Raw genomic sequence first — 144,179 nt, 5'->3', positions numbered from 1 at the left:
CCCCACACAGTATCCCACCATAATATTTTCCCCCCACATGTCCTCCTGTGTGCCCTCCCATGTCGTCCCCCAAAGTTGACACATAAAAATAAAATAAAAAAATAAATAAAAGCTAAATACTAAATACTCACCTGCGCTTGCAGAGGAGAGGAAGGTGCGCACACTTCACTGTGCTGCTGCATCCCGGCACAGGCGCACCCAATGATGTCATCACGCACGCCTGTGTCAGGATTTTACTACTGCATAGGCCTCAGGCCTACTAAGCCTGAAGCCTATGACGGTGATCGGCGGCAGGGCAGGAAACTATGCACTCCCGTGCCCCGCCGCAGTACGTGGGCTTCAGTGCGCCAGCAATGAGCGCTTCCATCTGTATTGATGGAAGGGCTCATTGCTTCTGGTACCCCCCTGAGAGCTGGCACTCGGGGCGGACTGCACCCCCCTCCTCCCTTAGGCATGCCACTGCCTCCAGGTGTTGCTATTGTGGTCATTTAACTTTCCCTATTTATAGTTGTTTCTCCCACAATGCTGTACGGTTTATAGCTTCAGTTGGATCTGTGGATAGCAGGTGTTTGGATCTTGGCTGCCATAGCTTCTTCAAAGTTAAGTGTTACCTTTCTCTTTGTATTTTGGCTTTTCTGTGTGTTGCATTTCTTTGTTGTTTTGGATTAGGCCTTAGGGAGACTCATGTTCATCCTTCCTTTTGGAGGAACAGGATGTCTCATTCCTGTCAATAGTACCAGGGTCCTTTAAGGATAGATAGGACATTAGGTATTCCTGTGTATGAACTCACCTACCTCTGGGGTCTGTTCATACTGGTAGTCAGTCAGGGCTTTTATTAGGGTTTTCACTAGAAGGTGTCCATCTTCCTTCCCTAGTTTTCAGGCCTTATTTCCTTTCCCCTTTCTCTCCTATGTTCGGTGTGGGGTTTACCTCCCACACTACAGCATGACATTTTGGCTACCAAATCATAAGCCAGTTGTGATTCAAAATAGGGACCATGTCATACAGGCTTTACTGCTGCTACATAGGATCTGTTGTATGTCTATTTTTTCCCCCCTTCTGACAGATCAGAAGAAGGGTCAAATAAATGGTGACATCATCCAGGCCAAAAAGGCAAAATAGTGGCCCAGTCATGGAGTGGGGAGGGTGGGAACAGAATGAGAAGTCCACAGAGTGGCCCAGTAAAAGATTGGTGAGGTAGCAGCAGCATGAGAAGACCACAGAGTGTTGAGGTAGCAGCAGCATGAGGAGACCACAGAGTGGTGAGGTGGTAGCAGCATGAGAAGACCACAGAGTGGTGAGGTGGCAGCAGGATGAGGAGACCACAGAGTGGCCCAGTGACATAGTGGTGAGGTGGGGGTAAATACCAGTACCAGCTGAAGATGGTGGGTGGCAGTAGGAGCACCTGGCAGCAGGTGTGTGGCATCAGATGGGTGGTGCATCTGAATAATAGCTGAAGCAGGTAGCCAGATGTGGCACCATGGTGATCTAGTCTGATGCATCAGGCACTGGTGTGTGAAAATCCTGGCTGATCCACGCCTGATTCATCTTTGCAAAGGTCAGTTTCTCCACATTTTGGGTGGACAGACGAGTTCTCCTTGGGGTAACTATGGCCCCTCCGCACTAAACACCCGCTCTGATGCCACATTGCTGGCCGGACAGGAAAACTTGTCCAGGGCAATGTCACGGATGATGTTGCAGATAGCTGGAACTTATAAATAAACATCCGACTGGCTTTATCCCAAACTAAGGAGCATATGGATGAGCCCTATAAAACCCTAAGAGCTCTCCCTCACTGCTATGCCCATGCAAGGGTCTTAATGGTAGACGATTGCATGCCCACGTACCTAAGACTGTGTGACACCTGAAGACCCTATAATAGTGAGAAGATACGACCACCGGCTCCCTGCACTTAATACGGCTGGAGTCAGGGTCACCTAGAATCAAGCCAGCAAGGAAACACAAATAAAGAAAAAGACTTTTCTTAGCAAACAGCAGCAGCAGCCTCCAGCAGTGAACACCTCATCCAGGAAATAGTATAAACCGCAAAGTGAGGCAGTATGGGAGGGAATATAAAGGGAGACAATTAGTCTAAATACGTGACACCTGGGAGAAGGAAAGAAGATGACAAAGTGAAACCAAAACAAAGAACATGACGTTCTGCCAGAGGTAGAGAAGAACGTCTGCCAGACCTTCTCACAGAACTGGCGGTGACAGGCAAACTCGGCCAGTTGCGACACAAATCAAGTTTGGCTGCCCAGTAGTCCAGGGAATCTTTCATGTGGGATGGCATGGTGCAGTCCAAGAATGCCACAACCTGCTGGTTCAGATTCTGCTCTATGTCTAGCTGCTGCTGCTAGTGAGTAGTCTCGTCACTAGGCGGTTGAAGAAAACTGCTCATCAGCGACTCTAGACTTAAGTGGTTGCTGATGGAACTGGTACTGCTCCTGCCCCCCCACCCCCCCAGCAGCCATGGCATTAGAATGTGAGTGCAGAGTGCCCCCCCACTCAGTCCTGCGTGAGGATGGGCGATGGCGCACATAGGCAGCGGCCAACTGACTACATAGGATCTCTCGATAGTAGTTCGGTTTGTTCTGCCTCTCAGTGGATGGAAAAAGGCCCCCATTTTGGACCGGTAGCTAGGGTCTAACATGGTGGAGAAACAGCAGTCATCCCTCTGCCGAATGGTGACAATTCGGCTGTCACTACGTGAGCTACTGAGCATGCATCGGGCCATTTGTGCAATTGACTCGGAGGGATTCCCTGCCTCCATCTCCACTGCATAACGGCAAGGTGTGTCTGGGTCATCTGCCTTATCTTACTCATCGCCCTGTAGCTCCTCCAGATGTTCCTGCTCCTCCTCTCCTGTCACTTGTTTAGAAAAACCACTCATTTCTCTACGCATTGCTTGTGCTCGAATGTCCTCCTCCTTCAGTTCAGCCCCCACAGGGTTCGTGTGGCCGTAAGATTTACTCATCACGTCTCCTGTCCCCTGGCCAGCCAGATTTAGCAGCATCTGTTCCAGGACATGAATTAGTGGGATGACATTGCTCATCTCGTAGTCCTGGCGACTGACAAATAAAGTGGCCTCCTCAAAGGGCCCGAGCAGACGGCAGGTGTCACGGATGAGCTGCCACTGGCTAACATCGAAGTTACACAGGGGAGTACCTCTGTCCACCTGTATCATCAAGAAATCGTTTATGGCCTTTCTCTGTTCATATAATCGGTCCAACATATGGAGGGTGGAATTCCAACTGGTGGAAATGTTGCATATCAGCCTATGTTGGGGGGACGCTGCAGCTCGATGAGAGTGTGCTTTGCGGTGTACGAGTGGCTGAAGTGCAGGCATAGTTTCCTGGCCATTTTTAGGATGTCTTGCAGATGGGTGGAAGACTTCAGGAACCACCTCACAACCAGATTAAACACTTACGCCATGCAGGGCGCGTGGCTCAGTACTCCTTGACGCAGCGCCGACACCATGTTCTTCCCGTTGTTGGTAACCATGCTTCCGAAGTTGTGGAGAAAGCCAGGATTCGATTTCTTGATGAAGGACACGGAGTAGTTTCTCCCCTGTGTGACTCCGTTCACCCAGACAAACAAGGTGTAGAACAGTGTGTTACCGCCGTGCCCTGCACATATGGTATGCTGGAGGAGCACTGTGATTTGTCCCTGCAGTGGAGGCTACGGACACGTGGAGGATGAGGAGGCAGAGGCGGACATTGTCGCAGGACCAACGGCGTGAGAATGTGGAGGTGGAAGCTGCATAACCTGACCAAGTTGCTGGTGTGGCTGGGCAGGAGCCACATTCACCCAGTGGGCTGTAAAGTGCTTGCCCGTAGTTACAGCTCCACACGTCAGTACTGCAGTGCACTTTGGCAGACACAGACAGGCTCAAGGACTGGCCCACCTTCTGTTCTACATACAGTGCTGCCCATAATTATTCATACTGTAGTGTCCCACTAGGTAGGGGTGGGCACTACACAAGGGTCAATTGGGTCACGTGTTACACTTACTCCTAAGGGACAGTGGCATTCTATTTAACTATGCATTTTAATGTATTTTTCGATATATTTTGATATGTATTGTTCCCCTGTGACATGCACAACAGGCCTATTTGGGTGTAGTGTAGCATCCTAGACACTAGAGGGAGATAGGGAGCCCCTAGTATAAATGTTCAGGCCCAGACAGGAAGGAGTTAGGGCTCTTTCACACTTGCGTTGTTCTTTTCCGGCATAGAGTTCCGTCGTCGGGGCTCTATGCCGGAAGAATCCTGATCAGAAATATCCCCATGCATTCTGAATGGAGAGAAATCCGTTCAGGATGCATCAGGATGTCTTCAGTTCAGGACCGGAACGTTATTTGGCCGGAGAAAATACAGCAGCATGCTGCGCTTTTTGCTCCGGCCCAAAATCCTGAACACTTGCCACAAGGCCGGATCTGGAATTAATGCCCATTGAAAGGCATTAATCCGGATCCGGCCTTAAGCTAAACGTTGTTTCGGCGCATTACCGGATCCGACGTTTAGCTTTTTCTGAATGGCTGCCAGGATGCTAAAGTCCTGTTTGCCATGGTAAAGTGTAGCCGGGAGCGGGGGGAGCGGTATACTTACTGTCCGTGCGGCTCCCCGTGTGCTTCAGAGTGACGTCAGGGCGCCCCATGCGCATGGATGACGTGATCGCCTGGATCACGTCATCCATGCGCATGGGGCGCTCTGACGTCATTCTGGAGCGCCCCGGGAGCCGCACGGGAGGTAAGTATACTGCTCCCCCGCTCCCCAGTACTACTATGGCAACCAGGACTTTAATAGCGTCCTGGCTGCCATAGTAACACTGAACGCATTTTGAAGACGGATCAGTCTTCAAATGCTTTCAGTTCACTTGCTGTGTTACGGATCCGGCGGGCACTTCCGGCAAATGGAGTACACGACAGATCCGGACAACGCAAGTGTGAAAGAGCCCTTCGTCTGTAGTCAGGAGTCTGTGGAGACAGAAGTGAGAAGGCACCAGCCCGAGCTATGCTAAGGGCCTCCTCCTGACATGCAGCTAGACAGTCCAGGCTTCTAGTTGCTACCAGGAGGCTAGTGAAGATTCCTAGCCTGCCTGCAGGTAATGAGCCTATGTTAGCTCAGAATAATCAACTCCAGGACAAGAGATGAGCCTCCTGGGAGAAACCTGCTGTACCCTCCAACCTAGCAGAGCCAGTGGATCCAGCTAAGATAAGTAAGCTGATGGGCAGAGGACCTATAAAGTAGTGCAAGGATTAATACGGGAGGAAGATTATTTGCCAAGGATAAAAGCCAGCATTTAGGCATACGGGCCTTGGGATAGAAAACCAGACAGGAGTTCAAAGGGAACAGTGTACACTATTTCTGAGGAGAAGGTACAGCCTGCTCTGAGTATATATTATTATTACCCTCCGAGTATCTTGCAAGATTATACCTGCTATTATTTAAACAAGCCTGCTTTTGAAGCATATGACATAAGGGACTGTATTACCATCTTGATGTACAAAGTTGGACTGTTATAAGTAAAGCAACGTTTGGTTCACCATACCATCTGTGTACCTCACTTATTGCTACTGGAAACCGGTGTGCCACCGTTACAGGCACTGGCGTCACGATTCTTAAAGGGGTCTTGCCCCAGGCACTCAAAACACCTGCAACATCCAGGGCACCTCATCCACCATCAGGTCTGGTCCCTATTTACAGAGTGTGCCCCAGAGGAACCGTGTCTACCTCTCCTTCACTGCCACGCGCCTGCCCAGGGTTCTCCTCCAAACAGTGAGTAACCCTCGATTGCCCATAACCGTGACCTCACTTCACAATACCCTGCAGGTCTGGCGTGCTGCAATACCCCTGGCAAATTTTGACTTAAAATTACTTTTATTCAACCAGCAAGTAATTTTTTGAAGGGAAATGACATAGGTGTCTCCCAAAAGATAATAAGACGATGTACAAGAGGCATTATTGTGGAAAAAAAAACATTTCTCAGCTTTTATTTACATTTGAGCAAAAAGTGTCCAGTCCAAAATGATTAATACCCTGCTCAATAATCAATAGAAAAGCCTTTATTGGCTATTACAGCAATCAAACACTTCCTATAATTGCAGACCAGCTTTTTGAATGTCTTTTTTTGCCCATTCATCCTTAGCAATGAGCTCCAAATATTTCAGGTTGGAGGGTCTTCTTGCCATCACCCTGATCTTTAGCTCCCTCCACAGATTCTCAATTGGATTCAAGTCTGGACTTTGGCTGGGCCACTCCAAAACATTAAAGGGGTTGGCCACCATAAGTATAAAAAACAATAAAGTGCCCCAAGCCAAGAGGAATTTGTATCATGACAGATATACTGTATATATATCATTTAGCATGGCATGCTCCCATTAATGAGAGGCTGCGTGGGTGGAGCAGCTGCAAAGTGAAAGTAAAAATCCCAGCATGCATCACAGCAAAGCGTCTCCAGGGGAGCAGTCACATGACATCTCTGCCTACTTGTGATGCCATAGTGACAACAGCACATTAGGTGTCATTTCATGAGTGCTTTAGCATACCTCCCAACTTTAGAATAGAAGGAAGAGGGACACCATGTGCCCAAGGCTACTTTCACACTTGTGTTTTTTGCAGATCCATCATGGATCTGCAAAAACGGTTCAGTTACCATAATATAACCGCATGCATCCGTCATTAACGGATCCATTTCTATTAGGTCTTTTATAACCATAACGGATCCATCTTGAACACCATTGAAAGTGAATGGGGGACGGATCAGTTTTGTATTGTGCCAGAGAAAACGGATCCGTCCCCATTGACTTACATTGTGTGCCAGGACGCATCCGTTTGCAATATACAGGCACCAGCCGTGTGCGCACCATATCAAGTGATGGGTCTGAAATCCGAAAGATACGGTGTGGTCTGGAATGGAAGCACAGATCGGAAACCTATGGAGTGCATCCATGGGTTTTCTGTCTATGCCTCCGCACTGCAAAAAAGTACTGTCGGATGCAGATTGCAGACCCCATTTAAATGAATGGGTTCATGTCTGCAGACAGTGGACACACTGTCGGCGCCCATGCATTGCAATGTATACACACACACACATACACATGTGTATAAATATATGTGTATAAATATGTATATATACATATGTGTAAGTATATTCATATATATATATATATATATACTGTATATATAAAAAAAAAATATATATATATATATATATATATACACACACACACATACTTAGGCTCCATTCACACATCCGCAATTCCATTCCGCATTTTGCGATCCTGCAATAGCGGACAAGAATAGGCATATTCTCTTAGTGCCGGCAATGTGTGGTCCGCAAAATGCAGAACGCACATTGCTGCTGTCCGAGTTTTGCGGATCCATGGATTGTCTGACTTGAGACATTGCCACCAGCAGAGCCCAGATTCACCAGGATGGCCTTGGTGGTGATCCTTGGATTCTTTTTCACCTCTCTAACTATCCTCCTGGCCAGCACAGGTGTCACTTTTGGCTTCCGACCACGTCCTCTGAGATTTTCCACAGTGCGGAACATCTTGTATTTTTTGCTCAAATGTAAATAAAAGCTGAGAAATGTTTTTTTTTTTTTCCACAATAATGCCTCTTGTACATCGTCTTATTATCTTTTGGGAGACACCTATGTCATTTCCCATAAAAAAATTACTTGCTGGTTGAATAAAAGTAACTTTAAGTCAAAATTTACCAGGGGTGTGAATAATTATGGGCAGCACTGTATGTGTGCAGGGCTGGTACTGCCTTTTTGGCCAAAAAATTACGACTTGGGACTCTCCACCTCGGCTCGGCACAAGCTATCAGTTCTCTGAAAGGTGAAGAGTCCACCACTTGGAAAGGGAGGGACTACAGCACCAGCAACTTGGCCAAGAGCGTGTTCAGCTTCTGTGCCGTTGAATGAGTGCGCGCATACTGTTGTCTCTTGGCAATCGCTTCGGTGATCGATTGCTGATGAAATGACTGACGAGGAGTAGGAGGACGAGGAGCAGGAGCATCAGGACCAGTAGATAATGGGAAGGACAGACAGCTCCCTTCGGCTGAGGAGCATTGACTGCATGAAATCGGGTGCGTGGCACTGGGTGATACAGCGGTTGCAGTGGCAGGCTGGACCTCCACATCGGAGCCACAATTCTCCCAGGCCACTTTATGGTGACGCTGCATGTGTTGACGCAGGGCCGTGGTGCCAACATTGGCACCCTGGCCACGTTTCACCTTCTGCCCACAAATTCGGCAAATGGCCATATTCACCACCTTCGGCGGTATAACAAAAAGCAACTACACCGCCGAGTATGCCATTTTCCCCCCAACACTCTGCACTGACTGTCTGCTACCGCTGCCTCCTTGAACCCTTGCACCACTATCTTCCGGGCAGCTAGGCTCCTGCGAAGCAGGTGGTCTTCTCCGGGCATGTTTGGCTCCCACCCTCCCACTGCTGCCACCCTGCTGACTCATGGCCATGCTACCACCTGTTGCCTCACGTGCAAGCTGCCACCCTCTTCTCCTGATAATGATGAAGCCCCTTCCTCAAGCCCCTTCCTCCCAAGTGCGATCGGCTACATTATCATCATCCGCTTGTCACGGCTGTTTAAGGGTAACAAGAGCATACACAGTAAAAAGAGCTACTGACCGGACCCAAACTAGGGAAGAGAAAGGGTGACCCCTGTCAGACCCTCAACACTCTCCCTATGCTGCTAAAGCACATGCCCGGATCCATGTGGTGGAACGAGGCATGCCCGCGTGCCTAAGACTGATGAGCCCTGTAACCCCTACAATAGTGGAAGGGGCACGGCCACCGATGCCCTGCTCAGAATATGGAGGGAACCGTGGCCACCTCAGATCCAGTCAGAAAATCACCAGGTACACAACAATGTCTGCACACTTAGCTGATGGAGCTGCAGCCGCAGAGAAGACGGATCCAAGGGCCGCTGGCAATATCCGGAGTGCTTGCAGCAACAGAACACAGGTCCAGAGAACTAATAGCTCAACAAGTGAAGATACTCAAGGCAGAGCTACAACTGAAAAGAGAAATATAATCCACGCCCTGCAATAGGAGGAGGGGTGATTTAAAGGCAGGGATATCAAACGCAGGAGGAACAGCTGGGAGTAAAGACCTCACCACAGGGGCGGAGAGACAGAACAGTGAGAACACCTCCAAACTCTAAGTGACATCATCACAGGGGTGGAGACACAGAGCTGTGAGAACGTCTCAAAGCTCTGGTAGTGACACCGCTACTATCTGCACGTCACTGATGTCCCCCTCAATGGTCTCAGGGCCAGGAGCCTGACCGCTTGCAACACCAGCTCCCACGCAACTCTCATCATCACTACTTAACCGCCTACCAGAGGAAGCGACAGATGTCTGCTCCCAATCTTAGCTGGGCACTAGCTGACTGTCCTCTAGTAGTTCATCCTCGCTGAAAAGTGGAGCCGAGCCTACAGAAGATACTTCTCAAGCTGAAGGAACAGAAAATGACAGAGGCAGGTTGAGGAAAGTTGGGGGCCATGCCAACTAAGCGTTGTGTCAGAGGAACCCACCGACTCTTGGCTGGGGGTGTCCGATGTCACTTGCGACGAAGTCGAAGACCGAGTCAACCATTAAAGCACCACTGGGTTGCTGGTCAAGACACGACTGCTAGATGACACTGGGAGCTCAGGCCTCTCGCTGCGACTCCTGCTGCCAACCGCCCTTCTTCTGCTGCTACTTCTGCCTGCGACAGAAACATTTTGGCCACTGCCCATTCCCTTTGAAGGGACTGTCACCTGTCTGGCATACCTCATAATAAAATAATAAAATAAAAAGTAAAATAATACAACCCAAAAAAGGCTGTAGTACAATGTAACTTCACCGCTGAAAGGCAAATAAGATGTATTTTCTCCCCCCTATTAAAACACCCCCAAAAAGAATGTATAACAATGTAACTTCAACGCAGAACGGCTAATAGGAGGTACGTATATATTTCCTATTAATACACCCCGTAAATGGCTGTAGAACAATGTAACTTCACAGCAGAATGGCAAATAAGACATATTCTTTTCCCTATTAATACACCCCCCCAAAAAAAGTATAACAATGTAAATTCACTGCAGAACGGCTAATAGGACATACGTATTTTTCCTATTAATACACACCGTAAATGGCTGTATCACATAGCACTTGCATCCCAATAACAAGCAAGGTTTGCTGGAATTACTGAGCTATCATATAGCGCAAACCTAAAAGCAGCAGTATAACAGTAAATTGGATGCCCAGTTAGTGCTGCAAGGTGTAATAGAATCGCTCCTATTATCCGGGCTGTACACTCCCCTATTGGACCCTGTTCTCCTTTTATAGTGTAGATAATGCCTCCCTATCCTTTCCCTACACTATGAATAATTTTCCCCTGAACTTCTAAATAGCACAATAAAGTCTTATCTAGCACTGCCACATCTCTCCCTGCACTAACTAAGTACACTGGAAAATGGCTGAATCCAAGATGGCTGAAGCTATTTATAGGACTCTGACATCACAGGCATTGATGGTCAGTTCGCAGTGTTCGCCAACGAACACATGCGGGCTGCCATCTTGACTCACTCGTCCTGCGATGCACAGGTAAGCCCTTACCTGTGCCTGTGCCGGGAGCCAGTCTGAAATCAAATGCGGCCACCGGGAGCAGGCAGTTCCGACAACAGCCGCCGGGGGCCTTCATCGGGCTGTTCTTGGAACTGCCTGCTCCCAGTGACCGCATTTGATTTCAGACCGGTACCTGTGCATTGCAGGAAGTGTGAGTCAAGATGGCAGCCCGCATGTGTTCGTTGGCGAACACTGCAAACTGACCATCACTGATCACGTGGGCTGGGTAGCTGCTGATTGGCTGCATGCATGGCATTGTGGGTGATCCCTCGTTCCCAGAGTTCTTTACTCCATGTCCCAATATGTGCAGCAGCCATTTTAGGAAAAAATGCCATTCGTTACTATGAAGCGTGAGGAAATTTGACCTCGGTGCGAATAGATTTTTGTCTGAAATTCGGATCGAATTCCACTTGGTCGACTTCGATTCGCTCATCTCTAGTCATTGCTATTAGTGTGCCAAAGAAAGACATTATACTAGAGCACCCAAACAAAAAAATAGGAGTTTGCTGGTGACGGACAACCATTTTCCTATGCTAAGGCCTGACCAAAGCAAGTGTCATCTTCAAGTATGGAACCCAAAGAAATTTGTTATACGCTTATTTTCAAAATGTGTGTAACCGTATCCAACAACTGGAGCTTTAACAGAGCAACACACAACAACTACCTTACAGACACGTGAAATCATAACAATAAGTAAAAAAAGTAGTCAATGTAATAGGGGATTTATTATGGAAACACTGGAACTCAAGCAGATATGATCAGTGAAAGGTGGACACAGAACGATCTTCCCCAAAACAAATCTAGGACAAGGGATGAGCTATTACGCTCTGAACCTCTGTTGGGGAGCAGTAAAACAGAATGAGATTCCTTTCATTGGATGGACATAAGTGACTTTCCAGCTAAACTCTTATAATAACTTTTATGAAGCAGAGGTGGATACGCTGTGTCACTTCAACAGATTTGACTTGATTTGAAAAGGGAGTTTTCTAATTGGCCCTCCAGGTCTTCACCCTTTAACCCCTGTCAGGGATCCGGATTCTGCTGCAGGGGAGCTACCAGGCTGCTACCTCCTGGAATAGTCCGATACAGTCTGAGGTCAGGAGGAAGTTCAGCCCAGGGTCAGTGAGGGGATCAGGCAGAGGTCAGGTTACTGTAGGCAGTGAAGGGTCATATCCAGAAGTCAGTACACAGAACAGGCAAACAAACAAATGGCACACCTTTGCAGGAAACTATAGTACTGGAACCTATTTCTTAGGGAAGGTGCCTTAAATACTCCAAGGTGACCAGCCATTGGCTGTGGAAGATTAAGGCGTGTGTACACCCTACAGGCAAAAATGGTTGCAGGCCTTAGCAAGGAGAACTATAAGGCAGTGCTACTCCAGAAGCTGGATCTGCTGGGTGCATGGAGATACTGGTGGGACTGCCAGAAAGCAGGAGCACTGGAGTGTGTGAGCAATGCAGCGCCCATGCCCACTAATGCTCCTCTCCCCCAAGAGGGCATGAAATATCATAATAACAACAAAGAACGCCTAGTGCCTTTCCTGGTATCTACTGACAACAGCATAACTGTTGCCTATTATTGAGCCAGTTATTGGGTATAATGTGATTGAGGAAGTTGGCCTCAGAACAACCTCTTTAGCAACTTTATTGGGTTCACTAGCTTTGTCATTTGAAGTTCAACTGCTAACAAGAAAAACAGAGATGCTAAACAAAGATATCTTGCAAGGTGGTAAAAACTGGAGTATGCCACACCATTAAGCCAGCAGGTACTAATGGGAATGACGTGTAGTGTTCATGTGGTACCTTATCAATTAACCCAGAAAATGCTCTTCATGCCAAGTGACACAGCACAACTACCAGAGGGAATTATTTCAGGTGAAACTGTGATTATACCTCATGACAACGTTGCTTGGGTAACCATTCCATTACTGAACCCCAGTAAACATAATATTACATTGAAACTAATACTATGTTGGTTCACATTGAATCAGTCAATGCAGTATACTCAGCCATTATAAAACCATATATGAGCCAAATGTTGGTCAACCAGAGGGTAAAGTGCCTCTGTTAAAGAGGAGTTTGATCCTCCAGTTCAAATAGAGCAGGGTTACTCAAGTCCAAATACCTGGGTCTGCCATCGGTTAAAGGGCCAAGCGGAAAAAATGCATGGAGTCCACCTCACAATAGTGATGCCCCACATGTTCCTCACACACTAGGATGTCCCCTAAGTGCCCCTGTTACGGTTACTCCCCGGCTAGCTGGGAGCTGGACCGCTTGGATAGTCTGGATCTCTGTTTAGGGAGAGAGAGAGGAGCCGCTTCGTCTCGGTATCCAGAAGGATCCTGTAAATGTAGAACAATCCCGGTAATGATCTTTCAGCTAGGATAATCCTTCCCCCCTCCACAAACGAGTCGAGGCTGCGATTTGAAGGTTAAGCAAGACTGATGTTTATTGACCCGGGGCCTCCTTTTATGCCATCCTGCCCTGGGAAGGGCTACATTTACATGATTACCACAATACACAATTACATGTCTGGGACAGCCCCCACGTCTCCTCCCCTCAGATAAGCCTTTAACATAATCAACCCACACTCAATGTTACCCAAGTTCTGGATGTACCCCAAAACCAGGGGGTACATCTTTACATTCGGTATCCTCAGACAGTCCTGGTGTAGGGGAACAACATATCCAAAATCCGGCTCCGTCGGTCCAAGGGTTCGGGAGTTACGGGTCCCTGAAGTCCTGACCGACCGCACACAGTGTAATTAACAGTTTTGTAACAGTGTAACTAACAGTTTTGTAACAGCCCCCCTCACAGAAGGTGATCCTGGCTGCCTTCCAACAGCATGATGTCCTCATACAGACAGTGATCTCCACTTAAGTAGCCCCAACAGAGTGATGCACCTTATTGTGTCCAATTTGAATAGTCACCTACTCAATTGATGAACAGAGTTAAGCAGCTCTGCTCCATTTCCGCGCACAGTGTAATTAACAGTTTTGTAACAGTGCTCCCTTTTTGTGGAACACTCTGGCAGACACTGTCTGACCCCTTTTCGGGGCAGACTAAGGCTGTCCAGACCGCTGGTTATGCTGGGCTGAGGTCTGTTTGTCTGGACAACCCGTCAGCGTTGCCATTCTGTTTCCCAGGTCTGTAGGTAATGGTGAAGTTGAAGGGTTGTAATGACAGACTCCAACGTAAAAGTCTGCCGTTATCCCCCGAGACCCGGTTTAGCCACACCAACGGGTTATGGTCGGTAACCAGAGTGAACTCTTGTCCATACAAATAGGGAGTCAATTTCTTTAGTGCCCACACCAAAGCCAAACACTCTTTTTCTACCGCTGCATAGCTGACTTCACGTGGCAGGAGCTTACGGCTGATGTAGACAACTGGGTGCTCCCCTCCGTCTTCGCCTACTTGGCTGAGGACAGCTCCCAGCCCGAACATGGAAGCGTCTGTATGGACGATAAAACGTTTGTTAAGGGCTGGGGCCGCCAAGACGGGAGCGTTGACAAGAGCAAGTTTCAGAGCTTGGAAAGCCGTTTCACAGTGGGGAGACCACAGGACCTGTCGAGGTAAGTTTTTCTTGGTCAGGTCAGTCAGGGGTTTAGCAAGTGTGCTGTAGTCTGGTACAAACCGTCTGTAGTACCCTGCTGTGCCCAGGAATGCTAGGACCTGAGTCTTAGTGGTGGGGGTGGGCCAATTGGCAACAGCTTCTATCTTGGCCGGCTCTGGTCGCTGTTTCCCACACCCCACCCGGTGACCCAGGTACTGTACCTCGGCCATCCCAAAGTGGCATTTTTCTGGCTTCAGAGTCAGGCCCGCAGTCCGGATCTGATCCAGAACCATTCCTACGTGAGCTAAGTGGCCCCCCCAGGACTCACTGTAGATCGCTATGTCGTCCAGGTATGCGCAAGCAAAACTCTGGAAGCCATCCAGGAGCCTATCAACCAAGCGCTGGAATGTAGCTGGGGCATTCTTCATCCCAAACGGCATTACCTTAAAATGATATAAGCCGAACGGGGTGACGAATGCTGACTTGGGGACAGCCTCCTGGGCCAGGGGAATCTGCCAGTAACCCTTGCAGAGGTCGATGGTGGTCAGATAATGTCCCCTGGCTATACGATCGAGTAGCTCGTCTACCCTGGGCATAGGGTAAGCGTCCGTCACTGTCTTTTCATTGAGCCTCTGATAGTCTACTCAAAACCGGGTTGTACCATCTTTCTTGGGCACCAGGACCACTGGAGAAGCCCAGGGACTATCGGAGGGCTCAATTACCTTGAGTTGGAGCATCTCATCGATCTCCTTCTTCATCTCTGCCCTAACTGCCTCGGGGATTCAGTAAGAAGCCTGGCGTAAAGGAGCTTGTCCTGGGGTATCTACCTGGTGGGTGGTTAAGGTAGTGTACCCTGGCTTCTGGGAGAAAGTGGGGCTTTTGGACTGCAGGAGTTGGTTAAGCTGCTCCCTTTCAGTGGGGCTAAGTCGGTCCCCTATCTTGACCTGAGCTACTATATCTGCGTGGGGACTTTTTTCTAACAGATCTGGAATGGGTAGACTGTCGGGGTCTTCCTGAGGGGGACAGCATATGGCCGTCACGTTCTCCGGCCGCTCAAGATATTCCTTGAGCATGTTCACATGGAATGTCTTTCTAAGATTGCTGTCATGGCAGCTAGCTATTACATAGGTGGTGTCTCCCCTTTTCTCCACTATCTGATAGGGGCCCTGCCAGGACGCTTGTAATTTGTCTGTCTTAACTGGCTTAAGCACTAACACCTTTTGTCCTAGGGTAAAGATTCTCTTTCGGGCCCCCCGATCGTACCACACCTTCTGTCTTCTCTGGGCCGACTGGAGGTTAGCCTGCACTGATTTAGCTAATTGCTCCATTCGGTCCCTGAGTTCCAGCACGTACGGCACAATGGGGACACCGTCAGTCTCCATCTCTCCCTCCCAGTGCTCCCGGATCAGGTTTAGGGGTCCCCGTACTTTTCTTCCGTAGAGCAACTCGAAGGGCGAAAACCCGGTCGTTTCCTGGGGCACCTCCCGATAAGCAAATAGGAGGTGTGGCAGAAAACGCTCCCAGTCTCGGTATTCCTGAGTAAATGTTTTGAGCATTTGTTTGAGGGTCCCGTTGAACCTCTCACAAAGTCCGTTTGTCTGGGGGTGGTATGGAGAGCTCAGGAGGGACTTAATTTTGCAAACCTGCCAGAGTTGCTGAGTCAATTCGGCCGTAAATTGGGTGCCTCGGTCGGACAGGATTTCTTTCGGAAATCCTACCCGGGAAAACACCTGCACCAGCGCATTCGCTACCGTATCCGCTTGGATGTTGGATAGGGCGACAGCTTCCGGGTACCTGGTAGCGTAGTCCACTACGGTAAGAATGTAGCGCTTACCGGAGGGACTAGGGGTAGCCAGCGGTCCCACTAGGTCAATAGCAACCCTGCTGAAGGGTTCCTCCACAATGGGCATATTTACTAAATGAGCTTTAGGGTGATCGCCTCTCCTCCCTACTCGTTGGCACACATCGCAGGTCTTACAATAAGTCCTAACATCAGCGTGTACCCCTGGCCAAAAGAATGTGTGAGTAATGCGGTGTAGTGTGCGGGTTACAGCTAGGTGGCCTGCCAAGGGAATGTCGTGTCCTATCTTGAGTATTTCTCGACGGTATTTGTGGGGCACTACCAGCTGTCGCCTCTGCTGCTCCCTTTTCTCCGTCAAGCGATACAGCTTTCCCTTTTCCCATAAAAAGGTTTCGTTATCTGACCCGCTCCCTCCGATCTCTGCTCGTTCCCGGTACTTTTGTAATGTCGGGTCAGTCTTAGACTCTGTCTCGAAAGCATCTGGGGTGTCCCAGGGTATGGGACCTAACGGGTCAGTCGAGGTCGGGGTAGGTCTTACCTGTGTCTCCCGCACCGGTGATAGTTCTTGCTCCATTCGGGCTTGGGCTCTGGTAGTCACTGGGTTTGCCTCGTTGTTGTCCACTGGAGCATAGGCAGAAGTCATGGGGCCCAAATCGTTGCCCAGTAGTACTTCGGCAGGTAAATTATCCATTATGCCCACGTTTACGGACCCCTTTCCCACTCCCCAATCAAGATGTACTTTAGCGGTCGGAATTTTGTACACATCCCCTCCCGCCACTCTAACGGCCACAGTCTGCCCTGATCGCTTGTGCTCCGGCACCAAATGGCTCTGGACTAGTGTAATGGTAGCCCCCGTGTCTCTTAACCCCTCGGTAGATCGCCCCTCGAGCCATACCTTCTGCCGATGGTGCTGGCGGTTATCCAAAGCAGCATATACCAGATCTGCTTCGTGAAGTGGTCCCAAATATTCCTCCATAGGGGCTTCTTGGTTAACACAGAGCGCCCGGGCAGGACGAGATGACCCAGGGGGGTAATTATAATTCCGGGGGGTCTGGTGTGCATTAAGGGGGCAGCTAGCCATGAGGTGCCCTGGTTGCTTGCATCGGTAGCAGGTCGGTCTGGGGCGATCAGAGTTGTTACTCGGTGGTCCTGAGTACCGTGCGGGGCCCGCGGGCACCGAGGCTCGGAATTCAGTACGTGGTGGCGTGCGGTAAACATCTTTGTGTTCGACCCGTGCTGGGGCTCGGTAGTTCGTGGGTTCGTGTAGACGGGAGTCGTAATGTTCATCGGTCAATTTGGCTGCTTTTTTCTAAGGTAGAGGGTCGTCTGTCTCGCAGCCATTCCTTCCCCTGCTGCTCCATGCCGTTATAAAAATGTTCTAAGAGAAATAATTGTAAAATTTCTTCACCAGTCACAGCTTTACTTCCGCTCATCCAGTGATTTGCCTGCTCTCCGCATTCGGTGCGCCCATTCCATATGTGTGTCGTTAGGCTTCTTTCTCGTGCTGCGAAATTGTCGGCGATACGTGTCAGGAGTTACAGCGTACCGCCGCAACAGTGTCTCTTTGACCAGCGCATACTGTGTCACTTCCTCAGCGCCCAGAGTCCGAAATGCTTCCAGAGCTCGCCCGGATAGTTTTCCAGACAATATCGTGGGCCACTCTCTGTTGGGAATCTGGTGCAGGGCACATTGCCTCTCGAAGTCCGCTAAATATTCATTCGATTCCTGTCTCGCTCTCTAGGAAGGGTCTAAAAGCCGCATAGGGTATCTTTGGCCTCCCGGCGTTTCCGACAGGAACGATTACCTGCGGTGCTTCGGCATTGCGGTGTGCGGTCACTAGGCTGAGTTCGTGGGCTCGAGCCTTCCGTATATCCTCGTCCGCTTCTGCCATCAACTGCTGTACCAGTTCCATAGGTGGGTTCGGCCCGTATAGAGAGAGCCTCTCCCGAACAATCCTGGTCTTTTCGTCACTACTCGTGGTCGGGGTTTCTGCCATCGTGAAGCCCTGATCCAGTTCGGTTAGTTCTGCGATCAGTTCCCTTCTCGGACGGTTGCTGGCGTTCCCCCCTCTGCTTTCGAGTAAATCCTTCAGGGTCGCACGTTTCAATTTTTCGTAAGCGCTCTCCATCCGTTCAGTACCTCTCCTAGGAAATCCAGGACAATCCCACCGCTGCCATCCAAATGTTACGGTTACTCCCCGGCTAGCTGGGAGCTGGACCGCTTGGATAGTCTGGATCTCTGTTTAGGGAGAGAGAGAGGAGCCGCTTCGTCTCGGTATCCAGAAGGATCCTGTAAATGTAGAACAATCCCGGTAATGATCTTTCAGCTAGGATAATCCTTCCCCCCTCCACAAACGAGTCGAGGCTGCGATTTGAAGGTTAAGCAAGACTGATGTTTATTGACCCGGGGCCTCCTTTTATGCCATCCTGCCCTGGGAAGGGCTACATTTACATGATTACCACAATACACAATTACATGTCTGGGACAGCCCCCACGTCTCCTCCCCTCAGATAAGCCTTTAACATAATCAACCCACACACAATGTTACCCAAGTTCTGGATGTACCCCAAAACCAGGGGGTACATCTTTACATTCGGTATCCTCAGACAGTCCTGGTGTAGGGGAACAACATATCCAAAATCCGGCTCCGTCGGTCCAAGGGTTCGGGAGTTACGGGTCCCTGAAGTCCTGACCGACCGCACACAGTGTAATTAACAGTTTTGTAACAGTGTAACTAACAGTTTTGTAACAGCCCCCCTCACAGAAGGTGATCCTGGCTGCCTTCCAACAGCATGATGTCCTCATACAGACAGTGATCTCCACTTAAGTAGCCCCAACAGAGTGATGCACCTTATTGTGTCCAATTTGAATAGTCACCTACTCAATTGATGAACAGAGTTAAGCAGCTCTGCTCCATTTCTCGCTGTGACTGTCTATGGCTCAGTGCAGCAGGTGTGATGATGTTGCAGTGGCTTTGCGAGTACATGTGTTGAATGACCAATGGCAGGGGATTGGTAAATCAGATAGCTGATTCACCAATCAGAGACCTGCTTCACCAATATATTCAATTGTATCTGCCAGTCTGATAGAACTGGAAACTAGTGCATTACCTTTTTAAGGACACCAAAGACCAATATTACAAAGACCTATATTACTCTGCCAGAACCACTTCACGTAGAGGTAAAGGAGTACCTGCAAGACCTGATAAATAGAGAATATATATAAAAAAAATTATACTATTCCTTCACTATAGTCTGTTTAAGAAAACCCTAAGATTCAGTTCTCACTGTAGAGAACTAAACCAAATATTAGGTCCTGACTATCACCCAATATCTAGAATCCAAGATATGCTAGATAGCTCTTGGATCTCTGAGTTTGATCAAGGAAAAGCCTACTACCAAGGCTTAATAGAAGAGTGTAGTAAGCTATCAAAACACCCTGGGCGTTATATGACTGGATCTTGATCCCTTTGCATCATTGCAGGACTCCAAAGGGGCAGTTTGGAAAGTCTGAGATGAAAATTGTCAATCATAGCTTGATGACAATCTGGTTCACAGTAAGGGCCCCTATACACATTACTGTATTCTTATCAGTATTTGTCGAGAATGGTTGGTTCTGCTGCCAGTCTAATGTGTATGAGACATCATCTTTGATACTATAGTGTCAGAGAAATACAAAATTTACTGCATTGAAAAAGAAAAATGCTATGACCAGAAAAGTCACGCAACCAAGCTTGTTCCAGTAGGTTGTGTTCTAGTGAGGACCCTAACCAAAAAAGGGAGACCAGGAAAAATTCATGCTTATTGGGATGATAATATTTGTTGTCTGAAAGAAGCATGAAAACAGTCCAGTGTATGAGGTGAAAATAGAGTTAGGAGAGGACAAATCAAGGATTATGCACCGTAACCTTTTATTATCTTGTGACTATCTTTTACTTGAACAGCAGACCACTGAAATGTCAGACCAACATAGATCCCCAGAAAGACAGCCAAAGCCAAAATCACATGTGGGATGTGAAATTGATGGTTATGATAAACAAAGACCAAGAGTATAAATTCAGATCACCAATTCCAGATGACAACTACAAAGCAGTGAACTGGACCCTGAAGCAGCAAAAACTCGAACCGCAGAATTCATCAGAGTAGGGATGAGCAAATGGATTCTAACAAACTGATTTGTCTCATTAGCAGTTCTACACCTGTGAGCAGCTGTCCCCACAGTGAATAAGTGCCCATTTGCTGCTTGATTTACAGGGCCAGACCCAGACATCTATTCCAGGTCTTACAATCTGGTAGTAGTGACACAGGTGCCAAAGCTCAAATTTAACTGTGGGAGCAGCAACTGCGCTTGCGCCACTACCCGGAAGTGTAGCAGCACATGTGCAGTCACCAGGGGTGAAACTAGAAAAGAATGGACCCCACAGCAAATTTTTGAATGACCCCCCCTTCCAAATACTTCCCCTCCCACAGCTAGGCAAGACCGCCCACACTTGCCAAAAAACGTTGATAAAGTAGTTATGCTTTTTTTAGTGCTCCCACACATTATTTATACCCCCTTAGTCCATCCTCACAGTAGTGCTCCCCGTTAATGTCCCCACACAGTAGTACTTTCCCTAGTAAAGGACACCAGTGGTGTAAATAAAATAAAACTCAGTAATACTCACCAAGTCCCATTCTCCCGATGAGTGGAGCACATCCTGCTCTCCCCAGCAGGTGCAATGCAATGCACCTGCTGGGATGTGTAAACAAGGACAGGCTGGAGGACTACACAGTCCAGCAGGCAATTTCACTGCATTGCACCTGCTGAAAAGAGCACTGGTGGGGTATCAGGCCCGAGCTGTAATAGATGATAGACATCTATTACGTCCTGGGCCTGGCCTAGCACACACAGTAGACATTATTACTGTGTACTGTATATGTACTGGCAGTAAGTTGGCTACTTTCGTAACCCCAAAAATGAGGACATCATACCAAGGAGAGTGGGTGACCGTACAGCACACAGAACAAAAACCATAATCTATATAACAGCGGCAGCTAAATTACACAAGAAATCTATAAGATATAAAATCTATAAATCATTGCTTTACTCACCAAACTTGGTGCCTAGTGCGATATTTAACTCCTTTTCTCACTACCTCCAAGAGTTTGCTATTGAACATTAAGAGGTATAAGAGGAGAGAACTACAACTCCCAACATGTCCAGGCTGTAATTATGTGATATCAGAGGACATTACAGGGAAGAGGTATAAGAGGAGAGTACTACAACACTACAACTCTCAGCATATCCATTAGAGGACATTATAGGGAGAAGGAATAAGAGAGAACTATAACTCCTAGCATGACCAGACTGTTATTATGTGATATCAGAGATATCAGAGGACTTTCCTGGAGGAGATATGATAAGACAACTACAACTCCCTGCATGACCAGGCTATTATGTGATATTTGAGGACATTACAAGATGAGTTATAAAAGGAGAGAACTACAACTCCAAGGATGTCCAGGCTATTATTATGTGATATTAGAGGAGGAGGCATAATAGAAGGAACGTTCCCACGCTATAAATCCTAACTAAGGAGAGGCATGAGCAGCGCCTCCATTTCTGTCTCTTTGCAGCTTGGCCCCAGGTAATATTATTTTTTATCAAATTGAAACTCACTTAGCTGATCGATTTTACTTTAATACTCATTATAGAATTACTTTCATCTACTTCATTTATTACAGATCTATACTTATGATTATGGTAGGGTCTTTTCTTTATAACTTTGGTGTTTTCTAACCAGTCTTATGTCCTCCTTACTTTACCTACCCTCTACTCTTTTCATCTTAGTGCTACAATTCTGAGACTTTGATCTCTTTCTATTTTGTTATTGCTCTCTTTTTATCTTCATGATCTGTCAATGATATGCAATGCTCACCGCCTTGGAAAGATAGTAAAACAGAATATTTTGTGTTTATACTTTTTACAGATCCCTTGAGAAAGGTCTTGATAGGACCGAAACGTTGGGATACATTATGGCCTAAAAATTATATTACGTATACTATGTACATGCTCTAATAATGGCGCGATCAGTCATATATTGACATTATCTGAATTTTTGTATTCAAAATAAATTTGCAAACAAAAGACGTTGGTGTGCCGTGGATTATCTACCTACTACGTGATTGAAGTCCTCCGCGAGCACCCATTACATACAGGTGTGCGGACTCCACAATTTCCTTCATCTATATATAATATGTGGCGCAAGCACCACCTAGGGGCGAATAGATGAAATGACAATGTCAGCCTGATATTAGGAAATACAATACATTAAATATGACAGTTAGCAGTAAAAGTAAATAGTGGGACACTGCATTATTACCAGAAAGTCAGATTCAGGGGAGTCCACAAACGAATATGGAAAACTTCAAAGTCAGAAGAATTAACTGAGAAATTTGTAACAACAAATCCAGCTACTGACATTTCAAAGAAAATCCACTGAGAAGATCTTCTGTTGTTGGAGACAGGAGTAGGCCTACAATACTGCCAAGAACTTTTAATGCTAAACAGATAGTCAGAACTATGGGCAAAGAGAAACAACCTGAATAAAACCTTCCATCCCCTCCCATAATCTACTCACCCCCCTTTGAACCCTCCCCAGAGATCTCCCCATTTATTGCTCTGCTAAATTTATATCAAGATGACCGCTTAATGGGAGTGTATGTTCTGTTGAAGCTAAGGGGGTGTGTCCATGCTCTCCCTATCACAACTAGGGGCTCTTTCACACTTGCGTTCTTTTCTTCCGGCATAGAGTTCCGTCGTCGGGGCTCTATGCCGGAAGAATCCTGATCAGGATTATCCTAATGCATTCTGAATGGAGTGAAATCCGTTCAGGATGTCTTCAGTTCCGGAACGGAACGTTTTTTGGCCGGAGAAAATACTGCAGCATGCTGCGCTTTTTGCTCCGGCCAAAAATCCTGAAGACTTGCCGCAAGGCCGGATCCGGAATGAATGCCCATTGAAAGGCATTGATCCGGATCCGGCCTTAAGCTAAACGTCGTTTCGGTGCATTGCCGGCTCCAACGTTTAGCTTTTTCTCAATGGTTACCATGGCTGCCGGGACGCTAAAGTCCTGGCAGCCATAGTAAAGTGTAGTGGGGAGCGGGGGAGCAGCATACTTACCGTCCGTGCGGCTCCCGGGGCGCTTCAGAGTGACGTCAGGGCGCCCCAAGCGCATGGATCACGTGATCGCATGGCACGTCATCCATGCGCATGGGGCGCTCTGACGTCATTCTGGAGCACCCCGGGAGCCGCGCGGACTGTAAGTATACCGCTCCCCCGCTCCCCGCTCCTACTATGGCAACCAGGACTTTAATAGCGTCCTGGGTGCCATAGTAACACTGAAAGCATTTTGAAGACGGCTCCGTCTTCAAATGCTTTCAGTACACTTGCGTTTTTCCGGATCCGGCGTGTAATTCCGGCAAGTGGAGTACACGCCGGATCCGGACAACGCAAGTGTGAAAGAGGCCTAAGACAGCAGTTGAAGGATGAAACTGAGTATGTGCGACCTTCTCAGTGGACAGAAAAAATATAAAAAAGAGCAGGTGGCGCAATACAGATAGATTTCATCAGGTGAAATCTCGAAGAAAAAAATACAGTGCTAGAGCAGTCACCTTTTTTGTCACCTCACCTTACAAAATGTGTAATATTGAGCGATCAAAAAGTATATACCCCCAGAAAATGTACCCCAGAATGGTACCAATGAAAACGTCACCTTATCCTTGAAAAAAATGTACGCCCACATTAGACAATCACCCCAAAAATAAAAAGAATTATGGTCTACAGAAGATGGCGATGCAAAAACATGATTTCTCTTTATAAAAATGCTTTGTGTAAAAGTGGTAAAATGTAAAACAAATATATAAACTTGGTATCCCTGTAATTGTAGTAACCAGCAGAATAAGGATAACGTCTAATTTTTCCGACATGCTGTACACTGCAATAACAAAACCCAAAAAGCCATGGCAGAATTGTTGCATTTCTTTATCCTACTTCCCAAAAAGCAAAATAACAAGAAAACGAAGAAAAACGTATGGTCAGAAAATAGCTGTACTGGTACCCCAGAGGTTGTTCAATACCAAAATGTTGCCCGTAAACCAATCTATCAAAATCTTCGCTGCCAAAACCATATGGCGCTCCTTTCCTTCTGAGTCCAGTGGTGTGTCCCTACAGCAGTTTACAACCACATATGAGGTGTTGCCGTATTCAGGAGAAAATGGATAATAAGTTATGGGGTGTAATTTCTCATGTTACCCCTTGTGAAAATGAAACATTTGGGGCTAAAGCAACATTGTATTGGAAGCCTGTGGGGTCAAAGCTCAGTATACCCCTTACTAGATTTCTTGAGGGGGGTGGTTTCCAAAATGGGGTAACTTTTGGGGATTTTCCACTGTAGGGGTACCTCAGGTTCTCTTAAAATACAACATGGCACCATAAAACCATTTCAACAAAATCTGCCCTCCAAAAACCATATGGCGCTCCTTCCCTTCTGAGCACTGCCATGTGCCCATACAGCAGTTTATGACCACATATGGGGTGTTTTGTAAACTGCAGAATCAGGGTAATAAGTATTGAGGCTTATTTTGCTGTTAACCCTTGCTGTGTGTCACGAGTTGGAGAGTCCTCTGCGTCGTCAAGCAAAAACATACAGCAATACGGTACAGTCACAACAGAGTTTATTGCACAAACAGAATCCAAGGAGGGAAACACAGGGAAAGAGAGAGCTCTGTGTACCGTCCTCAGGTGCGGCACCCGAGGGGTTAATTGTGCGGATCACAGCCCCCTGTAAGAGATCGGGTGCTGCCAGGCAGCAGGGGGCAGTCATGTACACAGTTCTTAGTATATTATAACTTGAAGCGTCCCCATCACCATGGGAACGCCTCTGTGTTAGAATATACTGTCGGATCTGAGTTATCACGATCTAACTCAAATCCGATGGTATATTGTAACAGAGAGGCGTTCCCATGGTGATGGGGACGCTTCAAGTTAAAATATACCCTGAATTTACATTGAAAGTCAATGGGGGACGGATCCGTTTGCAATTGCACCATGTTGTGTCAACGTCAAACGGATCCGTCACCATTGACTTGCATTGTAAGTCAGAACGGATCCGTTTGGCTCCGCACGGCCAGGCGGACACCAAAACGACATTTTTTTTTTTTTTTAAACAAATTTTATTGGCAGAAAATGACAATATTGTACACGGCTTGACATGTCCCATCAAACAAAATATATGGGAATAGGTCTCATATCAATAGATACAATAAATTACATCCGGTCAAAAATCTATTACATTTCCATATTTACGAATTACTTGATAGACAAGACATCGGAAATAATATATAGTCATTTTCTCAATTTTTTTTTTTTTTTTTGTGTGCGCTAAATACCTCCCCCCCCCCCCCCCCAAATCAACAAATATTCCTAACTAACAAAATTAGCTCCTTGTGGTTCATCATGTGTGTCACCTATTGTCTAAACCTGAGTATCCTAATTCACAACTTATCTCATCCCTCAGGCCAATCACTGTCTAGTCTTCCAAGCGTTTTTTCCAGGAGATACCATTGAGTGCGTAGGAACGGGGCTACCAACTCCTTTATCTCATCTTGGGGTAGTATCTTTACAATGAAACTCCTCCATTTATTGAAGAAATTCTTTGTGGCTCTACCCTTACACTGTTCTGTGTCTAATCTTTCCGTGTACATTATCTGTTTTGCTATGCCCAAAACCTCATCCAAAGTGGGCACCGAAGGCTATAGACAATGTCTCAGAATACTCTTCTTTGTGGATAATAACATTACATGTATCCCCTTGACTCCAATCACCTGCGAGGAGTTCCCCTCCGGGTCCGTCGGGATATAGTGGAAAATACATTGTTGAGGAGAGAGATCCAATCTAACATTCCAAATCTCCTTGATCTGATCAACTACTTCACTCCATAGTTGGGATAAAGACGGGCACTCCCAGAGACCATGGAGAAGGTTAGCTTTAGGTAACTGACATTTTCAAAACGACTTTTTCCTTCATGTCCGTGGATCCTCCAAAAATCAAGGAAGACCCACGAAAGAAAAAAACGGATACAGATCACAGAACTACGGAACCCGTTTTTGCGGACCGCAAAAAAAACGGTCGTGTGCATGAGGCCTTAAAAGCAGACAAATTTGGAAAATTGTGAATTTTTCCACATTTTATGTAATATTAGAATGTTTTATAAATAAATAAAAAAAGTTCCACTTTTTAATATTTTTACAAAAATTACAGCAGAAAAGGTATTCTCTGTGTTTTTCTTTTCTTTTGTTTTCCACAGAAGTAAAGTAACATACGGTAGTGTGTGTGAACGTTTTCGGCTATGCAAAGCCTTCTTCAGACACTGTGCCACAGTGGGTGTAGTTTAGAAAGAAAAGTAGTGAAGTCACTCCAGGAGTGTGGGAGCTATGCTCCAAAAACTTCTGGAGCATAGAAGTCAAAAAACTTCTGGAGCACAGAAGTAAAAAAACTTCTGGAGCATAGAAGTCAAATAACGCAGTAACATACTGCCGTATGTTACTTTGCTTCTGTTGAAAACAAAATTAAAGAAAAACCCAGGGAATACCGTTTATCTGCTGTCATTTTTGTAAAAATATTGCTTGGGATGGGAACCCTATATACAGCAGTAACCAACTGTTTGCGAACAAATTTTTGTACCCAAATTTACCACTAACATAAAGTACAATATGGCTGACTCCATTGGTCGTGCACTCCTGATTAACCTGTCTGCCCAATAGGCTGATTTTAAAGGGAACCTGTCACCTCAAAAATGCATCTACACCTGCCAGCAGTACCTGATAGTAGCCCGCAGTCTGATAATAATCTTATGTTTCATCCTGTAGTCCAATGCTTTTTAAGCTAAAAAAAAAACGCTGTTCTATTCTCCATCTGCGCTATATTGCCGGTCAGCTTGAAGTCAAGGGGGCAGCGGCCTCCTTGCTTCAAGTCAAGGTAACCATGCCTCCTAACCGTCCCCTCTTGCCTGAGAATGACAGCCTGCAGTTTTGCCCCGATTGCGTGGTGCGCTCTGTACTCGTGCGCGATCCCATCTCCTGCTGCCGCTGTTAGCTGGGTTTCAGCAGCGCACCGCGCATGCGCAAGACTTTGGAGCCTGTCGGAGCCTGCAGGCTGTCATTCTCAGGCAAGAGGGGACAGTTAGGAGGCGTGGTTACCTTGACTTGAAGCAAGGAGGCTGCTGCCCCCTTCACTTCAAGCTGACCGGCAATATAGCGCTGATGGAGAATAAAATGGCATTTTTTTCAACTTATGCAGCATCGGACTACAGGATGAAACATATGATTACTATCAGACTGTGTAATTAGTGCTGTAGCCTGCTCCCCCTGTATATATTGGAGGCCATTTGGCACCCTGAGAGGTGGAATACAGAGTGGGCTCAGCATACAAGTGGAACCTGCATTTCGTGAACAAAATGGAGGCCATCGTGGCACCATGAGAGGTATAATATAATGTGGGCTCGGCATGCATGTGGAACCTGCATTCCCTGAATGTAATGGATGCCGGTATGGCACCAGTGAATGTGGTATTTAGTGTTAGATTCCCGTCTTAATGAGATCGCCTTGACGCCGGCAGACGGGCACAAATAATTTTGTACAAAATGTATTTGCCAAGAATCTCACATTTATAACGCAGCATTAGCATTTTACATTTTCTATAGTGAGTATGGCACGATTGTATTTACTTTATTATTTGTGCTTGCAGAGCGCTGTTGCATTGTTTGTTTTTTGCTTTTGTGCTTTCAGCCATGGCAACGTGCACCTGCGCACTGGGATGTGCTGACTGACGCCCAATTTTATTTTATATGAAGTACAATGTGTTACAAGAAAACAATCTCAGAATCTATTAAAGCCATCCAGTAAAACCATTCCAAAGTCCTTACCACATAAAGTGACACATGTCAGATTTGAAAAAATAGGCCTTGGCAGGAAGGTGAAAACTGTCCTGGTCTAGAAGATGTTAAATCAGTATTGGTACCATTTTTGAGACTATTCACTGCTATATATTTTACATGTTATCTCTTAGAATACTTTTAACTATGTTACATTACATACCACAGATGTCAAAATTACCGGTAGGTAGTTACACGGGTCCACCTTTTTACCCTTCTTAAATCATGGTACTACAGCCATTATCCGATCCTGACCCTGTTACAAGAGAGTCTAAAAAGAGGAGACACAATGGTCTATCAATTAGCGAGCCTAGTTACCTCAATACCCCTGGATGACTGCCAATATTCAGTTTCCTCAGATGCAGTTGCACTTCAAGGAAATCAGACATACTATAGCACAACAGTCTCTTTCTGATAAAGTCAGAACAAGCCCTGTACCTGAATCTGGAGACCCCCCCCCCCCCCCCATTTATTGCTCTGCTAGATTTTCTTCAGGACGGCAGCTCAGGGGTTTGTCCTTTCACAGTGGGTGTGTCCTTTGTTGGGGGGGTGTATCCTTTCTGGTGTAGCTCTCTCTCTCTGTAACTGTCACATTGTGCACAGGCAGATCATTTTGTACCACTGCCTTTACCTCCTCTCTAGGAGAGGCTTCACGAATGCTCGAAATAACCTGTCTTTTCAGAGGGAGAGCCGGGAGCTTCCACACAGCGAGAGGCTGAGCAGGAGAAGAGAGAGCTCTGAGATGTATGTTAGCAGGACCATATGGGTGGGCTCTCCCGTGTATGATTCTCCATCCACTACTGTGGGAGAGTCCTTACATAATACAAGCTGCTCTCTCCATAGAAGTGAAATGAACACAGAAAAAGTCATTCTCTATTGGCAGTCAAGAACATTAATCAGCCCTTCTAAAAGGGGATTTGGCTGGTTGAAGGATAAAACCGAGCATGTGTGACCATGCCCATTCAGCTGAGAAGTAGGATGTAAACATTACTACACATATTTAACCACCAAGGGGAGCAATTATCAAGAAGTAAAAGGACTATATCACAACTGGGACAATTTTGTAACAAAGTAAATTTCACAAATAATTTGTTTATTTTCATGGTGAATTGAATTAACTTGGTGACATCCAACATACGGCAGATGTTGGATGTTGGGAGTTAGAAGCTCAGCCAGCACTACAGCCGGCCAGTGACAGCTGTGTTACACAGCTGACACTCACGGGCAGTTTCTGTGATCAGATATGGCTCACTCTGCAGAGGACATAATGGAGACGTAATAGATTTTTATTAAGCCCATCTCAAAGTCAAACGTAAAAAAAAAACCTAAGTATTAAAGAATCAAATCACCTTCCCATTCCCAATGTTGCATATTAATGCAATGTCCCACAACCCACGTGGGTACTGCAAAGTTGTAGTGTTATGCTTTGTATGCTTTATATAACCTGTTTTATGCTACAGTGCATCTTTATGCATAATCCCTGCCTACAGGTGTGTTAGATTCCATTACACTGAGTCTACCATTAGGGGGAGACAACACATCCCTTATATATATATATAGCCCAGCTTAGGCCTAGTTAGGCAGTGTGTCTTAGTTTTCAGTCTTGAGTCTTCAGCCCTGAGCTGAAGTAGTCCACATCCTACTCAGAACTCTGCTTAGAGTTAGTGGACATCAGCTAGAAGTTTAGCTTCAGAAAAGGATATTAATCTAGAAAGCACTAAAGAAACAGACACCCAAAGGGTTATGGCTATCGCTATACGCGTCTTAGGACCTTTGGAGTTAAAAGTGAAGGATTTACCAGCCTCCGGCAGCCTCACTAACCTGCACTGGTAAAAAAAGGGACCAGCGTAGAAGTCCTCTACCAGTAGTGGCGTCGCTAGAGGGGGGCGAGGGGGGGCAATTGCCCCCCCTATGTTGTTCCTTGCCCCCCCAGGTGCCCCCCCGCTGATTCCCCCGAGTGAATACTAATGAGCGCTTCCATTAAGGAAGCGCTCATTAGTACAGAAGGACCAGGAAGTGGTGAACGCTCTGTACTCACCACTTCCTGGTCCTCGGCTGTCGGCTGTGCAGGGCTGCGCACAGCGTGAGGTCGCTCTGTGACCTCACGCTGTGCGCGCCAGTTTAGAGCACGCACAGTCGACTGAGGAGGGAGAAAATGGCAGGCGGCGTCCGTCCAGGAGCAGGAGAGGTAAGTGTTTTTTTTTTTAATTTTATAAAAAATGTGGCTGCTGGGGGCATTATGGGGGCTAATAGGAGGCATATGCGGCTAATAGGAGGCATATGGGGCTAATTGGAAGCATATTTGGGGGCTAATTGGAGGCATATTTGGGGGCTAATTGGAGATGTATGGGGGCATTTGGAGGCATATTTGGGGGCTAAGTGGAGGCATATTTGGGGGCTAATAGGAGGCATATGGGGCTAATGGGAGGCATATGGGGCTAATAGGAGGCATATGGGGCTAATAGGAGGCATATGGGGCTAATTGGAGGCATATGGGGGCTAATAGGCATATGGGGCTAATAGGCATATGGGGCTAATAGGAGGCATATGGGGGCTAATTGGAGGCATATGGGGGCTAATTGGAGGCATATGGGGGCTAATTGGAGGCATATGGGGGCTAATTGGAGGCATATGGGGGCTAATTGGAGGCATATGGGGGCTAATTGGAGGCATATGGGGTCTATGGGGCTAATAGGAGGCATATGGGGGCTAATAGGAGGCATATGGGGGCTAATAGGAGGCATATGGGGGCTAATTGGAGGCATATAGGGGCTAATTGGAGGCATATAGGGGCTAATTGGGGGCTAATAGGAGGCATATGGGGGCTAATTGGGGGCTAATTGGAGGCATATGGGGGCTAATTGGAGGCATATGGGGGCTAATTGGAGGCATATGGGGTCTATGGGGCTAATTGGAGGCATATGGGGTTAATTGGAGGCATATGGGGGCTAATTGGGGGCTAATAGGAGGCATATGGGGGCTAATAGGAGGCATATGGGGGCTAATAGGAGGCATATGGGGGCTAATTGAAGGCATATGGGGGCTAATTGGAGGCATATGGAGCTAATTGGAGGCATATGGGGGCTAATAAGAGGCATAATGGGGGCTAATTAGAGGCATAATGTGGGCTAATGAGGCATAATGGGGGCCAATGGGGCTAATAAGAAGAATAATGGGGGCTAATGAGGCATAAGGGCTTATATGGGGGCTGATATGGGAGTGATGAGAGGCATAATGAGGGCTAATGAGAGGCATAATGTGTCATCCACAGATCCCCCATAACAGTGTGTCTTCCACAGATCCACCATAACAGTGCGCCTGTGCACTGACGAGAGACAGAAAGAAGGGGAAAGAATCCGTGGAAGCAAGCAGAGGACAGCACAGCAGACGACTGAATAGCTTCTTTTGTAAGTAAATTGTTTTATTATAACTGTATCCCTGCAGACCGCAATTCTCTCGTATTTTGTAATCTTATTTTGTTTTTGCCCCCCCATTTTTGACTGTGGTATCTTTGTGCCCCCCCTATATATTGTTCCTAGAGTCGCCACTGTCTACCAGTAAATATAAAAATTATATCATTAATAGGGAACCTATATATAGCCCAAAATAAGTTCAGGGCCCACCCCTGATTAAAGCATGAAAACCGACCAAAAGGAGTGGGTCAATAGAGTACAAAAAACACTTATAGTACCAAGGTAATCCAAAAGTAACATAATTTTATTAGAAAATCACAAAAAGACATGATTGACACAAGTCACGAAAAGACATTTAATACAGGTCACAATACATGAACAAATTAAAAACCAAGGGGACCGATGGTGGACTGCTGGTATATATTAATAAAGTGCACATGCAATAATCTTGATTGGTCATCAGTAAAAGGTGTGTAACACCTAACCACTATGGCTCCAAATTACATAATCCAGCCCATATGCATATATTGTACAACAGATACCATAATTTGGGGGTGAGAGTACACACCACAAAGGCTAACTGAGGCAAATGGTGACTACAGTTATAATAGGCACATAGAAAATACTGACCAAGCAGCTTAGTATACCACACAGGAACACCACCGGTCCGCTCCCCAACGCACGTTTCGCGTTTAGCTTTTTCAAGGGGTACTGATATCATTAATAGCCTGAGAGACAGACATAACACCTGTAAGCAGTGGACCTCTTGCAGCTTTACCTCTGTCCCTCTTAAAGAGACTGTATTTCATATCTGGATGTACTAGAGACTGTATTTCATTTCTGGATGTACTAGAGACTGTATTTCATTTCTGGATGTACTAGAGACTGTTTAATACTTGTATGTAACCATTACCAGGAGCAATGTTCAGTAAAAGTTGGATTGCACCATACTTGTCTCAGTCTCCAATTCCTCAGCTAACACTACAGTAAATGGTTTGTACCACCATAAAAGGTACTGGCATCACGACTACAAGGGACCTTGCCATAGGCACATTAATACAGACCATCAAGAGCACCTCGAACCACCATCTGGCCTGTGTCCCTTACACCAGACTGTGCCCCAGAGAATCCTTGTGCCGTTCTCCTCTTCACTTATGCGAGCCTGCCCAGGGACAACATAACCGTGAGTAACCAGAACTGTATGTACCTCAGCCCACCTAATGTTCACACTGTGACCCCACATATAATTCCCCTGTCAGTCTGGCTTACTGCATTAATAAAAATGAACATACAGTGGTGCTTAAAAGTTTGTGAACCTTTCAGAGTTTTCTATATTTCTGCATAAATTTGACCTAAAATTACATCAGATTTTCACACAAGTCCTAAAAAATAGTTAATGATAACCACATCAAATAAGTGAGTCAAAAATATTAGACTTGGTTATTTATTGAGGAAAATGATCCAATATCGGGCAGCACGGTGGCTCAGTGGTTAGCACTGGTGCCTAGCAGCGCTGGGGTCCTAGGTTCGAATCCGACCTAGGGCAACATCTGCATGGAGTTTGTATGTTCTCTCCGTGTTTGCGTGGGTTTCCTCCGGGTACTCCAGTTTCCTCCCACACTCCAAAGACATACTGATTGGGACCTTAGATTGTGAGCCCCATTGGGGACAGTTGGATAATAATGTCTGTAAAGTGCTGCAGAATATAGTAGCGCTATATAAAATGCATAAAATAAATATCATATATGAGTGGCAAAAGTATGTGAACCTGTAGGATAAGCAGTTAATTTGAATGTCATGTACTTACCTGCCTCATTGTGGCGGCACTGCAGCAATCAGCCCCGCTGTTAGTGGGGCTGCTGATCGGCCTGTGCGATGGTGAGATCGTCAACCAACTTCTATCTAATGTGTGGCCACATTTAGGAGACATTACAAGGCAATTCCACCTTTTGTTATGCTCCAACCTTTTGTTACCTTCTAATATGACTCCCACTGATTCCCAGTACTGAGGGGACATGGACTGGGGTTCCCAATTGTCTCCCTAGCCTGGTATTCTGACTTTTGAATTGTTCATTAGCTTGTTCATGACTGTCGATTATCACCTGGCACTGTCCCTGTTTGACTCTGTGTTTGTATGGTTTTGACCTTTTTCTGTCTGGCTATTTTTTGACTCCACTAGGTTTAGGCCCTGCACTTAGTTAAGTTAAGGACCATCATTAAATTGGGGGCTGACATTTAGGGCAGATTCTCCAAGCAGATATGCATAGTGAAGTACAGGGCAGAACTGTTTTCTACCTTAGGTGACATTGAAGGTAAAATTAGAGTCAGGTGTTTCCATTTATTGGGATGATAATCAGGATTGAGTATGCTACCTATTTTATTTTTAAAAAATCTTCACAATACATATTTGTGGTTGTGTATCATGGCATGAACAAAGGAGATCTCTGTGGACCTCAGAAGAGAAGTTGTTGATGCTAATCAGGCTGGGAAAGGTTACAAAACCGTCTCTAAAGAGTTTGGACTCCACCAATCCAGAGTTAGACAGATTGTGTAAAAATTGAGGAAATTCAGGACCATTACTAGCCTCCGTAGGAGTGGTCGACCAACAAAGATCAGAACTCAAGAAAGTAGATCATGCAGGAAGACAACAAACCTAAGCACACATGTAAGTCCTGACCATACATCCAACAGAAATGTTGTGGAAGGACCTGAGGTGAGTGTTACTGACAATGACCATGGACCCACTGTGCCAACTAACCAGTTTGATTTTGGGCTCATACAACACAACCTACAATAGAACCAACCAATAACCGCACAATAATACGCATAAATAATGCATAAATAATGCATAAAATATAACACAAAAATTTATTAAACGTCCTATGTAACAGCACAGATAAGACAATCGTGGCTGTCTGAGTATAGAAGATGTAGTAGTGTTACCTGCAGTCCTATGTAAAACCACAGATGACACTAGTGCTAATAATGTGATAGTGTTACCTGCAGTCCTATGTAAAACCACAGATAATATTAGTGCTGATAATGTGGTAGTGTTACCTGCAGTCCTATGTAAAACCAATGATAACACTAGTGTAGATCATGTGGTAGTGTTACCCACGTCCTTAGTGTGCCTCCATGTGTCTCTCCCATGGACTCCATGCTGGCTACGCTGCCTCCTCTTCCATCTTCTTCTTCTTCTTGCCCCTCACAGAACGTCCTGATGCAGCTGCGTCAAGGCATGAGAACACTGTGGGCATGGTGATGGTGACACACAGGGAGAGACACACATAGGGAGAGACACACACACACACACACACACACACACAGGGAGAGAGACACACACAGGGAGAGACACACACACAAGGAGAGAGACACACACACAGGGAGACACACACACACACAGGTAGAGACACACACACACACAGGAAGACACACACACAGGGAGACACACACACACAGGGAGACACATACACACAGGGAGACACACACACACAGGGAGACACACACACAGGGAGACACACACACACACACACACACAGGTAGAGACATACACACAGGGAGACACACATACACACAAGGAGAGACACACACAACACACATGGAGAGACACACACACACACAAGGAGAGACACACAGGGAGAGACACACACACAGGGAGACACACACACACAAGGAGAGACACACACACAGGGAGAGACACACACACAAGGAGAGACACACACACACAGGGAGAGAAACACACACACACAGGGAGAGACACATAGACAAGGACAGAAACACACACACACACACACACGGAGAGACACATAGACAAGGATAGAAACAGACACACACACAGGGAGAGACACATAGACAAGGACAGAAACACACACAAGGACACACACTGGGAAGCTCAAATACACACAGAGACAGATACACACACAAGGACAGGGACACACACAGGGACACACACACAGGGACAGTCACATACACACAAGGATAGACACACACACACAGGTACAGTCACATACACACAGGGACGGACACACATACAGGGATGGACACACACAGGGACAGACACACACACAGGGACAGACACAGGGACAGACACATACATATAGACAGACACCTGTGCGATGGTGAGATCGTCAACCAACTTCTATCTAATGTGTGGCCACATTTAGGAGACATTACAAGGCAATTCCACCTTTTGTTATGCTCCAACCTTTTGTTACCTTCTAATATGACTCCCACTGATTCCCAGTACTGAGGGGACATGGACTGGGGTTTAAAAGTAAATTATCAACATGTACCAGAAGGTGGTCTAAACTGTAACCATTAGGAACTGGCTAGACTGTGGTATGGAGTCTAAGCAATGCCTTAGACACACACAGGGGCACACACACACACACACACACACAGACAGACACACACACACAGGGAGGGACAGACACACAGCTAGGCCTCACCACATTCCAGCCAGGCTCCTCTCCCTACAGGAACAGAGCTTTCTGCTCCTCCGGCTCTTCCCCGAATGGTCACATGGGCGGATGACATCAGGAAGGTCCTTTAGCCCGGGAGGAAACTCCATCTACCCTGTTCTGAGTCCTGGGGCCGCCCACCCCAGAAGTGCATATGGCGAAAATTGTCTGCATTGCTGGGCTAAGCTGCCCTAGAATTCAGAACAGGCAGTTTAATGAAGACCAGGACACAGCTGCAGGAGAGAGCGGGTACAGTGGGCCCCCCCCAGAAGCAATGGGCCCTGAAACTCGCCTGGGTGTTCCGGGTGCTGACGCTGGCCCTGCCTTTTATGTTCTAATGTATTTTACTACGAAGTTTAGTTTTCTATGAATCAGTCAGGTTTATCAACCTTGAACTTACCCTTGTAGAAAGCTAGGTGATGGACTTAGCTCACTCTAGTGTTAGCTGAGGAAGAGAGAGTAGCTAAATGTGCGCACTCCTTGGAGCGTTGCATCAAGAAAGCCGTCTCTACTTTACAGTACTCCAGAGAGGAAAGGAAGAACCAGGAAGGTCCAGGTTATGCATGGCCGAGCATTGGAGTCATTCAGTAAGGTATTTGCTGTTTAAAACCTTATTCACATGTCAGTGATTCACGTATGTGTGCTGTCCGTGTTCTCCACAGATAGCACACGTACCCATTCATTTTAATGTGTGTATTCACACAACCGTGTTTTAGCACCATCTGTGACTCTGTGGTTTTAGCATAGAAGCCTGCCTTATTTTTGTCCTTGTTTATGGATCCATCACGCCCATGCCCATTAGTCGAAAAAACTGGGACCCAACATGGACGCCATCCATGTTTTGTCTATGTTTCACGGACCATTATAGAAAATGCTTTGAAAATGTATTTTCAGCTGTGCGGTGTCCATGGAACACAGATGACATGCGGAGTGCAAAAAATGGACACATGGACCAAACACAGATTCTTCATGAGTGAAGCACTGACCATCTTATCACGGATTTAATCTCGGACATGGATATGTTATAAGCCTAAGGGTCCATTCACACGTCCGTTTTGGTGTTCCACATCCGTTCCGATTAAAAACGGAACGTTATGCGGATCCATTCATTTTCAATGGAATCCGTAAATATTCGGACAGCACTCATGGTGCTCTCTGATTCTGTGATTCCGTTCCGTGGGTTCCGTTTATTCGGATCCAGGAAAAAAATATACCCTGTCCTACTATTTGTCGGATTTTGCGTTCCGTCATGCCATTCTAGTCAATGGATCCGTCAAAAATGCGGAAGACATGCTAAAAGCATCCCAATGTCATCAATATTTTCAGATCCGCAAAAAACAGGAACGTTTATCTGGAAAGATAAAAATACTGACGTGTGAATGGACCCTTAGGCTGATAAAGACTATACTGTAGTAAGAGGAACATTGCTAATACGCCCTTCCACACTTTGACATGGTGCTGGCCAGCCGTATCTTAATTCTGCACCCCTCAGCCAGGGAATTATGAACAAGTTTGCAAGAAACTTTTGGAGAGATAGAGGGAGTACTTCTTTGCTTATATCCTTACATTGCTATATGGGAAGCTATGCACTGCAAATTGTTTGGAACTGTGTTTAATACCATTGGATGTACTACAACTCCCATTCTGAAGTTTGTAAAGAGAGACTTGTCTATTTTCTACTTCTGGCCAGTTTACAGCACCATTCGTCGTCCACAGTACTTGCATCTCCTGCTTCGCACGCGTACGAGACTCATAACACCAACGCTGGGTTCACACCTGAGCGTTTTACAGCGCGTTCCTACGCGCTGTAAAACGCACAACAGGCAAGAACCAATGATTCCCTATGGGAAGGGTTCACACCTGGGCGTTTTACAGCGCGTACGATCGCGCTGTAAAACGCCCGACGCTCAAACAAGTACAGGAGCTTTTTTTGGCGCGTTTGACGCGCGTTTGGGCCATAGACTCTTTGGACAACACTGCTGTCAATCACCCAAACGCGCGTCAAACGCGCGTTCACTATAAAAAAAAACGCGCATAAAGCGCGCGACAAAAACGCGCATAGAAACGCGCGTTTGAGAAACGCCTAGGTGTGAACCCAGCGCAAGGGTATCCTAACTACCATCAGGTATAAGCCCCAACATCAGGATGTGCCCCAAGGGAAGAAAGTTCGCATCTTCCTATGACTGCTATTCTCTAGGCAGCATTGGTGTGAGGATTGCCACTGTGAATAACTATTACAGCCAGAGCCACTACTACTCCCATCCTCCACTCCACTTCTTTGGGGCAGAGGAGGAGAGAGGGGCAGCAGCCATTACAGCAATCACTTCTTGGGAGGGAACCCACCAACATAACCGAGTTGAAGCTGTTTTGTACAGAAGAATGGGCTAAGATTCCTCCAAGCCGATGTGCAGGACTAATCAAGTTACCAGAAATGTTTAGATAGTTATTGCTGCACAAGGGGGTCACACCACATACTGAAAGCAAAGGTTCACATACTTTTGCCACTCACAGACGTGATATTGGATCATATTCCTCAATAAATAGATGACCAAGTCTAATACCTTTGACTCATTTGTTTAATTTGGTTATATTTATCTACTTTCAGGAATTGTGTGAAAACAGTACAATATTTTCAGGTAAACTTTGAGCAGAAATAAAGAACATTATGAAGGGCTCACAAACTTTCAGGCACCGCTGTCATTGTCATTGCCATGTCTATAAATGTCCAAATTATTAAAATGTAAAGTTGTTATCCTGCGCAGTATACGCCATGCATGCATATTTGGCTTTTTCCAAAAGAAGATAAATTACCCCCATCAAGTCCTCTCAGGCATGCAAACAAATTTTTTCGCTCAGCTCTGTTAAAAGGTAGTTACCCAGAAAGAGCTGGGTTTCTGTTATGACACATTTAGTTTTCCTTTCATTTTGGAAAGGAGACCAGCTTGCATGTCTCTTTTCCAGAAAAGAATTCTGTGGGGACACAAGCACAGCAAAAGATAAAACATCTTATGAAAAGCACTGATTAAACAGTTTGAGGCTACCACCAGGGAAAAATCTTATTCTGAAAAAGCACTGACTGAACAATTTGAGGCTATCACCAAAAACAAAGTGGAAAAATAGGGTAAAACCAATCTATATACTGCACGATTTATGGAACAATTATGGGGAACAAGAGTTCATAGGAACGCTCATTACTTATAACTGGCTCATAAAATCGTCAGCCGATAAACGAGCAGACGCCCGGTTGTTGGATGATTTGCATCTTTTATCAGGATGAAGATGTACGATTATTAGCAGCACCTGTTATATCCCTTGTTGTTGATGCGCCAATGCTCCAGTGGTCCCTGTCAGTATTGTCCTGCTACAGCCAATCACTGGCCTCAAAGGTCATGTGGATATATGGCATATCATCACTACAGCAAAATAATATGGAGGCACCACTAGAGCACTGGCACAGTGGTGGCAGGGGATTAACCAGATAAATGATGGTTCATTTTATTATTGGTGTTGTCGACAGTGGTCAGAGAAGGCAGACAGGCAGATGCACACAAGATCATTGTATAAGAATTGTTTCTGCATCTCAAAGGACAACCACTGCATCAGAAAATTGGTCTTCAGTAGGCCCTGCAGTGACTGCCTGAACCATAAGAACCATCTACTTGAAGCAGGACTGCATTCTCACTCTCCACTAGTTTTTTTTGCCACTGACCTCTCATCATCACCAAGAGTGCCTGCACCTGGTGTCGTGAGTGAGCCCCTTGGAGGCAGGAATGGCAAACATAGTGTTTAGTCATGCAAGCAGGTTCTGCCTTGGTATTAATAGGGCCCACATCAGAGTTTGCAGGAGGGCACAAGAGCACTTATTGCCATCATGTATAGTGTGGAGACACACAGGGCCACCACCAAGTGTCATGGTGTGGAGTTCTTTTATCTACTATGGCTGTTCCGGTCTGGTATTCATGGAGGTAACAATGACCAGCCGTCCAGATATCCAGGACACGTGGAACCAGTCATATTGCCATTTTGGACTCCGCTAAGAGACAAGGTGTTCTAACGAGAAAATGCCTGTCCACACACTGCCCACGCTACACAATGTGCTCTTTAGGGTATCTAGCAGCTCTCTTTGCCAGTTTCATCACCAGATCTCTCCCTCATCGAGAATACCTTGGACTGGATGGGGTGACAAATCTCCCATGCACACAGGGGCGGATTGGCCATAGACCCTAAAGGGAAGGGACAATGCCTATAGGGCCACATGAGCCCTCTTCACTGCTGCCGGCAAGGTACATACTACTGGGGGAACTATAGGTTCTGGCTTGGTGCTGTGGCTAACATATCACCTTCTAAGCCCCCTGCTCCATATCTAAATTATAGACAATTGAAGAATGAGAACATAACGTGGTTGCTATTGATGGCCACCGCAGAAGGACAGCATCTGATGAGGTATTTTGTGCTGCACTGTGTTATTTGGTTCTGTGGGATGGTATTCTGGTCTGCACTAAGGCATTACTGACTCTGCCAACTTATATTAGTCCCATCTAATTGTGAGACCCACCTACCTGTACAATATTGGGGCCACTTTTAGTTTTTTTCCACCTCTGCATGCATAGCAGTCAACAAGGACCTTGACTGAACGCTATGGGTCCCAAGTTGAAAAACTTGGAATGACATACCACACTAGGATATCCATCATCTGTATAATTGTTGCCATGCCAGAGTGGCTGCCGGTAACACAGCAAGGGGAAATGACACCAATATTAATGTGACCCTGCCTCAACATATATCCTGCTGCAGAACCCAAAATAAAGGATGCACCACCTTGTTTTGTCATTATTGAACCCTACCACTAGCAGTTTATAATTTGTCATAGGTGATCTTTTTTTCATTTTCCACTAGTGTAGTATGCCAGCCACAGATGGTCTCCAGGAATAGTAGCATTCACCTCATCACGATCTCCCAAACAGCATTCCAGAGCAGGCAGTATGATGTCATTGTGCTGATCATACTGGGACAATTATGTCATCTACTTGGTCCCTGTGTACAAAAGGCTTATGGACTACAGGTTGGTACATGGCAAGGCAGCTCTCTGCTGTACCAGATTTTAACTGTATCGGCATCCTTTGAACACCAGTATAGCTGAGAATGGTGCTCACCTGGTGACTGCAATCTTCCCCTGGTGGACCCCAGCATGTGGGCCTGGGGCTGCTGCCCGCTTTCTCCCTTGCTGTCTATGCCTTAGTCATGGACATAATAGTGAGCTTACACAGAAAATTCTAAATTTATAGACATGATGAGGTCACCCACACCATAAGGGTGCATTCACACGACTGTGTCTATTTTGCAGACTGCAAACTGCGGATCTGCAAAACCACAATATTTGTGCTTCTGAGTCCGCAAAAAAAAAAAAGGATATATCGCAACTTGTTGATCGTGAACCCATTGAAGTCAATGGGTTCGCACTGCGATGCAGGGTGCACACAGCCAGCGTTTATGTTTTGCAGATTTGTGGTTTGCGGTCCGCAAGACGAACACACTTGTGTGAATGCACACTTATACTACTCTCATCATGATGAATACACACGTGATGAATATCTCACACATACTGTACAATTAGCTCACTACATGTTGAGCTCACTCTGGCAAAGATGAGCACCCCAAACAAGATGATCTCAGGCTACTTTCACACTTGCGTTTGATCGGATCCGTTCTGAACGGATCCGATCATATTAATGCAGACGGAGGCTCCGTTCAGTACGGATCCGTCTGCATTAATAACTTAGAAAAATTTCTAAGTGCGAAAGTAGCCTGAGCGGATCCGTTCAGACTTTCAATGTAAAGTCAATGGGGGACGGATCCGCTTGAAGATTGAGCCATATGGTGTCATCTTCAAGCGGATCCGTTCCCATTGACTTACATTGTAAGTCTGGACGGATCCGCACGCCTCCGCACGGCCAGGCGGACAGCTGAACGCTGCAAGCGGAGGCTGAACGCCGCCAGACTGATGCAGTCTGAGCGGATCCGCATCCATTCTGCATCAGGGCTGGACGGAAGCGTTCTGCTCCGCTCGTGAGCTCCTTCAAACGGATGATGACAAATTCATGCATGATGAAGAGCTCCGCCACACAATAAGCTTGCAAACATGTTGATAAGCTCACTCACACTGATCTCAATGATAAGCTAACACATAAGATTGTGGGTTCACCCACTTGATGATGAACTAATCTACATGATGATCAGCTCACACATACACTGATGAGCTCACACCTACATGGTAGCAAGCTTACCTATGTTATGAGCTCAACCATGCAATGATGAGTTTACACACACAATGAGCTCACACAGATTTGAATTTACACAGATGATGATGAGCTCACACAAATGAGTATGAGCTCACCTGCACAATGATGAGCTCAAACGCACAACGTAGAGCTCACTTTCACAGATATGAGCTTATCAACATGATGAGCTAAGACAGATAATGACAAAATCACATATGATGCTGAGCTCACCCACACAATAAGCTCACATACAAGATGATGAGCTCACCCACATTTAGGATGAGATCACTTACACAGTATTTACCTCACCAATGTGACGAGGTCACCTTGGTGATGATGAGCACACATGAGGTAACACATGAGGTGATGAGCACACATGAGGTAAATCACACTATGAACACACACAATGAGCTCACACATACGGTGATGAGCTCATCCATGTGATCATGAGCTCACACACGCAATAAGCTCCCACACACTATGTTGAGATCACCCATATGATAATGAGCTTATATAGACAATGATACATTCACACAGATTGGCTTCAACACATACACTGCTAAGATCACGCACGTAATGATGAGCTCACCCATGTGATGTTGTGCTCAAGATGACCTAATGAACCAATACATATGCACTGATAAGCTCACACCCATGATGATCGGTTCGCACATGATGATGAGCTCACCCACACAAGGGCGAACTTATTAATGATGATTAGCTCACACACACTATGAGTTTACACCCATCAGGATGAGCCCAACCACACAATGGTGAGCTCCCATACGATAAGCTCACAAGAGCAATGAGGTGCTCATGAGATTGCCCATACTGACATCCTCCACTGAAGAGCAGGCAATTGTCAGGAAGGAACGGTTCCATGCCGAAAATCGTCAGGCTCATCTGTCATTGTAAAGGGGACTTTATGCTCTCTTTAGGCTTGCTAGCATCAAATCCGTAGTTACAGAGGGCCATTACCCTTCATGGCATATTATATAATTTATTCCCTATGCTGTGATTGCCACTGATCAACACAGAGTACAATCCATTTCTTCAATCTTCGTACATGACTTTAAAGTTTATACTTTTGGATCAAGCACACATTCCTAGAGAATTTGAGAAAATAACTCAGCTCCTACTTGAGCTTTAGGTTCTTCTCAAACCAGCTGTTATAATGGGCCCTGACGCACATCAGTATCACCAAAAACGTCATTAGTAGGTAGTGAGAGCCAAAACTCTGTCTTGCAGCACTTGTAAATACCACGTGGCTTGTATAACTTGGCTGCTCAGCTTTATATCATCAACAAGAAAGAAATGGTGGAGGAGCAGGTTGTTACAGACTCATGAGGCCCAGATCAATGTTGAAGGTCATCTATGTTGAGTGCATACTTCCAACCTGTCTTTCCTTACAGGGGAGTTTGGAGCAGCAGCCATATATATATACAGGTGAAACTCAAAAAATTTGAATATCGTGCAAAAGTTCATTTATTTCAGTAATGCAACCTAAAATTAGAATTTTGTGAAAAGGTTCAATATTCTAGGCTCAAAGTGTCACCCTCTAGTCAGCTAATGAATCCATACCCCCTGAGCAAAGGGGACCTCAAAATTGTGACTTTGGGGTTTCATAAGCTATAAGCCATAATCATCCAAATTATAACAAATAAAGACTTGAAATATCTCACTTTACATGTAATGAGTCTCATATGTTAGTTTCATCTTTTAAATTGTATTACTGAAATAAATGAACTTTGCACAATATTCTAATTTTTCGAGTTTCACCTGTATATAACCTTTTGACAGAATGGTAAATATAATTGTAGCAGCATCACACATTAGGACACCTAATTGTATTATGTTACAGTAATGAATCAAGGATCTCCCAGTATTCCAGCACTACAACTCCCCCCAACATGTTCCAACTCTGCTACCAGCAGTGAATCCTCAGCTTTTTTTTCCTCAGTCAATGAGCAACTTAAGAATAATCCAACAATGATGCATTGCTTCTACAAAATTAGAAAGTTTTATTAATATTTTACCTTCATGTTTTTTAACTACAAAACTTGGACTGGCATCAATTATCACAAATACATTTATAGTCTGGAGAGGCGATCTGGGGTGTGAAACGGCCAAAGGCGTCCTGGGTAACAGAGGAGACTGCACAGATATGTAAAATTATTGGGCGTTTCGTGTCCATCCGTGGTCCAGACATAACATTGAAAACAACTTCACTTTAGTAATCTCTCTGTAAATGGACATATGTATTCACCTCCTGGTGATATTGGAAGGAAAGGTGGTGACCAAACGCGACCAACGTAGAAACCAAGCTCGGGAGACAACTTAGATGTCATTTAAAACAAGTTTAGCTTATAAGAGAAACAAACCAATTCATTCATAGTCAATTACAGTGTGAGCAGAAGTGTCATAACTGGCCAAAGAATAGGAGGAATGTGACATTTACCCCCACCCTCCACTAAGGACATCTGCTTCCCACCCAAACTATAAACCAGTAACTCTGGGCCCCCTGTATCCTTTTTTAGGCATATCCAGGTAGACAGATTTTTTTTTACTTTGAACCTTAAGGGGGTTGGCCACTTTCTGGCTACTTGCGCCCAATGTATATGTAAGATGACTATATGGCAATTGCTAATATAGATTTTGTTGACATTCAGTGCTATTTGCTATATTTCATAAGCCATGTCCCCTTGTTAGGCAAATCTTCTGTGCTGTCCACATAGAGGTCCTGTCCATAAGATGGCCGCTGATGGAGGGTCGTGTGACCAGGCAGATCACCTCTATGTGGTGTCCCCTGCATCCAAATACGCTGCACCTACCGCAAACTCTCAACAGTACTGGTGCAGATGGCAGGTGCAGTGATATTTTATAGACAAGACCTCTGTGTGGTCAGCACAAAAGATTTGGTAAAGAAGGGGGAATTCCTTATTAAATAAAGACATTTTAACAAAGGCTATATTAGTAAGTGCCATATAGTCATTTTACAAACAGATTGGTTAACAGTTGCCAGAAAGTGGCCAATCCCTTTAAGGCTACTTTCACACTATCGGCAGCCTTCTCCGGCAAGCTGTTCCGGCGGGGCAACAGCCTGCCAGATCCGTGCTGCCGCTAGTGCACCGTGCCGCCGGAAGTCCGCTTTGGCCCCATTGACTATAATTTAGGGTAGGGGGGGGGGGGGCAGAGGTCCGTTCGCCTCTCGCCTTTCCATTATAGTTAATAGGGCCGGAGCGGACTTCCGGCGGCACGGTGCACTAGCGGCAGCACGGATCTGGCAGGCTGTTACCCTCCCGGGAACAGCCTGCAGGAGAAGGCTGCCGCTAGTGTGAAAGTAGCTTAAGGCTAGGGCTACACACCGACATGTGCAACAAAAGGGTAGAACTACAGTGGATTTTTTGTGAAGATAGTAAATGGTGTCGTACTGTGACATGCTGCAACTGTGATGCGACAGTCGCACAAAAATCCAACTTGGATTTGACTATCATTGCGGCAACAAAAAGTTGTGTTAAACATGTCGCTGTAAAGAATAACTACCATCAAACAGCCTATATGTGAATATTCTATGTATTTTTTTTTAAACAGGTGGATGGTTTTTGGATATCATTCATTGAAGTCCCTCCATGTATTCTACTTCCTGTCCTGGCACATTAACTTCCTCCCTTGCTTGGACTTTTAGCCCAGAATACAAACTCGCTTGACATTCTCAGTCAAACCATTCAGCGAAGGAAGGGGGATCTGGCATTATTTTACATTGAAATGCATTAATGGCGGATCCGGCCCTAAGTGTTTTGTGAAAATGGATCTGGTTTTGCGGTGAAAAAGATAAATACTGGATCTGTTTTTCTTGATGACAATCGGAGAGACGGATCCAGTATTGCAATACATTTGTGAGACGGATCCGCATCTGGATCCGTCTGCAAATGGTATCCGTTTGCATATAGATTGCCAGATCCGGCAGGCAGTTCCAGCGACGGACACTGGTGTGAAAGTACCCTTGGTTGTGCTTGCGCAGACCTTTAAAAATGTGAAAAAGATAAATACCGGATCCGTTTTTCTTGATGACAACCGGAGAGACGGATCCAGTATTGCAACTCATTTGTGAGACGGATCCGGATCCATCTGCAAATGGTATCCTTTTGCATATAGATTGCCGGATCCGACAGGCAGTTCCAGCGACGTAACTGTCTGCTGGAATCCAGCGACGCTAGTGTGAAAGTAACCTTGGTTGTGCTTTTACGGCCAAACATGATGAAATGATCTAAGAATACAGCGCTGGCCACCACATAGAGTAGTACTGCAGAAAATGAAGGTTAGCTTGCTGGAGTTGAGATTGGACTCTCACCATATGTCATTGTGACCAGGCACAACGACCGTGTAAGCATAGCATGGATTACCCTCAGGATGGATGGCTGGCATGTCTAATCCCTTCATGGATGAGTTCCAGACACTTTATGGATGATGAGTGGGAGGCTTGACACCCCCAGTTAGGCAATGGAAAGCACAGGCGCTGAACAGGAGTGATCCGAAGGTTGTTTTATTGTTCCTACAAATGATGCATTTTGAGGTTACCACTTTCTTTAGATACAGTTGGAGGGGAAAAGGCTACTTTCACACTTGTATTTTTGCCTGATCTGGCAGGGATCTGCAAAAACGCTTCCGTTACTGATAATACAACCGTCTACATCCGTTATGAACGAATCCGGTTGTATTATATTTAACATTGCCAAGACGGATCCGTCATTAACTCCATTGAAAGTCAATGGGGGACGGATCCGATTCTATTGTGTCTGAGAAGTCGGATCCGTCCCCATTGACTTGCATTGTGGGTTTAGCACCGCATCCCATGACGGAAAGAAAACTGCGGCTTGCTCCGGTTTACTCTCCGGTATGGGAACGCAACCAAATGGAACGGACTGCATTTTGGAGAATTCCTTTCTGTTCAGTTCCTTTTTGTCCCCATTGACAATGAATAGGGACAAAACGGAAGCGTTTTTCTCCGGTATTGAGATCCTCTGCCGGATTTCAATACCGGAAAATGTAAACGCAAGGGTGAAAGTAGCCTAACTCCGAAACAACATTTGTTGGGACAATAAAAGGAACATTGGATCACTCCTAGCCGGCGCCTGTGCTTTCTTTCGCCTAACTGGAGACTGTTAAGCCTCCCACTCTGCAAAATTTTTACAGCCAAATCACAGTTCTAAAAAAGTTCCGCGACAGCAAGTCGCACATATTTTTTTTGTTGTGCGACTTTTCTGTAACTTCAAATGTCGCAGTTTAGCCCTAGATTTAAAAGGACAATTCAAATAAAAGTCAAAAAGTTCATTAAAGTGGTATTTTCCTGTAATGTCCAATGTACAGAGACTCCTTGGAGCAGTAACATCTCCCAAAGACACTCAGCAGGACAATATAATGAACTGCTCGACAACTTCAGAAGGGGACCTGTCGTTGGATCCCAATGTAAGCAGCGGGGCCCAAGACACGGCCTACTTACTACGGCTACTTTCACACCAGCATTTTCAATTTCCGCAATTGAGATCCGTCACAGGATCTCAATAAGCGGAGGAAAACGCTTCAGTTTTGTCCCCATTCATTGTCAATGGGGATAAAACTGAACTGAATGAAACGGAGTGCTCCAGAATACAATCCGTTCCATTTGGTTGCGTTCCCATGATGCACACAAAAGCGCAGCAAGCAGCGTTTTAGAAGTGTGTCCTGGGATGCAGCGCAAGACGGATCCGTCATGACTCACAATGTAAGTCAATGGGGACGGATCCGTTTTCTCTGACAGAATAGAAAACGCATCCGTTCCCTATTGACTTTCGGTGGTGTTCATGACGGATCGGTCATGGCTGTTAGAGATAATACAACCGGATCCGTTCATAACGGATGCAGACGGTTGTATTATCATGACGGAAGCGTTTTTGCTGATCCATGACGGAATGCTGCTGCGAAAGTAGCCTAAGTTAGTTTTGCCCCTTCCTGTCAAGCGACAATTTAAGAGAGTCCAGAGTTCTTCAGACAGTGCAACTGCCCGTACACATACTGTAAGATAAATGGTTATTTCAGCCGATGATTGCTTAAAAATCATATGCAAATGGAAGAATGCTATCTGCCCAATATATGATCTGTCAAGGTTTTTTTAAGGTGTTTTTTGGATGAAAATGCAAGTGTATGTGGCTGATCATTTGCCACTTTCGGCAAGCTGACTCAGCTGTTTTTTCCCCGGTTCCTCCCTGATCTATCGGGGGGGGGGGGGGGGGGAGTATGACGGACAATATATATATTATATTATGTGTATGGACAGCTTAGGACAATAGAGAAGGCACGAAAGAGACCTGAGCTGTAATGACTTGTGTGTCCAGCTACTGTGCCTTCACCAGGTCTTACCAATAGGCCTCATGCACACAACCTTTTTTCGGGTCCGCATCCGAGCCGCAGTTTTTGCGGCTCGGGTGTGGACCCATTCACTTCAATGGGGCTGCAAAAGATGCGGACAGCACTCCGTGGGCCCTGCAAAAAAAATATATAGCATGTCCTATTCTTGTCCGTTTTGCAGACAAGAATAGGCATGTCTACAATGGGCCGCACGTTCCGCAATTGCGGCTTCCGTTTTTTGCGGATACAGGGTTTGAGGACCGCAAAAAACGGCACAGTCGTGTGCATGAGGCCTTATTCCCATGCTTGGCAGTCTGTTGTGGAAATCTGCAGACAAGTCCTCACATGTTTACCAGCTGTTTAAAATCAGAACCTCCCCATTTCCCTCCAATCAGAGGATGACTTATTTCAAATTAACCTTTTATGATCCGCAAACCCTACAGCCCTGCGGCTGCAGCCATGGTACTGAATGTAAGGCCAGGTGTCAATTGCATTATTTTAGATGACAAAATGACGCTTCCAGAGGCCTTTCTCACAAGGTTTCTTTGCTCGGCACGGTTTTTGAATGTAGCTTCTTCAGGTACATTCAACAGTGGATCCTAAACAGGGTGGTAGGTATGATACATTTCTATATACCTCTTCTCTGTTCAGGAACCACATTCAAGATCTGTACCCAATCTGCCCTGTGTGATCAAGGCCTGGTCTAGCTCCACGTTATATGGTGCATTGTGGTCCTGGAATACAGCACTGCAAGAGTCACTGTAACTGTAACACATACTTGGCAACAAGACATCAAGATTCTTGCACAACAAATCTATTTTAGTGTCCTCAGTAAATTTGCAACAGCAGCGCCAGGATGTGAGGTACCAGGAGGGAGAGAACGTCCAGCTGCCGCAAATCAAGACGTCTCCTCTGCCGTATACGGTAAACACATTATTAGGTTCTATGAGGTTCCATTGAGCACAAACCTTAAAGGGACACTTTCATCGGAAAGGGGTATTTTTCTTTAAACTAAATATACATAGAAGGCATATTTTTTAAACTGTTTGGCTGTTTTCATTTTGGCAGTACTATACCATTAAAATACTAAATATTGTCCTTCTGTAGCAGTTAGCAGAAATAATAAGACCTCCCATATAGCTAGGTAATCCAGTGCCAGTTTACTGCTGCTGTTTGGGGAAGGTGTAATCTGCAAGGTAATCCCCATTATATTAGTAGGTGTAGAACTGAGATAACAGCTGTGTTGTTAGGCCTAGATAAAGATGCATACAGAAGAACAGTCCCACTACGGGGGACTCGCTATTGTTACAGTGATGGTCTGAGTGAAAATAGTTGAAGACTCTGGACAGCAAGTGGAATACATGAAGTGACTTCTAGTGTTGAGCGAAGCAAGCTTTGGATGCTACATCCGAAGTCGCTTTGTTCCAAACTTCAGATTAATACTGTACGGAGATCCGTCTCCGTACAGTATTAAAATGTATGGGCTCTGATGAGCAGAAGTTAGTTATTCACGAAGTCGCACGTGACTTTGTTGAATAAGGCTCCTTCCACACCTGCGTTCAGGTGTCCGCTCGTGAGCTCTGTTTGAAGGGGCTCACAAGCGGCCCTGAACGCAGCCGTCTGGCCCTAATGCATTCTCAGTGGAGGCGGATCCACTCAGAATGCATCCGTCTGCCAGCGCTCAGCCTCCGCTCCGCTCAGTGAGCGGACACCTGAACGCTGCAAGCAGTGTTCGGGTGTCCGCCTGGCCGTGCGGAGGCGAGCTGATCCGTTCCGACTTATAATGGAAGTCAATGGGGACGCTTGAAGATGACACCATATGGCTCAATCTTCAAGCGGATCCGTCCCCCATTGACTTTCAATGTAAAGTCTGAACGGATCCGCTCAGGCTACTTTCACACTTAGAAATTTTTCTAAGTTATAATGCAGACGGATCCGTACTGAACGGAGCCACCGTCTGCATTAATATGAGTGGATCCGTTCAGAACGGATCCGCTCGAACGCTAGTGTGAAAGTAGCCTAACTTCGATAGTTGATTTTTAAAACTTGAAACCGAACTCGGCTTTGGTTCCGAGGTACAAAGTCAACAGGACTTTGTTTTCCGTCCAGCTTAACAGAAACCAAACGGATCCATTAGGCTTTCCCATAGGATTCTATTATGACGGATCAAAACGGAATGCCTCTTAAAGGCTTTCGTTTTGATTTCCGTCTTATGGATTCCGTTATTTTCCGTTATAACCATGTCATAACGGAAAACCATAAAAGAATGCATAATGGTGATGTGAACAAGCCTTTAACTGTAGTACTGATGAATACAATCTATTACTCCCTGTCAGCCATTTCCGAATGGGGAAAGATAGACTATAGGGCAGGATAATATAATTTCTCTCTATTATCATTAGTTTCAAGCTGGTAAGAGGCTGTGGAACAGGTGAATACAATCTATGGCTCTCTATCATCGGTCACTATTGGGTGAGAAGAGGGGAAAGAACTTAATACTGAATAACAAGGCAGAGCTGATATTGTGGAGCCTGGGAAAATTTGGTGACAATTACAGTGGTAACTTGAATTTTTAAAAGTTTTATAGAGGAGAATGATTTAAGAGTTTTTGGAGGATTCTTTGATTTTAGAAGAAATTATAGCTGTAATGAAAGAGAAAATGACAGACCGTAACAGGCACTAATTGCTGTTGAAACTAGAAACATGTCATGCTAAGTCTTGTAGCCGATATCTGTTATGCCTCTACAAGCCCAAGAGAGAAGGAGAAGTCACAGTATGTTTGCACCATCTCCTGATGTTTGCTGTGTCCCAGGAATAGTCAGCGGCAGACTCCCTAAGTTAATAATTTCTTAAGAAGATCCAAAATATGATCTATTCATGGTACAGGTTGTGATTTCTGATCACAGGAGGCGTCTCATTTTCCTACCCCCCTGGTTACCAGACAGCTACATTTTCTCCACCCTTATTCTCCCTGAGGATGTTCAGATTTAGGAGATATTTCTACAGAAAGCTACAATATATAAAGCATTTTGGAGTCTGAACAAGTGAATAAAGCAATAAAACCAGATGGATCACTTCCTGAGCCTACACAAATGGCCGCAGGTTTCCTCACCACTGTTATGTGCCCTGCCCACGCATTGTCTCTGAATCATTATAGGGAGGTCATCTACTGGAGGCCAATTAAGTATGGATTTTATATCACAAGACACATTTTGAACATGGGTGTACAAAACAGGACAAAAATAAAAATGCCCTCTCCATCCTCTCATATAGCATGCTGCCACCACCTCCATTCTTTGTAGTAAGATCGGGTGTAGAGACACTCAGGCCAGATCTGCTATCTTGTTTCCTAATGTTAAGAGGAGAAGTCCTGTGATGGAGGTATTTGCAGTGCGGTATTAAATAGTGGGTTAATATTTTGTCATCTGGTAAGATTAATGAGAAGCATCTGTTTAATCATCACGCTGTCAGGAGCATAAATGTGCATCTCTGCCCCAGACTGGTAAAATTCCATATCTCAGATGAGTCCTATTGAGTAGGAGATAAACAAACGATTACGTAAAAGTTCAGAAAGTGATGAAACACAGTTTACATACACATTCCTTTTAGACCGTGCTGGCTTGAAGAAGAGAACACTGAAATCATTATGCAATGTGCTTTTAACATACTGTAACACCAAGTCTGACCTCGCCTCATAGCTTACAAAGTACATGAAGAGCACTGAGTTGATAGAGAAGGCTGCACATTGGCTGCTGAGGTAGATTTCTAGTTCTAATATGTATGTGGGACACAACACGTGTCTCCGTCCTGCAGGTAAATGTAAATGAAGCAGGGCAATATCCTGCTTTTGTCACACAGTGTACACCTACACCCACTGCTGCCAGGAGGACCTGCTCTACAAGGTCTTGACAAGTTTAGTCCGGTCCTCAGTCTGGTGTCATCCTCTGGTCATCTCAGTATCTTAGATCTTGATTAAGGACAAGTTTATCACATTGGAAAAAACTAAACATGAATCAAACATGAGTCATTTAGATCTAAGAGAAAGATGCCCATGACCTCAGCATCAATGGGGCCCATGTTTGTAGCTGCCTGTATGCCATAAATCACTTACAGTGTTCAGCATTCTTCCAGCTTACAAGGCACAATGGCTCCTGAAGGTCGTTTCCGTGAGTCACATGTTCCCTCTGTCTCTTTCCCCATATAATCCACACAATAAACCCTCTGTGTCCTTATTCCTTCCCCACAGGTCTGAGAACAATGTGACCAGCTACCTACTCTCCACATTGGACATGGCAGGTCCCCACAAACTCGAATGTCCTCTGGCTTCAGTTCTTGAGGACACTGGTCTGATGGCCCTCCAGCCATATCTCTACAATCCACTGTCCTTCTTTTCCATCCGGAGCCACAACTCTTGGAGCACTGAGACCAGTCTCCTAGGACCCACTGAGATGTTAAGAGTGGTCTGAGTAAATGATGGGATAACTTGACTTTCTTTTGGCCATAAGGGATACTCTTAGGGATATAGAATGTATATTTAATTTTCGGTGGGACGGACTCTCCAGCTACTCGCAGGAGTTGTATCGTCAGCGGTTCTGGGAGGGGTTGGAAGCTTTGTATTCTTTCCAGTGTAGTGTTAGAGCCACTATATAAAAGCACGGTTCCTCTTAAATGCACATCTTGTTCAATGGAAGACACTGCATAATCCCCATTGAGCAGATAGCTCCCATCTGCTCTCCTGATTGCCAAGTAGATGCCGTCATAGATGACACTGCGGTGACTGCGCTGCTTCACATCTATACCGGTGGCACCAGCCGGGATGGTAACAATATCCGTGTATCCGTACCTGTTTACACACAAACCATTAGCTGAAAAGCGGTAATAACACAATAAATTGTCACTCTCTAAGGATTATTATTAACATGGAACATAAAAGAACAATAAATTATATATTACACATAGCAGGGGATTCTGTAGACCTTGTGGACAACTATTAGGAAAGTTGTATTTTTGAGGGCTTATTTTATTTTTGAACAATTACAGTGCTGTTGATCAATCCAAAATGTTAATAAACTGCTAATTATTATTAAAAAGTTTTTTTTATTTTAGCTTTTTATTTCCTAAATATTAAAACTGACCCAAAAATAAATTACTGCAATGGGTTACCTATTTAGCGACGATCGTTTTCATATATAACATGTATACGTTTGAGAGAACGGGGCAACTATGGTGACGGTTTCTGTTAGCGACAGCATTTTTTATATTTTTTTAACATTTTCCATTTGTATTATGTATATATATTTTTTTTTTTACTTTTTTTTTGCTTATATTGAAATTATTTTTATTTTTTGGCACATAATCTGTCCCACAGGAGGTCATTAAAAGACCTCTGGAGGACACCATGTTATAATAATGATCGGGTCTCCATCCCGATCATCTCCTAGCAACCGTGCGTGAAAATCGCACCGCATCCGCACTTGCTTGCGGATGCTTGCGATTTTCACGCAACCCTATTAATTTCTATAGGGCCTGCGTTACGTGAAAAACACACAAAATAGAGCATGCTGCGATTTTCACGCAACGCACAAGTGATGCGTGAAAATCACCGCTCATGTGAACAGCCCCATAGAAATGAATGGATCGGGATTCAGTGCGGGTGCAATGCGCTCAACTCACGCATCGCATCCGCGCGGAATACTGGCCCGTGTGAAAGGGGCCTGTCTGAGAATATGGGAATTGCAGTTCATCAACAACTATTTACTGGTTTTCTATTCATGCACCGTTTATTCTGAAGCTATTGTAGTGAGTATGGCACCTCCAAAATAATTTTCAAGGCTAGGTTCACATCTGCTGTGCTATTCAGTTTTTCTGTTCCAGTATAGGAACTGAAAACTGCAGCAGTGTATCTGACATACAGGAGACCAATTGACTCGAATGGGTTTCTATTATGGATTCTGGCATTCTGTTGGACAAAATACTGCCACGTGCAGCGTTTTCTGGAATCTGAAATGGCGGCTCCTGCTAGAACTTCCACTGCAGATGTGAACCTACCCCAAGTTTACTGCCATTTAGCCTAGGTCCCCCAAAACATAATCATACCTTTCTTGTGAAAATCCAGTCCCATAATCCAGAGAAATGCTTTCTTTTATTTTTATGAAAATAAGGTTTTTATTGCATCATTGGGACAGCTTCACCATTTGGTGCACCTGGATCCCCATACCATGGCCGCTAGCTCTGAAATTTCAGGAACTGTCGATTTTCACAAGAAAGGCATGGTTATGTTTCAGGTCACCTACTCAGCATGGTGGCACCCTATCTTTAAAGGGGTTGTCCTCTTTTTACTATTAATGACCTATCCTTGCCGCTACAATTGCTGCTGTGAGCAAGTACATAGAAACATAGAATGTGTCAGCAGATAAGAACCATTTGGCCCATCTAGTCTGCCCAATATACTAAATACTATGGATAGCCTTATGCCTATCCCATGCATGCTTAAACTCCTTCACTGTATTTGCAGCTACCACTTCTGCAGGAAGGCTGTTCCATGCATCCACTACTCTCTCAGTAAAGTAATACTTCCTGATATTACCTTTAAACCTTTACCCCTCTAATTCTAAACTATGTCCTCTTGTAGCAGTTTTTCTTCTTTTAAATATTCTCTCCTCTTTTACCTTGTTGATTCACTTTATGTATTTAAAAGTTTCTATCATATCCCCTCTGTCTCGTCTTTCTTCCAAGCTATACATGTTAAGGTCCTTTAATCTTTCCTGGTAAGTTTTATCCTGCAATCCATGTACTAGTTTAGTAGCTCTTCTCTGAACTCTCTCCAAAGTATCAATATCCTTCTGGAGATATGGTCTCCAGTACTGAGCACAATACTCCAAATGAGGTCTCACTAGTGCTCTGTAGAGCGGCATGAGCACTTCCCTCTTTCTACTGGTAATGCCTCTCCCTATACACCCAAGCATTCTGCTAGCATTTCCTGCTGCTCTATGACATTGTCTGCCTACCTTTAGGTCTTCTGAAATAATGATCCCTAAATCACTTTCCTCAGATACTGAGGTTAGGACTGTATCACTGATTTTATATTCTGCTCTTGGGTTTTTACGTCCCAGGTGCATTATCTTGCACTTATCAACATTAAATTTTAGTTGCCAGATTTTTGACCATTCCTCTAGTTTTCCTAAGTCCTTTTCCATTTGGTGTATCCCTCCAGGAACATCAACCCTGTTACAAAGCAGAGAAGGCAGCGCTCATACGAGTGCTGCCTTCACTTCAAACAGCTGATTGTCCCCCTGGCCATGTGATATTGATGACCTATCCTGAGGATAGGTCATCAAAGGTAAAAAGCGGACAACCTCTTTAACCTTTACATATACAACAGAAGTTGGGTCTTTAAACATGGCGCCCACTCAGGAGCTGAGTGGACACCATAGCCACCAGGTTTCTGCTGTGTTAAACAGCCGGCACCCAGAGCTAATGTGATCAGCAATAACAATGATCACTAACATTTAACCCCTCACAATTGACCATGGCATCGGAGAGGCATTTTCCTGGGAGTGCTGTTCTCCCAGGGCCCAAATGGCTCCTCTACGCCAACGTCGAGAGAGCTATTACTTACTTGCGGTAGCCTTTAGCCGTATTCAAACAGAAACTGAATAGAAAGTGATTAACAAGTCGTACAGACTCCAAAATGGTATCAATAAAACTGCAGATTGCTTCACAAAAATTGAGCCCTGACTGACACAGTTCTGTAGACATAACCATAAAAATGTTATGGGGGTCAGAATGTGGAAATTTTAAGAGAAAAACAATATTTTTTTTAAAGCTTTTGTGTCTTTTTAAATATTAAAACACAAGAAAAACTATAAAAATGTGGTATCTCCGCAATCATACTGACCTGGAGAATGATGGTAACAGGTCAGTCTTACCACATAAAAATGAAACCCATAAAACTACGTCCAACCCGTTTGGAATTTTTTCCTTCTTTCCACTACATTGTTTACCATATTCAATGGCACCAATAGAAAGTGCAACTTGTTCTGCAAAAACAAGCCCTCCTACGGCTATTTGAATGGAAAAATTAAAAGGTTATGGCTTTGGGAAGGCAGAGATTAAAAAATGAAAACGTGAAAATGGAAAACCACTGGGTCTTGAGGTTAATAGTAGATTGCGACACAAAATATGGCAACAGGTGAGAAACACTTTACAGATACAGAACTAATATATCATACTTAAACTTGCTGAGGGATCCAGTTATTTTTCTGCAGTTCGATCCATCACCTCCACAGACTCCACATTTGTCCAATTTCTTTGTGGAGTTTAATATATGATCACATCCAGCTTTGAAACACTGACCCTGCACACACACGGAGAGGCTGTCTGGCCAACACAGGGTACCATCCACTACCTGGAAGTGAGAAGACCAGATCATGAGTGAGAGAATGTATCGACACTCATTCATTGCTTAGCAGCTGAGCAAACTTTTTTCTCTTAAGGACACCTCACAAAAATAGCAGTGATTTGTCCAACACTGAATAGTGATGTCAGAATGTTCTGCTCATGACACATTACTGATGTGAGCTGTAACCACCATCCAGTCAATGTCGCTTTTTATCTGCTCCATGTTCTGTACGTATAAATAACTGGATTTAATAAATTACCCCCTAAGCGCTTCTTCTGCGCCAACAGCCTTAATATTTTTAGCCATTTTACTAATTGATGTTGAAGGTCATATTCAAACATGTCAAAATGCCACAAAACATCAACTTGTGAATACCTTAACAATCAAAATTCTGGTAATTTACCATTCTGGTTATTTTTATATTGTGCCATTCTCAATTTTTTTCCCCTGTAAGAATTTTTTTTAACTGACCTTGGACTGGAAAACTTTAAATTCACTCCCTCCTTGCGCTTGGCACATGAGCTTGCATCTATCCCGTGGAGACACACCAGAGTACTTAGGAATCCACTCTATGAGATTGCCATGCCTGTCCCTGGAGTTATATATTTCACACTGAATATCTCGGAAACTCTTCTCTAAAGATGAGAATTAGAAGATTTTAGAAAGTAAAGCCGCACAGCACATTGAGCAGCTGTCTGAGAACACTGAGGGATCAAGTGTGCTTAAACGGACACTAAACCTGCAGTCTCTCTGGCCTGTGATATCAGTGGTCCTTACCTCCTGGTGGACACTCCTGTGTGTTGCATGACTCATACTTGGCTCTCAAACCTTGACAATATTTTCCTCCATTTTGAGGTTGGGGGTCATTACACTCTCTATAGGAGAAACGAACACCTCCCCCACAGCTCCGGGAACATGCTCCCCATGGGCTCCAGCTGCCCCAGTTCCCATCCAAAGGCACCTGATACACACACAACACAAAAGTGACCTTTTACATCTTTCGGGTTCGTAGGTAGAAAAAAAATATGGGTACATCAAGTTCAACATTTCTCAGGTCAATTATACAGAGTTGATTGATGAATTATAGCCTGTTTCTGTGTATCCCATAGTAATCCTAGCTTTCCTAGTGTTCTAAACAGCAAATCTCTGAAGTTTTGCTGAGATACACACCACATTCAGATACTGAAGCATATCTGTTCTGGAACCAGTAGATGCTGGGTTATAGCTCCTGTGGGAACCATATTGGCAGCCATATTGTTTTGTACCTTCTTCTTACTGGACCAATGTTAGATAAATGCTTATCAATCACTTTTGGACTGTCCGGTGATTGCAGGGAATAAATGACATCATGACACAAATAAATGATTTGTTCTTTTCTATTGTATCATTGGGAATCAGTTGCAATTTTGTAGCTAGGACTTTACCTGAGGCTTTAGAACCTCTTCTTCTTCCTGGCAGACTCCATCCCAGCACACATGCTGCTTTCCACACGATGTTCCATCAGCCCAAGGCAGGCTTCCATTCTTGGTGTGACAAACCAGCTCATCCTGCACTTTGCACCACAGCTGAGAACAGATGTCTTCTTGCCTGGTGTTAGGACAGTGTGAATACTGTTCCCCAAACACCTGACGACACTGGTTGTCCAAGTCGTAGCGAGCTGATGTTCCGGGTAGCTCCAGGGGGAGGTCGATAGAAGTTCCTGGAGCATCCAGCAGGCAGTTCCCTAATGAGGCAAAGAAAGAGATTTGGACTACATGCTATGGGCATCCACTATTATACTTACTCCTTCTCATGATTAAGGTTGCAGGTGCCATGTCACAAAGCTGATTGACAGTTTCCTGCTGGGAAATGCTTAGCAGATGCATAATTTATCTGCAGCAATACATGAAAAAAGTGCATCAATGTGAACCGAATTACCCCATAAATGTACATATTAGAGTATCATGCCTGTCTGAAGTAAAACACCCATCTTTGATATCACCTGTGCTGCCGGGGGATGCTCTTAATTTAGGGCAAGGCACATGCCTCATCATAAATTAGGCACATCCTCCGCCTAGATTGAAACCTCCTTAAACCCCTGACTGAATAGATTTCAATTGTTATTTACCCTGGAAACAGGTATAAATGTTGGTGAATTTGCTGTTGCCAATGAGCTTGAAACCTACTACTCCCCACCCCACCCTCATCAGTCTCCAGTGACGAGGATGGTGTAAAAGATTGCGTGTACCTAAATCTAGATGCAGGGTCATATAAAAAGTCTCACAATGAGGACATGCAACTTTTAATGCCACAAACTGGCATAAGGGGCCGTGATAAATGACCCCCCACCCCCTTGTGTGACGAGGAACTGTGGATGGCATCACATAATGTACAAGAAATGAATGACAATAATGACTTTTAGAGGGGTTTCCCAAAGAACTGATAACACAGTATCTTGCTACTGGCAACCCAAGTGGCCATGTGTAATCTGAAGGGGAACTCAGAAGCAATGCTTCAACATCTCTGTTGCCCCACCAGAGGGCAAATGAAGTATTACATGATGACCAACTGAAGGATTTGTATATGATTAGAAGCATAACCACACAAGTCCACAAGCCATGTCCGGTACTGTAAGTTCATTGACGTGAACATGGCTGAGATACAACCAGGGAACAAGTGATATGCTGTAAAGCAGAAACAGACATGTTTTTGTAACCCCTTAAAATCAATGGGGGTCTTTGTAAATGACCCCTAACATGCTGTGTGTTTAATGTAGGGATGCACAGGGTCTTCCAAAGAGAAAAGCCCCTCTGTTCAGGCGCGTAGCTATAGGGGGTGCAGAGGTAGCAGTCGCTACCGGGCCCAGGAGCATGAGGGGGCACAAAGACCCTTGTGCCACATAAAAGACACTGGCATTATAGAAAGTGCATGCTGGTCAATTTACCCCTCTGGCTGGAGGGAAGGGGTTAGGCCAAGAATTTGGCATGGCGGGGGTGGGGGTAAGGTTTTTGCCTCAGGCAACACGAAGGCTATGTGCTCCCCTGCCCCTGACCACAAAGCACTGAGGGATGGGGGGCCCAAGCTGAACTCTCGCACCAGGGCCCATGAGCCCATAGCTACACCCCTGCCTCTGTTAACACTCCTAATAATATCCTTGTACTGGAAAACTACAGGAACACTTACCAAACCAGCTGGTATGCTGATTATATTAAGGTATACTTGCAAACATAGGCAAAGGGCACTTTTAAATCTATGGCTGTCTGACATAGACACTGAACGTGGTGTGAACAATGCCTTATAAAGCAGGTTTCATTCCACTTCCCTGCAGCTTTATCTCATTTCATGATTTATATTAAAAGCTGGAAAAATGATAGACCACCTGCTCCATGGTCACATATCTGCAGCCCTGACAGATTTATGTGGTGGTGTGAGATGAGAACAACCATGCACTCTCCCCACCTTCTCCCTCCGCAGCCTCTCTCACATAGGCAAAGTGGGAGCAGCCAGGAACTAGACAAATGTAGGAGTACATCTTGATACAGAGACGTGTTCCATCATCAATAAGGGCGCGTTCACATGTAGGCTTTAGTGACGTTTTTCTGCACATTTGCGTTTTGTTTAGTTTTTTTTTGCACTAATTCTTTTTGTGGTTAAAATACCAACTCCGGATGTCAGCAGAAGGTGGGACATATGAAATGCAGGACACACAAGTCCTTTTTTTTGTACTGTCATATTTCTTAAAGGGGTTTTCCGAGATATTATAACTGATGACCCATCCTCAGTATCTAACTGGTGGAGGTCCGACACCCAGGACCCCCGCCGATCAGCTGTTTTGGAAGGCACTGGCGCTCCTGTGAGAGCTGCTTACCAAGCACAGCGCCATACATTGTATAACGGCTGAGCTCAGTATTGTACTCAGCCCCATTCACTTCAATGGGACTGAGCTGCGCCCAGGCCATATGAACGAGGACGTCACTGGTCTAGGAAAAGCAGAGAGAAGCCGCAGCACTACTGCAAGCACCGAAGCCTTCTCAAACAGCTGATTAGCAGGGGTCCCGGGTGTCGGACCCCCACTGATCAGATACTGATGATCTATCCTGAGGATAGGTCATAAGTCTCGGAGGTACATCTACAGCAGTCTGTGTGCCTCGAGTGAAAATCTACTCCAGTCTTATGTTAGGAAATGACCCACACTGTATGCAAAAAAAAAAAAAAAAAAAAAAAAAACATAAAACCCATGGCAAAAAACGCAGATGGTAAAAAATAATTCTTTGTACTTATTCTGGCATTTTTTTACTGGTAAAAAAAAAAATCCAGAGCCAAATTCATGTGTGCAGATACCCTGAGAGTAGATTCCTTCCAGCGCATTGCAGAGGATGTTGTTGCCCCCAGTATCTTGAATGCTGACATTTTCTCAAAACGTCATTAGATCCAGGAGAAGAATGGATCTTACATTATACTTGTCTTTTCTTTAGGAGCCATACTGTATCTGCACCAAAAATCCCATTGCAGATTGGATGGCTGGGGCAGGTGAAGGTTACACCTTGGTTCTTACATTATACATGTTAGGCCTAGTTCACACGAACGTATGGCTTTTATTGTTTTTTGCGGTCTGTTTTTCACGGATCCGTTGTTCCGTTTTTGAGTTCCGTTGTGTTTCTGTTTCCTTTCCATTTTTTCCGTATGCCATGTACAGTATACAGTAATTACATAGAAAAAATTGGGCTGGCCATAACATTTTCAATAGATGGTTCAGAAAAAACAGAACGGAAACGGAAGACATACGGACCCATTGACTTTAATGGAGCCACGACCAGTGATTTACGGCCAAATATAGGACAAGCTCTATCTTTCAACGGAACGGAAAAAAGGAAATACGGAAACGGAATGCATACGGAACACATTCCGTTTTTTTTGCGGAACCATTGAAATGAATGGTTCCGTATACGGACCGTATACGGAACACAAATAAACGGCCCGTACACTCGCAAAAAAAACTTTCGTGTGAACTAGGCCTTAGAGTAGGTGGTAATCAGTGACCAGGAATGTATTAAATGAAAACAAATAGTAATATAATACAATTATTTACAAAATCTGTGTTTGCAGTCATTGAATGGAAACATTATTTTTACATCATTAATAATAACCCATAAAGGTCTTACTGAGACATTTTACCTGCACTGACACACTGTAACAACTGCTCATGTGTGTAGCTCACAATGAATTGTCTAAATCTAAATGTTTCTTCTTTTTTGTTGTATGTTTGTTCCCCTGACTGCACAGCGCTGCAGAATATGTCGGTGCTACGCAAATGAGGCTTTCAGTATTTATTTGTAACAGAGAGATGCAGTGTTATGTTACTTACGCTGGGACACAAAGGGGGAGATTTATCAAAACTGGTGTAAAGTAGAACTTGTTTAGTTGCCCATAGCAACCAATCAGATTCGACCTTTCATTTTTCACAGCTTCTTTGATAAATGAAAGGACCAATCTGATTGGTTGCTGTGGGCAACTAAGCAAGTTTTCCTTTACACCAGTTTTGTATAAAGTTCTCATCGTGAAGTTTTTTCTAGGTCAATCTGAAGACATATCTGAGTTTGGATCATAAAAGAACCTGTCTCACATTACTGCCTCATAAATTACACGCTAATCTCATACCTTTCTGTTCAACCACAAGAAAACAGCTTAGGGTACATTCACACTTGCGGCAGAGGATTCCGGCAGGCTCCGGAATTTTGGACGGAGATAAAACGGCAGCATGCTGCGGTATTATCTCCGTCCTGAAAAGTCAAAAAGACTGAACTGAAGACATCCTGATGCATCCTGAACAGATTTCTCTCCATTCAGAATGCATTAGGATAAAACTGATCAGTTATTTTCCGGTATTGAGCCCCAAGCACGGAACTCAGTGCCAGAAAAGAATAACGCTAGTGTGAAAGTACCCTTACAAAGTAGAGAAAGACAGTAGAGAAAATGTCATAACCAGAGCAGCCGGGCATTGGTACGGTGAATATCACTTGGTATTTTAGAGACTTCTAGCTGTTTTCTAAGCTTTGCAAAGGGTGAAATCTGCACTTATTATCAGCAGAAACTATTGAGATGCTTCGGATTTCAAAATCCACATAGCAGGTCAATTTCCGCATGGAAAATATATGCAAAGTGGATATTATTTTTGTCAAATCTCATTTACCTTGTTGGTACTGTATTACATTGCAGTTTTTACAAAACACCGGGCACAACATGTGCAGGTACCCTAACCTAAGGCAATCTACTGCGTATGGTGACTTCCTGAGAAACCTTCACATACTCTCTGACCCATCAAAACCAAGACACAGCCAATAGGGGTTGTCACCCAGCTTTTCACACACCTGCATAATAGGGTACAGTTTATCACTGTAACCAATGCATCTACTGTATATGGCAGGAGTAATTGGTGGGAACTATAATGGCGCCATTCATATTATCTGTAACACTGTGATATGATTTGCAGAGCAGGCTGCAGAGGCTTCTTACCGTGACCACTGTCAAAGAATTCTGTAAGGTGCATGGCACTGCACGGGGACCATGGCATGGACTTGTTCAGCTGCAGGAACAGGGGAGCCATCAAGTGGTGCTTATCGAGGTCGCCAAACACCTTCCTGCAGTTGTTGGAGTTGTCATGCGGAATGCTGAGGACATGAGCTGAGAAAAGGCAAGAGACAAGTAGTTACTTGAGCATTTATCTCCTTACTATATCTGATTATCTTTCTATGAATGGCATGTTATATCTATCTATCTATCTATCCATCTCTGTATGTCTATCTATTTATCTATGGGTCTATCTATCTATCTATCTATCTATCTATCTCTGTGTCTATCTATCTATCTATCTATCTCTGTCTATCTATCTATCTATCTATCTATCTATCTATCTATCTATCTATCTATCTTCCATCTAACATTGCCAAAGCAAATGGTAAATATTGGAATAAAATAAAGTAATGAAGGATAGTGATAAATGTAGATTAGAGGTTGGAGAATCCACGCATATAATATTTTATATTATGTATACCTATAGTTTGTATGTATAGTACAGGGTTAGGATATATTCAATGGTAGTAGTATCATACATTACATAGCGTATTATATACAGAGCTGAGGAGCACAAGATGCACCAGGGAGTGCCCGAGCAAGGGAAGAGTGGGAGCAACGTAGTCAAAATAACTGATACTCAGCCTGTGCTGATATTCTGGAGAACGGTACCAGACCCCAAGAACAGTTTGCAGCAGAATGACTAGAACATCAGTTGGAACTGGATCAATAAACCTAACTTTAGTCTATCTCTGTCTGTCTATTCTATTCTAGCCATCCATACTGTAGAATATAAAATATGACATGAAAGTATTGAATATACCAAGTTCATGGGCTAGGGTGTAGGCCGCTTGCAGTCCATCATCTTCAATCACTGAGCAACTCTTGCTTGGCTCACACACTGTTCCGATATCAGCCACCCCCAGTGTATCGCAGCTGTCATGTCCACAAAAATCCTACCACATAAGAACACAACAGTGAGCACCAACCACCTGAAGAGCACCTCACAGAAGACATGACCCTTGGATCAGTATCATAAGTATGTGGTTACATAACATCCATTAGCTTCCTGCAAGGTCAATGCAGAAGGATATATCAAAATTTGACAATTCCTGCAACAAATCAACCAATAATTATCTGTGATCCAGATAATGACCAATTGTGGCTAGATGTTTAGTTTGTCAGATTTAAAGCAAGCCGGCTGATATGTCTAGCTGCTATACAGCCTGAGATATTCCAGGATGAAGCAGAGAACCCCTCTTCAATTGACTGTGATTTCAGCTAGTGTGTAAGAAGAGGGGGCAGTTAGTGGGTAATTACAGCTAGATGCTTAGATTATCAGCTTTAAAACAAGTCCTGGCTGAAATCTTTAGCTCCTATACAGCCTGAGGAATACCACTATGATGCAGCCCACCTTCAGCCGTCTGCAATGTCAGCTAGCATGGAGGAGGAGGGGGACAGTAGAGGAGAAGCTAACAGGCTGCAGGGGGAAGAGGACTCAGATCCTCCTCTCTCCCTGTATAACAGTACATGATCCCCGGGGGAAGGTAACAAACTTCTTTGCATGTTATCAATCCCCCCATCAATCAGTCTTTTTATCCAAAAAAGGAGAAAGAAGATGTGTTTGTACATCTCATCACCCTTCTGTGCCTACTCAGTCCATTTATTGACACCATGAACCAGAAGTTTATCAGAGTCCCGCTGACAGCGTCAAATAAGTTGAATCAAACATTCACATCACACATACACAAACATCAATAAAGCTTATAGTTTATAGTGTCCCTATCCTGTAAATGTACAGATTGCTTCTCTAGCAATGCCCTTTACAAGCTACTGTAGTAGCAATGATGATTACTAGAGAGAAATATCTAATATATATCTGACAGATGGAAAAGATTTCAATCAGTAAGAAAATACATTTTTGCTAAATTTCAATTAGTTTTACAAAAAAAAGTCTGGCCACTTTTCAAGTGAATGTAATTTGGGTGTCTTTTTGTTCCTATATTATAGACCTGGACCTCTTAGGCCCCTTTCACATGGGCGAGTTTTCCGTGCGGGTGCGATCCGTGCGGCGAACGTATGGCACCCGCACTAAATCCTGACCCATTCATTTCTATGGGACTGTGCACATGAGCGTTGTTTTTAACGCATCACTTGTGCGTTCAGTTGAAATCGCAGCATGCTCTATATTGTCCGATTTCGACGTGACGCAGGCCCCATAGAAATGAATGGGGTGTGTGAAAATCGGATGGCATCCGCAAGCAAGTACGGATGCCATGCGATTTGCACGCACGGTTGCTAGGAGACGATCGGGATGGAGACCCGATCATTATTATTTTCCCTTATAACATGGTTATAAGGGAAAATAATAGCATTCTGAATACAGAATGCATAGTAAAACAGCGCTAGAGGGGTTAAAAAAATAAAATAAAATTTAACTCACCTTAGTCCACTTGCTCGCGAAGCCCGGCATCTCCTTGTGCCTCCTCTGCTGATGAACAGGACCTGGGGTGAGCTGCTCCATTAAATACAGCTTAAGGACCTTCGATGACGTCACTCCGGTCATCACATGGTCTTTTACCATGGTGAATCACCATGGTAAAAGATCATGTGACGTACCATGTGATGACCGGAGTGACGTCATCGAAGGTCCTTAACCTGTATTTAATGGAGCAGCTCACCCCAGGTCCTGTTCATCAGCAGAGGAGTCACAAGGAGATGCCGGGCTTCGCGAGCAAGTGGACTAAGGTGAGTTAAATTATTTTTTATTTTTTTTAACCCCTCTAGCGCTGTTTTACTATGCATTCTGTATTCAGAATGCTATTATTTTCCCTTATAACCATGTTATAAGGGAAAATAATACAATCTTCAGAACATCAATCCCAAGCCCGAACTTCTATGAAGAAGTTCGGGTTTGGGTACCAAACATGCGCGATTTTTCTCACGCGAGTGCAACGCATGACAATGTTTTGCACTCGCGCGGGAAAACCGCGCATTTTCCCGCAACGCACCCGGCTCTTATCCGGGCAAAAAAACTGACGCCCGTGTGAAAGAGGCCTTACAGTTCAACAGAACCACCTATGGCAGTGATGGCCAACCTCTGGCACTCCAGCTGTTGTGAAACTACAACTCCCAGCATGCTCCATTCATTTCTACGGAGTTCCGAGAACAGCTAAGCACGTGTGCATCTTGGGAATCATGGTTTTACTACAGCTGGAGTTCAGAAGGTTAGCCACCACAGACCTATCAAACCTTTATCTCATGAACCGCTGGAGGTTCAGGTGTTGTGTCTATCATATAGAGCACCTGCATTAAACCCATCTAAAAACAGAGTACTTTCACACTAGTGTTTTTCTTTTCCGGCGTAGAAATAGAGTTCCGTCACAGGGGCTCAATACCGGAAAAGAACTGATCAGTTTTATCCCCATGCATTCTGAATGGAGAGCAATCCGTTCAGGATGCATCAGGATGTCTTCAGTTCAGTCTTTTTGACTGATCAGGATTTTCAGAAAACCGTAGCATGTTGTATTTTTACCTCTGGCCAAAAATCTGGAACACTTAAACTGAACGCCGGATCCGGCCTTTTTCCAATTGACTTGCATTAATGCCGGCGCCGTGTGTCCCGTCAAACCGGATCCGGCTTTTGCATGTTAATCATGAAAAATGTTTTTAAAAAAGTAAAAGGCTATAAATGGCGGATCAGTTTTTTCCAATGCATTTTTTCATTGTGATCAAAATCCTGATCAGGATTCAAATGTAATCAGTTTTCACGCATTTTTCTGGATCCCGCGGGCAGTTCCAGCAACGGAATTGAACGCTGGATTCAAACAACGCTAGTGTGAAAGTAGCCTTAGTGAACATATTACAGGGGTCTGTTCAGACTCTGCAGATTCTAGTGGCAGTCTTTCTGGAGCCTCATAGCCCTTCAGGGACAAACACCAGAGTAATATAAAAGTGATTGCTATTGAGAGAGTTAACAAACCACAGTGAGGAAGTGATTGGAGGAAATTGCTTCTCGCACGCGAGGCATTTTGGATCTTCAACTTATGGTATTAATCAAAGATCAGACTTGCTGAACTGTTATCAATTACATGATGGTCATGCCAATGCCTCCTGTTTATACTTTCTTGTTTACTCCTTGTACGTCATGTTATTTGCTATGAAACCCGACGATATTAATGTAGCACTTGATTAAGTGGGTGGTCCTATCGAGGTGGCGCCATGTTTGTAGTGATTTTTTTAATTGTGTTCAAAGGGGAAGATATCAAGACTGGCGTATCCGTATACCAGTCTTGATCTCCCTTAGCTGGCATGAGATGCCTCTAATTTATTAATCAAGCGCATCTTTCTCCTGCTGTGCGCCAGAAACTGAAGTCTACGCCAGGCACAGGCTGGCATGGACTCCAGCTATAACTTCCTCTACTTTCTGGCAAAAGTTATAGTTAGGCATCTTTCAGACGGGCGTTGCGGGAAAACGTGCGGGTGCGTTGCGGGAACACCCGCGATTTTTCCGCGCGAGTGCAAAACATTGTAATGCGTTTTGCACTCGCATGAGAAAAATCGCGCTTGTTTGGTACCCAAACCCGAACTTCTTCACAGAAGTTCGGGCTTGGGATCGGTGTTCTGTAGATTGCATTATTTTCCCGTATAACATGGTTATAAGGGAAAATAATAGCATTCTGAATACAGAATGCATCGTAAAATAGCGCTGGAGGGGTTAAAAAAATAAAAAAAATTTTTAACTCACCTTAGTCCACTTGCTCGCGTAGCCGGCATCTCCTTCTGTCTTCATCTTAGCTTTTTGTAGCAACAGGACCTGTGGTGACGTCACTCCGGTCATCACATGATCCATCACCATGGTAAAAGATCATGTGATGGATCATGTGATGACCGGAGTGACGTCACCAAAGGTCCTGTTGCTGCAGACAGCTAAGATCAAGACAGAAGGAGATGCCGGCTTCGCGAGCAAGTGAATTAAGATGAGTTAAATTTTATTTTTATTTTTTTAACCCCTCCAGCGCTATTTTACTATGCATTCTGTATTCAGAATGCTATTATTTTCCCTTATAACCATGTTATAAGGGAAAATAATAACGATAGGGTCTCCATCCCGATCGTCTCCTAGCAACCGTGCATGAAAATCGCACTGCATCCGCACTTGCTTGCGAATGCTTGCGATTTTCACGCAACCCCATTCACTTCTATGGGGCCTGCGTTGCGTGCAAAACGCACAAAGAGGAGCATGCTGCGATTTTCACGCAACGCACAAGTGATGCGTGAAAATCACCGCTCATGTGAACAGCCCCATAGAAATGAATGGGTCAGGATTCAGTGTGGGTGCAATGCGTTTACACATTGCACCCGCGCGGAATACTCGCTCGTGTGAAAGGGGCCTAAATGTGGCAGGTGGCGTGAAGTCCCGCCCTTCCCATTAATTCCCATTTTCTCTGCACTTCGGAAATGTTTCGAGAAGCCTAAAAAGTTGCAAATTTTGGTGCAAATATGGAGTGCGCCATAATTTATGACTTCAGTGTCTATTTATTTGTAGGCATTCGCCATTACATTTAGGCTACGACTAAGGACTGAAGTGAGTCTGAAACCCATCAGCGTTAGACCTCTTGCACACGACCACATAGCTTTTTCTGTATTTTTGCGGTCTGTTTTTTCATGGATCCGTTTTTCAGTTTTTTTGTTTCAGTAGTGTTTCCGCTTCCGTTACGTTTTGCCGTTCTGTTTTTTGCAGATCGGAAACGGAAGCATACAATAATGTTTAAACAGTAAGTACATACAAAAAATTGGGCTGGGAATAAAATTTTAAATAGATGGTTCCGCAAAAACGGAACAGAGACGGAAGAAATATGGATGCATTCCATATGCATTCTGGTTTTTTTGTAGACCCGATTGACTTGAATTGAGCCATGGATCGTTATTTGCGGGCAATAATAGGATAAGTTCTATCCCTCAGCGGAACGGAAATACGTAAATGGAATGCATATGTAGTACAAATGGAATCCGCAAAAACGGAACGGAAACGGGAAAAAAAAACGTTCGTGTGCAAGAGGCCTTATCTTGATGTGCACACCATGTTTTTAATTTTTTTTCTATAAATAACGCTTACATGATTTTATTTATTCCTGCGGTTGGTGGATAACATATTTTCTGCAAGAGGATATACCTAATTTATGACTATGCCTGCGCCTCATCATAAATTAAGTGCATCCTTCAGCAGTTCAGGGGATATCTAAGAACAGCGTAAAACACCAGTCTTTGATAAACGACCCCCCCACTGCCTCCAATAGAATACTAATAAAATGTGTAAATCCTCATATTGCTTTGCAAGAGTTGAAGTATATTTGTCCGCCAGGCCACCCTACAGTGCCGTATCTACAGTGCGCCATAACCTGTGTACAGCATTGAAATAGGAAGTTCTGAAACCTGAAAACAAAGCTGCTATGGAGGTGACTGGAGCAGTATACGTAATGTAACTTAGGGCTCATGCACACGACCGTATGTGTTTTGCGGTCTGCACAAAACGGATCCCCAAAAAATACGGATGACGTCTGTGTGCATTCCTTATTTTGCGGAACAGAACAGCCGACATCTAATAGAACAGTCCTATCCTTGTCCATAATGCGGACAATAATAGGAGATGTTCTATTTTTTTGCAGAACGGAAATACAGACATACGTCAACAGAATGCACATGGAGTAACTGCTGTTTTTTTTTTGCGGACCCATTGAAGTGAATGGTTCCGCATACAGTCCGCAAAAAAACCTGAATGGACACGGAAAGAAAATATGTTCGTGTGCATAAGCTCTAAGAATCAGTAAAGCAAGTAAGACTACTTTCACACTTGCGATTTTGCCTGATCTGGCGGGGATCATCAAAACTGCTTCCGTTACTAATAATACAACCATCTGCATCCGTTATGAACGGATCCGGTTGTATTATCTTTAACATGGCCAAAACGGATCCGTCATTAACATCATTGAAAATCAAAGGGGAACGGATCTGTTTTCTATTGTGACTTGCACTGTGGTCCATGCCAGATCCATTTTGCTCCGCATCCCATGACGGAAAGAAAACCGCAGCTTGCTGCAGTTTGCTCTGCGGTATCGGAACGCAACCAAATGGAATAGAATGCATTTTGGAGCACTCCGTTCTGTTCAGTTACATTTTGTCCCCATTGACAATGAATGGGGACAAAATGGAAGCGTTTTTCTCCGGTATTGAGATCCTCTGACGGATCTCAATACCGGAAAATAAAAACGCAAGTGTGAAAGTCGCCTTAAAGGGAACCTGTCACCTACTAAATGCATTTAAACCCGCCAGCAGTACCTCAATTCGGCTTTGTTTTTCCGAAGTCTCGCGCATGCGCGGTGCCCTCTATTTTACTGCGCCATCCCATGCCCTGACATGGGATCGCGCAGTAAAACACAGGGCACTGCACATGCGCGAAACTTCGGAAAGCAAAGCCGAATTTCGGGCTGTCACTCAAAGGCAAAAGGAGGCGTGGTTATCTTGACTTGAAGCAAGGAGGCCGCTGTCCCCTTGACTTCAAGCTGACCGGCAAATTAGCGCGGACGGAGGATAAAAGATCGTTTTCTGACCTTAGGCAGCATCGGACTGCAGGATGAAAAGTATGATTAGTATCACCCTGAGGTACTGCTGGCAGGTTTACATGCATTTAGGAGGTGACAGGTTCCCTTTAATTATAAAGCAAGATTTGGGCCATTTCCTACCATTTCATAATGAATCTGGAGTAAACTACGTCTGATACTCTGATTTTCAATTTGACAAGCAATTATACATTTTGTGCATTTCACCACTAAAATACTGCATGTCATTCACTTATTTTTTTTTACATCAAACCTGGCATAAATTGTGGGCCATAGACTGTACGCTTTGGGTGCACGTACCACAGCTGAAGAACCCTGGGAATATGTGATCCTGCAGGGCAGGACTTTAGATTTGGTTGTCACTCCATCTGCATGCATGTTGCCTACAGGAAATATTCAGTCTATGAGACACAGTTTCCCCTTGTGGCTGTACAAAGGTTGTAACTAGAGAAGCCAGGAATAGCTGCGAGAGATATTTATGGGAAGAGGTGTCGTACTCTAGATGCTCAGACATTAGGAAGTGTCATTTCAAGGGGTCACAGACCTGTCGGGTGATGAGGATCGCTGTGTCATAGTGATCCGGGTGACGGTCACTGGCCGGGTTGTAACTTTGCTGCCACTTGCAGAAGTTGCGTAGGATGAGGCCTCCATTGTCTGAGACCTCAGGACCCAAGTCCTCATCTTCAGCTATCAACACCTTCACCACTACCAGGTTGACAAAGTTCTTCAAGCTGGGGTGCTTGTAGATCCGAGCAGCCACAGACATCAGAGTCAAGAGATGAAGCTGGAACGGGACAGGAGATTGTTAGTGAAACAGAAGTAATAATGCCACCATTGCATGCATCTTGTGTGCGATGGAAGTAGATGCACATCATTTCATTTGTACCAATACCCAGAATCTCTATATATTGGTTGCTCTATTTATCTTGGGTTAAACTGGAGTTAGATCATCAGTTCTGATGCTCCACTCACGTTCAGAGCTGCATTTACAATCTTACTGATTTCTAAACTCCAAGGAACCCTTTCTGGTTCGGCGTCTGCCTGCTATATCTCCCAGAAGATAACTGTAAGAGTCCACTGGACTAAACAAAGGAGATCAACTACAACTTCTATTCTTATATCTGACACAACAATAAAATTCATGCACAATAAGATGTCAAATGGTAATTATATTTTACTGTAATCAAAGGTAATGGCGCGCTCCCTTACAGTCAACAGGAGTGGGAGAGTGCTATATTAATAACATATACTTATAGACAAGATGATTTCGGTTCCGACCTAAACCTACAAAGTACCTGATGCGTTATAAAGGGGTTCACAATAATAACCTACAAACCATGTGTCACGTGTACACTGAATCAGTCATACGTGTATCACCAAAATCAAACTTTATTGACCTGTACTGACAAAGTGCATTTCTCACGAAAAACGTTAATCCCAACCCAGGTTTAGATACCAATATATTGTATAAGATCCTATTACACATTATATGGGTCCTAGGAGAGCTTGGCGTGTCGTACAGGACATAGATTGTCAGTGCAATATATGAAGTCAGCATTCACCTTAACACATAGCCGCTAAAAGAGTTTATGAAATGCCCACTTTAAAGAGGGAGGAGTTTTAGTGTTAGTGAGTAGTCTAGCCTACCCTCCTCAGGGAGAGGTTGTGTGTTGGCCAGCAGAGCTCTGTCTGCTCTGCTGTGCCCCGGGGCCCTGCCTCTGAAGCCTACATGGTTGCTTGTCCCCTCCTGGGCTTGCACTGCCTTCATCCAAGCTGAAGCTAGAGCTTGAGGTACTCAAAGCCAGGATAAGAAGTTCCTAGGACTAAAGATAAAGAGACTACAGCTAAACTAAGTTCCAGCAGAAGAGGAGAAGTTCCTATTTAAGCCAGCTAACATAGCATAGCTGAGACTGCTTGATAAAGACCAACTAAGGTCGAAACGTCGCTGTATTCTAGCTGCTTGAGTGAATAAATCATCTACCGGTGAGTGCTGCGGATTATTGAATTTTATAGCTGAGACAGAGCTACCGCATAGCAGTGCTGAGATTGTTGCAGAAGTGTTTGCCTGCCAAAGTTAAGCCAATACCTGCTGATGGCCAAGATACCGTTAGGAAACTGTTTGGATTACTGGTTTATGCCAAGTAAAGCTGTGTTCTACGTTATTACAAGTCTAGACTCAATTATTCCTTCGTCATCCAAGTTATTCATCCCTTTTGCACTTGCTTCGGACTACACCACATCTGGGATCCAGGGATATCCAGGTAGAAGCACCGTGACACGTGCATACAACATCTACAGAGACATTGTAGGCCATTCTACACCACTCTGGCAATCCTACCACGGGTACCAACACTACCATCTACAAAGGTGATGTTAGCTGCAACTGGCGTCATGTTTACTTGCTCTATAAGAGGGACATATTTTGTAGAAACCTCCTAAGGGGCAAGGGATCACCCAGACGTTGGCAGTGGGCCGCTGCAATAATGTTCAATGGGCACAGAAAGAGAAGAATTTAGTCCTACTATCCACCCTCTCTACAGAGAACAGGTAAGGGAGAGATCACTGTTATTTTTCTGTTCTTCTGATCTATAAGAACAGAAAAATAAAGCCCAAAACTGTTCCTGTGCAGCAGTTATACTCATTTGGCATCCATTTGAGTCTAAAATCCGTTTTTTTTAGATGGGAAAAAAAAGTTCTGCATGCATTACTTTTTTGTCTAAAAAAATAGATCTCAGACAAATGTTTAACTGATACACAGGATCCTTCTTTTTACAGGATCAGTTTTTTTTCTTCTTTAGGCCTCTTTCACACTTGCGTTGTCCGGATCAGTCGTGTACTCCATTTGCCGGAATTACACGCCGGATCCGGAAAAACGCAAGTGAACTGAAAGCATTTGAAGACGGATCCGTCTTCAAAATGCGTTCAGTGTTACTATGGCAGCCAGGACGCTATTAAAGTCCTGGTTGCCATAGTAGTAGTGGGGAGTGGGGGAGCAGTATACTTACCGTCCGTGCGGCTCCCGGGGTGCTCCAGAAAGACGTCAGAGTGCCCCATGCGCATGGATGACGTGTCCATGCGATCAAGTCATCCATGCGCGTGGGGCGCCCTGATGTCACTCTGAAGCACCCCGGGAGCCGCACGGACGGTAAGTATACTGCTCCCCCGCTCCCCACTACACTTTACCATGGCAAACAGGACTTTAGCGTCCTGGCAGCCATGGTAACCATTCAGAAAAAGCTAAACGTCGGATCCGGCAAAACGTCGGATCCGGATTAATGCCCTTCAATGGGCATTAATTCCGGATCCGGCATTGCGGCAAGTGTTCAGGATTTTTGGCCGGAGCAAAAACGTTCCGGTCCTGAACTGAAGACATCCTGATGCATCCTGAACGGATTTCTCTCCATTCAGAATGCATTAGGATAATCCTGATCAGGATTCTTCCGGCATAGAGCCCAGACAACGGAACTCTATGCCGGAAGAAAAGAACGCAAGTGTGAAAGAGCCCTTATTTGACTATTCTGACGGATCAGGAGAACAGAAAAATAACGCTGATGTAAACTCTCCCTAAGGGCTAATACACACGAACGTATTGGCTCTGTGCCCGTATTGCAGACCGCAAACCCATTGACTTGAATGGCTCCGCGATCCTCAAGATACGGCCAAAGATGGGACATGTCCTATCTTTTGTGGAGCAGAGGCATGGATCGGAAACCCACGGAAACACTACAAAGCGCTTCCGTGGACTTGAGGCTCTGTGCCTCAGCATTGCAAAAGATTAGACTTGCCCTATCTTGTGGAAGGTGGATCCATTCAGGTCAATGGGCCCGCATCTGCAGCATGGAGTGCACACAGCCAGCGCCCATGCATTGCGGACCGCTCTTTGCAGTCCGCAGCACAGGCCTGGAGCCCTTACGTTTGTGTGCACGAGCCCTAACACTGATGTACCCAGTAAATGGAGCTGTCATGTTTCCTCTGTAAAGCTGATCACTGCCAGGCTAGTCTTTACATATTTGCCCAGCAGTGACAGAGTTAAGTGCCAGGACAGAAGCCAAGAGCTTTGACCTACCTTGCCACCCACTAGCCTTGCTATAACATTCCCACAGAGCTGCAATAGAAAGAGGGAGGGAGGACTACTTTGGTAATAAAGGAGCCTTCTGGGGTGGTCGGCCCACTGTGTCTGGGAACTGCCTGACTCTGAAACTATAGACGCACAGGTAGGGGGTGGGACGCCATAAAGGAAGGCCGAGCAGTTCACTGGAAGCTTTGTTATGGGATTAAAGGAAACTTTTGGAAGCCAATTTTCTGGAGTGATCTGTGATGACAAATCTTTTTTATTCCCTTTAAATGGCTACATGGTGCTATAATTTGAATACGCCTGACTAGTGAAATCAGTCACCGAGGATACGGGGCAATAAATATATCCACCAAGTACTTTGTCCCCTCAGTGATAACACTATAAGGGCTCATGCACACGGCCCACAATCAGTGGCGCCAGCGGGCACCAGCCATGTGCTCCCCGCATCACAGATGCGGACCCATTCACTTGAATGGGTCTGCAATTCGAGAGATGCGGTGCGGAATGGAGGGACGGATCGGAATGCACAACTTTTTTGCGGTGCGGACAGTCGGATGCGGATCGCGGACCCCATTCAAGTGAACGGGTCCTCGATCCGTATGCGCCGGCCCCAGGGTCAGTGCCCGTGCATTGCGGACCACAATTTGAGGTCCACAGCACGGTCCCGGCCAGTCGTGTGCATGAGCCCTAAAGCTGCATCCACATGAACGGCCATTAAAAACGGACGCGCTGTTGATTTTTCAAGGCCATTTTGTATCAGTGTATGGATCCATTTTCTGGCTGTGTATCCGTTACATTAAAAACTAATGCATTTCATTGGATTTTTAGTTAAAACCTCAACCCCTGCAGTGCCCTCAGTATATCTAATGCCCCCTATAGTGCCCCCAGTATAACTAATGCACCCCTTTGTGCCCCCAGTAGTTATAATGGCCCCTAATAAAGATATTGCCCCCCTAATGCCCCCAGTAGTTATAATGGCCCCCAAATGCCAGAAAAACCACATGCACTATGGAAAAAATGTAAGCGTTTTCAACACCGTTTTTTGAGTGGATAAGAACAGGAAAGCACACTGTGTGCTGTTCGCATCCGTATGTCTGCTCCGTGGAACCCACACAAAAATAGAACATGTACTATACGTGTCTGTTTTACAGACAAGGATAGGGCTGTTCTATAGATGACAGGACGTTCCATACTGCAAAATGCACAATGCACACCGCCTGAATCCGTGTTTTGCAGGTTGTGTCCATGAGCCCTTACTATGGCCACAGCTGTAATGTGTATAGGCACCACCACCCGAATATTTCATTCATCTCTGTAATGTCACATTTGATGATTGTTTTCCAAGTAAACTGCATGGATTCATGATATAAAAAGCGTGACTCTACACTACACCCTTCTGCTGCAATAGTTTTTATTGAGTTTTTCTTTTCAAACGGTTAAAGAAAGTCCATTACAGTTTGATTTGTTACAGTGTCAAGCAGAATACCATTAGATCCAGGTAATCAAATACGTTCCAATATAATAAAATAATGATATCTGAATAAATGTAAAGCATCATCCCATTATTTATTGTGCTTCATTGAAGCCACCTTCTAGTTGGCGCTTGGAGCCCGCTTCATGTGGCCAAAAAGTATTGTGTACTGTATGTAAAGTGTAGAAGAAAAAATAAACCGATATATGAGGATAGAGATGAAAAACAAAAAGATGGATAACTAGAGAGAACTTAGAAAACCTATTTAGGTCCCTGAGGCTACATGCACACGAACGTTGTTTGTTTTCCGCGTCCGTTCCTTTTTTTTTTGCGGATAGGATGCGAACCCATTCATTTCAATGGGTCTGCAAAAAATGCGGTCCACATCAGTATGTCCGTTCCATAGCCCTGCAAAAAAAAAATAATTGAACATGTCCTATTCTTGTCCGTTTTAGGCATTGTTACAATGGATCCGCAAAAAAAATTAAATCGGATGGCATACGGATGTCATCCTTTTTATTTTTTTGCAGACCGCAAAACACCTACGGTCATGTGCATGTAGCCTTAGGGCTTATGCCCCACGAACGTGTGCCTGCATACGGCGGGTCCGCAATACTTGGGCACCGGCCGTGTGCATCCCGCAGCACAGATCGCAGGTCCACGATCCGGGAAATGCGGAACGGAGGCATGGATCGAAAGCCCACGTGCTTTCGTGGGTTTACTGTACGTGCCCCCGCACCGCAAAAAAGTAGTGCATGCACTACTATTTTGCGGTGCGGACCATCGAATGCAGATGCCCCACGATCGGTGCCCATGAAATGCGGACCGCAATTTGCAGTCCGCAGTACGGGCCGCACACGTTTCTGGGCATGAGCCCCTATGCAAAGGAAAAATGTGCATCAACCTAATTTAGCTGTCTAAGGGCTCATGCACACGAACGTAATTTCTTTCCTCTTCGGTTCGTTTTTTTTGCGGACTATATGTGGAACCATTTACTTCTGTGGATCTGCAAAAACAACAGAAGGTTCTCTGTGTGCATTCCGTTTCCGTATTTCCATCCAGCAAAAAAGTAGTGCATGCCCTATTATTGTCCGCAAGTCACAGTCCGAGGCCCCATTCAAGTCAAGGGGTCCACAAAAAATACGGAACGCACACCGAGCACATCTGTATGTCATACATATTTCATCCGCATTTTGGGGATCCATACTGTAGAAATGCTATACCCAGCCTATATTGCTCATGCGTTTGGTGATTAATAAGTTACTGTTTCCGCTTCCGATCCGCAAAAAATGGATCGCCTACGGAAACCATACGGATATGTTTTGTGGAATAACGGAACGGAATAGGACTTAAATCAGAGAATAAAAACCTGTCAGATACAGAACAACAGATCCGTGAAAAACGGACTGCAAAACAACAACGGTCATGTGCATGAGCCCTAATAATGAGAAGTACCTCGATGAAGGCCATGGTGTCCAATTTTTTGTGTATTTATTAAGTGTATTGTTGCTTCTGGCAATCATTTTTACCCTACACACTTCTACCCCGCTCAGCTAGCGCTGTCATGATAGAGCAGCGTCCTGTGTGAGGGGAAGTGTTCTTTCCTTCCTAACTGCCAGATGTGATACATCAGCGACCGCACAGTATGAGCTCTGACCACATGAAGTAAAGCACCATAAGCCGGTCTGCCCAAGGGGAATTACAGATGCAGGGAGCAATTTAAGAAATACTGCAATACGTAACAGGTGTCTGGAGCAGAGCAGCGGACACCCCTTGGGGGCGAAATTTATCAAAACTGGTGTAAAGGAGAACTAGCTTAGTTGCCGATAGCAACCAATCAGATTTCACCTTTCATTTTTCAGAGCTCCTTTGGAAAATGAAAGGTGGAATCTGATTGGCTGCTAGGGCCAACTAAACCAGTTTTCCTTAACACCAGTTTTGATAAATCTCCTTTCCCAGTCAGCTTTTTACGCCGGTCTTTGATAGCTCCTGTACTGCCAGTGGATGCATCTTATTCATGACAAGGCTCAGGTCTCATCATAAATAAGGTGCCTCTCCGGCAGTCCTGGGGGCACATTTGCTAAAGTGTTTGCGCCTTTAGCAAATGTGCCCCCCAGGACTTTAGTAGTAACCTTTACTACTGATCCTTTAGTAGTAACCTTTACTACTGAAATTGCACCTATTTTAGAGGCTATTTAGATTTTTTTGACTAATTCTGAAGTTTTCTAACTTTTGCGACTTTTTTGAAACCTATTTATGTAGGTGCGCCTTTTATGCATCTGAATTTGTCAGAAATAGGGGAAGAAAATGATAAATGAGATGGGCCTGCTGGCCTGTCCTCTTCCCCCCCCCCCCCTTTTTTTAGACCTGGCGTGAGCTGGAAAAGTCGCATATTACAGTGCAAATAACCTTTGCGCCGCAATCTACGCCAGATATATGCCAGAAAACTGGCGTATATCTGATAGTAAATTACCCCCTTAGTAAATATGAACCGATCTAACTGAAAAACAACCATCAGATGTCAGACTAATAAAAATACACCTAGTCTAAATCATCAACGGCTGTGCAAATTAAAAAAAATACTTGGCAGAAGAAAGACACATCAATGAAATACACCAGTCTAATTCTAGCCTAAAAACAGGCGGGGCCAATGTCCTGGCCTCTGCCACTCCCAAGTGATGACGAGTCCGACAGCGTAAAAACACTTGTGTCAGGGGTGTTGCTAAGTTAAAGCATTAGGGGCCTGGGCCCCTGATGTTTTGTCCCAGGCCCCGGAATGTCCTGCCTGCCTGTTAGATATTTTTTTGAGAAGATGGAGAACCGCACTCTACTTGTTAGGTTCTGGTGCCGACCAAGGGCTGCAAGCAGCCAATATACACGTAGTAAAGTTGAGGCACACAGTTTTCAGTGTTGCAATTTCAAAAGGGATTTATTCATTCAAATCATATAGTAGTTTCATCTGTTTGCCCAATATATATTTTAGTAAGTATGAACACCTGTGTGAAGTTGGCACCCCATGTTCTTAAATTTCAAAAAGAAATACACCATTCGTTTGTGCTACGTTTGTGCTGGTTTGTGCCGCAAAAATGAACGTTTGTGCCGGTTCGGTTCCTTTGATATTGCGCGTTAGATTTTTATGAAGCCCCGCCCATTTTCCACCCCATGTTCTTAAATTTCAAAAAGAAATACACCTTTCGTTTGTGCTGCGTTTGTGCTGGTTTGTGCTGCAAAAATTAACGTTTGCGCCGCTTTGGTTTCCGAGATATTGCATGCTTGATTTTCTGAAACCCCGCCCATTCTCCACCCCATGTTCTTAAATTTCTAAAATAAATACACCATTCGTTTGTGCTGCATTTGTGCTGGTTTGTGCTGCAAAAATGAACGTTTGCGCCGCTTTGGTTTCCGAGATATTGTGCGCTTGATTTGCTGAAATCCCGCCTACTTTCCACCCCATGTTTTTAAATTTCAAAAAGAAATACACCATTCGTTTGTGCTGCGTTTGTGCTGGTTTGTGCCGCAAAAATGAACGTTTCTGCCGGTTCAGTTCCTGAGATATTGCGCGTTAGATTTTTATGAAGCCCCGCCCATTTTCCACCCCATGTTCTTAAATTTCAAAAAGAAATACACCGTTCGTTTGTGCTGTGTTTGTGCTGGTTTGTGCTGCAAAAATTTACGTTTGCGCAGCTTTGGTTTCCGAGATATTGCGCTTGATTTGCTGAAACCCCGCCCACTTTCCACCCCATGTTCTTAAATTTCAAAAAGAAATACACCATTCGTTTGTGCTGCGTTTGTGCTGGTTTGTGCTGCAAAAATTAACGTTTGCGCCGCTTTCGTTTCCGAGATATTGCGTGCTTGATTTGCTGAAACCCCGCCCACTTTCCACCCCATGTTTTTAAATTTCAAAAATAAATACACCATTCGTTTGTGCTGCGTTTGTGCTGGTTTGTGCTGCAAAAATGAACGTTTGCGCCACTTTGGTTTCCGAGATATTGCGCGCTTGATTTGCTGAAACCCCGCCCACTTTACACCCCATGTTTTTAAATTTCAAAAAGAAATACACCATTCGTTTGTGCTGGTTTGTGCTGCAAAAATTAACATTTGCGCCGCTTTCGTTTCCGAGATATTGCGCGCTTGATTTGCTGAAACCCCGCCCACTTTCCACCCCATGTTTTTAAATTTCAAAAATAAATACACCATTCGTTTGTGCTGCGTTTGTGCTGGTTTGTGCAGCAAAAATTAACGTTTGCGCCGCTTTGGTTTCCGAGATATTGCGTGCTTGATTTGCTGAAACCCCGCCCACTTTCCACCCCATGCTCTTAAATTTCAAAAAGCAATACATCTTTCGTTTGTGCTGCGTTTGTGCTGGTTTGCGCTGCAAAAATGAACTGTTTACGCCGCTTTGGTTTCCGAGATATTGCGTGCTTGATTTGATGAAACCCCTCCCACTTTCCACCCCATGTTTTTAACCCTGACTCTAGACCCCCCAGGTGTGCTGCAGCTTGCCCCCCTCCCGCCCCCTTTCACAACTTTTTTTGGGGCACAAGCATATTATATATTTTTTTTGCGTATGCTGACTGTGGCCGGGACTCTCAGCGTCACTGTTAGCGCATCAGTCAAGAAACCTAGTGTCAGGCATTACTGGAGTGGGGACGTCCTCTACCAGACCCCACTTTACAATTATGCAGATAATGCAGCATGTCCCCCCCCAAGGTGATCCTGCCTATGACCGCCTGTACAAAATCAGGTCGGTCATCGATCACTTTGGGGCCAAATTTGTGGAGGCCTATGTACCTGGAAGGGAAGTCGCGGTTGATGAGTCTCTCATTGCTTTCAAGGGGAGACTCATTATCCGCCAGTATGTTCCCTCTAAGCGGAAGAGGTATGGCGTGAAGCTGTACAATCTTTGTGAGAGTACCTCAGGGTGCACTTACACGTTTCGTGTGTACGAGGGGCGTGATTCCCGTATCTAACCCCCAGAAGGTTCCCCCACTCTGGGTGTTAGCGGGAAACTTGTGTGGGACCTTATGCACCCACTGCTAGATAAGGGCTATCACCTGCACGTGGATAACTTTTATACTAGTATCCCCATAGTTTTATATCCGATTGTCAGGGGCTAAAATGGGGAAGGGGAACATAAATGTAGTACTCCATGGAAGTGTGGTACTCCTTGAAGCAACCAATAATGCAGAGGCCCGGATGATCGGGTCACGTGTCACATTGAGTAGTGGTGTCCTTCCGTATCCCCCTCCTGTGACACACTCTGCACCTTTTTTGGGTCCGCCCTTCTTTCTAGTATGAGGGACCACACCTGGAAAGTGTTGGCCAGGGACGATCTGGGTGCCTCCAGTTCCCGAGGTACTCTGGCCTGCTCTTTCCCGGTCAGAAAAGATCAGGTCCTTGAGGACTGCCTCATAGAACTGGAGGAATGTCCCTGTGTTGCCAGCGCTCCGGGACAGCACAAAAGAGTTGTACAAGGCAACCTGCACCAAGCAGACCGCAACTTTTTTATACCATGCCCGGGTTTTGCGCATAGCGTTATATGGCTTGAGGACTTGATCAGAGAGATCAACTCCTCCCATATATAGATTGTAGTCGACGATGCAATCAGGCTTGAGGACCGTTGCTGCGGTACCTCGCACAGGGACAGGGGTGATGCCGTTACCGTGAATTGTGGACAGCATAAGGACATCCCTCTTGTCCTTATGCCTGACCAGCAACAGGTTTCCACTGGTAAGTGCACGGGTCGCACCCCTAGGGATAGGTACCTGGAGGGGGTGGCCAGGGAGGCCGCGTTGATTTTTCCGCACAGTCCCACAAGCGAACGTGGATCTGGCGGCAAGAGACTGGAACAAGGGGATACTAGTATAAAAGTTATCCACGCAAAAGGTGGTAACCCTTATTTAGCAGTGGGTGCATAAGGTCCCACACAAGTTTCCCGCTAACACCCAGAGTGGGGGGACATTCTGGGGGTTGAATACGGGAATCTCGCCCCTCGTACACACGAAACTTGTAAGTGCACCCTGAGGTACTCTCACAAAGTTTGTACAGCTTCACGCCATACCTCGCCCGCTTAGAGGGAACATACTGGCGGATAATGAGTCTCCCCTTGAAAGCAATGAGAGACTCATCAACCGCGACTTCCCTTCCAGGTACATAGACCTGCACAAATTTGGCCCCAAAGTGATCGATGACCGACCTGATTTTGTACAGGCGGGATCACCTTGGGGGGACATGCTGCATTATCTGCATAATTGTAAAGTGGGGTCTGGTAGAGGACATCCCCACTCCAGTAATGCCTGACACTAGGTTTCTTGACTAGGCCCATATGCAGCACGAGGCCCCAAAACGTCCTCATCTTGGCTGCACGGACCAGAGTCCAGCCACCGGGCCTAGCCAAAAAGGAGCCCGGATGTTGAGCAATGAACTGTGGGGCGTACAGGTTCGTCTGCTCCAACATCAGATTCACAAAGGGGTCACTGAAAAAAAGACTAAAGTAGTCGCATTCAGTGAAGCCCACTGTGGAAATCTGGATTCCTGGTTGGCCTACAAAATCAGGAATCACGGGCTCAAAACGCTCTGGGGTATACCAGACAAGTTCACCGGTAGGGGGCTCCGGTGGTCTTAACTGGTGGGCCGGAAAACTAGTACGAGCCCCAGAGCTTCTCGTACTAGTGTGGGCCACAGGGTCCATAGCATGGCGGTCTCCTTGCTCCACCTGGCGGCGTCTCCGCCGCCTTGGGGTCTCATCATCATTGCTAGATGATGAGGAGGGCGCGGATGACAAAAGGAAAGTGGGGTTATCCTCGTCCTCACTGGGGCTCTCGGACTCGGAGGCAAGCTGGGCATATGCCGCCTAGAACATCCGGCAGGCCATAGGGGAGTGTGTGTGTGTGATAAACTTTATTTGGTGTGCGTGTGTGTGGGGGGACGGGTGTTCGGGAACTTACCCTAAACCTTACAGACAAAAAAAAAAGACCCAAAAATTTGATTTTTTTATTTTATTCAAACTCGCTGATCAACCGTCCGAAGTTGATCAGCGGTGGGGCGTGCGATGCGCTAACAGTGACGCTAAGAGTCCCGGCCACAGTCAGCATACGCAGAAAAAAATATATAATATGCTTGTGCCCCAAAAAAAGTTGTGAAAGGGGGCGGGAGGGGGGCAAGCTGCAGCACACCTGGGGGGTCTAGAGTCAGGGTTAAAAACATGGGGTGGAAAGTGGGCGGGGTTTCATCAAATCAAGCACGCAATATCTCGGAAACCAAAGCGGTGCAAACGTTCATTTTTGCAGCACAAACCAGCACAAACGCAGCACAAACGAATGGTGTATTTATTTTTGAAATTTTAAAACATGGGGTGGAAAGTGGGCGGGGTTTCAGCAAATCAAGCGCGCAATATCTCGGAAACGAAAGCGGCACAAACGTTAATTTTTGCAGCACAAACCAGCACAAACGCAGCACAAACGAACGGTGTATTTCTTTTTGAAATTTAAGAACATGGGGTGGAAAGTGGGCGGGGTTTCAGCAAATCGAGCGCAATATCTCGGAAACCAAAGCGGCGCAAACGTTAATTTTTGCAGCACAAACGAACGGTGTATTTCTTTTTGAAATTTAAGAACATGGGGTGGAAAATGGGCGGGGCTTCATAAAAATCTAACGCGCAATATCTCAGGAACTGAACCGGCAGAAACATTCATTTTTGCGGCACAAACCAGCACAAACGCAGCACAAACGAATGGTGTATTTCTTTTTGAAATTTAAAAACATGGGGTGGAAAGTGGGCGGGGTTTCAGCAAATCAAGCGCACAATATCTCGGAAACCAAAGCGGCGCAAACGTTCATTTTTGCAGCACAAACCAGCACAAACGCAGCACAAACGAATGGTGTATTTCTTTTTGAAATTTAAGAACATGGGGTGGAAAATGGGCGGGGCTTCATAAAAATCTAACGTGCAATATCTCAGGAACCGAACCGGCACAAACGTTCATTTTTGCGGCACAAACCAGCACAAACGCAGCACAAACGAATGGTGTATTTATTTTTGAAATTTAAGAACATGGGGTGCCAACTTCACACAGGTAGTATGAACAGTATTCTTAAACCGGACGTTTCGGTCACATAGGACCTTCATCTGTGGTCAGCGCCCCATGGGCGCCTGGCATCCAGCGCCCCACATGCCTACATACCCGCCAGAACAGATAAAAATGATGTGACCACAGATGAAGGTCCTATGTGACCGAAACGTCCGGTTTAAGAATACTGTTCATACTTACTAAAATATATATTGGGCAAACGGATGAAACTACTATATGATTTGAATGAATAAATCCCTTTTGAAATTGCAATACTGAAAACTGTGTGCCTCAACTTTACTACGTGCCTGTTAGATATAACTATATTGCCATCCTCAGGACGGCAATACAATTGAATCTAATGCCCTGCAAGAGCTGAAGGACCTGTGATGACATCACAGTCCATGTGATCAGTTCTAAATGCAGTAGCTGAAAAGGACCTGCGAAGATGTCACCGACTCACCATCATGTGGCCAGTGCAGGAGAGGACGGCTCAGCAATGAAGAGAAGTCCTTGGAAGAAGCTGTGATGAGGTCTGCTACATGAGGAGAGGTAAGTGAAGGGAGAGGCAGAGCAATGCTGGGAGTTATTTAACTGGGACTGTATGTTAGGGCTGAAGGGAGGGATATTATTTACATGGGACAGTGTATTGGAGGTGGCTGGGGCAGGGTGATGTTATTTACATGGGACAATATGTTGAAGGCGGCTGTGGGAGATTGTGATGTTGTTTACATAGGACTGAATGTTGAGGGGTAATGCTATTTACATGGGACTGTATGTTGAAGGCGGCTAGGGAGGGGGTGATGTTATTTATGTGGGACTGTATATTGGAGGGGGCAGGAGACATGGTGTGATGTTATTTACATTGGACTGTATATTGGAGGGGGCTGTAGATAGAGAGCGATAATATTTACATGGGACTCTATATCGGAGGAGGGAAATAATGTTATTTACATGGGACTGTATAGTGGAGAGGCTGAGGAATTATAATTTCTGAGAACAGTAAATGGGGGAAAATTGGTCGACTTTTGAGACCCTAGCAACGCCCCTGATTTGTGCAACAAACTATCGTTGCATGGATGTTTAAAAAGTTGCAAAAAGGAGTGTTATGACAGTTTTGTTATAACAAAAACTAGTGTAGCGATTTTAGTAAGTGTCCCCTATTACATCTATCACTGAACAATTTCCATTCCGTTGTTAAAAGGGTTTTCTGCTTTCATTAAAATAAAATTAATTATATAATGAACAGTTATACACATTTCTAATAAAATTAAAAACTCTGGTTGTTGCCATTGAATGACAACCTTCATTGTTTACATAGATTTTTTTAATTAAAGGGAACCTGTCATCAACTTTATGCTGTCTATACTTACGACAGCATAAAGTAGAGACAGGCGAGTTGATTTCAGCGGTCTGTCATTTAAAAGTTAAAAATAAGTGGTTGCCGAGAACCAACATCACAATCATTGCAGACTGGAAAAGAGTCACAGCCACCTGAGAAGTGTCATGGTTATTCATGACTTCCTGCTCTCCCTGCCTACCTGCTGATGACTGACAGTCTTCTACCTAATTTTCTCCCTAGAAGAGAACTGCCAATCCTTAGCAGATAGGTGAGAGAGCAGGAGATTAGGAATAACTCTGACTCTTCTCAGGTAGATTTGTGTCACGTTACTAGTGGAATACTACTGGAATACAATGGCAGGGACAAGGCCTGAACACAAGAAGCACCAGAGTCTTGAACAGGAGGTAGCAAGATAGAAGGATGAAGCAGAGCCGTTACCAGTAGCAACGATGCAGGATTGAAGGATGAAGCAGAGCCAAGGTCAGACGAGCAATGGGTCAGGGCAGGCGGCACAGGAACGTAGTAAGGCAATCCGAGTCGGCAACAGGAGGTAGCAGGGTAAACCGCAAGGAGGAGGAACAAACCAAAGAGCAAGTTCCAAGCAAGAGGACTGCACAAGCAGGAGCTCAAACACAATACTCAAGCAATAAGTAACAGGCTTGAGAGGTTTAAATGTGAAACAGGAAGTAAGATGACACCCAGCTGAGACACAATCCACCATCTTAACTAAGGGAAAACTTGAGGGCGAGACAATCTGAACTAAACAGACATAGCAGGATGATTCCTGACATTACTCCCACCTCAACAGCGGCCTCTGGACGAGACCTGACTCGATCTTCCAGGATGTCTTTGATGAAACTGCTTGATCAGTCGGGGAGCATTAATGTTACTCACATGTTCCCAAGAATTATCTTCAGACCCATAACCCTGCCACTTAATGAGGTATTGTAGGTGGTTCCTGAAAATTCTAGAGTCCTAGATTTTCTCTACAACAAAGTGTTCTTGCCCATCTATCTCCACCGCATTGGGAGGAGGAGGGACATGTTCCCGGAAAAGGGTTGGGCACGGCAGGCTTTAATAGAGACACATGAAAAACAGGATTCATCTTCATAAATCGTGGGAGTTTGAGCCGAACAGCTACTGGACTAATTATCCTGATAATCTTATAAGGCCCAAAAAACTTCTGTCCTAGTTTTGGTCAAGGAACCTTAAGTTTCAAATCTCTGGTGAAAAGCCATACTTTATCCCCCACTTAAAAAATTGGTGCTGGTCTACGAAATTTATCTGCCGCCTTCTTGTAATTTTCTTGAGCCCTCTCTAATGTTCCTTTTAGTAGTTCTAAATTTTGCTGTAATGCAGAGATCCTTTCCTTTCCTTTGGGAGCTATTGTAAGAGAACTCAGCCACAGGAAGACAGGAAGCAGATCGACCCAATCATCTTGTAAATGGCAGATATAGCACCGAAGATACTGTTCCAGAGTCTGATTTGTGCATTCAGTTTGTCCATTAGATTGTGGGTGAAAGGTGGATAATAGATTAATATCACTCTCAAGTGCTGTGCAAAAACTACGCCCAAATTTTGATGTAAACTGCACCCCACGATCCGAGATAACCTCATCAGGAACTCCATGAAAATGAAACACATTCTGAACTACAAGGTCAGCAGTATATTTAGCAGAGGGTAGGCAGGTACATGGAGTAAAATGTGCAGCCTTGGTGAGCCGGTCAACTACTACCAAAATTGTGCTTTTTCCTTTAGAGGTAGGTAGATCTACAATAAAGTCCATGGAAATAGAACCCCAGGGACGAGAGGGGACCGCCAAAGGCTGTAATAAACTCATGGGTGAAGAACGTGGAGTCTTGCATTTAGCACAAACGTCACATGACATGACATATTTCTTTACATCCTGTTGATAATTGGGCCACCAAAAGAAATAGGATAAAAATTCCTGTGTCTTCTGCACTCCTTTGTGACCTGTGATTTTGGAATCATGGACTAATTTTAGAATTGTCAGTCTTATTGCTAGCTGCTGCCCATGGGTCCATACCTTGTTCTTAAGCACCAAATGCACATCATCAGGTGGTCGAGACAGCAAGGAGTCGGTTTCATAGGCCTCTTTTATCTCTTCAAGCAAGTCCTTATTATGGATTACTCCCACAAAATTAGACTCAGGAAGAATGGTCTTGGGCGGAATCGTAGAAGTGGAATCATTGGAAAAAATTCTAGATAAAGCATCTGCCTTGCCGTTATGGGAACCGGGCCTGTATGAGATTACAACGTTGAATTGATTGAGGAAGAGACTCCAACAAGCTTGGCGAAGGTATAGACATTTGGCAGATCTAACGAATTCCAAATTACGGTGATCAGTCAGAACTATTATTTGCTGTGAGGTTCCTTGAAGATGATGTCTCTATTCCTTAAAAGCTGCAATAATAGCTAACAGTTCTTTATTCCCCACATCATAATTCTTCTCAGCAGGGGATAAACGTTGGAGAAAAAAGCGCACGGATGCAATAAACCCTTGTCTCCCATTGTCTGAGACAGAATAGCCCCTATAGCACAGTCTGAAGCATCTACTTCCACAATGAAGGTGAGTTCTGGGTCGGGATGAACTAATACAGGGGCTGTAGTGAACTTGGACTTTAGGAGACAAAAGGATTCCTGTGCTTGGGGAGACCAGACAAAAGCATTTTATTTTCTTCGTCAACTGTGTAATAGGAGTAATTATTTCTGAGAAATTAATGAAGCGTCTATAAAAATTGGCAAAACCTATAAAACGTTGAACATCTTTTATGCTCCAGGGGGGTAGGCCAGTCCACTATTGCTTTAATTTTTAGTCCATGTGTAGACCATAAGGTGAAATTATATAGCCAATGAATTGGATCTCAGTCTGGTGAAATTCACATTTTTCAATCTTAATGCAAAGTTGATACTTTCTTAGACGTTCCAAAATGAGTCTCACATGTCTCAGATTTTCTTCCATAGAGTGAGAGAAGAACAAGATATAGTCCAAATAGATGGCTACGAACTGGTCCAGAAGATCTCTGAAGATATCATTGACGAGATGTTGAAAAGTGGCCGGGGCATTGCAAAGACCAAAAGGCATAACAAGATATACGAAATGTCCGTAACGTGACCTAAAAGCTGTTTTCCATTTATCTCCAGATCTGATACGGACCAAGTTATAGGCGCCTAGCAGGTCAACTTGGTAAAAAAATTTGCATGTCGCACTCTCTCCAAAAGCTCGGGGATTAATGGTAAAGGATAACGTTTTTTGATTGTAATTGTGTTAAAGGGAACCTGTCACCCAAAAATCGCCTATTAAGCTGTTTACAGTACCTTATAGTGCTGTATAGTCGTTTCCTGATGCACTTTTTGTTAGTTTTGCAGCATGTATGCTCAGTCAGAAATCGATGTTATATTCAGCTGCTGCCCCGTGCTTCAAGTCAGGCTTGAAGTCACGGGGGCAGCGGCCTCGGCGTCTTACATGGCCCTCTCCCCGCCCCCTGCCTCTGTGACTGACAGCCGAAATCCGATTCCGGGACCGCGCTCAACGGCCGCATGCGCAGTAAAGGGCGGCAGGAGCGCGGTCCCGGCTGCCGCGCGTACTACGCGCCGTCTTACTTTCGCCCCACTGCGCATGCGCCCGACATCCTGTATCAAACGCGCCCGCGCCCGGCATCTGGGCGCGGGCGCGTTTGATACAGGATGTCGGGCGCATGCGCAGTGCGGCGAAAGTAAGACGGCGCGTAGTACGCGCGGCAGCCGGGACCGCGCTCCTGCCGCCCTTTACTGCGCATGCGGCCGTTGAGCGCGGTCCCGGAATCGGATTTCGGCTGTCAGTCACAGAGGCAGGGGGCGGGGAGAGGGCCATGTAAGACGCCGAGGCCGCTGCCCCCGTGACTTCAAGCCTGACTTGAAGCACGGGGCAGCAGCTGAATATAACATCGATTTCTGACTGAGCATACATGCTGCAAAACTAACAAAAAGTGCATCAGGAAACGACTATACAGCACTATAAGGTACTGTAAACAGCTTAATAGGCGATTTTTGGGTGACAGGTTCCCTTTAAGTTCTCAGTAATCAATGCAAGGTCTTAGAGAACCGTCCCTCTTAACAAAGAATATGGGAGACCCCGTCGGTGAGGAAGATGGGCAGATAAACCCCTTAGCCCAATTTTCTTCTATGTAGTCTTTGAGGGCTCTTAGTTCAGGGCCTAATAAAGGGTAGATGTTTCCAAAAGGTATAGATGCACCAGGAAGAAATTCTATAGGACCATTGTAGGGTCGGTGTGGGGGAGCTTGTCCACATTTTGTTTATCGCAAACGTCCGCAAATTCCTTGTATATACAGGGTAACTCTATTATCTTATTATCTTGAGCTGGATTTTCTGAACCTTGTTCAGACTGAGCTGTCGAGAAAACATCCTCCGCTGGGAAGCTTATTTCTTTGGTTTCCCAGTTGATAACAGGGTTCTGTGCTTGCAACCAGGGTAGGCCTAGAATAACAGGGAAATGTGGAGAAGAGATCAATAGAAACTATAGGACTTCACGGTGATGGGGTGTTATAATGATTTCAAGTGGTTCCATCTCTTGATCCACTGGCCCTGAGCTCAGTGGAGATCCATTCAAGGTCTCCATTACCACATTTATTTTTTCTGAAATTTAACCTCATGCCTTTGAGCAAAAGAAAGGTCCATGAAATTGCCACTAGCCCTGGAGTCTACCATAGCAGAGGTGGATATCCACTGAGAGGAACTTAATGGGAAGGAAGCAATGGGAGTCTTTATTCTCTTTCTTAATATGATGAGCCACCGATGAAATGGAATGGATAACTGCTTTCTCAGATAATTCTGTTTCAGAAGCAATTGATTCTCCATCTGAAAAGTCAGGATCTGTAATAGTTGCCACCAACCTCCGTGGAAGGCTAGGACAGTTGATAAGGAAGTGGTCAGACTTTCCATAGTAAAAGCATAGACTTTCCCGGAGCCTGTGCTCTCTTCGATCAACGCTTTCACATCTTAGTATGGAATCTACTTGCATAGGCTCACTTCCTGATTCTTTGTAAATTTTTCCTTGGGGTTCCTTGGAAATTGAGACAGGGAAAGAGGGGGACTGCTTAGTATCATAATTCAAGGTAGCCCATCTGTCTTGTCGTCGTTCAGACAGTCAGGTATCGGTACGAATGCAATGGTTAATAAAGGCATCCAAACCTAAAGGGGCCTCTGCACGGGCAAGTTCATCTTTTAATGCGCTGCATAGTAGGCATTTTCGCTGCGTCATTCCAATTGGTGTCGACAGCCCACCTCTTAAACTTCATTGCATACTCTGTGACAGGGCGTCTGCCCTGGAGCAATGCTAGTAATGCTTCTTCAGCTGTAGCACCTCGATTGGGATCATCAAATGGCATCGATGAAGTCCTCTAAGTGATTTAACCGGGTGTCTTGAGTCTCAATCAACGGACTAGCCCAGGCAATGGCTTTATGTGTCAGCAGCATAATAATACATAGGACTCTAGATCTATCAGTAGGAAACTGAGATGAATTTGCATCAAATTATAACTTACATTGATTAAGGAACCCCCGGAATTTGTTGCGGTCTCCGCCAAATCTGAATGGTGGTAACTTGGGGTCATTGCAGGCACTGTAGCGGGTGGTACAGAAACGTGATTCTCCAAGTGGACTATCCGGTCGGATAATGTCTGCACAGTACCACGTAGCTCGTGAATCATTCGTCCATTAATCTGGATGTTGTGGGAAGTCTGTCATTCAAAGGCGTCATATTTATTTTTTAAAGTCTGCATCTCGGGGCGCATATTAGCCATTGCAGTCTGCTGCTGCTTAATGCAAACCTCTGAACTCCCAGTCCCGGCGGACTCCATTTTAGGCTTCAGTATTCTGTCACGTTACTAGTGGAATACTGCTGGAATCCGATGACAGGGACAAGGCCTGAACACAGGAAGCACCGGAGTCTTGAACAGGAGGTAGCAGGATAGAAGGATGAAGCAAAGCCAGGCAGGCAGAGCCATTACCAGTAGCAACGATGCTGGATTGAAGGATGAAGCCGAGCCGAGGTCAGACTAGCAATGGGTTAGGGCAGGCGGCACAGGAACGTAGTCAGGCAATCCGGGTCAGCAACAGGAGGCAGCAGGGTAAACCTCAAGGAGGAGGAACAAACCTGAGAGCAAGTTCCAAGCGAGAGGACTGCACAAGACTTCTATTAGGACGGAAATCAAACGGACTGCCTTTTAAAGGCTTCCATTTTGCATTCTGTCTGAGCATTCCGTTATTTTCCGTTATAACCATGTGTTAACGGAAAGCCATAACGGAATGCCTAACGCTAGTGTGACCCCACCTTTAATCAGCTAGAGATTTTGCCCATGTGCACCTAAAACCTACACAGAACGAACACTTCTCACAGATTGTGTGATTCTGTGTTATTGAATCCAGTTTAGCTATTCCCACAAAAATTAGGCCACTTTCCCACGGGCGTGTGCGCCTCGATGCCGTATTGCGGACCGCATTTATGGATCCGCAATACACGGGTGCCGTTCCGTTCATGGATGCGGACCCATTCAGTTCAATGGGTCCGCAAATCCGGAGATGCGGAATGGTGCGGAACGGAAGCACGGAACGGAACCCTAGGTGCATTTGCGGCCCGCAACACGACCACGGTGCGCACACGCCCGTGGGAAAGAGGCCTTAAGGGGATGCTCTGACTGAGCCGATTTGTTCTCCTACTCTAAGACTAGGGCTACACTGTGACAAATGTCGTACAACTACACTGCAACATGGGTCGTGCGACATTTGTGTCGCAGTAATGTCACGTGACATATTTTATAATAGTAGCCTATAGTGTCGCATTGCGACATGGTACATGCTCCGACTGCGACACGACAGTCGCACAAAAATCTATCTTGTCCGTATATCCGCATGTCCATTCCGCAAAACAATAGAACATGGGCGCGGGCGCGTTTGATACAGGATGTCGGGCGCATGCGCAGTGCGGCGAAAGTAAGACGGCGCGTAGTACGCGCGGCAGCCGGGACCGCGCTCCTGCCGCCCTTTACTGCGCATGCGGCCGTTGAGCGCGGTCCCGGAATCGGATTTCGGCTGTCAGTCACAGAGGCAGGGGGCGGGGAGAGGGCCATGTAAGACGCCGAGGCCGCTGCCCCCGTGACTTCAAGCCTGACTTGAAGCACGGGGCAGCAGCTGAATATAACATCGATTTCTGACTGAGCATACATGCTGCAAAACTAACAAAAAGTGCATCAGGAAACGACTATACAGCACTATAAGGTACTGTAAACAGCTTAATAGGCGATTTTTGGGTGACAGGTTCCCTTTAAGTTCTCAGTAATCAATGCAAGGTCTTAGAGAACCGTCCCTCTTAACAAAGAATATGGGAGACCCCGTCGGTGAGGAAGATGGGCAGATAAACCCCTTAGCCCAATTTTCTTCTATGTAGTCTTTGAGGGCTCTTAGTTCAGGGCCTAATAAAGGGTAGATGTTTCCAAAAGGTATAGATGCACCAGGAAGAAATTCTATAGGACCATTGTAGGGTCGGTGTGGGGGAGCTTGTCCACATTTTGTTTATCGCAAACGTCCGCAAATTCCTTGTATATACAGGGTAACTCTATTATCTTATTATCTTGAGCTGGATTTTCTGAACCTTGTTCAGACTGAGCTGTCGAGAAAACATCCTCCGCTGGGAAGCTTATTTCTTTGGTTTCCCAGTTGATAACAGGGTTCTGTGCTTGCAACCAGGGTAGGCCTAGAATAACAGGGAAATGTGGAGAAGAGATCAATAGAAACTATAGGACTTCACGGTGATGGGGTGTTATAATGATTTCAAGTGGTTCCATCTCTTGATCCACTGGCCCTGAGCTCAGTGGAGATCCATTCAAGGTCTCCATTACCACATTTATTTTTTCTGAAATTTAACCTCATGCCTTTGAGCAAAAGAAAGGTCCATGAAATTGCCACTAGCCCTGGAGTCTACCATAGCAGAGGTGGATATCCACTGAGAGGAACTTAATGGGAAGGAAGCAATGGGAGTCTTTATTCTCTTTCTTAATATGATGAGCCACCGATGAAATGGAATGGATAACTGCTTTCTCAGATAATTCTGTTTCAGAAGCAATTGATTCTCCATCTGAAAAGTCAGGATCTGTAATAGTTGCCACCAACCTCCGTGGAAGGCTAGGACAGTTGATAAGGAAGTGGTCAGACTTTCCATAGTAAAAGCATAGACTTTCCCGGAGCCTGTGCTCTCTTCGATCAACGCTTTCACATCTTAGTATGGAATCTACTTGCATAGGCTCACTTCCTGATTCTTTGTAAATTTTTCCTTGGGGTTCCTTGGAAATTGAGACAGGGAAAGAGGGGGACTGCTTAGTATCATAATTCAAGGTAGCCCATCTGTCTTGTCGTCGTTCAGACAGTCAGGTATCGGTACGAATGCAATGGTTAATAAAGGCATCCAAACCTAAAGGGGCCTCTGCACGGGCAAGTTCATCTTTTAATGCGCTGCATAGTAGGCATTTTCGCTGCGTCATTCCAATTGGTGTCGACAGCCCACCTCTTAAACTTCATTGCATACTCTGTGACAGGGCGTCTGCCCTGGAGCAATGCTAGTAATGCTTCTTCAGCTGTAGCACCTCGATTGGGATCATCAAATGGCATCGATGAAGTCCTCTAAGTGATTTAACCGGGTGTCTTGAGTCTCAATCAACGGACTAGCCCAGGCAATGGCTTTATGTGTCAGCAGCATAATAATACATAGGACTCTAGATCTATCAGTAGGAAACTGAGATGAATTTGCATCAAATTATAACTTACATTGATTAAGGAACCCCCGGAATTTGTTGCGGTCTCCGCCAAATCTGAATGGTGGTAACTTGGGGTCATTGCAGGCACTGTAGCGGGTGGTACAGAAACGTGATTCTCCAAGTGGACTATCCGGTCGGATAATGTCTGCACAGTACCACGTAGCTCGTGAATCATTCGTCCATTAATCTGGATGTTGTGGGAAGTCTGTCATTCAAAGGCGTCATATTTATTTTTTAAAGTCTGCATCTCGGGGCGCATATTAGCCATTGCAGTCTGCTGCTGCTTAATGCAAACCTCTGAACTCCCAGTCCCGGCGGACTCCATTTTAGGCTTCAGTATTCTGTCACGTTACTAGTGGAATACTGCTGGAATCCGATGACAGGGACAAGGCCTGAACACAGGAAGCACCGGAGTCTTGAACAGGAGGTAGCAGGATAGAAGGATGAAGCAAAGCCAGGCAGGCAGAGCCATTACCAGTAGCAACGATGCTGGATTGAAGGATGAAGCCGAGCCGAGGTCAGACTAGCAATGGGTTAGGGCAGGCGGCACAGGAACGTAGTCAGGCAATCCGGGTCAGCAACAGGAGGCAGCAGGGTAAACCTCAAGGAGGAGGAACAAACCTGAGAGCAAGTTCCAAGCGAGAGGACTGCACAAGACTTCTATTAGGACGGAAATCAAACGGACTGCCTTTTAAAGGCTTCCATTTTGCATTCTGTCTGAGCATTCCGTTATTTTCCGTTATAACCATGTGTTAACGGAAAGCCATAACGGAATGCCTAACGCTAGTGTGACCCCACCTTTAATCAGCTAGAGATTTTGCCCATGTGCACCTAAAACCTACACAGAACGAACACTTCTCACAGATTGTGTGATTCTGTGTTATTGAATCCAGTTTAGCTATTCCCACAAAAATTAGGCCACTTTCCCACGGGCGTGTGCGCCTCGATGCCGTATTGCGGACCGCATTTATGGATCCGCAATACACGGGTGCCGTTCCGTTCATGGATGCGGACCCATTCAGTTCAATGGGTCCGCAAATCCGGAGATGCGGAATGGTGCGGAACGGAAGCACGGAACGGAACCCTAGGTGCATTTGCGGCCCGCAACACGACCACGGTGCGCACACGCCCGTGGGAAAGAGGCCTTAAGGGGATGCTCTGACTGAGCCGATTTGTTCTCCTACTCTAAGACTAGGGCTACACTGTGACAAATGTCGTACAACTACACTGCAACATGGGTCGTGCGACATTTGTGTCGCAGTAATGTCACGTGACATATTTTATAATAGTAGCCTATAGTGTCGCATTGCGACATGGTACATGCTCCGACTGCGACACGACAGTCGCACAAAAATCTATCTTGTCCGTATATCCGCATGTCCATTCCGCAAAACAATAGAACATGCCCTATTTTGTCCATTTTGCGGACAAGTATAGGATATTTCTGCAGGAGCCAAAAATAAATGGTGGCATGCCCTCGGGCGGAATCTATGTTTTGCGGATCCGTGATTTGCGGACCACAAAACACTTAGGGTCGTGTGCATGAGCCCTAGGTGAGATCAGACCTAGATTATGGCATATTTACTATCTGCGACTTCAAATTTTGCAGAAAAGTTGCATCCTACACCAGGCAGCCCCTGAGTGCGATTAGACAACATAGTGGATTAGCCTGTCAGTATTTTGCATAATATTTATAAAGAGTCGCACAGCAGGTGAGGTGTTGAACTAGGCGATGCATCTTTGTATTCGTTAGGGCGCAGGTAAATGGTGTGCAATTAGACTACTCATAACTACTCACGAATTAGGTGCAAAAGTGCAACAAAATAGTTGCAGATTAGATAAAAAGTCGCAGCCATATGCATAGTCCCCACCGCCCCTTTACACAATTACTCAGTATGTTTGTGAAAAATCGCATATCTACCCGTCGATGCGACCATTTTAATAAAATGATCCCAGGCCCCCATACATCACTGACAAACAAAACTATGCCACCATTGAATAGATGTATAGCAACCAATCAGATTCACCCTTACATTTTTAGAGGTCCTTTGGAAAATGGTAGACTGGTAGAAAAAGGTAGAATCTGATTGGTTGCTATGGGTAACTAAGCCAGTTTTCATTTACACAAGTTTGATAAATCTCCCCCATAGAAATGAGTCCAAATTTGAGACTAATTCTGGTGGAAAAAAGGCGCAAATACATAAAATAGTCTAAGGGCCCATTCAGACGTCCGTAGTGCAGTTGCTGCTATTTTTTTCCGGAGCCGCGGACCGGAAGTTCGGGGCCGCGGACCGGAAATTCGGATGTGGGCAACACACTGTGTGCTGTCCGCATCTTTTCCGGCCCCATTGAAAATAAAAGGGTCTGAACCCGTTCCACATAACTGCGGAACAGATCCAAACCCATTCCACGGACGTCTGAATAGACCCTAAAACATACACACCAACCAAATCATGCCCCCTAATACAAAAAAGACTGAAAAAAGGCAGGAAAAATGCAACTAAGAAATAAAGACTGCCCAAAACACTCAAAATTAGACCTAAAGGCACAAACAATGATGATAATTGACACCTATTGTGTGGCTTTTAATAAATTTGCCACTGATTATAGCATAGCAGACTCCTGAAAAGCTGACTTTAAAAAGTCCACTCAAAAGTCTCCCCCAGTGACCAGATGTAGATTCTACAAAACTTTGCACACTCAGGTGGAAATTTTAAAGGGGTATTCCAGTTATGTAAAGTTTTCCCCTATCCTAGGGGATAACTATTGGGTCCCAGTGGTAGGATCCCCAACAACCTAATACCATAACCTGTGGTGATCTCCCCAAAATGAACAGTTGAGTGACCGTTCAGGCATGCACATGACGGCTCCATTCATTTCTACTCCCATAGAAGTAAGTGGAGAGGCTGTGCGCATGCCCTTCTGGGCACTCTGTTCATTTAAGGGGGCTGCACAGGGTATGGAATCCCCATTCTCGTGATCAGTCGGGGTCTCAGTGGTAGGAACCCCACCAATCTAATAGTTATCCCTTGTCCTGTGGATAGGGGATAACTTTACATAAGCAGAATACCCCTTTAAAGGAGTGAGACATAATTCTGCACACTTCACATGGGCAGCCTAAAGGCTGTATTACACTGCCCGATTTTTCGGCAGATACTCGCTAACGAGCGTTCGCATGATTATCTTGCAGTGTAATAATGCCACTAATTGCCTGATGAACGAGCAAACTCTTACAAATCACAGTTTGCTGGCGGCAGATCGTGCTGTTTAGTTTCGACCTGCCAATGGCAAACCACTAGACAGTATGGGGACAAGCGATGGTATAACGATTGCTTCTCCTGATGCTGCGGAGAAGATTGCTGCATGTAATAGCAGTGGTCTCCTCCACTAGCTAGCAGGCGACTGCCGGGAAGGAACGCTTTCCTCCTGTCAATGGCTTGCTCAATCACCCTGTGTATACAAGCTTTAAACTTCTGGGCTATAAAATATGATACTATTTGGCTCACCACCTAGTGTCAGTGCTGACAAAAACAGCTGTGTACAATGATTGTATTGTATTCTGATATTATGTCATTGCCCCTTCTCAGGCACTGCTTATCTCCTAATCTCACGAGCCTGGATGTGAACCCTGTATGGAGGACACTGATCCCTTCCCTTACAAGCTCATAGCCAATACCACATCACAGCATCTTCCACCTGCTGCTCAAGATATTCCTGTTACAGAGGTGAGCAAAGTCTGCCCAATGTAATCTGTGATTTAATGAATCAGTCGATAAAGGATATAAAAGAAGGAAACGTCAGCAGAGTCCGTCTCCAGATAGTGCCCCCACCCTTTGCAGATAGATTGGTCGGTTCACATCATCACTGTAAGATATTTACTTTACCCCGTTGAACATTCAATACAAGTTGTAAAGCTTGTTGAATGGAAGCAGCTTATGTGCCTTTTACCTGTTTCTTGCCCGGTGTTTGGGCAGAAAGTGAACAGGCATCTGTAGTGTTCCTAAAGTCTACCTCCATGTCATTGTACTGAATTTATACAGTGTAAATGTTTTGCATGTACTGATCTTGTGTTACATCTTACACCGCAGCACTGTTTGTGACTGGTATATGACATGAAGTGACTAAAGATTAAATAAAGAAAGTATGTGTAAAATCCTTAAAATATCTAAGCAGGTTTGAACTGAAACTGAACTGAGTTTCTCTTAGAGAATAAAAGGAGCAGAATATTCACCCGTACCTTTAAATCATCACCGTAGAATTGGACCATGGAGACATCGGCCACCAACAAAATTTCCACAAAACGTTCTTCAGACACAAACCTCCTGTGTCGGTGGTGCTCAACTGTAACATCTTGCGAGGAAAAATCACTTCTCCAGTTGTTGGCAGATACCTGCAAGATGCTCTGTTGCCTCTCTGCATCTACCCTCTTCTGTTCTTCTGCTGGGCTGTCTTTTACTCTTCTAATGCCCTGTTGTCTCTGTTTAGAAGTAATAACATCTTCTTTGTGGCCATCAGTTTTCCTGCCCACTCTATGAGCTTTTATTACAAGGTGTTGACCAAGTGTCTCGTTACCTGTCCATTCCTTTATGGGCTGGATAACGAACCTTTTGCTGCCTTTTAGGAAAGCCCCCTGAATACCTTTACATACACTGAAGGCAGCTAATGGTTCCTGGCTGGAGTAGAAGCAGTTCCTAATGCTGGATGTCCTTTCATCCTCAACATTGCCTCTGCCTAAGTGTCTGATGAGAAGACCTGGGGCAAGGAACTCATCATCTGGAGAAAGATGGAATGACATTTGCTCACCTACAGCAGAGAACCTCAAGGTGACCTTTCCATCATGACCAGGAATGAGCACTGGGGTTGTCACTTCTCCATGGGGCAATGAATGGCTGCCAAGAAACCATAGGACCAAAATCAGCCTAGATCCCCGGAGACACAAGGTAACCATAGCGGGAATGTATCAGTCTGACAGGTGTCAATGACTCCAAGAGGGACAGCAAGATGGATAACTGTGATAAGTATATGAAACTATGCGGATTGTGCAATAAATAACTAAGCATGTAAGCAGCAGCGTCTCCAGGAGTGAGAATATGCCAGAGTTTCCCTAAAACTTCTGCATACGTTAATCATTTACAAATGAAACCTTCTAGCACCCCATGCAGAATATATGACTGCAGCGTTAGGATTACAAGCTGAAGGTAATGTAATAAAAGGTGACATGTGGCTCCAATTGTGGGAAATAGCGGGTGGACGTCATCCAGACAGATCCATTTCAAGCTGGACTGAAGAGATATGAGGGGTTCTTATCCGTAGTGCACCCCCAAAAAGCAGCGGTCTCATAGAAGCGAGGGGCAGAGTTGTGTGTTCAGAGGGAATCTCCTTGTCCTGTATCTGCTATTCCACCCCTTGTCTCCTTTCCTTCTATTCCCAGAAATAGTTGGAGCACCAGAGCTGCTGGGGAGAGATCCCGGTATATATACACACACTGAGCTCCCTCCACCCCCCAAGAGGTTTATTTTTGATCTTTAGCTCCTCTGTCCCTCCCTCCTCTCCTCCTTGTCATACAGGAGAAGGAGGGGAGACATGGAGGCAAAAAAGAGAGGATCATTGAGCCACTTAACTCTTTCCTTGACACGTCAGGTTCCCATAAGATGAGTGTGTGCCCGGTGTATCTTTGGATCAGGTGTTGGCGTAAGATCCTAGTGTCCAAGTTATGCACTTCTCATCAGCAAAGGGTTAATCAGGGACAGTGAACCGAAGGCAAGGTCTGCGTCCCAACATGTGTATCCTCCAGTCTCAGTGATCAGCACAGTCTGTTTCCTGCGGAGAGGCTTTTCGTGACATATGAAGGGTTAATGTCTGCATGACAGAGCTGCAGTTCATTTGCAGGGAATCAATGAGTTGCACATTTGTCTATAACAACTAATGTAACTTTTATTCCAGGGACTGAAGTAAGGCGTCGGCCAAAGTCGCCTCGATTATGTAGGAATGACGATGGATAATTAACTGTTATTTTTCCAGATCGTGAGTGAATAATTGAGAAGTCATGAGTCTTGGGTTCTTGATGCTGGGTGGCACCAACGCTGGCAGCTCTGTTATACTGAGGCTAGTCAATCATTTATCTTCTAGCACTGATGCCCTGGAGTACAGTAAATCTAAAGTAAAGGTGCACACTGCCAAAGGATCCAGGTTCCTTGCTCGGCCATCAGTAACAGGGGCTGTACCTGGGAGTTCTGCATTGGAGATAAGATAGGACATCATTTCCAGCTCCAAGGACAACTAAAGCCTGTATTACACAGGCCGACTGAGAAAGCGATTGGCAGGAAGGAAACGTTCCCTCCCGTCAATCGCCTGCTAACTAGTGGAGGAGCCATTGCTCGTCCCCGTGGTGTCTAGTGGTTTGCTGGTGGAAGATCGTTATTAGACAGCACAATCTGCATGCTTAAAATCAGAATTGTCCGATGAATTATCGTTCATCGGGCAATCGGAGGCAGTATTTACACTGCAAGATGATCACTATTTGTGATTCAAAATCAGGATTGGTATAATGGACCGATTTGCACCTGTTCTGTGTTTTGGACCCGCACCTGGGTTTTGGCTGACAACCAATGATCATTGATCAACCCTGACTATATAAAGTGTCCTTACCCATCATCCCGCCAGGACTGTACCAATACTTAGGTAGCAATCACAACTTTCTATTTAATCCCTGATCTTCCATCCCAAGTCTCTGAGGTGAACCTTTGAACCTTATGGGCCATCAATTTGGTACTGCATCTGTGACAGGTGCAGTTTATTTCTTAGCAGTCAATTATTACGGACTCTTGTGACACAGACTTAATTAACCTGTTATAATTTCTTCATACTGTTCTATTGCATGATGATAAGTCGCAGTTAAATGCCACGTAGCACTGAGGGTGTGGACACACTGGGTCATTGAACTGATTTGACTTAGGGCATCAACTAAGGGTGCCCTCACACATTGCAGAATTTTCCACAACAAAATCCACAACATAAAGACATCTCCTATGCTAACTTATGGGGATAAAAGGTGTCAATACCTGCGTTCTATTCCACTGTGGAATAATAATTCAGTGGAAAAAAACACAAATAATGTTTTGTTGGGGATTTCCTGTAGCAGAATGCCTCCATTCATTTCAATGGAGATGTAACCTGAAATATACCTCACAAACTAATACCCATCCTATTCTGCTGCAGAAAAACCCAGAGCATAATCCACAACAAAATATGAAGCTCTGTAAGATCCGCACCTGTGTATTTTGTTGCGGAAAATTTTGCAATGTGCAAAGGCACCCATAATGTTCCCTTGGTTGTCAGCCTGTCATCACTATACAGAGATATGGCTGCTACCTCTTGGAGTAGTCTTGTTCAGTGACAGCTGAGCAATTTGGGTCAAGAGACACCAATGTGTGCCACCAAGCAGACAGGCAAAAGCATGGTCAGTGGGACAAGTCAACGTCAGGACAGGCAGTGCAGTATGGTAGTCAGTCAATGGGTCAGGGCAGGCGTTACAGGGTAAATCAAATAATCAGGCAGAGGTCAAGCATGGTATGTCAGAACAATAATATAGTTCATCTTCGCAGGAGTCAAAAAGCTAGGAACCTATAGCTCAGGCACCTTTCCATAGAGGAAGATGCAATTTAAACTCCACAGATAGCTGCAATTGGATGGGGACAGATTAGCCTGTGTGCTGGTCCTTTAAGAGCATATGCACGCACCCAAATGGAAAGAGCAGCAGGAAAAAGGTGGGCATGACCTGAACAAGCACACAGCAAAGAGCGGTGGGGAGTGTGAGTATTCTGTTAGCTGTGTCCGCTGCGAGATGTCAGCTGGCATGGGCCCCCAGTATCACAGTAGCCTCCCTTATGCCTTCTCTACTTTGGTCCAGACTGAAGATGGAATTTTCTGACAATAGCAGGTACACTGATGTTCCCAGCAGACTCCCAAAATCTACCCTCAGGACCAAATCCCCTAGATAAAGTTTTCTTCCTAATCTTCTTGACATCCAGAATGCTCTTTAACCTCATACTTATCTTTAGAATGAACTTAAGTGGAAACAGAGACTGAAAACCTGGAGAATCAGTTGAGTACCAATGGTTTCAGAAAGAATGGGGAACGATTACATGGATGGAATTGGGAATACAAAGAGAAGGTAGAAGGAGTAATTTGTAGCAGACAGGATTAATTTGTTTTCAGGATTTCAAAAGAACCCAAGAATCGAGGAATGTACTTTTAGAAAGGTACCCTCAAGCAAATGATTCTGGAGGATAGCCCCAGGACAGACGTGCAGTGATAACTTGTGTCTCCAGTGTGCAGATCTCTTCATGCAGTCACCTGGATCAGGGAAAATGTAATCAGATCTAGAGGAAGTCCTTGAGGATAGAACTGAAAGCTGGAACCTAAAACAGGAAGTAAAAACCACAGATGTGTTTTTGTTTATAATGTAGAATAAGAGATTTCGACCCAGGGAAGTAAAGGTACCCAGTTGATGGTGAGCAGAAATGAAATGGCGCAGATTATTCTCCACCTGTCCATTGGAATATGATACTCAGGCAAGAAATCCAACTTGATATTTAACAGTCTACAAACAGACCTCCAGAATCTGGATGTGAACTGAACTCCCCAATCAGAAACAATGTTCTGAGGCAAATCAAGCAGTTGGAAAATGTGCTTGATGAATAGGTTGGCAAGATGAACAGCAGTAGAAAGACCAGAAAAAAAAAGACATCTCAGGAAAAAATAGGGCACCAATAGTGTCAGGAAATTAAAGGGAACCTGTCACTGGGATTTTGGGTACAGAGCTGAGGACATGGGTTACTAGATGGCCGCTAGCACATCTGCAATACCCAGTCCCCATAGCTCTGTGTGCTTTTATTGTGTAAAAAAAACTATTTTATACATATGCAAATTAACATAAAAGAGTCATATCTTACTTGTGTGACCAGAGAAGAGTCATATTTTCAAGCTCTGACTCATCTCAGGTTAATTTACATATGTATCAAATCGTTGTTTTTTTTACACAATAAAAGTACACAGAGCTATGGGGACTGGGTATTGCGGATGTGCTAGCGGCCATCTAGCAACCCAGCTCCTCAGCTCTATACCCAAAATCCAGGTGACAGGTTCCCTTTAAGTTCAACATCTTGCAAACTCCTGGGTGCCCAGCCAGTTAAGACTTATGTCCCCAAGCAAGGATGTGCTTCTTGTTGGCCGTAAGAACAAATATTTTTCATGAGGGAATGTCCTCAACCAAGACAGGAGCAATATATATAATTCGGGTTGGAGCAATGATGTGTTGAAGCTCAGCAACCTGGTCTGTTAGGTCAAAGAAACACAAGAGGGTATCAAGCAGAGAACAAAACTGAAGCCATCAAAGAATAGAGACGAGAATTAGGTTAAATTAGGTCAAATTCTTGCAGTTGATAAAGATAACCACCAGGTGACAGACACCCTCCAGTAGAAAAGTGTTTCCACTCCTCTAGAGCTACTGTAATTTGATGTTGAGAAGCTTGCAATTGCCCATTGAATAGTTCCTCTCAGTGGAAGAGAACGCCTTAGACAAGAAACAACATGTCTAAGTCTTGCCACTGGAGTTCTGTTGGGTTAGCACTGCTCCAGCTCCTACTGAACATGCATCCACCTCTGAGAACTGCCTGGTAATGTCAGGATGATGCAAAATGGAGATAGAGGAGAAGGTTCTTAATACAGCTTCCACTTGAGATGTCCAATGCATGGTACTCATCTTTTTTTCTGGTTAGGGGAAGAGAGGTGCAGTGAGCGTGGAGACATGTGGTATAAACTGCCTATAATAATTAACAAAGACCAAAGATCGCGGGATCGTTCTCAGACCCTGAGGAACTGCCAGACTAGCTACAAACAGCTTTTCAGGGTGCATGTGTACACAATGGGGAGAAATTACTCTCCATAAAAGGAAGGGACAATTTCTCAAAGAGGCACTTCTCCATTTTTTGTCCTCACAACAGCAGATCAGGTTATAGGCAGAATGGAGATTCAATCTAGTGAAGATCATTGCCCTGTGGATCCTGTCAGTTTAGAAATCAATGCCAGAGGATATTTGCTTTTATAGTGATCTTTTTTAGACTACGATAGTCTATAAAAAAGGCAAAGAGAACCATAATTTTTCTTAAGAAAGAAGCCGATTCCAGCAGAGGTGGATTTGCAGATGAATCCTCTCTCCAGGTTCTTCTTAAGGGCCCTTTACACGGCAGCAGATCATGCTGTTTACTGGCAGCAGATCATGCTGTGTAAACATAGTCTGCTGCCCCCAAACAACGAGTCAGCATGGTGAAGAGCGATGCATTATCCCCCATACTGTGGAGGAGATCGCTGCATGCAAAATGAGAAATGGATGTTACCACAGGACAGAACCACTGGAATTGTCAGTTTTGGAAAGCGGTCATCTTCACCCAGGGTCGTCTCTCCTAGCTATCCTAAGTGCTGGATTCTCCTGACTTAAAGAGGCATTTTCTCATATAATGAGCCCTACCACTATAACAGCTTGTTGCTGTGTCTACACTAATGTGCCTGCTCAGACAGCTTGACTGGTTCCAACTGCATGAGTTCCTCCTGTGAGGCAGATGAGGAGGAGAGGAGGGGCTTCTGGAATAAAGGTACCAGGCATGGAGTTCTTTTCTCTCTAGTAGACTATCCGAGGCATTCTCTGAAGTTTAGATCTATGGAGGTAACCGAAGTAAATAACCTGTTCAGAGTGGCTGGTAAGTCTCTGCCTGCAAAGTCATCTTTCAGTCGACCTGCCATGCCCTCTCAGAAAGTTACCTTGATACCTGGGCCTTGTTGTTCCACAACTCTGAGGGCAGTGTGTGGAACTGCGTGGCATACCAGCCAAGATACCCTGGTGGAGGATTAGCAAAGATGATGAAGGTTAGTCATCAGGCAATCCTGATGTTCTAAGAGAGGTGTGGCCCAAGCTAAAGTTTTACTGGATAGAAGGTACACTATGAAGGCCACATTGGCACAGTTTAAAATATATTGTAAACTAATTCAGGAACCCATGTTAATTCTTGGGGTCTCCTTTATAACAGTGGCAGTTTACATCCAGTTCTGTCGGAATAAGAGGCAGATTGTGGCTGAGGCTTGTCATGGAATCCAAACGTGCAGAGATAGTGTTTATATACTGCAGCAATTGTTCCTGGTGACTTCACTGAACAATCAGCTTCTTAAATTGATTCTGTAACCCCAATTTGGGGGTGTCAGCAGGGTTCAGGGCCTGAACTAACTGTAACGCAGCAGGTGTGGACCTACTATGTCATTGAATAGATTTGACAGGGTTATTCCCAAGGGCATTATCTAAGTGGTTCCCTGGTTATCACCCTTTCTTCCCTATACAGGTATCTGGTCTTCATGGCTGGCATACCATTAGGCCATTACCTCTTGGAGTAGTCTCTGTTCAGTTCAGTGACAGCTGAGCCAGATGGGTCAAGAGACACTGATGCATGGCACCAAGAGGACATGCAGTGGGATAAGCGGAGGTCAGGACAGGCAGAGTTCATGCAGTACGGTAGTCAGCAACAGGTCAGGGCAGGCGACACAGGGTCATTCTGGTAAACAAGGTGAGGTCTGCCTCGGAAGGTCAGAACAATACTATAGTGTACCTTAGCAGGGCTAGACTAGCTTGGAAACTATAGCTCCGGTCTCTTCCCATAGGGGAAAATGGCCTATATACAGGTGAAACTCGAAAAATTTGAATATCGTGCAAAGTTCATTTATTTCAGTAATGCAACCTAAAAGGTGAAACTAACATATGAGACTCATTACATGCAAAGCGAGATATTTCAGGCCTTTATTTGTTATAATTTGGATGATTATGGCTTACAGCTTATGAAACCCCAAAGTCACAATTTTGAGGTACCCTTTGCTCAGGGGGTATGGATTAATTAGCTGACTAGAGTGTGACACTTTGAGCCTAGAATATTGAACCTTTTCACAATATTCTAATTTTAAGCTGCATTAATGCAATTCCTTTTAATTTGCATAACTGAAATAAATGGACTTTTGCATGATATTAATTTTTAACGCTGTAACGCTGGAAATGCTGCAATTGGATGGGGACAGATTAGACCACTTGTGCCCTGGGCTTTTGAGTGCAGGGGACATCGTGCACACCTTAAGGAAGCAAGAAGCAGGCAGAGATGGTTAGTATCACACGACTGTGCCTGCCAGGAGAAGAAAAACGTATTTCCTGCAGATTTCTAAACACAGTTTTTGAAATTGGTTATTAATGAAGCAATTTCACTGTAGGACACATGTGGTGTATATGCTTGAGATTTTCCACTACAGAACTGATGGCAGAAAATTTGTAGTGTATTACAGTACCAGCACAGTGGATGAAATTTTAGAAAATCTCACCCACACACTGCAGGAAAAAAAAAAACTGTGCAAATTTTTTATCTACAGCGTGACAATTTATGCTGTGGAATTCACCCTTTGCTGTGCATAGATGCAGTAAATCTGCAGCAAAATCCAATACAAACAATACGTAACACATGCGATTCAGCGAAAAATCTGCCCTGTATAGTACCCTGAGAGTCGGTGGTGAAAATATGCAGGGAGTGCCAGGATGATGTTGCAATTCTAAGGGTACTTTCACACTAGCGTTATTCTTTTCCGGCACTGAGTTCCGTCCTTGGGGCTCAATACCGGAAAAGAACTGATCAGTTTTATCCTAATGCATTCTGAATGGAGAGAAATCTGTTCAGGATGTCTTCAGTTCAGTCCCCCTTACAGTATTTATCCGGAGAAAATACCACAGCATGCTGCTGTATTTTCTCCGTCAAAAATTCCGGAACACTTGCCGGAGTGCCGGATCCTGCATTATTTTCTCTTGAAATGCATTAATGCTGTATCCGGCACCATGTGTTCTGGCAAAACGGATCCGGTTTTCCGGTCTGCGCATGCGCAGACCTTTAAAAGTGCTAAATAAATAAATACTGGATCCGTTTTTCCGGATCACACTGGAGAGACGGATCCGGTGCTTCAATGCATTTGTTAGACAGATCCGCATCCAGATCCGTCTACAAATGCTATCCGTTTGCACAAAGCAAGTGTGAAAGTACCCTTAAAACATTGAAAAGGACAAAATAAAAAAATACAAATAAAACACTGTAGTGAAAGTGCCCCTTTTTGTGATGTATTGAGTGAAATCCACTGCATGTAAATCGGCATGCTAATACATCACTGCAAAGTAACACAAGGGGTTATCTCACAAAATATTTTTATACTAAAAGCCCGGAAAGGCTGTTAATAGCTGCTGTGAAGTAATTTATGGTGTTTCTAGTATAAAGCAAATACAATTCTCATAATTTGTTCTCAAGTGTCCCCCTTGCTGCTGCTGCTGCTGCTAATCTGTGTTGCTGAGGATGCACTCTGGATAGAAACAGTCTCCTTCCCCTTCTGGCAACCAACAAGACAGCTCCTTCTTACTAATTATTTCAGGATTAATGGTACTTTTCCATCATATAGAATTGCAGGTTCCCACATATCCAACTGACAGTTTTGTGAATCTGGGACACATCAGGTATATTGTGCTAAAAAATTTTTTTTTTGAAATTACCCTGATGTGTTAAATATCATTGACACTTAAAGAGCTTGCTGTCAGTGAATGAAAAAAAAAAATCTTATTCACACTCAGAGGCTGAAAGTTATCTTGACCTCATACCCTGTTACAATGTATCAGTGCTGGTAAGAGCCATCTGCATAAGGCCTCATGCACACGACCGTTGTTTCATTCCGTGTCCGTTGTTCCGTTTTTTGTAATTTTCTGCGGACCCATTGACTTTCAATGGGTCCGTTGAAAACTCGGCTAATGCACCATTTGTCATCCGCGTCTGTGATCCGGGGTTCCAGTCCGTCCAAAAAATATAACCTGTCCTATTTTTTTCCACGGAAAACGATTCGCGGACCCATTCAAGTCAATGGGACCATAAAAAAACGCGGAGGCACACAAGATTGTCATCCGCGTCCGTTTTTTTCCTATCATTTGCATGACAAACTTGACTTAGACTTTTTTTTTACTTTCCTTCATGTCTGGTGATCCTCCAAAAATAAAGGAACACACACACGGAAACAAAAACGGAAACGGATCACGGAACAACGGAACCCCATTTTGCGGAACGGAACACAACAACGGTCGTGTGCATGAGGCCTAAGAACTTTTTTTTTTCATTATTACATATGGACAGATCAAGGCTGCTTTCATACTCCATTAAAAAGTCCATGACAAGATGGTCATAGATTCAGTAAAAGATGTCTGTGAACAATCTATGTGTTGTTCTTTGTCTTTTGTGTGTTTTACATATTCCACAAACATGTTAGGCTAGAAATTAATTTTCAGAGAATCAGCTACCAATGGTCCATGAAAACCATGGACCAAATGCGGATGACATGCATGGTCTGTCTGTGGTTTCCAAGGACCTGTAGACCATGCAAAACCACTGATGTGTGAATGCATAATGGAGTGATGTGTAGGGCTACTTTCACACTTGCGTTTTGGCTTTCCATTTGTGAGATCCGTTCAGGGCTCTCAGAAGCTTACAACGTAAGTCAATAGGGACGGATCCGTTTTCACTGACACAATCTGGCACAATAGAAAACAGGTCCGTCCTCCATTGACTTTCAATGATGTTCAAGATGGATCCGTCTTGGCTATGTTAAAGATAATACAAACGGATCCGTTCTGAACGGATGCAGATGGATGTATTATCTGAACGGACCCGTCCATGACGGATCCGCACAAAACGCGAGTGTTAAAGTAGCCTTAGACAGGCCGAAGTGTGCTCCTCATATTGAAGTTATAGATTCAAAATCAGGATGGATCAATTCCAGCTCAGCTTCACCGATAGCACCTGCAGAGCCCCTGGTGGGTAATGACACTGCACACGCATAATGAGGGTGTGGGACAGCAGCATCCAAAATCCAGATATATGAAAGGAATGAACAGGTTTGTATTGCACTACACCAGGCATGCTCAACCTGCGGCCCTCCAGCTGTTGCAAAACTACAACTCCCAGCATGCCCGAACAGCCTACAGCTATCAGCCTACAGCAGGGCATTGTGGGAGTTGTAGTTTTACAACAGCTGGAGGGCCGCAGGTTGAACATGCCTGCACTACACAGTTCAGTTGTCATGTACTTACCCATCCGCGCTCCTGCAGTGAGTCTGGCCTCTGTAATGTGCCACCACCGGCATCACTCCATTAGCTGACAGTGGGGATGATTGGCCTATTGGCGCAGGGACGCTGGGTCGATCAGGCTTGACACCAGTGTCATGTGCTTCCTGTCGAAGTATTGGAGTATTTAAACTCTATCATCATTTCTAAAGGTAAATAAATCCACCCCACTGGAGTTCTACATGCAACTGGTGTTGCTAGGGGAACGAGTGCAGTTCACTATCTTCCATTACTTGTACAAGAGATTGCCACTCACACTCAGCAGAGACTTCTCTCATGTAAATCAGTGGCAGAACAGGTTACACTACTGGTTTTGGCTTACAAATGCTGATGCAAAAAAAGTGTAAAAAACTGAAAGATCAGCGTATATAAACATCGGCATTACCTCTTAATAAGGAACCACAAATCCTTCAGGGAAGGGAGGAACAAGTCCAAACTCCACTGGTCCTCCTCTCACCGCTCAACACTGCTAAATAACATCTAAGGGTCCATTCACACGTCCGCAATTCCGTTCCGCATTTTGCGGAACAGAATTGCGGACCCATTCATTTCTATGGGGCCGCACGAATGTGCTGCCCGGATCCGGAATTGTGGGTTTCCACACTTCCGGGTCCGCAATTCCGTTCCCGAAAAAAATAGAACATGTTCTATTCTTGTCCGCAATGGCGTACAAGATTAGGCATTTTCTATTAAGTGCCGGTGATGTGCCGTGGATCCGCAAAACACACACGGACGTGTGAATGGACCCTTATAGTTATTGAAGCTGCACTTCCTTGCATGATCCATCTATCCATGAAATGCTAACCCACTTCTGTGTGTAACATCATCAATGTAGGTCCGGATAGTGCGGATCTACACTGGTTTTTCAGTACCTGTTTCCCCATCAGTTTTATTACAGTCACAATTGTATAGGGAGAGTTCACATCGCCATTTCATTTTCCATTCGTCTGATCCATCAGAAAAACAGAAGAAAAAAAACGGGATCCTGTAAAATATTGATCCTGTAAAAATTGGATCCTTTGTGTAAAAAATAGATCTGTGCATCAGTTATGCACATTTGGAATAGAGGTGTGGGAAAGTGTGTGTGTTGCTCATAGGAGGGCCGGTAACGGACCCCCACTAATCAGATACTAATGACCTATCCAGAGGATAGGTCATCAGTATAAAACTCCTGGAAAACCCCTTTAAGGGGGACCGCACATCACCGGCACTCTTATAGAAAATGCCTTTTCTTCTCTGCAATTGCAGACAAGAATAGGACATGTTCTATTTTTTTGCAGAACGGAAGTGCGCATCCGGAAGCGCCCCCATTGTCTAATAGGTGCGAGTCCTAAACAAAAACCCGAAAGTGGTGGAGGGCGCACTGCGCATGTGCAGCTGACCTCCATTCATTCCTATGGGGCCCCGGAAAATAGCCAAGCGCTGGCTCGGCTATTTCCGTCGGGTTAATAGAAGTAAATGGGGTCGGTGGCTGGTCATGCGAGGTGCGCTCCCATTCACTTCTATGGGGAGAGCGCTTGGTAAGCTGTCAGAGTAGGGTGGCCACTGGCTTCACCCTAGAAAGCCGGACCTCACCGAACAAGCCCTAAACCACGCATCAAAGCTACGCAATGCTTCTGTCTGATCGTGAGCTACTGAAAAGGAGGACATCCCTGTGTCCGTCCCGGCACTGCACAGGACGGAGGACAGGGAGCCAGAAAACTGGACTGTCCGGCTTAAAACCGGACATCTGGCCACCCTATGTCAGAGGGAGCCCAGGTCTGGAGACTGGGTACTGGTTGGGGCAGCTGTGGGAAGCCTGCCTATGTCGGTGGACAGGTGTGTTGGGTCTCTGGAACTTCAGGTATTTGGCCTCCATACTTCCACGACTTTCTCTTACAGGAAATACACAATGAATCGAGTCTGAGGAGCACGCTAATAATTTATCTGGATTGGGCAGTGTGGATAATACAAGTACATTATATTTCTCAATCTCATGTGTCATCACAGAGACACGTCACATCCACATCTCATGCCAGGGAGCCTCACATGAAGACCAGTGGAGGAAACAACAGCAGCGACCCCTACTGGCTGAGTGGTGGAACAGCAAGTAAATAACATTACTTGATGAGGGCTGTAGAGCTGCTTCAGCCTGGGGTCCACAGACACTTCGACAGATTCATAGAGCACATTTAGTGCCTGATTCATACACATCCATATTCATTTTATACAAGGGGTATAACAAAAGCAGCTCAATGAACAGTATAGGCCCAAAAGAGTGTTTAGCTTGGGGGACACATGGCAGTGACACCGTTATTATTGTGTGTTAGGAATGTGGTCCTCTTCTCCCGCCCCCACCTTTTTCTCGGTGGTTCGGGGCCAGTTGAAGAAGATTTGATCGGCGCCCTGCCCTCCACTAACTTTTATAATTCTTTTTTGTCACTTTGCTTTATTATTGTGGCTGTATTGCTCCGCTGGTGCTGAGTGGATCTTGGTGAATAAGGCTGGATTTAATATTGGATTAGGGTTATGAAGTTTCTTGGTTTTAATTATTTATCAACTTATTTAAATTATCTATTGTTTACTCTTTACGTTTATTGTTTTCCCTATTTTACGTTTACCCTTTTTAATCCATTAACAAAAGGGACGTGGTGTTTTTATTTATTTTAGATTCATAAGTTCATGAGGTTTTGAGAGGTGTCATTTGCCTCTATGCCACAGAGAGGTAGAAACTAGAGGGTGCATGAAGTTGTCCTCCACCTCCGAAGTTTCTTTTCTTTGTCAAATACAACCCCCCCCCCCCCATCATATCTATTCTGATCATGTGAATGGCTCAGCACAGTTACAATACAGTTATCAAGAGTCCTCTGTTGTGACACCTACATATCATATGACCATTTACTGAAGACCCCTCTAAGGACTTTATGGGTGACCAGAGATGCAGTCCTGTGCTGCAATGATTACTTACATATTTCTTTACATCAAAAGGGATTTCCAGAACTTAGATACTGATGGTCTGTCCTAAGGATAGGTCACAAAAATTAGATCAGGAGGGTCTGACGCCTAGCACCCCCACCAATCAGTTGTTTTGGGTAAATGCTTGAAATTATACAGTGAACAGAGTCAGAAGCACAAGGTTCTGGTCACACTATATTGGTCTTGCCAGGGTACTGCAGCTTAGTAAGGGTACTTTCACACTTTTCCGGCATAGAGTTCCGTCCTAGGGGCTCAATACCGGAAAAAAAAATGATCAGTTTTATCCTAATGCATTCTGAATGGAGAGCAATCCGTTCAGTATGCATCAGGACGTCTTCAGTTCAGTCAATGTAAGTTTTTTGGACTGAGAAAATACTGCAGCATGCTGCAGTATTTTCTCCATCTAAAATTCCGGAACACTTGCCGGAATGGCGGATCCAGCATTATTTTCCTTTGAAATGCATTAATGTCAGATCCGGCCCCAGTTTCCAGATGACAAACAGAGAGATGTATCCGGTATTGCAATGCATTTGTGAGACGGATCCACATCCGTATCCATCTACAAATGGTATCCGTTTGCATACAGATTGCTGGATCCAACAACGCAAGTGTGAAAGTACCCTAACCCATCGTGGGAAACCACACAGTGGACTGTCCACTGTAGGACTTCCAGTTCCAGCTGAAGATAGTTCATTAATATCTAATTACTAGAAAACTACTTTAAAGGGGCTATCCCATGATTGATGTAAAAAATCAGAAAACATATAGCACATGACAATCTCTTTCTAACAAAGCTAGGACCAGCCCTGTACCTCACATGGGTCCAGAGACCTTCACATTCATTCCTCCAATTATTCTGCTAGATTATCTTCAGCTTGGCAGCTCATGGGTTGTGTCCTTTCTGTCCTTTACCCTAAGTTCACACCTGAGCGTTTTACAGCGCGTTACTACGCGCTGTAAAACGCTCAACAAGGAGAAACCAATGCTTCCCTATGGGAATGGTTCTCACCTGGGCGTTTTACAGCGCGTACGATCGCACTGTAAAACGCCCGACGCTCAAACAAGTTCTTGAGCTTTTTTGGGGCGTTTGTCGCGCGTTCCCGCACATAGATATTCGGGAACGCGCGACAATGTGTGCACGCCTGTCTCTGTATGCGCGATTGTAAACGCCCGTACAATCGCGCATACAGAGCGCTCGTTTCAGAACGCTCAGGTCTGAACCCAGGGTTAGGCTCCATTCACACATCCGTATAATGGGTCCGTTCCGCAAATTGCAGAACGGGTGCGGACCCATTCATTCTCTATGGGGACGGAATGGATGTGGACAACAGTGTAATCTCCGTATCCGCATTTCCGGAGCGCACCCCCGATCTTCCGGTCCGCGGCTCCAGAAAAAAATAGAACCTGTCCTATTCTTGTCCGCAATTGCGGACAAGAATAGGCATTTCTATGGGGATGCCGACCGGGTGTATTGCAATACACTACGGACGTGTGAATGGACCCTTAGGCCTCTTTCACACTACCGTTTTTTTTTCCATTTTGCGGTCCGTTTTTTGCGTTCCATATACGGAACCATTCATTTCAATGGTTCCGCAAAAAAAAACGGAATGTGTTCCGTATGCATTCCGTTTCCGTATTTCCGTTTTTCTGTTCCGTTGAAAGATAGAACATGTCCTATATTTGGCCGCAAATCACGGTCCGTGGCTCCATTCAAGTCAATAGGTCCGCAAAAAAAATGGAACACATACGGAAATGCATCCATATGTCTTCCGTATCCGTTCCGTTTTTTGCGGAACCATTTATTGAAAATGTTATGCCCAGCCCAATTTTTTCAATGTAATTACTGTATACTGTATATGCCATACGGAAAAACGGAACAACGGAACGGAAACGGAACCACCACGGAAGCAAAGAACAACGGATCCGTGAAAAACGGACCACAAAACACTGAAATGGACATACTGTAGTGTGAAAGAGGCCTAAGGCTGATGGAAGTTGAAGATTTAAACTGAGCACATTCGTTCAAACAGCAGATGGCGCTATACAGGTACATTTTATTGAATAGCTCAGTGGCTATGCTAAATTTTTCATTACAAAAATATTCAGATCCAGGTGCTGCTTTGATAAATGTAGAATATGTTTTGTGACATAACCCCTGTAAGACCCTCGGGGTGACCGTCCTACTGCAGGTCATAAATAAGTGTTTTGTGGACCACATACTGTAGATCCCTAGTATTACTAGAAGCTTTGGTATTTCCAGAATAAAATCCTATTTCTGAGCCTTGTTTCAGCAGAATCAGAGAAAATCATTCCTGGCTGGTTACAGATGCTAAGCTCACAGCATAAATATTCTAATATGATATAATATGCAGAGGAATCTCCGACAGGACCTGCACAATCCTAATTCCTATAGCAGAATAAGGAAGGCCAGAAGCTGGGACTAGAGCCATACATATACATTATGGGGATCGCACGGAGGTAATAACCATGATGGAAGAAAAAAGCAGATAGTCAGCTCACCACTCCAACTATGTATGCTGATAAGGGTCCATTCACACGTCCGCAATTCTGTTCCGCATTTTGCGGAATGGAATGGCTGACCCATTCATTTCTATGGGGCCGCACAATGGGCTGCCCGGATCCTGAAATGCGGACCCGCACTTCCGGGTCCGTATTTCCGTTTCCCCAAAAAATAGAACATGTCCTATTCTTGTCCGCAATTGCGGACAAGATTAGGCATATTCTATTATAGTGCCAGCGATGTGCGGTCCCCAAAATGCGGAACGCGCATTGCCGGTGTCCGTGTTTTGCGGATCCGTGGATCCGCAAAACACACACGGATGTGTGAATAAACCTTAATAGTGCACGGAGCAGGCTCTTCATTCCAATGAAAAAAGGTTTGATCCCCCAACACTGTTAAAAAATTTTTCCTTTTATTGTCACACTTTGTTCAGTAGATTGTGCAATGATTTAGAGTGTACATCAGATTGTTCGAAATGCGTGAGTGTCTCTCTGGCTGAACATGTGGAATATGTGATGTTTTAGAAGTGTGACAATAAAAGGAGGTTTTTTTTTTTTAACGATGCTGGAGGATCAAACCTTTTTTCATGTCGGTATAGCAGCTGCTATGGGGTCCAACAACTAAGGCGGCCCATATCCACTCAGACAAAGTGCAGTTACTGGTAAAATATATACTGTATAACAGGGATCAGCAACCTTTGGCACTCCAGCTGTGGTAAAACTACAGGGAGTGCAGAATTATTAGGCAAATGAGTATTTTGACCACATCATCCTCTTTATGCATGTTGTCTTACTCCAAGCTGTATAGGCTCGAAAGCCTACTACCAATTAAGCATATTAGGTGATGTGCATCTCTGTAATGAGAAGGGGTGTGGTCTAATGACATCAACACCCTATATCAGGTGTGCATAATTATTAGGCAACTTCCTTTCCTTTGGCAAAATGGGTCAAAAGAAGGACTTGACAGGCTCAGAAAAGTCAAAAATAGTGAGATATCTTGCAGAGGGATGCAGCACTCTTAAAATTGCAAAGCTTCTGAAGCGTGATCATCGAACAATCAAGCGTTTCATTCAAAATAGTCAACAGGGTCGCAAGAAGCGTGTGGAAAAACCAAGGCGCAAAATAACTGCCCATGAACTGAGAAAAGTCAAGCGGGCAGCTGCCAAGATGCCACTTGCCACCAGTTTGGCCATATTTCAGAGCTGCAACATCACTGGAGTGCCCAAAAGCACAAGGTGTGCAATACTCAGAGACATGGCCAAGGTAAGAAAGGCTGAAAGACGACCACCACTGAACAAGACACACAAGCTGAAACGTCAAGACTGGGCCAAGAAATATCTCAAGACTGATTTTTCTAAGGTTTTATGGACTGATGAAATGAGAGTGAGTCTTGATGGGCCCGTGGCTGGATTGGTAAAGGGCAGAGAGCTCCAGTCCGACTCAGACGCCAGCAAGGTGGAGGTGGAGTACTGGTTTGGGCTGGTATCATCAAAGATGAGCTTGTGGGGCCTTTTCGGGTTGAGGATGGAGTCAAGCTCAACTCCCAGTCCTACTGCCAGTTTCTGGAAGACACCTTCTTCAAGCAGTGGTACAGGAAGAAGTCTGCATCCTTCAAGAAAAACATGATTTTCATGCAGGACAATGCTCCATCACACGCGTCCAAGTACTCCACAGCATGGCTGGCAAGAAAGGGTATAAAAGAAGAAAATCTAATGACATGGCCTCCTTGTTCACCTGATCTGAACCCCATTGAGAACCTGTGGTCCATCATCAAATGTGAGATTTACAAGGAGGGAAAACAGTACACCTCTCTGAACAGTGTCTGGGAGGCTGTGGTTGCTGCTGCACGCAATGTTGATGGTGAACAGATCAAAACACTGACAGAATCCATGGATGGCAGGCTTTTGAGTGTCCTTGCAAAGAAAGGTGGCTATATTGGTCACTGATTTGTTTTTGTTTTGTTTTTGAATGTCAGAAATGTATATTTGTGAATGTTGAGATGTTATATTGGTTTCACTGGTAAAAATAAATAATTGAAATGGGTATATATTTGTTTTTTGTTAAGTTGCCTAATAATTATGCACATGTAATAGTCACCTGCACACACAGATATCCCCCTAAAATAGCTAAAACTAAAAACTACTTCCAAAAATATTCAGCTTTGATATTAATGAGTTTTTTGGGTTCATTGAGAACATGGTTGTTGTTCAATAATAAAATTAATCCTCAAAAATACAACTTGCCTAATAATTCTGCACTCCCTGTACGACTCCCAGCATACACACTTGCTTAGCTATTTTCAGAACTCCGATAAAAGTGAATGGAGCATGCTGGGAGTCGTAGTTTCAACACATCTGGAGTGCCGAAGGTTGCTGACTGCTGCTGTATAAGGTGCCATGGGAAGGTTGATATGACCCCATTCTAATAATTTTTTTTTACTATAGAGCCTCATGGTTACTTTCTGTTCATCATTACTTTTAGCATTTTTTGTGCTGTGGCATCACTACATTATTCCTGTACTGTGACATCATATCTTCATTATACATGCATATGACATCACTGTTGTGCCTATCTACTTTATCACTGTAAATTACATCACTGTGTATTATGGCAAGATTGTGACATTTATATGTGCACTACACTCAGACTCCACCGTGCACATTATTCCACTATTATTGGGCTACTTTCACATCTCAGTAGTGAATTCCGCCAGGCTGTTCCAGCAGAGAACAGCCTGCCAGAATCCTCCAGTACCGGTGCTGCCGGATACAAGCGGAATGCTCGCGGGCGCCATTAAGTATTATGGGGTCCTGCTTAGATCCGTACGCTGTTCTAGCAGACAAGCGGACAGTGAGTCGGGCACAAACCGCTGCATGTGTGTCTAACTAGCCTTACATCACTGTCTATATTGTCCCTGTACTGTGACATCACTATCACTGTGTATTATGGCAATATTGTGACATTTACATGTGCACTTTACTGTGACTTCACTGTGCGCATTATTCCACTTCTATTACATTATGTACACTATGTACATTATCCCTACACTATGACATCAAAGTGGGCCTTAGCCCTGTGCATTAGGGAGACCAATTATAAGGTTTTCTGAAAAGGTTGCTGAAAGTGGTCATGGTACAAGGGGCCCCATTCCAAGTTTTGCTATGGGGCCCCTCGGCCTGTGATTGGAATGTGGGAAGTCACTTTCCCATTATTTGCCCCATACGTCCTCATGTACTGTATGTATGAGAAACAAAATGTGCAGTGCACCATAATTACACAGCCACAGTGGCAATGCAGTCTGTGGATAAATAATGCTGTGCCCAGATAGGGACTACACACTGGGGTGCACCTAGCCTTTCTGCTGCCTGAAGCGAAAAATTTTATGGTTCCCCCTTCCTGTTAAAGGCATACAGGTGAATATAGAAAGATGAGCACTTCCACAACGGAAGCGCTCATTTCTCATAGCCCTGCCACTGCCCCTACTCGTCTCTATGTCTCGCCGCCTGAGGCAGCCGCCTCACCTGGCCTCATTGGAGGTGCACCCCTGACTACACACATTTTCTGAAGAGGAGGGGCAGATTTGGCATTAGCTTTACCAGGCAGTTATGACAGCACGAGGCCAGTCACCCCCTGAAAACTATTCAGTGTCTCAGCATTTGGGGCCTGCACGATTGTGAAACCCCAGAAGCCAGAAGACTACGTGGCATCATCCGCACAGACATCATCTAGTTATTTAAAATTTTACAAAACGTTACATTTCCAGCTCCCCTTTTTACAAATGCTCCGCGTGCATGGAATAAACAGGTAGTCCATATAGCATGTGAGAAGAAAGGTGTCCGACACTGTGATACTTTTCAGTAGAAACGTCCTCTTTATTAATGTAACATAAGTCCGAAACGTGTCAACTACCGCATGTTGAAAGGATTTGTCTGTACATGGATTACATTAATAAAGAGGACGTTTCTACTGAAAAGTATCACAGTGTCGGAAACCTTTTTTCTCACATATTTAAAACTATAGTAAGAATGGACAGTCTACATGCAAGCCACAACCTCTGCCTGGTAACATGAGGTAATAATACTCCTCCTATGGCCACCTGCACATGTTGCGGAATATGCGAGTTTTTTTTCCGCGTGGGTTATTGTACGGAAAAACTGCAGCATAGTACTACACAAATCTCATGTCAGATTTTTCCTGAGTGGATATTGACCTCTTGGGTGGATTTCCAAATCTGCAGCCTGTCAATTATGTTTGTGGTTTCACCCTTTTCCAAAATAGGGTGAGATCTGCAGCAAAATCGCATCAAATCCGCACACCAAAAACTGCTGTTAGAAATTGAGCAGCCCTGCCGCCATAGGGGGCCTGTCTGGTAGTGGCAGTATTAATGTATTGAGTAGAAGGTGACGCATGAATAATGTTATTCCGTGGTTTTCCAGGTCAGCTAAAAAAATATGATAAATATGCAGTGATGGGAAAAAATTGGAGCATTGGGGGTCATTTACTAGTCTAAAGCCCACTGATGTGAATGGCCTCTTAATAAAGATGCCTGCGCCAGAGACGAAAACCTAAGACTAGTAGATTTCAGTTATAACTGACGTCAGTTTTCTGGCGTAAATTACACTAAATGTGTCGGGCCTTACTGGACTTCCACTAAGCTCTGCCCACTTTTAAAATAAAGCGGCAAGAGTGGTTGATTACCCAGATCAACCCTATCCTACCAGGCATATAGCCTGGTAGGGTTGATCAAGCTGGAAAAAAAAAACTATCCACAGTCCCACCATCCCATGCAGCTGTCAAGTTCCCATCTTCTTCTGGTCCGGAAATGGCTTGTTCCTGTGACCAACCAATGACAGGCCTTGGCGGTCACATGTGTTTGATTGGCCATAGGTTCAGAGCACTGGGTTGGTCTGTTCTTAGGCCAGACAAACACTTAAAAGGGGTATACCATTGTATTGGCAATTTACTGAGCCTGCCTACTCTTTTAGACCTCGCCTGCTGCCAATTTATACCCACCTACAACATGAAGCCATATTTGGATTTTTTCCCAGGTCAGTTTAAGTTCCCAATCCCCCGTTGAAGAATTTGACTGCATACAGTGCACATGTAATGGCAAACATTGCTCAGATACATTGAGGGACATTTGTCAACCCCTGAACATCAGAATACATAAAAAGTTGCAAACCTGACTTTTAAGGGGTTTTACGCCCCGCTTGCCACTTTTCCCAAAACTACTTTGAGCAGAGTGGGGAGCAGGCAATCCCCATAGTGCATATTACACTGCTATACGAGACTAATAAGTATTACATCGAGGCCACATAAAAACAAACAGGACTCATGGGGAGATTTATGAAAAGTAAAAGGTCAGTGGCAAACATGCTAGTGAAGTCCTGCTTCAAGTAGATGGTTCTTATTGTCTGGGTGGTCACCACGGGGGCTACTGCAGGACCAATTTGTGATGTCTGTGGCTGTCCTGTGAGATACAGCAGCTCTACTATGACGATCTTGGTACGCATCTGTTTGTCTTGACAGTCAAGACCCCTCTCTACGTGAGTGAGTGCCCTCCTCTGACCACTGTCGGCACCACCGATGCACTACAGAAAGTCCTACTCCAACTCTTTCTGAGATTTGACAGATAGACCATCCAGCTTCTCAAAATTCCACTAATAGGACCTTTTCGAAGTCAGCTAATTGCAGAAATGGTGCACGGGCACACCTTTGTCTAGTAAACATAGTGAACAATTCAACAACACCAGAAAAAGATGCAAAACAGTGCTATCAGACAAAAAACAACAGTGCTATCAGACAAAAAACAACAGTGCTATCAGACAAAAAACAACAGTGCTATCAGACAAAAAAACAACAGTGATGTCAGACAAAAAAAAGTCTTTGGCGTGGAGCATCTGTATGTAAAGTAAGGATCTTTTAACTGTGGTCACTACATGTAAAAACTTCCAGCGTTGTCATATTGTAAAATGGGCTTAATATCTTAAAGGGGACCTTTCATGGGTTTATGTATCACAAAGTAGATGCAACCCCCTTTTTTTTTTTTTTTAAATACCCCTCTGTTCTGCCGCTGTGCCCTCCCGCTCTTTTTGGTGCCTGATACGATAATTCAGAATATCAGGGAGGAGGGGACATTTGGTTTCCTTAGTGACCGTCTCCTTCTCCGCTGTGGAACGGTCCTCTGCAATTGGACAGCATCACATCTAGGGAGAAGGAGCCGGATCAAAAAGGGGAGATGCAGAGGCGGCCGTGAAGGGTACCGGAGGGACGCAGGTGCCAGGGAGCAAGTAAGTATGGGTCATTATAGGGATTAGAAAACCCCTTTAACTCCTTCCTCATTCTGTTCTTTTTCACTTTCCAGTTGTGTACTTGTATAAGGGCCTGCACATGTATGATGACAAAGTCCTGCAGGAAGAACAGTCCTCAGAATATCAGTAGTATCACCCCACAATGTTTCTGTTTAGGAACCGCCATTTCACATTTTCTTTCCTTCCAGCCTTGATCCCAGTGATCATATGTATTATAATTATACTAAATACACCTGTGCCTTCAGAAATGGTACATGGACCCGCCAAAAATACTTTCCTGATACAACTCACAATCATAAAAGTGCGCCAATCCTGTGCCAGTCAGTAGCTCTACATCAGTATAATGGCCTGTACGTTCCATTATTTTATGTAATCTCAGGTCTTCATATTATTTCTTGTAACTAGGAGAAACTAGAAAGTATAGTACGTGATTAGGGCCAGGTCTGCGGTTCTGCTGAAGCTGCCCCGTCAGTGGTGGTGCCAGGCGTAGCCTCAGGCATCTTAAGCTGCAGATCTCCGAGCTACGTCTCAGACATTTATAATCATGTGAACGTCTCAGAAGATGATGTGTGCACAGGGCTGAGACTGAAAATACTGTGAACCACAGGGGGATATTCTATATTCACCCAGATAGGACAATTACCTAATAAAAGAGCTAGAGAAGTGGAATGTTGAGTGTTAGAAAAATGGCAGCAGTGGCCTGCATATTTGTGTATTTTGTGGCAGATTTGCCTATGGTGTATAATTACTCTATGTGTGAACACACCCTTAATAAACCTGCACACATGGCACCAAACATTGATGAAGATGCCCAACCTACATGTGAACTGATCTGGGCGGTACAGTGGCGGATGTTAGGTTCAGTGGTGATGCTTTTTTCACGTTACATAAATAATGGCCTGGATACAAGTGGCTGCCCAACATCAGACATGAAGCCTGGTGTCCGGCCAAACTGTAGATCAAACATGGTGGCACTGGCGCATATACCGAGATGCGCTCCTCTGCAATTGGACAGCTCACAGCCAGGGAGAAGGAGATGTGCAGCACGCCAGACCTGCAGGGTATTGCGAAGTAAGGTCACAGTTATGGGCAATCGAGGGTTACTCACTGTTTGGAAGAGAACCCTGGGCAGGCATGCGGCAGTGAATGAGAGGCTGACACAAAGTTCCTCTGGGGAACACTCTGTATGTACAGTCATGGCCAAAAGTTTTGAGAATGACACAAATATTTGTTTTCACAAAGTTTGCTCCTAAACTGCTTTTAGATCTTTGTTTCAGTTGTTTCTGTGATGTAGGGAAATATAATTACACGCACTTCATACGTTTTAAAGGCTTTTATCGACAATTACATGACATTTATGCAAAGAGTCAGTATTTGCAGTGTTGGCCCTTCTTTTTCATCAACTTCTGGGCCAATTCATGACTGATAGCAACCCATTCTTTTATAATCACTTCTTGGAGTTTGTCAGAATTAGTAGGTTTTTGTTTGTCCACCCGCCTCTTGAGGATTGACCACAAGTTCTCAATGGGATTAAGATCTGGGGAGTTTCCAGGCCATGGACCCAAAATGTCAACGTTTTGGTCCCCGAGCCACTTGGTTATCACTTTTGCCTTATGGCACGGTGCTCCAATCGTGCTGGAAAATACATTGTTCTTCACCAAACTGTTGTTGGATTGTTGGAAGAAGTTGCTGTTGGAGGGTGTTTTGGTACCATTCTTTATTCATGGGTGTGTTTTAGGGCAATTGTGAGTGAGCCCACTTCCTTGGATGAGAAGCAACCCCACACAGGAATGGTCTCAGGATGCTTTACTGTTGGCATGACACAGGACTGATGGTAGCGCTCACCTTTTCTTCTCCGGACAAGCCTTTTTCCTGATGCCCCAAACAATCGGAAAGAGGCTTCATCGGAGAATATGACTTTGCCCCAGTCCTCAGCAGTCCATTCGCCATATTTTCTGCAGAAGATCAATCTGTCCCTGATGGTTTTTTTGGGAGAGAAGTGGCTTCTTTGCTGCCCTTCTTGACACCAGGCCATCTTCCAAAAGTCTTCGCTTCACTGTGCGTGCAGGTGCGCTCACACCTGCCTGCTGCCATTCCTGGGCAAGCTCTGCACTGGTGGCACTCCGATCCCGCAGCTGAATCCTCTTTAGGAAACAATCCTAGTGCTTGCTGGACTTTCTTGGACGCCCTGAAGCCTTCTTAACAAAAATTGAACCTCTTTCCTTGAAGTTCTTGATGATCCTATAAATTGTTGATTGAGGTGCAATCTTAGTAGCCACAATATCCTTGCCTGTGAAGCCATTTTTATGCAACGCAATGATGGCTGCACGCGTTTCTTTGCAGGTCACCATGGTTAACAATGGAAGAACAATGATTTCAAGCATCACTCTCCTTTTAACAGGTCAAGTCTGCCATTTTAACCCAATCAGCCTGACATAATGATCTCCAGCCTTGTGCGCGTCAACATTCTCACCTGAGTTAACAAGACGATTACTGAAATGATCTCAGCAGGTCCTTTAATGACAGCAATGAAATGCAGTGGAAAGGTTTTTTTGGGATTAAGTTAATTTTTATGGCAAAGAAGGACTATGCAATTCATCTGATCACTCTTCATAACATTCTGGAGTATATGCAAATTGCTATTATAAAAACTTAAGCAGCAACTTTTCCAATTTCCAATATTTATGTAATTCTCAAAACTTTTGGCCACGACTGTAGGGACCAGGCCTGATGGTGGATGAGGTGCCCTGGATGTTGCAGGTATTTTGAGTGCCTTAGGTAAGGTCCCTTTAAGGATCGTGATGCCAGTGCCTGTAACGGTGGCACACCGGTTTCCAGTAGCAATAAGTGAGGTACACAGATAGTATGGTGAACCAAACGTTGCTTTACTTTCAACAGTCCAACTTTGTACATACAAGATGGTAATACAGTCCCTTTTGTCATATATTTCACAAGCAGGCTTATTGCTCAACAATGGCAGGTAATAGTCTTGCAAGATACTTGGAGGGTAAACAATTAATGCTTCACAGACCAGGCTGCACTATCCCACAGCTATTCTAGCTGGCTGGATCCCAAGGCCCGGATGCCTAAATGCTGGCTTTAATCCTTGGTATATAAATCTTCCTCCAGTATTGACCCTTGCTCATACTTTATAGTACCTCTGCCCATCAGCTTACTTATCTGAGCTGGTTGTACTGGCACTGCTTGGCTGGAGGGTAACTGCAGGTTGCTCCCAGGAGGTCCATCCCTACTACTGGGGTTACTTCTTCTGTGCTAGCTGGATTCAGGGTCTCCAGGCAGGCTGTACTCCTTCACTAGCCTCCTGGTGCAACTAGAAGCCTGGACTGTCCAGCTGCATGTCAGGAGGAGGCCCTCAGCATAGCTCGGGCTGGTGCCTTCTCACTTCTGTCCTCACAGACTCCTGACTATGACCTGACTCCTCCCTGTCTGGGCCTGAACATTTATACTAGGGGCTCCCTATGTTCCCTCTAGTGTCTAGGATGCCTAACTACACCCCAATAGGCCTGCTATGCATGTAACAGGGGAAGCAAGACATGTAAAAGCACATAGAAGATACATTAAAATGCATGGATAAACATAATGTCACTGTCCCTTAGGAGTAGGTGTAACACGTGACCCAGTTGACTCTTGTGTAGTGCCCATCCCTACCTAGTGGGACACTACACATGTCCCTTGAGAAACAGGACCGTCTTCTCCTCCCTGTACCGATGGTATGAATTTACATACCAGATGGGAAACCAATACGACGGGGCACAGTGGGCGAATGGAGCGGCGCATAGAGAAAATAGTAAGCTCTGTAACATGCCATCAGTATGCCCTACACAACCTGCTAGTTATATGATAATATCCGGACCAGTGAAAGGTCCTCTTTAATGCTATCAGTATGGCTGAGTTCACATTGCGTTTTATGCATCTGTTTGACGTATACTTTAGAGAAAAAGGATGCAGAAACGCAGCACACCGGTTCGGTAAAAAAATAAAAATTAATAAAAGAAGTATAGTTTTTTACAATGAAACTCTATGGTGAACGGATGCAACTGTATGGCATCCATCTGAAGCATCCATTTAACACATGTGTTTTTGTATAAGTTACGGATGAGAAAAACGCAATGTGAACCCAGCCTATAATTCGGTATTTGGAAGAGCACCTTAAATTGGCAAAAAAGGGGTTGTCTCACTTTAGCAAGTGGTATTTATCATGTAGAGAAAGTTAATACAGGGCACTTACTTATGTATTGTGATTGTCCATATTGCCTCTTTTGCCAATTCGATTCATTAATACATTATTCCATCAAATGATACACTGCTTGTTTCCATGGTTACGACCACCCTGCAATCTATCACAGTATATAAAATGGCACCAGCCGCCAGGGGCATTGCTAGGGTCACAAAAGATCCAGGGCCCAAGCCCCAATGACTATGGCCCAGTTCTCTAAGTGCCCCCCCCCCCCCCCCGCATTTACTGTACTTGCTATACAGCAGCACATACCTGTCACATCCAGAGCCTCCAGGTGACGGCTCCTCCGATGTAGATCTTCTCTGTCATCATCTTCTCCATTTGGTCCTTACAACTTCTCTCAGCCGCCTCGTCTCTGCAGAGTGTGACACACAGACATCTTAGCTTCCTCATATTTCTATCATCATCCCCCAACCTGGAGTCCCCACAGTGTTATCCTGCTGCTCGCTGTACTCCCCAATACCCCCAAATACTATCCTGAAGAAATATGAGTGCCTCCATAGTAATAGTGCTCCTCATAGTCCCACCAATAGTAATTCTATTCTAGAATGCCCCCATTAGTAATACTGCCCCCTACAGTGCCCCCAACCATGATAATGCTCCCCAAGAGTGCCCCATTAGTAGAAGAGCCCTCCAGTATTAATAATACCCTCTCAGAGCCCCCAAAAGAAATAAGGCACTCCTATTGTTCCCCTAGTGGTAATAAAGCTCTCTACGTCTACAGACCCCTCAGTTGTAATAAGGCCCCCCATAGTGCGCTAAGTAGAAATAAGACGGATCTATAAGTCCCTCGTATAGAGCACCCAGTACAGAACAGCTATAATGTCCCCTAACATCACCTCCTCGCCAGCCGCCTTCAACATACAGCCCCAAGTAAATAATAACACGCCCTCCCCATATGCCTCCAACATGCAATACCATGTAAATATCAACCCCTAACATTCAGTCCCATGCAAATAACATCATCCCCCCCTACCAGCCACCTTCAACATACAGTCCCATGTAAATAACATCACTATCTCCCTCAGACCCCTGTAACATTCAATCCCATGTAAATAACATCACTGCCTCCCACAGCCCCCTCCGACATACAGTCCCATGTAAATAACACCAGTCCCTCCCACAACCGCCATCAACATACAGTCCCATGTAAATAACATAACACCCTCCCCAGCCACCTCCAACACACAGTTCCATGTAAATAACATCCCTCCCTTCAGCCCTAACATACAGTCCCAGTTAAATAACCACAACTCCCAGCATTGCTCTGCCTCTCCCTTCACTTACCTCTCCTCATGTACAGACATCACCACAGCTTCTTTCCCAGGACTTCTCTTCACTGCCCTCTTCTCCTGCACTGGTCACATGATGGTGACATCATTGCAGGTCCTTCTCAACCACTGCCTGTTTTACTGGTCACATGACCTGTGATATCACCATAGCTACTAGAGAGGAGTAGTTGATCCAGGGAGTTATTCTGATTGCTTTATTGCAGTCTGGAAGGATTTTTTCCCCCTTAAGTGGGGAAAATTGGCTTGTACCTCACAGTTTTTTTTTTTTTTGCCTTCCTCTGGATCAACTTGCAGGATAACAGGCCGAACTGGATGGACAAATGTCTTTTTTCGGCCTTATGTACTATATTACTATGTTACCACAGGTCCTTCAGCTCTTCCAGTGCATTAGATTCAATTGTATTGCCGTCCTGAGGATGGCCCGAACGTTTTAACCTAGCAATGCCGCTGCCAAGCCGCTCTGCTGGATGAAACCGTGGGAGCGCACATAAACTAGCACTTTTTTCTATAGTGTGCAAGCACGACCACCGCTGCTTGATTAGAGCAGTCTATAAGGTGATGGAAAAATGAATCCAGCCAGCAAAGGAGGCAATATGGACAATCACAATACATTAGTAAGTGCCTTGTATTAAGTTTCTCTACATAATAAATGCTATTTGTTGAAGTGACACAACCCATTTAAGGAGACTTATAGGCCATACATGCTCCTCTGGAATTCTGAGGAGAAAGGATGCAAATGAGATGTTAGCAAGCTCTGCCTCTAATGCCACCAGATGTAAGGTAGCTATCCTATAAGTCAGGGATGCCTAACCTGTGGCCTTCCAGCTGTTGCCAAACCACAACTTTCATCATGCCTGGACAGCCTACAGCTATCAGGAAATGCTGGGAGTTGTAGTTTTGCAACAGCTGGAGGGCAGCAGGTTGGTAATCCCTGCTGTAAGTCAATATGCGAACCTTTAAATAGGCCTTGAGACATGGCAAACAAGGTGCTGGCTTATTCATTATCCAAGTCATGTCTCAAGGCCTATTTATAGGGTCGAACATTGACTTATATTATAGCTGCCATACACCTGGTGGCATTAGAGGCAGAGCTTGTTAAGAGCTCATTTGCATATAATTCAGTAGATGCAGGTAATTTAGAGACACACAGCATTATAAATCAGTATAAGGCCTCATGCACACGGCCGTTGTTCCATTTTCCGTGATTTTCTGCGGACCCATTGACTTTCAATGGGTCCGTTGAAAACTCGGAAAATGCACCGTTTGTCATTCTCTTCCGTGATCCATGTATCCTGTCCATCAAAAAATGGGTCCGTGAAAAAACACGGATGCACACAAGATTGGCATCCGTGTCTGTGATCCGTGGCCGTAGGTTACTTTCACCATAGCTACTAGAGAGGGGTAGTTGATCCAGGGAGTTATTCTGATTGCTTTATTGCATATACTCAGCTTTTTCAGAGCTGAGTTTTCACTTTGTGAAAACTCAGATCCGACAGTATATTCTATCACAGAGGCGTTCCCATAGTGATGGGGACGCTTCAAGTTAGAATATACTACGAACTGTGTACATAACTGCCCCCTGCTGCCTGGCAGCGCCCGATCTCTTACAGGGGGCTGTGATCCGCACAATTAACCCCTCAGGTGCCACACCTGAAGGGGTTAATTGTGCGTATCATAGCCCCCTGTAAGAGATCAGGGGCTGCCAGGCAGCAGGGGGCAGACCCCCCTCCCTCCCCAGTTTTAATTTCATTGGTGGCCAGTGCGGCCCCCCCCAGCCCCCCCTCCCTCTATTGTATTAATATCATTGGTGGCCAGTGCGGCCCCCCGGGCCCCCCCTCCCTCCCTCTATTGTATTATCATTGGTGGCAGTGTGGGCCCCCCCTCCCTCCCTCTATTGTATTATCATTAGTGGCACAGTGTGCGGCCCCCCCGGCCCCCCCTCCCTCTATTGTATTATCATTGGTGGCCAGTATGCGGCCCTCCCTCTATTGTATTATCATTGGTGGCACAGTGTGCGGCCTCCCCTCTCCCTCCCCCCCCCCCGATCATTGGTGGCAGCGGAGAGTTCCGATCGGAGTCCCAGTTTAATCGCTGGGGCTCCGATCGGTAACCATGTCAACCAGGACGCTACTGCAGTCCTGGTTGCCACGGTTACCGATCGGAGCCCCAGCGATTAAACTGGGACTCCGATCGGAACTCTCCGCTGCCACCAATGATAGGGGGGGGGGGAGAGGGGAGGCCGCACACTGGCCACCAATGATATTAATACAGTAGAGGGAGGGAGGGGGGGCCGCACACTGGCCACCAATGATAATACAGTAGAGGGAGGGAGGGGGGCCGGGGGGGGGGGCGCACACTGGCCACCAATGATAATACAATAGAGGGAGGGAGGGGGGCCGCACTGGTCACCAATGAAACTAATACGATAGAGGGAGGGAGGGGGGCCGCACTGGCCACCAATGATATTCAAACTGGGAAGGGAGGGGGGTCTGCCCCCTGCTGCCTGGCAGCCCCTGATCTCTTACAGGGGGCTATGATACGCACAATTAACCCCTTCAGGTGCGGCACCTGAGGGGTTAATTGTGCGGATCACAGCCCCCTGTAAGAGATCGGGTGCTGCCAGGCAGCAGGGGGAAGTCTTGTACACAGTTTGTAGTGTATTCTAACTAGAAGCGTCCCCATCACCATGGGAACGCCTCTGTGTTAGAATATACTGTCGGATATGAGTTTTCACGAAGTGAAAACTTAGATCTGAAAAAGCTTTTATGCAGACGGATCTTCGGATCCGTCTGTATGAAAGTAACCTACGGCCATGGATCACGGACGCCAATCTTGTATGCATCCATGTTTTTTCACGGACCCATTGACTTGAATGGGTCCGTGAACCGTTGTCCGTCAAAAAAATAGGACAGGATACACGGATCACGGATGCAGCTGCAAAACAGTGCATTTTCCGATTTTTCCACTGTCCCATTGAAAGTCAATGAGTCCGCGAAAAAAAAAACTGAAAACGGCACAACGGCCACGGATGCATACAACGGTCGTGTGCATGAGGCCTAAAAGAAATCAGGCGGCGACTATCCACCTCGGGTGCTCGCCTCCCCCACCCCCCGGGTCCGACAACCAAAAGCCACACCCGCCATACTTAGTCAACCTGGAATACGACCACACCTCCTCCCTACAGTGCCCCACACAATACAACATCAACGCACTATCCTCCAACCCACAACCCTACAAACGCTGCCTCCAGGCCTCCCACACGGCCCACACCCGTTTGTACGCTGCCCAAGTCCCCGCCGCCAAAGAACCCCTCACCAGATCCTCAACCGACCAAATGGCAGATTCCACAGTTCCGGTGGAAAGCTGGTCCCCTCCGTCTCCGCCTCCGGTGCCAATGCACGAAAACGATCCACTCTAAACGAGACAAAGCATCCGCAATTGAGTTACTAACCCCCGGTACATGAGACGCCACCACCCACACGTTCAAGGATAGGCAACCCAACATTAAATACTGAAGCAACTGCACAACCTGTGGCGACGAAGCGGAATTGCAATTAATGGCCTCAACCACCCCCATATTATCGCAATGAAAACATACCTTCCGGTCCCGAAAGTTTGCACCCCAAATGGACACCGCCACCACAATGGGGAAAAGTTCCAGTAACACTAAGTTTGTCAACAAGCCCTCCTCCTTCCATACTTCCGGCCATTCCCCCACACACCAACGGCCCCCCACACACGCCCCAAAACCCCGACCCCCAGCCGCATCCATAAACAAGTCTAAATCCGCTGCCGACACTCCGTCCGCCATCTACAAGGACCACCCGTTATACCTCCAAAAAAGACGCCCACACCGTCAAGTCGTTCTGCAACTCACGATTAACCCGAACAAAATGGTGGGGAGACTGCACTCTTGCTGTCGCCCTAGCCAATTCTCTACAAAAAATCCGCCCCATGGGCATTATGTGACACGCAAAGTTGAGCTTGCCCAATAGGGACTGCAACTCGCGGAGCTGCATTTTGCGTTTGCCGCAAGCCACAGACACCTCCCGCCGTAAATCCACAAGTTTATCCTCAGGCAACCTGCATTCCATAGCCACCGTGTCAATGACTATCCCCAAAAAACTCAACCGCGTTGTCGGGCCCTCCGTCTTTCCAGCCGCCAAAGGAACACCGGAAAGGCGAGACATGGCTTCAAAAGAATGCAACATCACTGAGCAGCCATTAGAACATGACGGCCTGATAAAAAAAAAATCATCCAAATAATGAATGATAGATAGAACCCCAACCTGACTGCTCGCGTACAACCCAGTCCAGAAAAGTACTGAAATTTTCAAAATAAGCGCACGAAACCGAACAACCCATCGGCAAACACTGGTCAACAAAATACCCCCCATTCCACTGGCCACCAATGATATTAATACAGTAGAGGGATGGAGGGGGGGCCGCACACTGGCCACCAATGATAATACAGTAGAGGGAGGGAGGGGGGGGGCGCACACTGGCCACCAATGATAATACAATAGAGGGAGGGAGGGGGGCCGCACTGGTCACCAATGAAACTAATACGATAGAGGGAGGGAGGGGGGCCGCACTGGCCACCAATGATATTCAAACTGGGGAGGGAGGGGGGTCTGCCCCCTGCTGCCTGGCAGCCCCTGATCTCTTACAGGGGGCTATGATACGCACAATTAACCCCTTCAGGTGCGGTACCTGAGGGGTTAATTGTGCGGATCACCATGGGAACGCCTCTGTGTTAGAATATAGTGTCGGATATGAGTTTTCACAATGTAACTCAAATCCGATGGTATATTCTAACATAGAGGCGTTCCCATGGTGATAGGGACGCTTCAAGTTAAAATATACCATCGGATTGGAGAAAACTCCGATCTGATGGTATAATAGGGACTCCTGACTTTACATTGAAAGTCAATGGGGGACGGATCCGTTTGCAATTGCACCATATTGTGTCAACGTCAAACGGATCCGTCCCTATTGACTTGCATTGTAAGTCAGGACGGATCCATTTGGCTCCGCATGGCCAGGCGGACACCAAAACGACTTTTTCCTTCATGTCCGTGGATCCTCCAAAAATCAAGGAAGACCCACGGAAGGAAAAACGGACCCGGATCACGGAACTACGGAACCCGTTTTTGCGAACCGCAAAAAAACGGTCGTGTGCATGAGGCCTAATCCTGTGCACTCCTGCAAAAAGAGCATGTGTCAATAACGGGAAATCATGGTCACACATGGAACGGGATTTCCGCACTGGACACACTGGTCTGAAAGAAGCCTAAGGCCCCTTTCACACGGGCGAGTTTTCCGTGCGGGTGCGATGCGTGCGGTGAACGTATTGCACCCGCACTGAATCCTGACCCATTCATTTCTATGGGACTGTGCACATGAGCGTTGATTTTCACGCATCACTTGTGCGTTGAGTGAAAATCGCAGCATTCTCTATATTGTGCGAGTTTCATGCGACGCATTCCCCATAGAAATGAATGGGGTGCGTTAAAATCGCATAGCATCCGCAAGCAAGTGCGGATGCGGTGCGATTTTCACGCACGGTTGCTAGGAAACGATCGGGATGGAGACCCGATCATTATTATTTTCCCTTATAACATGGTTATAAGGGAAAATAATAGCATTCTGAATACAGAATGCATAGTACAATAGCACTGGAGGAGTTAAAAAAATAAAATAAAAATGTAACTCACCTTAGTCCACTTGATCGCGAAGCCCGGCATCTCCTTCTGTATCCTTTGTTGAGCAGGACCTGTGGTGAGCATTAATTACAGGTAAAGGACCTTTGATGATGTCAGATCACATGCTCCATCACCATGGTGATGGACCATGTGATTGGAGCATGTGATCTGACGTCACCACAGGTCATTTAGCCCACAGCTAGTAAAGAAGAGACCGGGAACTACGCGATCAAGAGGATAAGGTGAGTTAACTTTTTTATTTTTTTTAACCCCTCCAGCACTATTATACTATGCATTCTGTATTCAGAATGCTATTATTTTCCCTTATAACCATGTTATAAGGGAAAATAATACAATCTTCAGAACATCAATCCCAAGCCCGAACTTCTGTGAAGAAGTTCGGGTTTGGGTACCAAACATGCGTGATTTTTCTCACGCGAGTGCAAAACGCATTACAATGTTTTGCACTCGCGCGGAAAAATCGCGCATTTTCCTGCAACGCACCCGCCTCTTATCCGGGCAAAAAAACTGACGCCCATGTGAAAGAGGCCTAAGGCTGGGTTCACACGGGCGTGACAGATTGGCTCAGGATGCGTTCAGGGTGCGTTCAGTGAAACTCGCACTATTTTGCAAGCAAGTTCAGTCAGTTTTGTCTGCAATTGCGTTTAGTTGTTCAGTGTTTTCCGCGCGGGTGCAATGCTATTTGATGCGTTTTTCACACGCGTGATAAAAAACTGAATGTTTACAAACAACATCTCTTAGCAACTATCAGTGAAAAACGCATCGCACCCGCACTTGCTTGCGGATGCAATGCGTTATTCACGCAGCCCCATTCACTTCTATGGAGCCAGGGCTGCGTTAAAAACGCAGAATATAGAACATGCTGCGATTTTCAAGCATTGCAGAAGTGATGCGTGAAAAAAAACGCTCATGTGCACAGCCCCATTGAAATGAATGGTGCCGGATTCAGTGCGGGTGCAATGCGTTCACCTCCCGCATTGCACCCGCACGGAAATCTCGCCCGTGTGAACTCAGCCTTAGGCCCCTTTCACACGGGCGAGTTTTCCGTGCGGGTGCGATGCTGTGGGGTGAACGTATTGCACCCGCACTGAATCCGGACCCATTAATTTCTATGGGGCTGTGCACATGAGCGGTGATTTTCACGCATCACTTGTGCGTTGAGTGAAAATTGCAGCATGCTCTATATTGTGCGATTTTTACGCGACGCAGGCCCCATAGAAGTGAATGGGGTGCGTTAAAATCGCATAGCATCCGCAAGCAAGTGCGGATGCGGTGCGATTTTCACGCACGGTTGCTAGGAAACGATCGAGATGGAGACCCGATCATTATTATTTTCCCTTATAACATGGTTATAAGGGAAAATAATAGCATTCTGAATACAGAATGCATAGTAAAACAGCGCTGGAGGGGTTAAAAAAATAAATAAAATTTTTTACTCACCTTAGTCTACTTGATCGCAAAGCCCGTCATCTCCTTCTGTATCCTTTGTTGAGCAGGACCTGTGGTGAGCATTAAATACAGGTAAAGGACCTTTGATGACGTCAGATCACATGCTCCATCACCATGGTGATGGACCATGTGATTGGAGCATGTGATCTGACGTCACCACAGGTCATTCAGCCCACAGCTAGCAAAGAACAGACCGGGAACTACGCGAACAAGAGGAGAAGGTGAGTTAAGTTTTTTATTTTTTTAACCCTTCCAGCACTATTATACTATGCATTCTGTAGTCAGAATGCTATTATTTTCCCTTATAACCATGTTATAAGGGAAAATAATACAATCTTCAGAACATCATTCCCAAGCCCGAACTTCTGTGACTAACAAGGCATGACAACAGATGCAAAGTTAGCCATGGTATGCTGGAACCCAGAGTATGTGACCGGAGCTGCACCTCGACGCATGTTTCGCCTGGAAAGGTGAAAGCTTCGTCAGGAGGTAGTGGTAACAAAGTTCGTCTTTAAATAGTGTGGTCCACAGCTGGCACCTAATCAGCGCATACACCCAGTGATGCAGGGCGTGACATCATAGAGGCACGCCCACCACACCACATGACCAGAACCAGGAGGAGGGATGCGCAAAAAAACCCACAAAACATGCCGCCACACCCCCCTCCCGTCCGATCACATGACACGCGAGCGCACGTCAGCCGGCTCCTAGGAAACCGCGTATAGGAGCGCTCCCATTATGCCGCCCAAACATAAAGTAGCCTAATGCAGAATGTCTACTCCAGGGTACAGCATACTCAGATGGTATTTGGTAAACAATATACTGTCACAGAGGTAGCGTAACCCATGACACATGCGATATATCATACTCCATTGTAAATGCATGTAGAATCTCTATAGTATATACTGTATATAAGCCCATATACCTAGGGAGATAGTATAATACAATAATATAATGTAACTACATCCGCTATAGTGGCACTTTAACAAAAAAGCAAATCCATGCGAACATCTCATAATAAATATAGATGATTGATAGTCGTTCTAGTCGCCTATACCCTAGGTAGACAGGAATGTTGTGAGGGTTGGCACTAAACATGTACAAGAAATAGATAATAAACAGGTGATCGATATAGCAAACATAATGATATTTCATGTAGAAACCAATCCTGTGCACACAAAAATAATAAAGATATAATAATAATTCATATAAGTAGACAGGTGACGATATATAATATAATAAATAGTGATCATGAGAATAAATATAAATATAAAATAAAATAAACAATGGAAATAAAAATTGTAAAACCACATGAAGTGCATAGTGCAGTAAGGCCCTGAGTCGCACATCCACAGAGCCAATAAATATACACATAGTAGGGCCCTTAGGCGACTTTGAAAAATATGTGAAACCACATAAAGTGCATAATACAGTAAGGCCCTGAGTTAGTTAACCACAGAGCCATTAAAGCTGTACACATAATAGAGCCCTTAGGCAGCCCACTACACATGGCTGCTCGATTGAACCAACTAAACGTACAGGACACAGCAGCTATTTCCCATATAATTGGATAGACATTCAGATATTGGTAAACAATAGGTGTCCATTGCTTCATAAAGAGATGCTCTCCTCTGGGTCAAAGCCCATGAAAGGTAACCTCCAAAAGGACCACACCATTGCAGCAATCAGATATGCTATGAAAATACAAATGACAACAGTAAATACAGGATAAAAACAACGAACACATGAAATAAAAAGCACGATTTATAGAAAAGACTTGAAGCTGACAGTCTCATTAAGACCATTAGGGATCTCACTCTCAAGCAGAACTATCCACTTGGTCTCCAGTTGCAGGAGGCTCTTCTTGATGTCCCCTCCACGGCAGCCCAGGGAAACCTTATCAATACCCATGCATTGTAGCCCACGAGGGTCCCCGCTATGATGGTCCCTAAAATGCAGGGCTATTGGTTGAAACTGGGTCAGCTCGCCCTCTGCAGTAGTGGCTGCCTGGCGAATTTTACTGGCATGTTCGAATACCCTAACATGCAACTCCCTGGTGGTCATCCCAACATACAGGAGTTTGCAAGGGCAAGAGATCAAATATATCACACCTGCAGTCCTGCATGTAATATGTTGCACGATCTGGTACTCACGTCTGCCCTCAGAGTCCCCAAATGGGGAGGACCGGACCATATATCGGCATGCCTGAAAGTTATTGCACGGGTAGGAGCCCCATTTTGGTCCCTTACTCCCAAAGATGTATGATGGCAAAGGGGATACATAGTGACTACTAGTGAGCAAGTCACCAAGATTTTTAGAACGTCGCCATGTCACCTGGGGATATTCTCGAAGCGTCGACCGCAAGTCATTGTCTGAAAGCAGTATAGGCCAGTGTCTAGTGAGTATTTCACGTATTTTGCGCCATTGCATATTAAAAGGGGTAATAAATCTGCAGCTGGCATTATCAGTCCTGCTACTGGTCAGGAGAGAGTCCCTATCAGCAGACTTCGCACGTGTGTAGCCCCTCTTGATATCAGCCTGATTATAGGCCCTATTGCGAAACCTCCTAGACAGTTCTCCAGACCGCATCTCAAATTTCTGATCACTGGAGCAGACACGTCGAAGATGCAAAAATTGCCCCACCGGAATAGCCTTATCCGTCTGTGGATAGTGTGTGGATTTGGCGTGTAACAAGGTGTTGGTGGAGGTGGGCTTTCTATAGAGACCCGTGGAGACCCGGCCGTCCGTCTCCCTACTGATAAGTATGTCTAGGAACTCCATCCTGTCCTGGCTGTAGTGCCAAGTCAGCCTAATGTTAAGGGTATTATTGTTAAGTCGGTGGAGAAAGGACAGAAGCTGGCATTCGGTGCCCTGCCAGATAAAGAGGATATCGTCGATATACCGCGACCACGAGACCACAGAGCCATATTCCGGAAGATTCTGGACAATCTCTCTTTCCCACAGTCTGAGGAACAGATTAGCGTAAGAGGGCGCACAAGTCGCCCCCATCGCTGTTCCCAGGAGCTGTAGGAAGAGGCGGTCCTTGAATGTGAAATAGTTGTGCTTCAGGATGAAGTCCAGAAGCTCAATCACAAACCCAATAATGTCCGGATCTAAATTTGCCATACGCATGAAGTACTGGCAGGCCCTGATCCCGTGGTCGTGGCATATCGACGTGTACAGGGCCTCTACATCACACGTAACCAGCCACATGTCCCCCTCCAGCGACACCCCATTAAGTTTCCTCAATACATCCGAAGTGTCCCAGACATAGGACGGCAGGGTCTCCACGCATCCCCTCAGGTAGAAGTCAACAAATCTACTGACACGTTCACAGAGACTTCCCACCCCGGATACAATGGGACGCCCGGGGGGGTGGTGGGGTTTATTTGTTTGTGGATTTTGGGCAGGAAATACAGGGTGGGAGTCACCGGATGATCTACCACCAGGCCCTCCTTAAGTCATACAGGCAAAATGTTATTTTCTACCCCAAAGTCTAAAATATGATATAATTCAGCCTTAAACCTGGTGGTAGGATTGCTATCTAACCGTCTATAGCAATCCTTATCTCCCAGCTGTCTGTAGTTGTACCCTTTGTACAATAAACATCATGTGACATTTGTGCGTCATGAATGTCACGCAACGCATGTCGCCATGTAGCCCTAGCCTTAGTGTCAAGATGGTGTCTGATAGCTCCTTGAGTACTGAAAATTACCAGCACTTTAAGGTATCAGTAAAACTAAAATACCGCCACCGGTCTCCCGATGACAGTACCAACTATTGTGGTTTACTGGCCAGGTGGTAACTCTACCTGTACACCGCGTATAACCCTGACCATATGACCACCTATTATGTGTCATGCACAGCTCCATCAGCATCAGTGTTATTGAGCTGCATGTGCATGTCCATATGTAAAAGTTATACAGTACACGACCAGATGTGTGTCCGATATACGGAACTGAATTTCTCTATGGTAGTGTAGCTACATACTGTATGTAAAGTGTAATAAAACACAGTAAAAGGGTCTAAATAGAACAATAGAATAAGAGTATGTTTTCACACCCAAAACAATTCTGTGTGTTATCTGCCTTTTTTTAAATCCAGTTTTCCATTTAAAGTTGTTTTTGGTGCGTATTGTTAGATGGTTTTTAGACTTCTCATTGGTTTCAGTGTGATTTTCCATACGGAATCTTCCCCAAGAATGAACATGTAGCTGTTCCCATGCAATACATAGGGTAAAATGTGCTGAAAACCCACTGCAGATATTACCGTATACATTGTAAGGGTACGGGGCGGATTTTCTGTAGCAGTTTTTTCACTGCAGTTTTTGCTGCAGATTTCTGGATTTAAAATCTGTTTTGTGCGTCAGTTGTGGGTCATTTTTTTATCTCTTAAAATCTGATCCACATTTCTGATACCGTAAAATGCTGCAGATTTGCCACATGCGTATGCCACATGCCACTGGCGAATTTACGCCCCATAAAATATGAAATTGGAAGTGGAAAATTGGCAGCATAAATTAAATAAATTCATTTAAAATCCTCACTGCTGGTCAAATTACGCTGCAGTGTGAATGAGATTTCTTGAAATGTCATCCACATTGCTGGTGCTATAAGGCTGGGTTCAGACCTGAGCGTTTTACAGCGCGTTCCTACGCGCTGTAAAACGCTCAAAAAGGAAAAACCAATGCTTCCCTATCGGCATGGTTCTCACCTGGGCGTTTTACAGCGCGTACGATCTCGCTGTAAAACGCCCGACGCCCCAAGAAGTACAGGAGCTACTTTGGGGCGTTTTGTCGCGCGTTCCTGTACATAGACTTCCGGGAACGCGCGACAAAGGTCGTTCGCATGTTCCGGAGCCGCGATTGTAAATGCGCATACAATCGCGCGCTCCATCCCGAACGCTCAGGTCTGAACCCAGCGTAAAACTCTGTGAACTTGCTGCACGCAAATCTGCAGCATTTTAGCCTAAGAGGACACGGACAAGGATTATTTGCATCCACATATGTGACTGCATTAATCACATTGACCCGGGCAATCATTTTCACAGCATATTTTTTTTTGTTACAGAAAGAAAATGTATGTAATGTATGAGGCAAATACGTGTATGATTATAACATTAGTTGGCCACCAGGTGGCGGTCTCACCTCACTTATAAATTAAAAAATAATCTTTTTGGGTAATTAATGATTTTAAACTTAGAAATGTACCCATATTCTTTATTTACTAAATCCTAACTTATCCTGGTCCCTGCTGTTTACATGATGTAGTCATATGTGAAGATAACCAATACGGTACTATATTATCATTGTGATGGGCTTGCACAGATGTATTTTTTTCATTTATATAGCATTTGCACATCAGTCCTTGACCTATTGGGGTTCACAATCTAAAGTCCATGTTAGGGTTCGTTCGCATCTGCGGCATGCCTGATCTGACACAAATGCTGGCTGTCGGACTGATTAAAACCGCTGCATGCAAGAGTTTTTGTCCCGCCGAAACCAGGCATTTATGCCAGAAAGCCCTAGATCATCACCGGACCCCATTACAGTCAATGGAACTCTGGTTGTGAACTGTAGAATCCGGCAATGCCAAATCCGGTGAAATCTGGCTGCAGCAGATGCGAACGTACCCTTAAAGGGAGTCTGTCACCTACTTGACATAAAGCTCTGTGGGACAGAAATACATGGCACTGATGTTCCAAAGCATAAAAAATGAAGTTTTAGGCCTCTTTCACAATACCGTATGGCTATTTCAGTGTTTTGTGGTCCGTTTTTCACGGACAGTTTTTTTAGTTTTTTTGTTTCTGTTGTGTTTCTGTTTCCGTTCCATTTTTCCGTATGCCATGTACAGTATACAGTAATTACATAGAAAAAATTGGGCTGGGCATAACATTTTCAATAGATGGTTCCGTAAAAATGCAACGGATACGGAAGACATACAGATGCATTTCTGTATGTGTTCTGTTTTTTTTTGCGGACCCATTGACTTGAATGGAGCCATGGAACGTGATTTGCGGGCAATAATTGGACATGTTCTATCTTTCAACGGAACGGAAAAACGGAAATACAGAAACGGAATACATATGGAGTACATTCCGTTTTTTTTTGTGGAACCTTTGAAATGAATGGTTCCGTATACGGAACGCAAAAAACAGCCTGCAAGACGGAAAAAAAAAACGGTAGTGTGAAAGAGGCCTTAGAGATAGGCAAGTAAACCATTGCACGTGCCCAGGGGCGGCGCGCTTGCTGCAAGTGCCCAGGCGCCCCGGCATTACTCGCACTTAACTCCTCCCCTTTGTATCCTCGGGCCAGTCCTGTATCTTTGTGACATCATTCTTTCCTGCAGCTGAAATCAGGCGCCTTTTTTTCATAGACTTTCTATTGAGTTCGTCTACAGTCTCGCGCAGCAGCAGCAGGAGAAGCTGCGCTCAGCTGAGCGCTTCTTACCTCTCGATCTAACGATTGGTGGGGGTCTCAGAGCTGGGACCCTACCCAATCAACACTTCTGATATGTCCCTATGACATATCAACAATTGAAAAAAGTGTAGTTACCCTTTAAATTATTTTCAGATAATAAAAAAAGTCCTGAACTGTCGTCCTTGATAATGGATCTGAACCCTGTGCATGTTTATACAAACGATCCGAATCTTTGCTCTGCTATAACAATCCTGCTGCTGTTTGTACATTGATATTCTTGTCAGTGATTCCTATGCGCCCAGCAGAGTTTCATCTCTAAACGCTCTTAGTTTTGGGATTAACAATGGGAAATGCAGGAAATCGCAGACATGGGGGGTAGATAATTACACTGTTGATAAAGTGTTTCCGTAAAAACATTCTTTTGAAACTTGTTCTTGCAGTTTGTTTAATGCTGATTTTGTGGTTGAGTTTACTAGGGTTCTAACATACTTTATGTGTTTAGTGGGGGTTGTGCGCACAAAACTTGCTGAATTTTGTACAATTGTCTAATGCACAAAAATCTGCAATGGAGGCTCTGAACAGAGGAAGGCTACTTTCACACCAGCGTTTTCCATTTCCGCTATTGAGATCCGTCATAGGAGGAAAACTCTTCAGTTTTGTCCCCAATTATTGTTAATGGGGACAAAACTGAACTGAAGGGATCGAAGTGCACCAGAATGCATTCTGTTCCGTTTTATTGCGTTGCCATGACGCACACAATAGCGCTGCAAGCAGGGATGTAAGTCACTGGAGACGGATCCGTTTTCTCTGACATAATAGAAAGCGGATCCGACCCCCATAGACTGTCAGTGGTGTTCATGACGGATCGGTCATGGCTATGTTAAAGGTAATACAATCAGATCCGTTCATAACGGATGCAGACGGCTGTATTATCATGACAGAAGCGTTTTTGCTGATCCATGACGGTTCAAGCAGATATGCTGGTGTGAAAGTAGCCGAAGCCTCCAACACATATGTGATCCTAGCCTACAGGGAATTTAAGGCTGCTGCCAAACGTTCAGGCTTTTTGATGCAGTTTTTGAACCCCAAATCAGGAGTGGATCATAACAGGAGAGAAAGTATTAAGGACAGATACAACGTCTTCCCCTTTTTTTTTATTCCACTCCTTGTTTGGGCTTAAAAAACTAAATAAAAACCCTGACTGTGTGGCAGCACCCTAAAGTGGCCCTGGAAAAAACCTAAGGCAGAGCAATCCGCCCTTTTCTTACGGTGGAAACGGCAAAAACTCTTGTTGTTGACTTGATTCATTCCCGTCTTGACTACTGCAACGCATTACTAATCGGTCTCCCTCTCTCTAAACTCTCCCCCCTTCAGTCTGCCCTAAATGCTGCAGCCAGGCTCATCTATCCATCCAACCGCTACACTGATGCTACTAGTCTGTGCCAGTCACTTCACTGGTTGCCCATCCACCACAGAATACAGTTCAAACGTCTCACCCTCACCCACAAAGCTCTCCACCTCCATATATCTCCTCCCTCATCTCCATCTACCACCCTACTCGTGCTCTCCGTTCTGTTAGCGACCTAAGATTAACATTTTGTCGAGCTGCACCAACTATCTGGTGTATCAGGTCAATCCACAACTTCTCCACCTTCAAACATGCCTTAAAAACACACATTTTCAGGCAGGCTTATCAAGCTTCATAAAATGACTATTCCCCGACTAAACCTCTTCCCCCACCAACTCCTCAGGCCTGTACTCGATCCTCTAGCAGTCCCAAACCCGAAGCAGATCGGCCGGCACCACTCCTGTCAGTTTAATAATGGCTCAAATCCTACTTATCACAACTAACTACCTTATGTGTCACCCCCAGTTCCTCATAGATTGTAAGCTCTTGCGAGCAGGGCCCTGACTCCTAGTGTTTCAGTTGTATATTACCCAGTTACTTTTGTTTTGTACATGAACCCTATGAACTTGTAAAGCGCTGCGGAATATGGTGGCGCTATATAATTATTTTTTATTATTATTATTATTATTATACAAGTAGGCAGTGATAACACAAGTAGGTGGGGGTCATAACACTGACAGCATTATGTCAGTGTAAGGGATCATGCACACGACCGTATGTATTTTGCGGTCCGCAAAATACGAATCCTCCTACAATACGGATGACGTCCGATGATCAAACGTTTTCTCGTTCATCGGGCAATCAGCGGCAGTATTACACTGCAAGAAGATCACTAACGAGCTTTCAAGCAAACGCTCGTTAGCGATTATCTGCCGAAAAATCTGGCAGTGTATTACAGCCTTTAGGGTGCTTTCCCACTGACTGGCAACTTTCACACGGTCAGTATGTGGTCAGTATTTTTCATCAGTATTTGTAAGCCAAAACCAGGAGTGGGTCCAAAACTCAGAAGAGACACATATATTTCTATTAGACTTCTTCTCTGTAGGTTCCACAAATTTTGGCTCACAAATACTGATGCAAAATACTGACCAAATACTGACCGTGTGAAAGTGCCCAATCTGTTCCCTTCATCTGAATGGGGTTGTTTGGCTGGAACCTTAGGAATTTTCTGCAACAAAATCTGCCATATGTGTGGGCACCCTTACCTGAGTACATCCTGCGCGTTGTTTTGCGGTCCTCAGCCTTGCTTTCTGTTTTCATTCGGGGCCAATACTGTCATCAGACTAGGGCTCCATGCTAGGGCCCACAAGTCACGGCAATACTGCGGGTTACAGAGACTCTGCATAGATTTTCATGTGGAAAAAACACAGTGTAAGGCCTCATGCACACGGCCATTGTTTTGGCCCGCATACGAGACGCAGTTTTGGCGGCTCGGATGCAGACCCATTCACCTCAATGGGGCCGCAAAAGATGCAGACAGCACTCCGCGTGCTGTCCGCATCCGTTGCTCCATTCCGTGGCCCCGCAAAAAAAAATATAACCAGTCCTATTTGCGGACAAGAATAGGCAGTTATATTAAAGGCTGTCCGTGCCGTTCTGCAAATTGCAGAACGCACACGGACACCATCCGTGTTTTGCGGATCCGCAATTTGAGGACCACAAAACACACAACAGTCGTGTGCATGTAGCCTAATACTGTACTAGCAAAGTGCATGAGATTTTACAAGTCTTTTGTAAACTTAGTTTTATGGATTTTATC

At 45.1% G+C, this 144,179-nt stretch overlaps 1 protein-coding gene across 1 annotated transcript; it reads right to left on the bottom strand.

Annotated features, from left to right (window-relative positions):
• Positions 1 to 50,486: 50,486 nt before the first annotated feature.
• Positions 50,487 to 100,329, bottom strand: ADAMTS8 (ADAM metallopeptidase with thrombospondin type 1 motif 8). Its single transcript, XM_044281733.1, has 9 exons — positions 99,095 to 100,329; positions 71,617 to 71,856; positions 64,277 to 64,409; positions 63,397 to 63,564; positions 58,329 to 58,627; positions 57,682 to 57,865; positions 57,376 to 57,539; positions 56,735 to 56,910; positions 50,487 to 53,346 (listed from the first exon to the last, which is right to left on the bottom strand). The coding sequence occupies exons 1-9, from the start codon at positions 99,803 to 99,805 to the stop codon at positions 52,620 to 52,622; spliced, it is 2,802 nt and encodes a 933-aa protein (XP_044137668.1). The 5' UTR covers positions 99,806 to 100,329; the 3' UTR covers positions 50,487 to 52,619.
• Positions 100,330 to 144,179: the final 43,850 nt, after the last annotated feature.

This window comes from Bufo gargarizans, chromosome 2, assembly GCF_014858855.1.
Source record: "Bufo gargarizans isolate SCDJY-AF-19 chromosome 2, ASM1485885v1, whole genome shotgun sequence".
Classification (NCBI taxonomy): domain Eukaryota; kingdom Metazoa; phylum Chordata; class Amphibia; order Anura; family Bufonidae; genus Bufo; species Bufo gargarizans.
This window is presented reverse-complemented; position numbering and strand designations above follow the sequence as displayed.

What these genes read in the sequence shown, in the direction of transcription:
- ADAMTS8 (XM_044281733.1), bottom strand. Translation starts at nt 99,805, where the DNA reads ATGGTTACCTTGTGTCTCCGGGGATCTAGGCTGATTTTGGTCCTATGG. An exon ending in CGATCCTCATCACCCGACAG is followed by an intron (nt 64,410 to 71,616) that starts GTCTGTGACCCC and finishes CTTATGTGGTAG; the next exon opens with GATTTTTGTGGACATGACAG. An exon ending in GGATCCCTCAGCAAGTTTAA is followed by an intron (nt 53,347 to 56,734) that starts GTATGATATATT and finishes GTGTGTAAACAG; the next exon opens with GTACGGATACACGGATATTG.